At 34.9% G+C, this 133903-nt stretch overlaps 3 protein-coding genes across 4 annotated transcripts in view; 2 read left to right on the top strand and 1 right to left on the bottom strand.

Annotated features, from left to right (window-relative positions):
- Positions 1-14949: 14949 nt before the first annotated feature.
- On the bottom strand, positions 14950-15528 carry LOC117913257 (dehydration-responsive element-binding protein 2D-like). The gene has a single exon (XM_034828213.1). It carries the CDS (start codon positions 15526-15528, stop codon positions 14950-14952), a length of 579 nt encoding a protein of 192 aa, XP_034684104.1.
- A 24295-nt stretch (positions 15529-39823) lies between these two features.
- LOC117912323 (protein ILITYHIA) lies at positions 39824-127170 on the top strand. 2 transcript variants are annotated; one of them, XM_034826876.1, is made up of 60 exons: positions 39824-40102; positions 43843-44219; positions 44318-44449; positions 44542-44923; positions 45075-45221; positions 45373-45557; positions 45658-45784; positions 45900-45973; positions 46356-46432; positions 46531-46567; positions 46702-46868; positions 47015-47198; positions 53207-53284; positions 71913-72032; positions 72124-72183; positions 74211-74336; positions 74419-74542; positions 74677-74846; positions 82051-82353; positions 82429-82545; positions 82627-82728; positions 82811-82960; positions 94504-94668; positions 94740-94916; positions 99700-99822; positions 100003-100083; positions 100166-100282; positions 102024-102196; positions 104350-104427; positions 104510-104657; positions 106271-106393; positions 106497-106553; positions 106634-106744; positions 106837-107028; positions 107108-107281; positions 113746-113856; positions 113950-114019; positions 114137-114215; positions 114611-114713; positions 114802-114972; positions 115133-115255; positions 115341-115454; positions 118865-118971; positions 119077-119128; positions 119227-119333; positions 119429-119488; positions 119565-119679; positions 119845-119955; positions 120066-120203; positions 120277-120399; positions 120545-120616; positions 121903-122015; positions 123172-123330; positions 123616-123712; positions 123793-123975; positions 124280-124474; positions 124548-124727; positions 124835-124967; positions 125305-125383; positions 126760-127170. In XM_034826876.1, the coding sequence occupies exons 1-60, from the start codon at positions 39988-39990 to the stop codon at positions 126800-126802; spliced, it is 7911 nt and encodes a 2636-aa protein (XP_034682767.1). In that variant the 5' UTR covers positions 39824-39987; the 3' UTR covers positions 126803-127170. The 2 variants fall into 2 exon arrangements, with proteins under 2 accessions (XP_034682767.1, XP_034682766.1); XM_034826875.1 differs by having other exon boundaries at positions 82429-82728.
- A 5318-nt stretch (positions 127171-132488) lies between these two features.
- The window catches only part of LOC117913686, a 3351-nt gene continuing 1936 nt past the window's right edge, over positions 132489-133903 (top strand). The window contains exons 1-3 of the mRNA XM_034828737.1: positions 132489-133207; positions 133336-133422; positions 133678-133903. The exon at positions 133678-133903 is cut by the window's right edge and continues 74 nt beyond it. Of these exons, the coding sequence (XP_034684628.1) occupies positions 132992-133207; positions 133336-133422; positions 133678-133903 (529 nt within the window). The 5' untranslated portion in view covers positions 132489-132991. The remainder of the gene's footprint in view (positions 133208-133335; positions 133423-133677) is intronic.

The raw sequence follows: 133903 nt of genomic DNA, 5'->3' as shown, positions 1-133903 counted from the left end.
GGGCCAATTAATTAATTAGGATGTCCCAAAGCTAATTGGGCTTAAGTTACTTAAGCTCATATAAAACCCTATAAATTCCCTTATTAAGGGTTAAGATTTTAGTTTTGCTTATCATTTTCCAAAGACAGCCTCTAGATAAAACCCTAACCACCCTCCAAAGAAAAAAAAAACCCACACTTTTCTCTTCTAGTTACTTATGAGAAGAGATCGAGTGGAAGACTAATGTGTAAACAAGATCTTCAATGACTTTAGATTTGTTGTACACTACACAGATTTGATCTTGGAAAATCCAAATCTTGGTATGGTTTCTACTTCTTCAAATTATTATTCCATTTGATTTTTATTGCTATTATTTCCTCTAAATAGTTTCTAAAGAAGCCTAAGGTAGTTTGCATGCTCCTCATTCAATCCAAGGTCAGAGAACAAAGTAATTCAAGTTTCCTAGCAACTTATGGTCATATATTCCCTCTTACATTTGCAATAGTTGAAGAGAAATCAATAGATAGTTAGTCTTGGTTTCAATATACATTAGGGAGTTAAGCCATGCAAAAAGAAGGCATATGTCTCATTTCTTATCGTAATACAAGAATACAAGTCATCATTTGGGATCTAAGTGTTGAATTGAACTGGCCTTATGCACACCGTTGAGTCAAAGACTAGTGGACACATTGTCACAATATTTTACCATTCAAATGAGATATTTGAAGTGGCAATTGCTTCCCACGGATTTCATATGGACAAAGAAAACAATATAAAAATTATGAAGTTGAAAGGAGTACATGTACTTGTAATAAATGGTAGTCATTTGGTATCCCATGTTCACATGTGTTAGTTGTATATCCACGCGCAAGGATTGATAATAAGTAGTTTGTTAACAAACACTATAAGATGGATGTATATGGTTGTTGTTATGCACCATAATTCAATCATATTACCCAAAACCTAATTTTCAAATTGTTCATCCTAATCTGACTCTTTTACATGAGAGATGGAACTAAGATCTTCAAGGATCATGAATGAAATGGATTGGGGAGAACCAAATGTCAAAGTTCAATGTGGGCTTTATAAGCAAAAAGGTCACAATGGTTGAAAATGTCCCAATAGAGGACAAATCTTCTAACATAACCACTTAATGAAATTGTAAGTTATAAAGAAAAATTTTACTATTCATGTGGAAGTTTTTGTAAAATTGAACATGAACACGGATTTATTTTCACAAAATGTCATTGCAATCTCATGTACTAAACTAATGAAATTATTTAAATAATGCAAGGAATACATTGTCGTTGATCTAGGATCTTTAGATAGTTTTATTCTATATAACTAAGAAATATATTGATAATCACTTTTATGAGTAGGATCCAAGAATAGAAAGCTCCATCATCAATACCATGAGGCCCGTTTTCATCACAATAATGTTTTAGATGCACGCATAATACTATATTTGTAGTAGTATAGATTCTATGGCACTGTTCGATTAAGCTTCATTTCATTAGATTACCACCTTATTACAACTAGATAGAGATGGTGCCTTAAGACCCACACTTTCTGTATATCTCAGGGAAAGTATACCATCACACTTCAGGATGTTAGCATTATTGTGGGCTTATCAATCGATGGTGTTGCAGCTAATGGTAGCACATGCTTGGATTGGAGAAATATGTGTGCTACATTGTTAGGAGTAGTGATTGAAAATTGAGATATATTTGAATAGAAACTTTATCTGACTTGGTTGATAAAACGTTTTCCTTCATAGGCACCCAATGTTGATGTAGAGTTGATGCAACACCATGTTAGAGCATTCATCTTAAATTGATTGGAGGTTTTCTTAAGGCATTCATCCTATAGTTGATTAGAGGCATTTTTTTTCGCAGATAAATCACATAATAAGGTACACCTAATGTTTTTACCACTACTTAAGGATTTTAAAGTTACTAGTACTTATAGTTAGGGTAGTTCTTACCTAACTTGGCTATATTGAGAGATGTGTCGAGCATCCCATATTGATGCACATGATATATCAAGTCCTCTTATTTTGTTACAATTATGGTCATGGGATAGATTACCCTTTAAAGAACCTCTACACTTACATTCAACTCTACATGATGGAGTACTACCAAGACTACCTTTAGGCATGTGATATGTAGCCAACTTTAGTTATAATATATGTAGAAGCAAATATACATAAATAAAAATTTATACTGACTTCTAATAAATTTACCTTGTAGTTTGAAGGATGAATTTTATATCACTTTGGTCATGTCTATGCAGGTATTGTTTCAATATAGGCATCTACTTGATCAACTTATGCTAGAATAGGTAAGAAATTTATTTTTTTGAATAATTTTTTTTAATAATTTATAGTCAAAATATTACTAAATTATGTGTCATTTAAAATTCAATTGCAGATTATATGAGTCATATACTAATGATGTCATTTCTAGAGTCCTAGATTATTGTACTCCAACTTGCGGTGGACTATCTTACCCCTTATCTTTTTCCACATAGTGGTATAGCATAGACCTGATAATGTATTGAGGTAATTGAAGTTACTATAGGGTATTCTTAAGTAGTGTGAATAGACCTGAGATTACATAAATATGATTTGAGGGGTTGACATAATTTGGATTAGATGACTATTGATCATCACTATATTCAAAGGTGGGCAACTTGGCACAATTATCTTACTATGGTTGAGCCAACATCTACTTCTTTTAGGTGCAACCATCCATATATGGTGTGGTATCATTCCATCACTCACCTTTTTGTTACTCCACATAGATCATTATTTAAGATAATGATAATTGTAGTGTCCTTTTATTTATTATTCCACTTTCTTCTTATTAGAAAAACATCACTTTCCTAATTCATACAGAATTGCAACTTGCAATAGATATATCAATAGACTAGTCTAGATACTTTATTGATAGGTCATCATAACAAAATTCAACAATTATGTGCAACCACTTTAAAGGCTTTACATGAGGTTGAGAGTTTGCTTATCCCCCTGCCCCTTAATGTCATTAATACAAAAAATGGTATAAACTAGAGGTAGAGGGGTACAGACTAAATGTGGTGGGTATAAACTAGAGGTGGTGTACGAATAAGAGAATAATATATTTCTCATGATTAACACTTTCCTATCAATGATGCACTGCTAGTTTTTTCATCATCTCTAATGGCATCCCCTCTTCTACAGCATACTGCCTTCACTTTTTCTACACCACTAAAGCAACCACTACCCCCATCATCACTTTCATCCATTGATGAGGGGGTGATACAAGTAGATGTTGGGACATCATTCATCTAGGAGCTACTATATTCTCATCTTGATGGACCTTACTTTCACTTTCCTATGTCTTCTAATATCAAGGTGTCATCTACTTCACCTATAGCACCACTTGTTGTTTTCTCACTATAATTATTAAAGCATCCATTTATAGATGATTGTGTGAGACAAATGCAATACTTTCTCAAATCACTTGTGGAACAACACAAAGAGATTTAGGTTTCAGGTCAATGGCATGGACAAGAACGAGGATGTGGAGCAATAATAAATGGTCCCAAAGATCAACCAGAGTTGAAAAGGTGTCAACAACTCCCACAATGACGAAGGAAGCCGTTTTCATGCGACATACACTGGTGACTTTTATATATTCTATTGAATATAAATCGATGAGACACATTGATCTTTTGTTGTTTGTTGGTTTATTTATATTGATAATGTTAACTTTTGTTGGTTGTTAGTTTATTTATATTAGTGACATAGGTTGATCTACAATTTGTTGGTATTAAAGTTACCATCCAGTAATATTGAATTTAAATATTTTAAGCTTATTGGTATTCATCATTATTATTTTGTTGATTGTTAGAAAGTTGATTAGTTTGGTATTTTATTGATAAAGTATTAATTTTTTGTATTCATGATGGTAGTTGATCTTTGATCATTTAGCATTTGAAAACATTTGATTGTTTAAGATTGAACATATTAATACAAGTTATTAATATTATTTTTTGATTGTTAGGATGCTTGTTAGTTTGTTAATATTCATATAGACAAGATTACTAGGTTTTTTGTATTCATGATAGTAATTGATCATTGATCATTTAATATTGAAAATATTTCATTGTTTCTAATTAAATATATCAATATAAGTGATTTGGTTGATACTTTATTGATTTTGGGATGTTTGTTGGTTTGCTATTATTCATATGGACAATGTTATTTATTTTTTATATTCATGATACTAAATTATCTTAATCCTTTAGTATTAAAAACATTTGAACATATCAATACAAGTTATTGGTTTTTTATATTCATAATAAATCTATTTAATTCCAAGACAAAGTTAGTCCTAGAATTGCAAGATTGTTATTAGTTGGATTTATGCTTCTTAACAAATAATTTCTTGATTTTCTTTTTATTCTTTTTTTATTTGAAATAGATTAAAATTTTGAAATAATTAAAACAAATAAAATATTCTATTCCCCTCAAAATTTTTATTAATAAAAGGAGCTTTTTTCTTAATAAAAAATTGATTAACCAATAGTAGTTTTAAGCCTATTATATTACTATTAAAGAAATATTTATTTTTACTTTTTTCAAATTACACTATTTCTTTGTCATTTATAATTAATAAATAAATAAATTTATTACACAAATAATTACTATTTATTTTAAATTTATTAATAATAAAAAATTATATCTCTTAATCTATAATTTTTTATTCAAAATTAATTTATACCAATTAATTGTAAAATAAGGAATTAAGTTAATTTTTTTTATATTTTATTCCTTTTACAATTAAATTTTAAATTAAAGAGTAGTACTTTTAATTTTAAATTTTATCTAATAAAAATTGAAACAAAATAAAACTATTCATTTTTAAAAAAAATATTTAATAAACTAAAAAATATATCGGTGATAAATTTATTTTTTTATAAACTCAAATAAAATAAAATTTATAATAGATTTATTTTTTTAAAAATCTGAGAGTGAAATGAACTAGAAAGTAATTGATAAAGTTTTAAAATTACAATATTTATTATTTGTCATATAAATAACAAAATCGTGTTCTTTTTGAATATTTTCTGAGTGTTTTATTGTTAATTGATGTTCTTCTTCATTTCTTAAAGTTATGAGTTGTTTTCTTGTTTTCTAAGTTTGAAAAACCAATAGAAAAAAGGAATAGTCATTTTCTTTTGATTCATGTATTTTTCATATTGTTTTCCTAATGCATTTCTAGCTTGAGGAGGAAGTGTTTGAAAATGAGCTCTTTTGGTATTATTGTAAGTAGAAAAATAATCTGATTTTATCCATTCTACATTAGGAGTAAAAGGAGTCTTTTTATAATATATTTTTTTATCAATAATGGTAACTTGATTATGATACATATCAAAATGAGTAGGTGATATAGGAGGAGATTATTGTTGCTGATATACAGGAATATGAATTTTTTTAGTAAAATCAACACTATTTAAGTTTGTATTTGCAGTGGAAGATTTTGTAGAAATAAAATATTAATTAAATGAATATTTTGAAGTTGGACCAAATTCTATTTGAATAGTACCATCTGTATGTTGTATAATTTTTTAAGAGGTTATTATTGTATCAAACCCATAATATGAACAAAAACTTTCTAATTCTTTCTTACTATCTTGTTTTTCTTTTTTCATTTGACTCTTTAATTTGAGGTCTGTGCAAAGAGCTAAACCTTCATTATTGATGAAAGTAATTAATTCTCCATATGTTAATGACTCATAAGGAATTCTTCCATTATGGATATTTCTTATCTTTGTCTAACATTTTCAGCAAATAAAGTTGGTAAACCAAATATAAATTTTTCTTTCCAATAATGACTTCCATAATCAGGTCTTGACATAACTTTAACTAAAAACATATCTTTATACCACTTAAAATCTTAAAGTTTTGGACATCTAATATTATTAAGGATTTCAGAAGTTCTTTCTTGAAAATAGATTGGATCTCCTATAAAATGTTTTGTTATCGCAAATATTAAAGTATTGACAACGTCATCTTCATAAGTTTGGATTGATGTTCCTTCTTCTTTAATTATTGTCTTTTTTGTATTTAATATATATTCTCTATCATTTTGACTCAAATAATGATCCCACCATCCTTTAAGCAAACTAGTGAATCTTATGACTAAGGCACCAGGGGCATGAAAATCAGAATTACTAGTCTTGATTCTATAAGCATTAGCAGTCATCATCATTTCATGAAGTAGATTAACTATTTGATGTTCACTCATTCCATCTATATTCATAAAAAGTATTATCATCATAACTAGCAGCTAATTGATAATTTCTTTCTTGTAATTGAACGTCAGGAAAAAAGGGTTTTGAATAATAATTTTTTCTACTTACAAAATTATTAGAAATTGCATTGATTATTGAGGGGGTTTTAACTATTGAATCTAGAGACATTTTGAATTGTTCTTCTATTTTATTGATTTCTGATTTTCCTTTTGTTATAGTTTGAATTTGATTCTTATTTTGATTAATTCCATTAATACTAAGTTTATCTAATCTAAGTTGTATTTCTTTTAACATTGTTTATGTTGGTGTAGCTAGTTGTATATTTGATTTTGCAACATTTATAGGAATAATAAAAGGATGATCTAGAGGCTTAGCAGAATATGATGATGATGATGATGGTACAGTTGGAGAAAATTTTGAAGAAGATGTTTCTCCTATCTTCTCTCCCGGGGCAAAAGAAAATAAAATTTGAGAAATTTTTGTTATTTGTTGAGTTAAATGTTGAAGAGAATGATTTGTATAATTTAATTGTTGTTGAATTTGCCTAATATCTTTGTAAATTATGGGACTTTGTTCAATAACAATTAAAACCCCCTCAATTATCAATGCAACTTCTAATAATTTTGTAAGTATAAAAAATTATTATTCAAAACCCTCTTTTCCTAACGTTCAATTAGAAGAAAGAAATTATCAATTAGCTGCTAGTTATGATGGTAGTACCTTTTATGAATATAGATGGAATGAGTGAACATCAAATAATTAATCTATTTCATGAAATGATGATGGCTGCTAATGCTTATAAAATCAAGACTAGTAATTCTAATTTTCATGCTACTGGTGCCTTAGTCATAGAATTCACTGGTTTGCTTAAAGGATGGTGGGATCATTATTTGAGTCAAAATGATAGAGAATATATATTAAATGCAAAAAAGACAATAATCAAATAAGAAAGAACATTAGTCCAAACTTATGAAGAAAACGTTGTCAATACTTAAATATTTGCGATAACAAAACATTTTATAGGAGATCCAATCTATTTTTAAGAAAGAACTTCTAAAATCCTTAATAATCTTAAATGTCCAAAACTTCAAGATTTTAAGTGGTATAAGGATATGTTTTTAGTTAAAATTATGTCAAGACATGATTATGGAAGTCATTATTGGAAAGAAAAGTTTATATCTAATTTACCAACTTTATTTGCTGAAAAGATTAGACAAAGAATAAGAAATATCCATAATGAAAGAATTCCTTATGAGTCATTAACATATGGAGAATTAATTACTTTCATCAATAATGAAGGTTTAACTCTTTGCACATACCTCAAATTAAATAGTCAAATGAAAAAAGAAAAACAAGATAGTGAGAAAGAATTAGGAAAATTTTGTTCATATTATGGGCATGATACAATAATAGCCCATTCAAAAAGAAAAAATAAAGAAAGTAATATAAAAGGTAAAAACCCTTCAACATAGTCAAAATTCCAAAAGAAATTTGTAAAATTTAATCCTAATAAATCAACTCTAAAAAGGAAAACACCAACATGTTATAAATGTGGAAAAGTATGACATTACTCAAAAGATTGTCAATTAGAAAATAAGATCAAATCATTAGAAATAAGTGATAAAGTCCAAAATTTAATGATAGAACTAATAATTGATAAAGAAAATAATATTTCAAGTGAAGATTATGAATCAGAAGAAGATAATCAAATATTAATAACACAAGAAATATTAAGTGAAGAGTCAAGTCAGGATGAAGAAGAATCAAATGATCAAATAGATTGCGATGGTATTTGTGCATGTTCTTATAAATCGATAAATATGATTTCAAAAAATTCAAAAACTTTAAATATTCTTATTCAAAATTATTTGTCCCTCATAAATTCAATATATTTTCAATTTTGGTATATTAAAGATAAACTCATTAGAGATCTTATTCATGCTTCAAAATGTGTACTAAATTTTGAATTGTCTTTACAGATGGAGCAAGAAACGATTAAGTTTGGGAAATTCACTCTTCCAATGTTTCCTAAAATTAATCTGTCATTTCGGATTCATAAAGATATAGAAGGTTTAGACATATCACAACAATGTATTTTAGACAACCTCTGGAATGCAAAAAGTGATATCCAAAAGTTAGAAGCTTTAAATGCTTTGTCTTTTCATTTTAAATAGTTAAATGATAACTTAGACAGTTTTTCTAACCCTTCAAGTTTTGATATGCATTGCATCCCAATAGATACAGATCTTGAAAGTTTCAATTGTAGGAAAATTTCAGAAAAATCTAAAGTTACATTTTCAAAATGAATTTCCAACACTTTTTTATGAAAGCCTAGAATTTCAAAATTCAAGATTTTCATTTTTCAAGCAAAAGAATTTGAATCTTCCTCAAAACCTTAGACACGTAATAAGTCAAAAGGCTCAAGTTATAGGAGAAGTTAAGCAAGAACATATAATGCAATTTCTTGTTGACTGTAACACTTTTAGAGTTACTATTCAAGGAATGAGTTTCATTTGGCATACTCATTATGGCAACACCAATAATGAATGTCCAAAGATTGATCCCTTGTATAGAAAAATTCCACTAGAAAGGCATGACTACAAGTGTGCTCTTACTTACAGTATCTGCAAAGTCAACATTAACTTAGATAGATACAGACCAGTAGTCATCAAGTTCAATAATGAGTCAATAGAACTAACTCCTGCTCTCCTCATGGATTATGAATTACTTTATCAACTAATTTTCTCTCATCCTGATCAAACCAATGGATTTGGAAGAAAATTAGCAGTTTATGTAATTAAATGTCCTCATTCAAGATTTCAAATCAGTTGAACTCATTATCGAAAGTAAGTCTCCTGAATGGTCGAATGATGGAGGAGTTTATCTTGCTCAACATCTTATCCTTCTCAAATCCAATCATAGAAAACATCAATTGTTTGGTACATAGGACCCTTGGCCCTGTATTAAAGTCGGCCTCAAAAAACAAATCAAACATTGGAGGTTAAGAATGATTGCAAGAAACTTTGATTCTAAGATTTATAGTTCTTCTAACTATAATCTCATTGCTGAAGACAATATTCAAAATATCATCTCTGCAAATGTTTTTCCAGAAGTCTCTCTTCTGTTCCAAACACAATTTTCTTATCTTGTTGATAAGTACAAAAAGGATTACATCATTGAAAAGGAAGTTCAACAAGTTTTTGAGAAATATCTCTTGGAAATGCTCAGTTAAGAGATATCAAGAATCTTTTGTACATTTCTCTCCTTATATTAAAAATCAAAAATCAAATAGTAGTGAATAGTGTTAAATAGTAGTGGTACTATTTCAACAATAGATTTTGTCTAACAATGTGATTTTCAAAGAGCAACGAGGAGAAAGAGAATTTATTTTCTTCTAGCTTCTTTCAACACCCCTCTAACAAGAAAAGAAAATTTACCTCTTTTGACGGACTTCAAGAATACAACCAGCTGTCCAAGATTTGATTGTGAATTTAAAAAACTTTCAAGCACATGGGTTTCATCAAGACTCAAGTCCGACATTTCCTCTATAAATAGAGATGCAACCTTCATCACAAGGCAGAACTAGAGAGCTCAAGAGTGCAAGAGTGAGCAATAAGAGTTTTAAAATTTTCTCTTTCTAGCTTTTGTAATCTCTTCTTTCAAAATCTATTCATTTGTAGTCATCCCTATACTGCCAACAAGCCTATTTGTAATCAAGGTACATTTTCAATACAAAAGTTATTTTCAAATTCAAATCTTTGTGTTTTTATGTTCAATTCTCTGTAATAAATTAGATAGAATTAGACAGTAATTATTTTTGTTTTATGCTTGGAGTTCATAAACAAAATTAATTTGTTGAGTGCATGAACTATTGTATGTCCTGGGTGTGAATGATATCAAGCCACATTCTACTTATGAACCGAGTGGTATTACAAGTTGGAACAGTATTTAATCACTAATTTAGTCCTGACTTAGTTCAAATTGAATTTCCTGTGAATGGCTTGGTGAGCCTAGATAGCGGTGTTTAAGGGTAGAAAGAGCGTAAGTCCCGTGTTGATCCGTTTTGTGGTGGTCCCTGTTCATAAAATTATTTGAATTGATTAAGGACAAGATTATGATTATTTTCTGTGACAATGAATAATATTATAAGGAAATTGAGTAGATCTAGTTCTTCCAAATCTCTTAGGTCCCATGATAGTTCTGCATATAATTTAGCCAGTTCTTCATATGAGTTAAATAGATCTGCAAATTCATTAACTGCATCATCATATAGTCATCACATTAAATTTAATAATTCAAAATTAGATGAAGAAATGAGTCAAATAGAAAATCAACTAAAAAACTTGTCAAATGTGTCAAACTTTGTTTCAAAAATTTCTTTTTTGAAGAAGAAGAATCTAACTTAACTATTTTCTCTCATCCTGATAAACCTCCTTTAAACAAAAATATCATCAAAAGAAAATATATTAAAAGAAATCATTTTATTCCTGATGTAGAATGGATTAAATCAAATTATTTTTCTCCTTATAATAATGCAAAAAGAAATTATTTTCGACAACTTCCTCCTCAAGTTAGAAATGCTTTAAGAAAATAATATGAAAAATATATGCAACAAGTTAGGATCACAATTCCTTTTTTCCATTGTTTTTTCGAATTTAGGAAACCCCTTAAAAGAGTAGCAACATTAACCTCAAGAAAAACAATAGAAAATTCTCATCATAATAAAAAATTATTAGATCAACAAAACATAACTCAAAAAGAATCAAGAGAAGAGTCAAGAGAAACAAATTTTAATACAATTTTAATACAAAAGTAGATAAGTAAGTATTTTTTGATGTTATAGACAAAATAAAAGATGAGGAAACACAAAGAAATTATTTACAAAACCTAAAAAATTTAATTCTCACAGAAAATTCAAATAAAACCCAAGAAATTAGACATGCACAATACTCAATGGATGAAATTTTTAATAGATTCAAAAATATTTAAAAGCCTATAACTATTGAAGATTTGAAAGAAGAAATACAAGAATTAAAAAGCAAATAGATCAATTAAAACAAGAAAACAAACAAATAAAACAAGAAAATGAACAAATAAGAAATATAATAAAATACAAACAATAAAATTTTGTTGAAACATTTGATAATCAAGATCCAGGAATAATAATACCTGATAAACAAACTCTTATAGAATGATTTATAAATACAATATCAAAAATAGATTTTCAAAGATGGTATACAAATGTAAAAGTCATAATTTAAGATTTTGAAATAGAAATGATAACATTAATAGACTCAGGAGTTGATATGAATTGTATTCAAGAATGATTAATCCCTACTCAATATTATGAAAAAACAGGACAAGAACTTTTTGCTGCAAATAAAGGAAAATTAGATATAGAATACAAACTTCAAAATGTTCATATATGTCAAGATAATTATTGTTTATAACTCAATTAGGAAACACCATATTTTTCCCTTTTATATATCCATTAACCAAAAAGGACATACATCAAGTCCAAAGTGATTCAATAAATAAAAGGATAAATTTAATTCAAAGAAAACAAACTCATATAAATTTTCTATCAAAAGAAATTCAATATAAGAAAGTAGAAGAACAACTTCTAGAAGATAAAATTCAAAAGAGAATAAAAGAAATTCAAGATTTTTTTTCAAAAAGAAATTTGTTCTGATCTTCCAAATGCTTTTTGGGTCTAGAAAGAAACATGAAATAAGTTTACCTTACATTCAAAATATTGATGAATCTAAAATTCCCACTAAAGCTGGGCCTATTCAAATGAATGAAAAACTTTTAAAATACTATAAACAAGAAATTGATTCATTAATAGAGAAAAAATTAATAAAACCATCAAAATCTCCTTGGAGTTGTGCTGCTTTTTATGTTCAAAATGTTGCTGAACTAGAAAGAGATGCACCTAGATTAGTTATTAATTATAAACCTTTAAATAAAGTATTACAATGGATAAGATACCTTATTCCTAATAAACAAGATTTACTCAAAAGACTTCATAATGCAGTAGTTTATTTAAAATTTGATATGAAATCAAGATTTTGGCAAGTTCAAATCAAAGAAGAAGATAGATACAAAACTGTTTATACAATCCCTTTTGGTCATTATGAATGGAATGTCATGTCTTTTGGTCTCACAAATGTCTCTTCTAAATTTCAAAATATAATGAATGATATTTTTTTATTCATTTTACAATTAACTTTTAAATTAAATAGTAGTACTTTTAATTTTAACGTTTATCTAATAAAAGTTGAAACAAAATAAAACTATTCGTTTTAAAAAAAAATTATTATTTAATAAACTGAAAAATATATTGGTGATAAATTTTTTTTATATAAACTCAAATAAAATAAAAATTATAATAGATTTATTTTTTTTAATCTGAGAGTGAAATGAATTAGAAAGTAATTGATAAAGTTTAAAAATTAAAATATTTATTATTTGCCATATAAATAACAAAATCGTGTAAAACTAAAATTAGTTTTTATTTAGAATTATAATTAATTAAATTAATTTGAAGATAAAATTTGAGATAAAGACCAAAATATTTTTAATCAATGTTTAATTTAATATAAAATAGTTTTTTTAATATAAGATACTAAACATAATTTATACATTTATAGATATTATTATTTATAAATAATATATTTATCATAATTATAATTATTTTTATATATTGAAATTAGTAAATAAAATTAATTAATTTTATAATACATATATTTATAATAATTATATTATTTTATAAATACCACGTGTTTTTTTATTTTTAATTATATTTTTAACTAATAAGCACTGTTACATCCCTTAAAAATCATTTCTTTAAAAAATGATTTTCTTAAAATTAAAAATTCATTTATCCTCAATATTTTAAATTGATTGAAAATATGAAATGAACAAAGAAGTAATAAATAAAGTTTAACAATTAAAATATTTATTTTTTTGTAGTAAAAAAATATAAAATTAAATTAATCGTATATTTTAAATAATAATTAATCAAAATTAATTGAAAGATAAAATTTGAGATAAAGACCAAAATATTTTTTTAATCAATACATATTTTAATATAAAATAATATTTTTTAAGATGAGATTGTTAACATAATTTATACTTTCATAAATATTATAATTATAAATAATATATCAATAATAATTATAATTATTTTTATATATTGATTTTAATATATAAAATTAATTAATTTGAGAATACATATAGTTATGATAATGTTATTATTAAAATATACTATTAGTTACAATATAATTAAAAATAAGAAAGCATATAACATCAACTTTTTTTGGAGAAATATATATATATATTTAAGAAATTGTTTCTTTAAGCAATGATTTCATTTTCTAAAATTTTTCAAGATTTTTAGAAATCATTTCTTGGAAAGACAATTTTGCTTCAATTTTTTTTAAGAATTTTTTAAAATTGTCTCTTCAAGAGAAGATTTTAACTACATTTGGATGGTTAGAAATCATCTTTTCAAGAGATAATTTTGCTTGAAATTCAATTTTTTTAGGATTTGTAGAAATCGTCTCTTCAAGAGACGATTTTTTTCTCATATTAAAATATATATATATATATATATATATATATATATATATATATATATATATATATATATATATATATATATATATATATATATATATATATACATTTTTTCAAGATACTATTTTTTTTCTTTAATCGAATTATGTAGCAATTGATCTTATTTCCTAGTTGACAAAAACTACAATAGATTTAGAAATATTTTCTCTACTACCATAATTTATAAATTATTTTTTTAACTACAGTACAATTATCAAAAACCCCTTTTCACCTTGAGTTAATTACTTTCTTTTAACAAAAATAAGGTTGACTCAACTAATTAGCAATAAAATAAAATTAAATACTCAAAACATGCATGTCAAAGTATTTACCTAATAAAAAAAGAATTTTGTTACAACAACTATTAATTCCTTGAATTTTATTTCAAATTTTCATATTATAGTAACTATAGTTTTTCATTATATTTGGTTGTTGAAAGGGCTATTAGCTAGTATACTTTATGGATACTTATTTTATGAATATTTTCATGTTTATACTATGTATATATATATACATATATATATATAAAGAGAAACATAGATATAAAGACAGAGATATTTGATCATTCAATTTAACTATAGCTTAGTTCAAACTTTTCAGATAGACTATAAATAAGTTGAAACTTTTCTTGGATTCCTTACTTGAGGAAAATTACCTTATGCAAATGCAAACGAGTACTCACATAGTCAATAAGAAACCCCCATATTCATATATTATTATTATTATTATACATATCTCTTTTGATTTGCCCAAAAACAAAAATTTTGGGCATGTCCACTCATTAATGAAAACACCCTCTCCCACCTGAAGAAAAGAAGTTATACTTTTGCATAAAACCCCTAAAAAATGTAAAAATACCCCCCATGTGTAGATCAAAAAAAAAAAAAAAGTGGGGGGGACATGAGCCCACATGACAAAATCCACCCAAGCAAAATGACTCAAAGACATAACCTACTCTACAAGCACATCATAGCCCGTATGCCTTGGGAAAAAAAAAACCAAGCGCATATGCATATGCCACCTAAAGCAAGCTTACAAACTCCGTGTAACTTATACTCCATCCCAATCCATGACTTCTTCTCCATCCACCCCAGTTCCAAGATTGTCGATCCCAAAAGGGTCACCCTCTATTGGAAACTCAACCCAATTTTCAGTTTGGATCTCATCAAACATGCTTGAGCTCTCCCAAAAATTTTCCTCATGATCATACTTCACCTCTTGTACTCCACACACCCAATTGGAGGTAGTAGTCTTCACCGAATTACCCGTTTCAGTCCGCCCTCCAACACCATCAAAGTTAGAGGGCACTGCAGAGGTTGTGGCAGTGGGGGTGGTGGAAAGTGGTGACGAGTCATGTGGCAAGTTGAGCTTGGCTGAGGGACCATAGAGCTTTTGCGCGGCCATGTCGTAGGCCATGGCAGCCTCATAAGAAGTGTTGAAGGTGCCTAGCCAGAGCCTGGCTCCGCGGTTGGGCTCTCGGATCTCAGCCACCCATTTCCCCCATGTCCTTTGCCTCACACCTCTGTATGAGCATAGAGCATTCTCAGGCCCTCCCTTGCCCTTCATGCACCCTTTTCTTGATCTCCCCATGGCTGATCTTTTGACAACTTTCTTGCCTGCATCCTCCATAGCTGCACCGCCAACCAAGCTAAACCACACTCTATCCTCTTCACAAACCCCAAACCGTGAAGACCCACAAAGAAGATATACACTGTTGACCTCCTTTCTAGTGGGTTATGTCTCTCACAAATATGCAATACGATCAGCTTTAGAATTGGGGGCTGTAATTAAACACATGGCTATCCTGCTCTCCTAGTACTGCCAAAAGCTGCCAGTGTTTGCATATCCAAAAAAGAAGTCTCCGGAGTTTCCAACCTCCTTCAGACATAAGCATTTTGGATTTGACTCAATAATAATTCCTCCATATATGATGTTGGCATTCAGTTACACTGCAAAGGCAGATCACAGGTGCCTCAATGCTTAGGGTCTTGTATGTTGTGTCACTCTGGGGATGAGTCACATAGGGACACTTGTTGGGCCATGAGATTAGGGCTGAGTTAAGGTTTTGCATGGCGGATTTTTCTTGTTTTTAAAAGGTTTTGAAACCACCGTCACATTGTCTGGCTTCTTCTGCAGAGTTACGTGATTTTCTTGGATTCTTGGTGCCTTGGAATCAGGGGTTTCGAGCGTTATGCCCATAAAATATGGCACTCTAGTTCTGGTTTCAATTAGAGATCGAGAAGCGAACGCAATAGGAAAGATTAATACCATTTTATCTAGTTCAACTATTTCTTTATGAAAATCATATGATTTTTTTACCATCATTTCATCACTTTGATGCTAAATCTAGTAAATAGTATTTAGAAATAAATCATTAATAAAGGCCATGATTTGTGTGCAAATTGTATGGTTTATTAAGTTAAAATAATATTTTTCTTGATACAATTGCATGCAAATTAACTACTTAGTGTATATTTGTGTTAGTGTCTAGTTCTTATGGATTAATGTTGGAAGTTAATGAGTAATTTTATAGAAATAAGAAGCTTTCGAACTTTGGCATTAATCCAAAGAAAGCAAGCAAGCGAGCAAGATTAAGGGGAGAATTGCAAGCACTTGATGAAGGAATAAGTCATTTTAATACCATAATCAACACTATAATGCTAAATGGATACTTGGTGATACAGGGTATGTCACGATGACAGAATAATTTTCGACAATATCACTATGTATCAAAATATTAAAGTAATATGACAATTCGATATACCAATGGCATCAAATTGGTAATCCAATAAAGAGTCAAAGTCTTTGGTGAACGATTGAATCTGATAAAGAGTCAAAGTCTTTGATAAACTATTGAATGTGAATTTCGATACTTGGTGATATGGAAATTTTGGAATCATTTGGTATCAGTTATTATGTCAAATGGTAATTCAACAAGAGCTCAACTCACTAGATACGTGCAATTTCGATACGATAATTGTCATTTGGACATAGGAAATGGAGAATCAAAATGTATCGAATTGTATTGAAATACATTTTGATAGTCTCTCAACTCTATGGAAGATTTCATGCCTCTAATTGATAGGCAAAAGAAATTTGACAATATTGGACATCCCGACCATGTATTGAGCGCTATCAAATTGGTGAATTCCATATGGAGAGATAAAGCAAAGAAGGAAATGTTTGTCAAATTGAGTATCGAATTTGCACACTAGCGTTGAAAAATGATATATAAGAGGAAGAGTTGTAAAAATGATGTCAAAACTATTATTTCAATACTTAGATTTTTTTAGGATTAGTTTTAGCTATGTGGCAAGTTATCATTTTTTAGTTGATATTTCATAGATTAGTTGTGTATTTTTTTTTTTTTAGAGAGGATTCGCTAGGAGATTTTCTTAGATTCGAAACATGGTTCTCATCAATGGAGATCGTGCTATAGAGAGTTAATTTTATATATGTTGATATTTGGAAGATCAATCATATACATGCGGTTAAGGAAGGAAAAAAGAATGCATTCTCCATAAAGTTCTTCACCTTACTCCTCTAGATCTGAGATTCATTGCTTTGAGTTAGTATTCTTCTTATTTTCATTGTAGTATTCGCATATGTGATACATTTTGAATACATTCTATGCTCTTGAGTGAATTGATCAATTGTTTTTCTATACATCACATATGTCTAGTTCTAAGAATGAAATAGGAATGAATCAATGCATGAGAAATGTTAATCTAAGTTCTAAAAAGAGATTTTTAGTGCAAAATCAGGAAATCTTATTCGAATCTATATTTTCCAAAAATCAATCTCTATCATTTTCTAAAAACTCAAGTCAATGTTTAGTTCTTACACTACTTAAACTCTTCATTCATCTTTCCAAATTTTATGTTTTTCATTCTTTTAGAGAGTATTTTTCAACTAGAACTCAAGTGACTGATGAAAGAAACCTTACTTCTTTTGGTAATCCCTACGGAGACTATCCAACTATCATGCTAGCTGTGGAATCCTTTTAAATTTCTAAAAATATATTATTTTGGTTGTGGATTTGACAGTGTCAACAATACAACTTTGGTTGAATGAGTGAACTTGACATGTAATTGAATCTTTGAATATACAATAATATTTAATTAGAGGAACACCTATAGTGATTTTGACAAAGAAAAATGAATAGTTTAGTAAGGTGATGTTTGTTTTTTTTATTAAATAAAAATTAAAAATTAAAAAAATTAAAATTAAAATATTTTACTTTTTCCATTCAATTAAAAGTAATCTATCGATATCAACTGATATAAGTTTTAAACTGAACTTATCAATAACAAGTTCACTTTAATTATGTTGGTTGATATCAATAAGTTATTTTTAATTAAATATAAATTGACAAATATTTTGGCTTTTTCTATTCAATCAAAAAACAAATATCACATTAATGTCTTATAATTATAAAGTTTATATAACAAAAATAATAATTTTTAGAAGAAATAAGTATCTAATATTAGTCCAAAAAATTATTTCTAATAACTTTTATATTCTTACAAGTAACTTTTAAAACCTTGTTAAACACCTCAATTTGATAAAGAACATGCTTCCAAGTATGTTTCTACTCTCTAAATCACCCCCAACAGGGTCTAAAAATGATGATATAAATACAAATATAAATATCTATTTTGAATACTTTTTTCATGAACTATTAGTAGTTAATTATTTTGCTGATTTAAAGTCTGTTTAGTAATGATTCTAAAAAACACTTGTAATATTTCTAATACTTGAAAATTTTTATTTTAAGTGTTAAAAATACTAAAAATGCTTTCTAGAATCACTGTCAAACGTACTTTTAAAGCGTATTTGACAATAATTTTAGAAAATGTTTCTAACTTTTCTAATACTTAAAAAAAAAAAAATTTAAGTATCAAAAAAACTTAAAATACTTCTTATAATTATTGTAAAACGGGTTCTTACTCATTTTTGTATCCTTTTAGAAGCGGAGACCTTTTTCAATTGAAACAAAGGAGGGATACAATAGGATGGAAAGGACACTTTGTTCGTTGGGCCATAAAATTTGACAAATTTGACCATCTTCCCTTTTTTCAATATGTCGGGGTGGGGGGTTGGGTTAGGGACGAGAAGAGATACAAAAGGAGAGGACACTTTGTTTGGGCCATAAAATTTGACCATGGCCTGGCACCAAGCCCAAGTCAGGCCCAATATGATCCTTGAGAGCCGAGTGGGGCCTGGATTTGAAGTCCAACCCCTTCCATGGACCCCTCAGAAACTTGGCTGGGCTTCAATTCATTCAGACTCAAGCCCAATCCAAACTAACCAGCTACAACTAGGTCAGGCCCAGTTTACATTTTTAGGTGGAAACAAGTTTTAAGTTTTAATTTGGACAAATTTTCCAATGCATTAAATTTATCTAAATTCTGGATTAGATTGTGGTTTTGCTACTGGAATTATTAAGAAACATTTCCTGGTATTATTCAATATATATATATATATATATATTCTAGTAAATATATCATTTTTTTCATGAGCTTTAAAGTAGGTAGGCTGAAAAAGGAAAAAGTAAAAAACAAAACTATATAAATGTGTTATTTGATCACCTTGAAAGTTAAGGGCATGTTTAGTAATTGTTTTCAAAAATAATTCTAAAAAATAATTTTTCAGAACAGTTTTTTAAAATTGTTCTCTAATTTTTACATAACAAAAGTTTGTTTGGAAACTTAAAAAATATTTTGAACCTATTTTTATATCTAGTGTTTTATTTTTAATTATTATATATATTTGTGTAATTATTTCTTAAAATAACATTCAAAAAGCAAACGAAAATAACAAAAAATAATTAAAATATATTTTTTGAAAACACTTTATTTTTTGTTGTGAAAATAATTTTTTTTGTGAAAATATTTTTTTATTGTTAAATAAATTTTTTGTATTTTTTTGTTCTAATAAGAGAAAACTATTCTAAAAAACAGTTACCAAATAGGCAGTAAATCAATAGTAAAAATAACATGTTTTAACATGGAATGGGTGTTTGTAGTGGAGGTTGAATGGACTAACCACATTAAAGAAAAATATAAAGAATTTAAAAACTTATGTATTTTTAAATTATTTAATCTTTATATTGATGAGTTAAAATAAATAAAATGAGTTTGAAGTAACAAAAAAAATAATTTATCAACTTTTAATCTATTTTTTTTATTTTCCTTCACTTTTTCTTTTCCTCTGCTTTTCCTTTGTATTTTCTTTCCCTTGCATTTTCCTTCAAATTTTCTGGGAACCAAACATAGCCTAAGGGTTTTTTTTTTTTTTTTTTTTTTTCATTCCACTCACATTTTGCAAGATTTGATGGAAATACACTTAATTATCATTAGTTGTAAATATTAACAATTATCATTCTTATAGTTTTATTTTATTTTTTAAAGAGATTTTGAATAAAAAAAAAATAGATAACAATGTTTAAAAATTTGGAAAAGTGGATTATGACACATTAATTTGAAAAAGATATAGAAAAAAGAATCTCAAATTTTATAAATCAATTTTATATTCATCAATTTAAAAGAAAATTAAAATACATACACTTTTTTACAATTCAAAAAAATTATTTCCTCAAATGTTCCCTTTACTTGTTATCTTAATAACACTAATTAACAAGTAGTGCTTAATCGTAAAGAATTGATCTTCCTTTTATTTTTATTTTTTTTTTCTTTTAATCATGAGACCTAATTTGGGATTTTTTTTTTTCTCTCCAAAAAAAAAACATCCTTAGGAATATTGAACAACAATAAAATAAAAAATTTTTTAAAAAATAAAAATACAATAAAAACTAAAATACTTAAAAATTTAAAATAAAATAAAATATTGACTATTATTGTATTTCTTTTTCTCCATATTTATATTTTTAGCTAGCATACTTTATGGGCAAAGTAAAAGTCAATATTTTATTTTTATATTTTTAGCTTTTAAGTTTTTTAAAATTTCTTATTTTAATGTCGATGTTGACCAATTAAAATTTTATTCAATTTTATTTTAAAAAAAAAAAAAGATAAGAAAATGAAGGAATTCATATAAAATAAAATCATTATTAACTGAAGGATTAGAAATTGTTGAGGTTTTATCCAAGTTTCTCAATAAAATGAGATCGAACACCAATTTAAGAAGACAAAGAAAAACAATACCAGAAATCAGAAAAACAAAGCAAGACAAGCAGAATTTACGTGGTTCGGATCCAAGATTTAAATCCTACATCCACAAATCAAGATCACCTCCAAAAATCCACTAAGAATGAACCATTTTACACTCTCTGGAATCTCTGAGAATTTTCAAGCTCTCTCTACAGTACAATGAAGAAGATTCAAACTCTAAAATCCTCTCCCACCTGTTCTGTAATTTAGAAAACTCACACACACCTCTGTTCTTTTTTTTTCTTTCTTTCTTTCTTCACCCTTTTATACAAGTACATGGAAAAACTAAACGAAACATGTATGCTTTCAATTAGTTAATAAACTAACTTTGCTTACATGGCCAATCAGTTTTTGGACCACCAAAATTCCACATTCTCCACCTTGGTTTAAAAATTAAATTTGGATTCTTCAGATGAAGATCTGACTTAAACATTAGTTGCACATTACCTGGACCAAATCCAGGGAATACTTGAATTTGGTTACTAGTAGAACTTTAGTTGCCAATGTCGGCTGGATTATCAACTGTGGAAATCTTCTCCAGCTTCATTGCTCCTGAGCTTATAGTTTCTCTAATGAAGTGATATCTAACATCGATATGTTTGGTCCTTTCATGAAACACGGGATTGTTACACAATTGAATTGCACTTTGACTATCTAAAAATATTTCCACTACACTATTCAGAACTCCAAGCTCCTTAACAAGTCCTTGCAACCAGAGAGCTTCTTTCATGGCTTCAGTAGCTGCTATATATTCAGCTTTAGTTGTTGAAAGTGCCACTATCAATTGTAGTTGTGACTTCCAGCTAACAGGTCCTCCAAATAAGGTGAAAATATAACATGTAGTTGACATTCTCTTATCAAGATCCCCTACATAATCTGAATCCACATAACCTGTGATACCATTACCCTCTTCAGAAGATCCAAACTTCAGTCTTGCACTAAGAGATCCTCTTACATATCGTAGCAACCATGTAACTCCATTCCAATGTTCTCTACCCGGGCTAGCCATAAACCTACTCAAAACATTTATTGAATGAGCAATATCTGGTCGTGAGCACACCATTACATACATGAGTGCCCTTATAGCATTAGCATATGGAACAGAATTCATCTCCTTCCTTTCAACTTCAGATCGAGGACATTGTGTCATTGACAATCTGAAATGTCCTGCTAATGGTATACTTACAAGTTTTGAATTCTCCATGGAAAACCTCTTCAAAACCTTTTCTAAGTAGCCCTTTTGTGACAAGAATAAAGTACGATCCTCACTATTTCTTACAATTTCCATGCCGAGTATTCTTCTTGCATTCCCAAGACCCATCATATCAAATTCTGACTTTAGAATCCTCTTCGCCTCTTGAATTTGTGACTTATCTTTGCAAGCCAATAACATATCATCGACATATATTAGAAGAAACATCATTAGATTTCCTTGTAACTTCTTGTAATAGAAACAACCATCATAACTACTCCTTTTGAAACCAATCTTTAGTATAAAGGTGTCAAACCTTTTATACCACTGTCTTGGGGATTGTTTCAATCCATATAAGGATCTTTTAAGTAAACACACTAGATGTTCCTTTTCTAACTCTTCAAAGCCTTTACGCCGAGTCATTCGAATTTTTTCTTCTAAGTCTCCATGTAAAAAGGCAGTTTTAACATCTAGTTGCTCCAATTCCCAGTCAAACTAAGTTATAGTCGACATCAATACTCTAATTGAGGTATGTTTCACCACTGGAGAGAATACTTCGGTGTAGTCAATGCTCTTTCTATGAGTATATCCTCGATCCACTAATCTAGCTTTGAACCTTATGGGTTCATTCTCAGTGGCATCCTGTTTCCGCTTGAATATCCATTTACAACTTCCCACTTTTTGATTTGGCTTTCTTTTTACAAGCATCCAAGTTTGATTTTTTTGTAAGGATTCAAATTCCTCACTCATTGTTGTGAGCCATTTCATTGATTCATTGTTGTTTATAGTTTCCTGGTAAGAGATTGGCTCACTCTTTTCATACTCCATGGCAATCAATAGAGCATAGGCAATCAGATCTGCAAAACTAAACCTGTTTGGGGGTTTTATGTTCCTCTTAGCTCTATCTCTTAACAAAAGATAATCAAGACCAGCTTCTTGTGAGTTGGTTCCGGGACTACCTTCAACATTTGAAAATGTCACCTTAGTATCTTCTATTTTTAGGCCGCCATATGCTAAATCATTTTGTTGATCATGACCATCTTAAGATGATAACTCCACTTCAAACTCAAAATGGTCTTTGTAAAGGATCAAGCTCCTTTTTTCATAATCTTCCTCTGTACCTACAGTGTTAGTTCTCATAGAAAGCATTTCATTTTCATTAAACACAACATCATGACTTATTATTATTTTAACACCCATAGATTCCTTATTCCACAGCCTGTAACCTTTAACACCCTCTGGATAACCTAAGAAGATACATTTTATTGACTTTGGTTCTAATTTTCTTTCACTTTGGTGAACATAAGCTGTGCACCCAAAGATTCTAAGGTGTTCATAGTTAGAAGACTTTCCAAACCAAAGCTCTTCTGAAGTTTTAAAGTCTATTGCACTAGATGTAGTTCTATTTACTAAATAGCAAACTATCATTACAGTTTCACCCCAAAAATGTTTAGATAAGCCAGAACTATGCAACATACACCTTACTCTATCTAACAATGTCCTATTCATCTTCTCTGTTAGGCCATTTTGTTGAGGTGTATTCCTTATTGTTTTGTGTCTTAAAATACCTTGATTTTTATAAAATATTTCAAATTCCTCATTGCAAAACTCTAGCCCATTATCATCCTTAACACCTTTACTCTTTTATTAGTTTGATTTTCAACTAAAGCCTTCCACTCCTTAACCTTTGTTAAGACAATATGTTCATCTTTAGTTTTTAACAAGTATAGCCAAACTTTTTTGGAGTAATCATCAATCAAGGATAGAAAGTACCTGTTTCCATCGTGAATAGAGACTCTTGCAAGCCCCCATAAATCTGAATGCACATATTCCAATACATCCTTTGACTTATGTATTACAGCTTTGAATGCCCACCTGTGTTGCTTGCCAAGAATACAATACTGACAAAAATCAATCTTGTTGATGCTATCCCCACACAATAGGCCTTGTTTGTACAATTCTTTTATACCTCGATATCTTAAGTGACCAAGTTTTCTATGCTAAAGAATTGTTTTATCAATTTCAGTTCTTAACACTAATCCCACTAAACCTTTCAATGTGTGACCTTCTAGGATATGTAAGCCATTTCTCTTCTGACCCTTCATGACAACCATGGCACCTTTTGAAATTGTTAATTTCCCATTTTTTGCTTTGAAGTTATAACCTGATTTGTCCAATGTTCCAAGAGATATTAGATTTCTCTTCAGGTCTGGTACATGTCTGACTTCTTTGAGAGTTCTTGTCTTTCCATCATACATGTTAATAGCCATCGTGCCAATTCCAACCACATTGCAGCTCATGTTGTTTCCCAATAGCAGCTTTCCACCATTAACTTCTTGATAAGATGAAAACCAATCTCTTCTTGGACACATGTGATATCTGCAACCCGAGTCCAAGACCCATTCTTCATGATTTTGATTCAATGTAACAGTGAGTACCTCTGCACTGTCATAACCATCATCTATAATGGCAGCACTTCCTTGTGCTTGAGTCTTTTCTTCTTGTTGTCTATCTGGACAGATTCTTCTTATATGTCCAATCTTGTTGCAATGATAGCATTTGACATTCCTATAATCTTTCTTGCCTTTAAACTTTGATTTGGAACGTGATTTTCCTCATTTTCCATTGTTATTTTTATTATGAGGTCTTCCTCTAACAGTTAAACTTTCACCACTGTTAGTTTTGTTAGAGGACTTCATATCCAACACCTTAGCATTCAAGGCATTCTGAACATCATCAAATGTAATGGCATCTTTGCCATATTTCAAGGTTTCTTTAAAATGCTTCAAAGATTTAGGTAGAGAGTTTAAGAGAATGATAGTCTTATCTTCATCTTCCACCTTGATATCTAAACTCTCTAAATCCAACACCAATTTATTAAACTCATCTAAGGCATCATCAATTGGTTTGGATTCTTCAATCTGGAAACCATATAAATGTTCCTTTAGATAAATGCGATTTGGCAAAGCTCGGGTTCTGTACAGTTCTTCCAGCTTTTTCCAAACCCCAGCAATAGTTTTCTCATGAGATGTTTTTCTCAGAACCTGATAAAAAAGACTTAATATGATCGAGTTGTAAGCCTTTCATTGAAATTCTTGCATTTCCTTTTCAGTCACGCTTTCTGGAAGATCTTTATCAGGCAATAAAGCCTTTTCAACGCCTTGTTGAATCAAGATGGCCTCTATCTTCATCTTCCACAACCCGAAGTCATTTCTGCCATTGAAGTTCTCAATATCATACTTTGTAGTCGAGATTCTTCTTTCTCTGTTCTTGATTAAGCTCTAATACCAAATGTTGAGGTTTTATCCAAGTTCCTTAATAAAATGAGATCGAACACCAATTTAAGAAGACAAAGAAAAACAATACCACAAATCAGAAAAATAGAGCAAGACAATCAGAATTTACATGGTTTGAATCCAAGATTTGAATCCTACATCCACGGATCAAGATCACCTCCAAAAATACACTAACCATGAACCATTTTACATTATCTGGAATCTCTAAGAATTTTCAAGCTCTCTCTGCAGTACAATGAAGAAGATTCAAACTATGAAATCCTCTCACACCTGTTCTGTAATTTAGAAAACTCACACACACCTCTGTTTTTTTCTTTCTTTCTTTCTTCACCCTTTTATACAAGTACATGGAAAAACTAAATGAAACAGGTATGCTTTCAGTTAGTTAATCAACTAACTTTGCTTACATGGCCAATCAATTTTTGGACCACCAAAATTCCACAGAAATGATTTTATTTATCACTTGAGGATCCTATAGAATTTTTTTACCATGATTTGTACTTTTTATATGAAATATATTTATAAGGTACCAAGTGATAAAATTTGAAATTAATGATAGCATAATTTATTTACACTAAATCTCAAGGGATGTAAATAAAATTAACCCTTGAAATAAAATGGTGTTATTGTTCTATTTTTCTTTCATCAGTTTATCACAACCCTAATGTTCATCATCTCCTTTCAAATACTCATTTTAGTCTTACTATTCATTATCTTCTTCTTGTAAACGCTATTGATCTTCTTCCGTTGACAAAAGCCTCAATACAAGAAAGTCATTATTGACATTGAACGAATGCATTGATAATATATGCATTATTGAGGATATGATAAAATCTTCGCAAAAGAAAGATTTAAAGTGAACAAATTATAGATTGTGATTTTATAGAAATTTAAAATAAAATCCACAAATAATAATAATAATAATAATAATAATAATAATATAAGACAAAACAAAATCAAGATTATAGGAAAAAATATAAACCAATTTTTTTTATAAAAAAAAACATGATTATAGTCTTTAAACTTTCTCAAGAAAAAACGATTCTTTAATTCTCAAAATGCATATAAAATTAAAAAAAAAAAAAAAAAAAAAAACCCCACAATCATAGTCTTTAAACTCTTCTCCAATTAGAGAAACTCTTTATTTCTACAAAGACTAAAGAAAACCTTGTTAAAAAAGAGTAATTCTTTTTTCCCAACCTAGTAATAAAAAATCAATCAAAGAAAACACATCCAATGTAACAATCAACAAAAGTGTACTAAAAGTTTACTAAAATATTTTTTTGAAAGAAAGTAGAAGAAAAATAAATTTTACCTTTAATACATGTTTTAGGTACCTAAAAGAAGGAAACTAAGAAAAGTTCAAGTACTAAAAGGGAAGAAAATTTATTTTGATTTTTTTTTTCTTAGTTTAGGAAATCTCCTTCTATATAACTCAAAAGGGATCAACCAACAACTACCTAGGTGACCCAAGGTACTATGTATTAAGGACCTTTACAAGTCACTTACCTATTAGGCATAACCCTAGCTCAAGATAGAACAAGGTCGAATTTCCCTAGTATGATTTTTTTTTTTTTTTCAAAAGTGAGTTTAGGTTGTGTAATGAGTAAGATATCAATGACTCCTAACTAGTTGGTTTTAGGCATCAAGGCTTGAAAACACAAGGCCATTAGCCCCCTCATATAGTCGCTCAAGCTTAAATTAGTCTTTTTTTTTTTGTGTCACCCCCCTCTTATTGCTTAAAAACAACTCCTTTTAAGTTAAGGAAATTATCTTAATTTGGATACCACAATGATACATGTGTTTTGTGTGTGTCATAAGTCTTAAACAGAAAATAACCATCATAGAAAAATCAAAGGTATCCTAAGGATTCAACCTAACTATTTTTGCAATCAAATTAAGTATAAAAGGAAAAAACAAGTAAAATAATATTCTTACTCTAACTGTATCTCTTGTCAAATTCTAAAGAAACAATACTACTTAAAGAATTCTCGTGCAAAATAACTCATAAGTCACTAAGAAGGCAAATCAGGAATCTCATTAACTAAACAAATATAGTATGCACAAATTTGAAAAAAAAAAGGTTAATATACCTTCCTTCCCAGCCTAAATTACACATTGTCCCCAATGTATAGAACAATAACTAAAAAAAGTAAGGTGCAAGAATGTTACCTCATAGCTCGTGAACTCAAACTTGTGTATCAAATAATTATATCATAATATACTACCATATATGACGCTAGTATATGACAAAGGGTATAAATATGTAATATGCATTTTGATCTTCCCCTGAACCTGCTCACTAAACTCAATGATGTCTATGAATGTAGTATCATCAAGTATGCCATCCTTTGAAATATCAAGCATGAGGTTCCTCATCCTCCTAGCATCGTTAGCTTACTTTGAGGGCTAATGCATATTAATTCTATTGAGATAGCAACAAACAACTAGGAAACAACTTAAAAACTCATTAAATTGATAGATATAAAAAAAAAAAAATCAATACCTAAACAAACTCAAAATGGCTAAAAGTGCTAAAAAAAATCAAATCTAAAAAATAGAAAAAACATCCTAAAACCAAAAAAAAAAAAAAAGTACTAAAAAAATCAAATCTAAAAAATAGAAAAAAAAACATCCTAAAACAAAAAAAAAAAAAAAAAGTACTAAAAAAATCAAATCTAAAAAATAGAAAAAAAAAAACATCCTAAAACCAATTTTCCTACTCCTAAAACGAATAGAGGATGAACTAATTTTCCTATTCCAAAAAGGAAAGAGTAAGGTACCAACCTATCCTATACCTACTCTCTCAAACCATTACAAATGGAATGACTCATTAGTAGTCTTTTTTCATTATCATAGTGACAATGGTAAGAGTAACTAACCTAAGGAAAGTTAGTAACCTTACCTTGTTAAAACCTAAAACTACTAAACTATCTACATAATCATCAAAATGAGAAAAACCAAAAATAAAAATAGAACTTATATCTAAAAGCTTCTCAAGATTGATATCTTTTAAGCCATGATAGACTATCACTTCTTCAAGTTGAATGTGCATTGCATCCTTTGCCTAATTAGGTGTACCTTCAATAATCTTATACTCGCAAAAAGTATTTTCAATATGTTCAAGATGAATTTAATGATTGTCACACCTTTCATTATTAGTGAGTTCATTGTTAGTGCATACTTGCACAATTTCATCAAAAGTTTTAGATTCAAAATCTTGTGCAATAGTAAGAAGTTTTATCACATCAAACTCATCACTATTTTCTGTTAAAGGTAAGTTTGATTAGACTATTTCCTCAGTTTCATCAACTCTACCATTTAGCATAATAGTATTATGCTCAAATTCATTGAAAACTTGAGTTGTTTGGTAAATGGATTCCTTGAAGTGACCATTGCTCTTTTCCAACTCAACAATGATTGTTTTTGTTTCATTCATCATATCTATTTGACGTTCAATATATTCTTTAAGTACATCCTCTGAACATTTTTTATCTTGTCGAAACATGGAAAAATTAGAAAATAATGATGCAACTAAAGAAGAGTAGAGATATCCCTCCTAACTGTAGTATACATCAAAATTCTTAGTTTCGTTAATGTTTTCATAATTAGGCACATGAGTTTTTCTCCTTATATGATTATTAAGTATCATCATGGCCATAGTTGGTTCCATTTCAAGAAAGCTTTTCTCACTCAACATATTTAAAACTTGATAATATTTTTTAGTTAAAATATAATGAAAACTAGAAATAACTTGCCAAGGTTCAAATTTGCGTTGTGGGAAAGAGTTCAATAACTTTAAGTATCTTTCCCAACATTAGCCTATCTCTTTATTCTCAATTTGTTTAAAATTTGCAAGTGTTTTCCAAAAAAAGAGAAGCTTATGTGAAAAATTATATTTAGAGCTAGAAGGAAAATTTTGCCAACTAGATTTAATACCAAAATTAGAATGAGTTATGAAGTTACCAAAAGGCCAAGCATTAAAAGGTGGAGAAGGAATATCTGATATAAGCCCAGGACGAAGATAATCTTTTATCATCTTTGTTAAAAAAATTAGGTTAATCCAACCTATGGTAATCACCCTAGAGGCGGGGTGAATAAGGTGATGGTCTCTTTTTGTAAGTTTAAATTATGTGAATGCAATAAATAATTATATACAAATATATAATTAAATAATATAAAAACAACCGCATATAAATTAAGAGAATATCAAAGAGAGAATGCAAACACAAGATTTTTATTGTGGTTCAATGCAACTCGGCCTACGTCCACTCTCCTCTAACTTCAATCCCAAGCTTGAGGTTCTACTATTTCAAGGCTTCCAAACCAAGCCTTCAAGCTATACAATTGGATTATGGTTTCAATCCATCCTTTTAGACTTTTGGCTCTAAGCACCCTTTACAATCCTTAAAAGATACCCCACTCTTGAACAACCTCTCAAGTGATAACCTACACTTGAGAATCCTTGAACAACCTCTCAAGTGATAACCTACACTTGAGAATCCTTAAGTGATACCTCACACTTAGATTCTTCCTCTCATAGATATACAAATAATTTCATAAAATCCTAGTACAAAACTTTAGGCTCAAATGATACAAGAAAACTAAGATTGAATGATGCACTAATAATATGCAAGTTTTAGAACAATAGTGCACTCAAAACACTCTCCCAAGGCTCAAATATATTCAAGAAATATTTAGGAAGGCTAAGCTCATGAAACAATGAAGATTGAAGCCTTTATATAGAGGGAAAATGTCAAACTAGCCATTGGGGGTTTGACTAGTCGAGCTGGGGGTCGATTGGTTGACTAGCAGTTAGAATTTAATGCTTGGCAAGTGATTGTTGGACCTTGATCGCCCCTTGATCAAACCTCAACCGGTTGAGGTGGGAGTCGATCAGTTGAGGCTCAACCTTGACCGGTTGAACAATCGTTCTGGAAGAGAGAAAAATGTTTTTTTGCACCCTTTGACCAGTTGAGCTGGGTGTCGACCAGTTCCTCATTCGGTTCAACCGATTGAGCCTTTTTTGGCTCAACAACCAACTTTTTCAACTTAAAACCTTTAAAGCAAGTTTGGAAAACATTTGACACAAAGTTTTAGTTGAAAACATGAAATCATTTAATTTTAAAATATTTAAAACAAAATAACTCTTGGATGATTTTGGTGCATAAGTAAATAATGTAATGCATGAAAATCCTAGTACACCAACAACCTTACAAAGAGATCTTATGAAGCTTGAGTCTTGAAAAACACTTCTCTTTGAGGTCTTCTTCTTCTTAATGATTTCTCTTTGACTTGATTTATTCTTGTGATTGTCATTTTGGAAATCATCTTGCCTAATCACACTTGAAATATAATCATTAGTTCTAAACCTTGTTTTGTTATCGTCAAAACCAAGATTAACCAAACCTTGGTTTCACAATCTTATAAACTTGTGCAAGCTCAGATGGTGTTCCAACATTGTTATAATAACCATGATTCTAGTACTCCATTATAGCACTCAAATTTAAAACTTTAACAACCTGACTACACCTAAATCTCAACATAAAACAGGTGAAATCCAATAAAAGAAAAAAATAAATTGAATAAAATAAAAACCTAATCTAACCTATAGCAAACAACTATTTTTTTTAATTTTTTAAACAATTAATTTTATCCCTATTTATATTATATTTATTTCATTCTTTAGGAAATCTTTGTTCACATTTCTTTTGTTTGTTCATATCTTTGTTTAAGAGTCTAACGCTTTAGACAGTATGCAAATAGAAGTTGAAATGAGCAATTATGCACATTGGAAGCAAACTGGCAGTGGATGAGTTTGAAATACATAGAGAATTTCAACTCACATGTTGGATTTTGGATTGGCCATTTTTCCTCCAAAAGTTTGATTGATTTGGTACTTGCCCCAACTTTGAACTCAACCATTGGTGATTGAGTTTGAGCCCCAAAACATATCAAAATGAGTTCCAAATGCCCCCATCTAATTCGAAATACATTATAATAATTCAGAACTCTTAATATTTGGAGTTTTTTTATATTGTTTATGAATTTTCTTTGTAATAAGTGCCCAATGGAAGTGTGTCACATGTTAGGTTTTCGAATTTATTATATAAACTTTTTTTTTTACTTCTAGGATTTTTGCAAGGAAAATGAGAAATAACATAAAAAATGGAAATTATTCTCTCTTCTTGAAAATCTTTACTAATGTTTTAGGTTTTTATTTTATTTTTCTTTTCTTTATCTATATTTATATTATATTTTCTTGGAAACCAAACATAGTTTGTGAGGAGAAATCCTCCACCATGTTCAGTTAACTTGATTGATATGGAGATGCTGACATGAAGGTAAAAAATCCAAAGAAGAGTAGTTAGAAATAGTAATGTATATATATAATAAATAAATACCTTGAGAAGTTGTTGGGGACTTTGAATTACTCTATTATCATGCCCTAGATCTCGTAGGGTGCATTCATTTATCCTTAAGCATCTCTAAACATATCGCAAAGGAATAAAATGGCAATAAAAACATTTATTAACGATAGATCAAGAGATATGAACCCCATACCTAGATCTGGATGTTCCCAAATCAATTTCTTGCGATCAAGAACATGTCTTAATAGTTTAGAGGTCTCGTACACCTAAGATTTTCTGTCCAATGACTTGAACCACTATCTTGACACTCCAAAGTGTGGGCTTGGGGAGGGTGGACACCTTGGCTCTCTCTTTTTCTCTCTAAAGATGGAAGACGACTAATTGAAGTCATTCAGAAACCCTAACCCTTTAAGAAGATATTTATAGGGTTGCCCACTAGGCTTAAGTGACTTGAGCCCATCAAGGCTTGAGTCACTTAATCTAGCCAAATACGGTTCCAATTTATTAATTAACCTTATGCACAAAAATGAATTGGCTTAATATAGAGACCTTGTTCATTATCTTATATGCAACCTTAAGTAATTACTAAAATACCCTTATGCACAAAAATGAATTTAGAGTTAATCTAACCCTCATAAACCATGCTACAATGGTATATGAGCTCAAAGTAGGGACAAGTAAGACCCATAGGAGTACTGGCTCCCTTGGAATCTAATTATGAGGTTGATTCAATATTCCACTAAAGAGAATCAACTATACTCTAATTCCTTATATAAATAACAACGAGATGAAGCTCAGGTCCGTGACCTACCATCCACTACATGCAGACTTCCCATGAACTGATGTCTGTAATCTAACAAGATAGTGTTATCACCTATCAAGATTACCTTTTAAATTCTTGACTTATAGATCTCACTTATTATGTGATCAACTGACATACTTTATCTTCAAGGAGCATATGCCAAATTCCACTAAAGGAATTATTATGATCATAGATTTCATGATCACATGTCCTTTGGATCACCTAAGGGGACACACTATCTCAATTCCATGAGATATCATGGTGCCTTTATTGAGAATACTTATTGCCACCAACCTTCATCAACAGTTACCTAATCAATAGGAATATATGACCATTTTAAGGTCTCACACATAGGTTAAAACATCCTATTAATTGTGGCACATGCTCAATATTTTCTCAAGGTTGAAAGTCCATATAGCATAGTACCTTAGTGAATCATGACAATTAATACCCTTGTGTCATGATTCACCATAGATCTTGTCTAGTATGCCTTACATACACTAATTCACTCACCATAGGAAACTCATCTCGATGCCCAAGACAAGTCATCACTCCAATTATGAGGTGGTGCACTACAATTTCTACTAGATTGCCCAAATCCATGAACCGATTGTGGACAACTTATCTAGTTACAAGGAACTCATGACTTGTATCTTCTGTACAACTCCTAATGCAAATAAGTCATGTACAATGAAAGAGACATGTGTTAAATGCTCAAATCAATGTTAGTACACTAAAAGTATAACAAAGAGATAGTTAAGTCTAACTTTGTTACATCATGTCTTGTTTTTAGGGACTTAATCCCAACACTCCACTATCCTGAAGTTATAGGTCTTCCTATTATGTGATCAAATAAAGTACTCTAACTCACTAAGAACATATATCAAATTCCACTAAAAGAATTACTACAAGGTCAAATATTTCATGATCACACGTCCTTAGGATTAACCAAAATGACACATTGTCTCAAAGTCCATGAAATATCATGGTGCCTCTATTGAGAATACTTGTTGTTACTGACTTCCATCAATAATGACTCAATCCATAGGGAATATATGATTACTTTAGGATCTCACTCGTAGGTCAAAGTCACTACTAATTTTTGCACAAGCTCAACATTGTCTCAAAATTGAGAGACAATATAGTATAATAGTTTGGTGAAGTCATGACTACCTGATAACCTTATATCATGACTCATTGTAGGTCTTATCTAATGTGTAACTGTACATACTACTGCACTCACCATGGGAAACCCATCCCGATGGTCAAGACCAATCATCCTTCCAATTAGGAAGTGGTGCACTATAACCTAAAATGGATTGCCTAGGTCTACAAATTGGTGAACAAATCATATATTTGTAAGGAACCCATGACTTGAATTTTCTATACAATTCCTAATAGACCCAAGTCATTTATAATGCAAAAGATGCTATACGATAATGCTCATGAAGTATAATACATGGAATAAAGATAGATAAAACTAAAATATCATTAAATAAATAATGAATTCCAAATTTGTTATATCATATCATGCTTTTAAGAGCTCTATCGTAATAGGAAGAACTACCCAAGGTATCATGGATGTAATAAACAATCAAATGAAAACCTATTAATGAAACATCTTTCTTTCTTGTATTCAAAATGGATTTTCATTGTGATAGGTATGCCGACCGAATGATTATGGCTTGTGAAGTAACTCGAGCAATAAGCTAATATCCAATCATTTTTTGATATGGTCGACAAACTTAAAGAATAAGTTGTGATCAAAACGGTGACATACTATGAAATTGCACACCTTAGCTTATCTAAATGGATCACCTCCAGCTCACCAAAACTGTGCACCGCCTTCCTCTAACTAAAATAGCACACCTTCAATAAAGCCAACCCTACACACTTATGATTTGAAGGGAAAAACCTGGATCTCTCTGATTCCCAAGTCCAAATCAGGTTAGAAACATGCATAACTATCCTAGGCTTTCTCTAAATCCTATGCACAACGAAAAAAAATAGTATTTTTATACTTTAAAAGGATTTAAAAAGTGCTAACGAAAACCATACCTCATATTTGGATGTTCTCGAATCAAATCCACATGGTGAATATGAAGATCGAAATCACAGAAGTCTCGTTAAACCCGAAGTCTTCTGCCCAATGACTCGAACCTTGATCTTGACACACTTCCGATGGGAAGAAAAAAAGAATAGGGGCTATGACTCTCAATCTCTCTCGATGGTGGAAGACAAAATCTATGGAAACCCTAACCCCTATGGGGTATTTGTAAGGTTCTTAAGTGAGCTTAAGTGACCTGAGCCCACATGTGCTTAGGTCACTTAATATAGCCTAAAATGGGTTCTAATCGATTAATTAACCCAACAGGGCCTACTAATTAATCAAGTAGTCTAATCCAGGGACCTTGTTCACTTACCCCTATGCAACCTTGCATAATTATCAAAACACCCTTATGCATAAAAGTAAACTTAGAGCCAATCCGACCCTTATAACCCATGCCAACAAGGTATACGAGCTTAGAGTAGGGACCATTAGGACTCATAGGAATATTGGTTCCCTCATAATCCAATTTTAAAGTTGATTCAACATCTCGCTATAGAGAATCAACTAAACTCCAGTATCTTATGTAAATAACAACGAGACACCAAGTGCTTAGGGCTTTGACCTACTATCCATTGTGTTCAGTCTCCCCATGAACTAGTGTCTGTAGTATGACAAGGTGAAAACTATCAGTCTTTCAAGACTATCTCTATCATCCTTGAGTCATAGATCCTCTTATTATAATTGACATATCTTAGCTCTCAAAGAGCTTATGTCAAGTTCCACTTTAGGCACTACTATGGTCATATTTTCCATGAACACACCTCCTTAGGATCACCCAAGGGGACACACTATCTCAATCCCAAGAGATATTAGGATGTCTTTATTGAGAATACCTATTGCTACCAGCTTCTGTCAACAATGACCCAATCCACAAAGAATATATGATCAACATACGATTTCACCTGTAGGTTAAAATCATTGCTAACTTTAACACAAACTTAATATTCTCTCAAGGTTGAGAGACAACACAATGAAGCAGCTTGGTGAGGTCATGACTACTTGATAGCCTTAAGTCATGACTCACCGTAGGTCTTTTCTAATGTGTAACCATACACACTGATGCACTCTTCATGGGAAACTCATCTCCAATTAGGAGGTGGTGCACTACAACCTCTAATGAGTTGTCTAGGCCCATGAACCGAGTGTGAAAAAGTCATCTATTTGTAATGAATCCATGACTTAGATCTTTTGTACAACTCCTAATGCACCTAAGTCACATACAATGCAAAAGATGCAGACAAGAATGCTTATAAAGTATAATACACGGAATAAGGATAAATAAAAGTGAAACTGGAACATCATTAAATAAATAATGAATTCCAAGTGTATTACATTATGTCATGCTTAAAGGCTCTACCCTAACATGATCCTTTTCACTAATGGCGCACTTGAAAAATGATGATGACACATTTAAGGGATTTTCACTAAGTAACATTCAATTAGTAAGCAAAGGTGACATCTTACACATCTAGAGCACATTCTTCCACCACCATCATTTCTTTGTAAAAAAATAAAAATAAAATAGTACTATATAAGAGAAGTAGGTTACCCTTTCTTATGATTGGTAGAGAAGGTTAGCATAATGTAAGGCTCCAATCAACATCCATCACCTCTAAGTTTGGTTGCCAAACACTCCAATAGGAAGTATGGTCTAACACAAATTCAAAGGAGATGAAAGAATTCAAGGGGTGTGGACACTTTTGTTAATAAATAAAGAAAGAGAAAGGAGAAAGAGAGAGTGAAAGTAGTTGTGTCTTCTCAATTTGAAGAGGACATAGGAAGATTAACCGAGCTTAGTTTAGTTTTCATTTTTAGTTGCAATTTTTACTATTTCTTATAATCATTCATTTATTTTTAGCTTAATTAAGCTTCAAATTTTTAGTAAGTTTCTGTTTCATCTTCATTATTAACTTTGATTTTTTTTTTTTCAAATCTTCTTTAATTTTCATCATTTTTAGCTAACTTCAAGGGGTGGGTGAAGTTGAGATCTTTCCATATCTCAATTCAGCTCTCCATTGATTTTATTTATACACAACTCAAATGGATCTAACCTTTGTCAGTTGCTACAATGATTGAAATGAGTAATCATGGGAAGCAAGTGTATGTTGCAATGGTTATGAGGGATGTAAGTCAAGCAACCTTGCATGCTTAAAGATCATTGTATCGATTTCCATGAGTTAAGCACAATTCTATTAGGATGAAATGAAACCCATCTAAAGCATGTGGTTATGAGGACCTAAAAGAAAGTAATCAAAGTAAGTGAGGGCTTGTTGAAGTGGTTCTTATTCATTCTAAGCAAAGATCTTTTGGTACAAATCTTTGGTCTAAACCCAAAGCTGCAAGTATTGGTTCAACATCTTATAAGAGAATAATAGCTAGGAGTGGTAATCTCAATTCATCCCTACTCTTAAAGTCTACTTCTCTTTAATTTTTTTTATCTTTAAATTTCTCATTTTTGCTCATTGTCTTTAAAATTAATTCCTTCTAAGCTTCCAAACAACAATAACACCCTTTTTTCCTTACCTCTGCTTCTTCCAAGTAAGAATTCCATGTGGAGATGACCTAAGTGCTATACAATTGCTTGTTATTTTTATTTTGGTTTAAGGACTGAGAGTGTTAATTATTGATCTAGTTTAATTTATTCAAGTAAGAATTTCACTATTAAATACCTTTTTAAAATTTATGAACTAAAAAGCAACAAACCAAGTATAATATCTTTTATCGAAGTTGGCTAGGGTTGCACCTTAAAGATAATTTATTCTACATAAAATGTATGAGCAAAAGCAAGAAAAGTAGTTTAGTATGATAATTCATTGGCAAGTGGAAAGTGTTGTTTTATGATAAAATCTAATCAATTGCCAAAGTCAACTCATCTTGTATTATGTCTTTAATCATTACACCACGATCTTACATTCTAATAGAAATAGTGTGAGGGTAACAAAATCTTTCTCCTTCTATGCAATGTAGTTCAAGGAGCTTTTGCCTTTTAGTTATAATGTTATTTTTGACAAGTTGATCTTAGTACGTAGTATTACCAACCTCTTTCAAAAGCAAGTCTTCATTGTTTTACTAAAGTACCCATTTTTTTAACATTAATAGGATGAAGATTTTTTTTTTTTTGAAAAAAAAAAAAAAGAACTTTACCTCGTCTCTATCAAGCTACATTGATTGAGTTAAGGTTGACACACCCTCAAAAAAGATATCCATGTTAAGTGGGAAGGAGATGGTCATTTCATGGTATATGGAATGATGCTTAGACTTTTTATACTCAAAATGATACTTGCGTCCCAAGAGTTGTCATCTAATACATTAAGAATAAGCATATCATTAACTCCTTCATGGGTATGATCCCTACGATTACTAGCATTGTAGGGCATATTTGTTCATTTCTTTAAATGTATGGTAGAATTAGTTGATGGTCACCAACTAAGTGCGAAATGGAGATCCTGAGGCAATGTTGATGGAATAATTATGGAAGACTTTATTAGAATCTTCTTGAGCACTCCTTTTCACAAGGATATATGACTTAGAATTTATGCACTACTTGACCTTCTTAGCGACATGCATTTTTAATTGTTCACCCAAGGGTTGGGTAGTCTTATTTTCAATGATAACAAAGTAAAGGCTAAGAACACAAATGGTTTTATTATCATTCTAAAGCCTTAGAAAAAAGATAGAAAAATTGCATATTTGGAACACAAAGGAGGAAAAAAAATCATGAGACTATGAACAATTTGTTTGAAAAGAAAAAATTAAAATGTATTAGAAGGTTAAACAACAGGTAAATGAACAAAATGAAGAATTTCTCGTACTTAAGAGGATTAAGAAAGGCTCAAACATGTCAAAAACGTTATTACCATGCATATTATTGAAGTTGGAAGCTATAAGTTGGGCTTTGGAAAGCTTTAGAAAGGGTAAGGGGATTTGCAAATCTTCTTCCCATTGATAAAATAGATAATTGGATGTGACCTAAAAATTAATGGGAAGATACCATGTTAGAAACCTATTTTCAAATAGGGATAGGTAGGAAACACATTCATAGTGAGAAATAATGTAGTCTAATGGAAGATAGATACACAAAAGCCTAAAATGCTATGGAAAGGATTGGATATAAAGATACTTAATTCATAGGGGAAGTAGAAATGCTAAAACTAACACAGTTAAAAAAGACGGAACTTATGACATACACAAACTCAACAAAACACTAGTGCCCAAGGGAGTAATTTCTTTACTTTGAAGTGCAAAATAGCCATCGCAAGGATAACGATATGAATGATAAAATAGACCTCCTTACATAATCAATGGGAAATCATTAATAACATATATCTAATGAAGTAAAGCCTTGTCAAATTGAAACTCAAATGATAAAACCACGAATTAGGGATTAGTATTTGATCTTAACCAATAGTAAGTTATTAGCGTTTGTTTGATGCCACTATGCATTTGATCTTGTATTTTTGGTAAAGCTAACTCATCCCAGTAATTCATCATTTTACTAGTTGCTCATAATTTCAAGTTAGTTATAAACTAATCAAGACTGATTTTTTGACATCTTCCAAAAAGGCAAGCAAAAGGGTTATCCCTCACATTCTCATAATATTCACTTGAAAATGGTTAATATCGCATAACTCAAATGCCAACCACATTAAATTTACCAAATATATAGCAAAGGTTATGTTATGTTTTTCGAGCTTAAGTAGTCTAATAAAATGTAGGTCATAATACCATATTTCACAACCTTATGGATGAAGGTTATTAACAATGCTTTAATAATTGAAATCAATCTTAAAATGAACACATTGGCTATTTTATTTTTTAATATTGGAGTTCTAAAAAATTTACACTTTAAAAGCATAATGTTTCAAAAAGGGAAGAGAAAATTATTTATTTATGAATGCTAAAAATGGAGTGTCTACTTAATTGATACTTGAATATTAGGCGAAAATATGTGGGTTAAACCCTACTACCACTAGGACTCTTGATGATCCTCTCTTTTAGTCTTTACTGAAAGGCTTGCGTTGGCAGTCCTATATATCTCTGCTGCTCCTAAAACCCTAGGAAACACTCTGCTGAAAATCCAAAACGCCGTCGTTTCAATCAGCATCGTCGGCTGCGTTTGGATCTTCAATTCTGATCGATCCACCAATGGCTGCTTGGTCAGAATCTCTTGCCGCCATTGCCGGGTCTGTATCAACTGTCTCCACCAAGAAGCGCGTTCGGATCTTCCGAGATGAAATCCCGCCTATTCTGACCAATTCGGGTAAGTTTTCGAGCTGTTCGGTTGCTGAGACAATGGTGAGAAATTGGTATCTCGGTGTTGGTTATGTTCTTTGGATAAGTTCATTGTGGGATTTTTTTTCCATTTATGGGAAACTAAAACAACGCGAGATTCGTACTTTGAGTGACTGTAGTGTCTGTTTGGTCGTTGAGAAAATGATGAGAAATGGAAGGAAATTTGAATTGGAGTGTTGGAAATTCTTATGAGGTTGATTCTACTGTTGGGATTAGTTTGGGTGACAACTTTCCATTTTTTGGAAACCAAAACAATCGTAAGGTTCGTAATTTAGGTGAGTCTGGTATCTGTTTGGTTGCTGAGGAAATAGTGAGAACTTGCAAGAAATTGGTCTTGCGTATTGGAAATTTTCATGTGGGTGTAATTCATAATTTTGGTGTGTAGTGTCTCTTTGGTTGCTGAGAAAATGGTGAGAAATGAACTGAAACTGGTATTTGAGCGTTGGATATTTTTATCAGGTTGATTGTACTTTTTGGATTAGTTCAGGTGAGAATTTTATTTTATTTTATTTTCATTTTTGGGAGACCAAAACAATGAGACGTCTTTTGTTTGATATGTCTGCTTTTCATTGGTTTTGTTAGGGACCAAACTGGAAGTGAAAACTTCATTTATCTCAAGGCAGAAGAAGTTATGAAGCTTTTGGAAATATAGTGTGTCTTTGTGTTAGCTTTAATTAGATTTTGTGTGAGATTTATCATGAGGTTGATTTAGGTGGGCCATTTCATTTTTTGAAAACCATAAAGATGTGGGATTTGTAATTTGGGTGGGTGTAGTTTCTGTTTGGATGCTGAGAAAATGGTGAAAAGCGGAAGGAAATTTGTATTCTGGGTATTGGATTTTTCAAGAGGTTGATGTGTGTGTATTTTAAATTTTTGGAAGCCAAAATATTGCAATATTCATTGTTTTGAGTTTTCACTAATTTTTGTTAGTTGTTTCGGGAACCCAACCAAAATCAAGGGTAATTTTCTTAGGGCATATGAAGTTTATAAAGGTTTGGTAAAATCAGTTCCCTTTTATCTTAGCTTTTTTTTTTTTTTTTTTGATAAATATTCCCTTTTATCTTAGCTTTAATTAGTTTTTTTAGAGAGATTTATCATGAAGTTGATTCAACTGTTTGGATTAGTTTGGGTGAGTTTTTATTTTTATTTTAATTTTATTTTTTATTTTTTGGGAAACCAAAACAATCCCAAGGTTTCTAGTTTTCATTTCTCTGTTTTTTCACTTAATTTTTTCTGCAACTCCACTGAAATTGAAATTCCTCCCAGCAACAGTAGTTCTGAATTGGTCCATAATGAGCTCTCTAATAATGATCATTATAGGCCCATTGCCTTGAGGAAAGGAGTTGGATCCTATACAGATCACAGGATTTGTAATTTTGTCTCTTATGAAGGACTGCCGCCTAGCTTCCAAGCCTTTGTCACCAACTTACTGACATACAGATTCCCAACAACATACAAGAAGCTATCAAACCACCTGAATGGAGGGCTTCTATTTGGGAAGAAATTTGGGCTTTAGAGAAGAGTGGAACTTGGGAAATCTCAGAATTACTAAAAGGTAAAAACTAGTTGGATGCAAATGGATTTTCACTGTAAAATGTAAGGAAAATGGAATTGTGGACAGGTTCAAAGCTCGGCTGGTTGCTAAGGGGTTCACTCAGTCCTATGGAGTTGACCACCATGAGACTTTTGCCCCTAATGCCAAACTCAACACAATTCGAGTTCTGTTATCACTGGGAACCAACTTAGATTGACCTCTTCATTAGCTAGACATCAAGTATGCCTTTTTGAATGGTGACTTGGAAGAATAAGTCTACATGGAAATTCCTTCGAGCTTTAAGACACAAGCAAATGTTAATAAATTTTGCAAGCTTAGTAAGTTATTATTGTTCTCAAGTAATCTCCATGAGCTTGGTTTGACAAGTTTACAAAAGCAGTAAAGAGGTATGGGTATTCTCAGTGTTAGGTTGACCGTACTCTATTTGTCAAACATTCACCCAAGGGAAAGGCAACCATTCTCATTGTAAATGTGGATGACATTATCCTAACTAGGGACTCTGAGGAGGAAATGTGTAAACTTATGAGCTTTCTAGCCGAGGATTTTGAAATCAAAGAGTTGGGAAATCTTATATACTTTCTTGGCATGGAAGTTGCTCGGTCAAGGAAGGGTATTTTTGTGTCTTAGCACAAGTATGTCCTAGATTAAGGATGCTTGGGTGAAAGCCTGCTGAGGCTCCTATTGACCATACAAATAAGGAGTGCTCCTCTGGACGAAGTTAGATATTAAAGACTCGTGGGGAAACTCATTTACTTTTCATACACAAGACCTGACACTGGTTTTTCTATTAGTGTGGTGAGCCAGTTCATGAACAACCCAACCGAGGAGCACATGAATGTAGCGTATTAGATCTTATGATACCTAAAGATGACACTAGACAAGGGTCTATGTTTCAGAAAGGCCTCATACAGAGAAATTAAAATCATCTCTGATGTTGATTAGGCTTGTTCAACAATAGATTGAAGATCGACCTCAGGGTACTAAACCTATGTATGGAGAAATCTATTTACTTGGCAAAGCGAGAAACAATCAATTGTAGCATGGAGTAGCATAGAAGTTGAGTTTAGAGCCATGGCTCTCAACATATGTGAAGGAATATGGTTGACAAGGTTATAGTGGAACAAAGAATTCTTGTTGAAATGTTCATGAAGATGTTTTGTGAAAATCAGGTTGCCATAAGAATTGCTAAGAACTCTTTTCATCACAATAAGACGAAGCATGTGGAGATAGATTGCCATTTCATCAAAAACCTAGAGAGTTTGTTTGTTTTTACATGGTAGATTCTTGTTGTTTAGCTTTTCTTTGGTGGGAGGATTCCTCATCCTTCTCTTGTACTTCTTTTTTCTATCAATATATCTCTTTGTCGTTTCCTATCAAAAAAAGAAAAAGAAAAAAAGATTGCCATTTCATCAAAGAGACGATAAAGGAACAATAAAGTTAGTTTACATGACAATAGGTCTCCATTCTTGATATCATGTTCGCCATGTCCAATAGCCAATTGTTTTGGCAAAATTTTGCCGCTAGATTGCAATTTTTCAATCCATGGTTGCATATGATCCATATGCATGTGTCTTAGTGGTATCCATGTGAGCCAAATCTCTCATAAGGCTATGATTATATGTTGGGTGTATCATGCTACTTAACATGCTCTAGAAATCAGTAGTGTACACAAAATTCCTGAATTATTAAATCTTCATAGTATTTTCAGGGTTCTTCTATCATTATGGTATCTTCTTCATACATACCCTAACTAGAAGATGGGAGATTAAATTTTTTTTTTTTCAATAACTCTCTTGTACTTGCTTTTTTATGCATTTGATCCTATTGGGTTGTTGTGAAAAGCAAAACTGCAATTAACTTGAGCCCTTGAGGCCTGGCTCAAGTGGTTGGGATTGGGTGGTGGGGGGTTCCAGTTTTGAGTGGGGTTCCAGTTTTGAGTCTTAGAGGGGACGAGAAAAAAATTAAAGGGAAAAAAGTTTATCTATGCAAAAAAATCAAAATAAAAAAGAAAAAACATAGAACTGTAGATAACTTGAGATACATTAATTTTTCTGTTAGACAACGTGACATACCTCTCTTTATCTTTTACATCTTATATCATTCATGCCTACTGCTATTCTGTGTATTACATCCTTTATTTTTGACTGGTGCAGAAATGTCGGCTGAGCTTGCATCACTATTGGTAGATATTATTTTCAATACATTGTATATTTATGATGATCATGGATCGAGGAAAGCTGTAGATGATGTGATTTCAAAAGCTTTAGGCGAGGTTATATTTATGAAAAGTTTTGCAGCCACCCTTGTTCAGTTTATGGAAAAGCAATCAAAGTTCCAGTCTAATATAGGCTGCTACAGACTTCTGAAGTGGTCATGTCTCCTACTAAGTAAAAGTCGCTTCGCCTCAGTTTCAAAGAATGCATTTTGTAGAGTAGCTACTGTACAGGCATCTGTACTTCATATCGTTATGCAAGGATCTTTCCGTGTGCGAAGGGCATGCAAGCGAACGTTTTTCTGTTTATTCTCTCAGGTTTGGCTCAATAATCTTTTCTGGATTTTGAGGATATTATCTTTATTCTAATTTCAACTTTTAATTCTTTTGCATTCTATGTTCATAAATTTTTCTAGTCACTAGACATTTACAAAATCTACATAGAAGAACTAAAGGATGCTCGGATTTCTTACAAGGATAGCCCTGAATTAATATGGCTATTGCTGGAATTCTCAAGTAGAAAGCCCTTGTTGTTTGAGCAGTGCAAGGTGAGAAATGTTTGTCTTTAACCTCTTGTATGTATGGAGATAGTCCTCATGTTTTATGACCTTAGTTTAATATGGTGCTTTGCTTTTCGCAGCCAATATTTCTTGACATATATGTTAAAGCAGTTCTAAATGCAAGAGAAGAGCCAGCAAAGGGTCTTAGTGAAGCTTTTCATCCACTTTTTACACATATGGTGCATGAAGATTTTAAGAGTATTGTGGTTCCATCTGCTATTAAGATGTTGAAACGTAACCCTGAGATTGTGTTGGAATCAGTCAGCGTCCTTCTGAAATCAGTCAACCTTGATCTGAGCAAATATGCTATTGAAATTCTTTCAGTTGTATTAGCACAGGCTCGCCATGCAGATGAAGGAAGACGACATGGGGCCTTGTCTATAGTATGCTGTTTAAGCCAAAAATCTAGTAATCCTGATGCTATAGAAGCGATGTTTAATTCTATCAAAGCTGTAATTGGAGGTTTGGATTTGCCTTTTTGTCATTGTTTTTATATTTTCCTGTTAAGTTTTTCCTTTTTCTGTGTGCAGCTAGCTGATGCTTTTGCACCTTTAATTTATGAATCAACTTTGGATTAGTTACATTTTTTTAATTAGGGTTTCCATGCAAACAGGATCAGAGGGAAGACTTGCATTTCCCTACCAGAGGGTTGGAATGATCAATGCTCTGCAAGAATTGTCTAATGCTCCTGAAGGGAAATATCTCAACAGCCTGCCACCTACCATTTGTGGCTTTCTGTTATCTTGTTATAAGGATGATGGTAATGTGTTATCTGATTTCCTTACTTTGTATACTCATCAGACATAGGGCTCTCCTCTTCGGTTTGATTTTCATCTTTCTAATCTTTCTTGTCTGCTTCCTATCTGTACTTTGCATGCACAGATATTTATGTCCTTTGTTTTGATTTCCAGGAAATGAAGAGGTAAAGCTTGCAATTTTACCAGCTTTAGCTTCCTGGGTGGCACGATCTGCTGATGCACTTCAACGTGATGTGGTTTCTTTTCTAGTCTCTGGCCTTAAGGAGAAGGAAGGTTTAAGGAGGGGGCATCTTCGTTGCCTACGATTTATATTCAAAAATACTGATGCCATTATACTGGTGAGGAGGCTGATTATGATGGCCCTGCTCTTTCTGATTGAGTCTTGTCTGGGCTGTTCTCGTCTTCCCTTAACTGTAACTTTTGTAATACATGCTTCAGGTATCATCTTTGCTGGGCCCTCTTGTCCAACTAGTAAAAACAGGTTTTACTAAAGCAGCACAGCGTTTGGATGGCATATATGCATTACTTTTAGTTGCAAAGATTGCTGCTGTTGATATCAAAGCAGGTATTTTTTAAGTCATTGATTCCTATTTAGAATGTCCACCATCTCTTCCTGCATTAACGTTTTCTATTATTATCATTAATCATTTAGAGAAGTTTTTTTCCTTTTCTTTTTCCAGAGGAGACTGTGGCAAAGGAAAAACTTTGGTCATTGATAGCCCAAAATGAACCTTCGCTTGTGCCGATATCTATGGTAGCTATTCACTGACTCTTTATGTTATACACACACACATACATGCATATATATGTACATATGTGTGTGTGTGTGTTTGTATGTATATATTCACAAAATAAATATATAAATTGTTATGGTCAAAGATTAAATAGATATCATTTATCAGAAGAAATTCCCTGGGTACAATATGCAACAAGTTCTATTGTGTATCTGATTGTTATTTCCATTGTTAGTTCTATGTTTTTCAGTCCATTTACTTTTCTCTGGATTCTTGATAATAATTACTCTGGATATACTTCTAAATGAACATTTTGTAGCATCCATAAGTCTGATACAATATTTTATTTTTATTCTTTTAATGGCTTCATCACTTTTCAAATCTGTTTCTGTTGCTATGCAGGCCTCAAAACTATCTACTGAGGACTGTATGGCTTGTGTTGATCTTCTTGAGGTGCTAATAGTCGAACATTTGCACAGGTTTATACTCATTTGTTTCGCTTATCAATCAATATATCTCTACCAGTGCTAGAAATTTTTTTTAAACAATCATGAATTCTTTATCCTTGATTCTACAGAGTGTTGGAGACCTTCTCCGTCACACCCCTATCACAGGTAAGCAAACCAATGTGAAGTACCACTCAGATGTCTTTTTCAGATATTTTTCTCCCATATACTAGAAATGATAAAAATTTATCTCCTTTTTCAGATTTGAATTTCATTCTTAACAGAAAAATGTTGTGGTGCAGTTAATACTCTTTTTAGTATGCCATCCTAGTTGGGACATCCGAAGAGCAGCTTATGATAATACCAAAAAGATTATTAGTGCTGCTCCAAAATTAGCCGAGGCTCTCCTGTCAGAATTTACAAATTTCCTTTCAGTAGTCGGGGAGAAAATTCAGCTTCTGAAGACAAGGTACAATCCGTACTTGTTGTTAGTGCATTTTCTTTTGCTTATTTGTTGGTTTTCTTATTGCTGCATTTTCCTTCTTTCAATGGTCATACTTCTGTTTTTTTTTTCCTCTGATCTCGGGGAGGGGTTCTAAATTTGCGGGTTTGTAGTGACACAGAGAACTCATTGGATGCTCAAGTTCCATTTCTTCCATCTGTTGAAGTTTTGGTGAAGGCTTTAATTGTGATATCGTCGGAAGCACTGGCTGCTGTTCCTAGTGCCATCATGCAAATTATATTCTGTTCACATCACCCATGCATAGTTGGCACTGGAAAAAGAAATGCTGTTTGGAGGGTATATATTTTCTTCATTATCTTAGATTATCTGGTATTATATATTTTGTTGGTGTTTTTTCTATTGCATAATCTTCTTATGATGCTCATTGGATTGGGTGCATATTGGATAAATTATATTGGTGTATACTAGATAATCTAGATTTGCTTGGAAGGTCACAAAGCCAAGAGTAAGTGTATTGGCCATCTCCTTGTATTCTGGCAATAAATGCTAGTTTACCTTCTTTGTCTTTTTTTCTTTCTTAGACAAAAATTCAAGAGTTCAAATTTTATTTCAACCATAGAAATTTGAAAGCAATCTATAGAAGAAAGCACTCCTTGGAGTGAACAAAGTCATACAATATGGACAAGTAGGAACACAAAAAATTCCTCCCTAACAAAGTCATACAAGATTTCTCATTTCTCTACCTATCAGGGGAAAGAAACAGCTTCAACAGAATCAGTTTGTATTAGTTCTGCAAATTCTTGAAGAGCAAGTATGAGGAGACTCCTAGTCTAGTAACCCTTTTTTTGTCACCTTGACAATAAACTCATTTTTAAAATCTTCTATTCTTCCATCCGGACCATGATGTTGGTAAAGGAATAGCCTTTCTTATTTGGAAATATACATATACAGAGAAAGGAATCTACAAGGGAGGATGGGATGCTTCCATTTGATTCAATTTTGAGAAGGAATAAGAAAAGGGACTCTCAAGAGGAAAAGAAACGGATGCAAAATCCGTAGTTACGACGACGGGCTTAATTTGGATTCAAAAATTTATTCAACTATCTGTCAAAAAGAAGAATCTACTTTTGCCATATGGTCCCGATGGTGTGGATGATCCTCAACAAATCAGAAAGAGGATGAGTTTCCTATCTTGGCTAACCTATTTGCTTCATGGTTTGCAATCTACACTTTTTTGGAAAAGAACAATCCATATATCCAGAAATATCTGTTTCCCTTTGGAACCAATGATCTTTTCTTGATTGTCCTCTCCTGTCCCCAGCCGTGTATGAAAACTGTTGCTAAATCCCTTTCTATTATAGCATTAGAAATGCCTAATGATTTGGTGTGTGTGTGTGTTTTTTCGAGTCTTTCAGTAATGCTAGGATTTCTACCTCAAGATCCAGTGCAATACTAGCTAGCTTCAGGATATTCTTATAATCATCTCTATGTCTGTCTCAGAGAAGTTCCAATCCTCATTTGGTCTGGATTCCCTAGGAAACATCCATCACAATTATGCTTTAGGCTACTCTCTAAAGGAGGAGGTGCTCAGCCACACCCTTACTTGGGGAACAAGTTTATCATCAATCTAGCCAGATGATGCTAAAGTGTCCAGTGGTGAATTCTTTGGTGATAGAAATCCAAAGAGTTGTGAGGTAACGGACATTCTTGTAAGAAGATTTGAATTGTGTGCACTCTTGGATCCTTGGGACAATCTGAAATAAAGAATTGTTGTTTCTTTGCTTTCAAGAGGTTTTGAATTTCTTCTCATAACTTTTAGATAAGTTGGAAGCCAAGGCTGTCTTAAATCTAGATAGAACTTAATTTCCTGAAGTTTTAAATTGTTTGTTTTTAGTAATGTTTGAATGCTATTAAGTATTGGGCCGTTTGTTTCTATTAATATATTTTTTTTGATAAGTAATAGTAGCGTTTGTTTCTATTAATATCTTAATATTGTTATGTGTTTAATGAACAATTTTTATTCTTACAAAAATATTTTATTTTTTATTTTTTATAATTAATATAAATATATTTGAAAACTATTAATTTTAATAATATAGTTATTTGTTCCTTCTTATTTTGTATAATAAAGATTAAAATATTTTAAAATTAATAATTTTTTAAAAAATAGTAGCAATATATTTCCAAATATCCCAAAATATTAAAATTCATTGCATTGTTATTTTATATAATTTAGGTAAGATATTTGAGAACTTATAATTAAAAAAACAGCAATTTAACTTACTTTCTAATATCCCAAGATGGCTAAGGGTTTCTAGTTATGTTCTGTTGATAAGAAAATGTTAGAAATTTCTAGGTTAAATATCATTGGTTACTCATTTATTTGTATTTGGTGCACATTTAGATTTATAAATTTATGATTGAAATGTGTTTTCAATTGTTAAGATTAATTTATTAATTTTTGGATTTTTGTGGAATTAAGAACATCAATCGTAACTTTTATCTTTTAAAATAAGTTGAAATTGTTGATTCTAGCGGATATTTAGATGGGTATGAGTTAGGTTTTGGAGTTCTAATTGGAAAAAATTTAGTTGAACTAGTGATTGTTAACTTATTTTGGTTTTGTTGTATTGTAAGAGTGAATTTTGAAAAAAAATTAGTAAATTCATATTTGACCCCAAATTTTATGATTTTAGTGTTGTTTTCATTTCCAAATGAGGAATTTTATGATTTTAGTGTTGTTTTCATTTCAAAAACAAGGGTCCTATGGGAGTTACTCTTTACTTTGTTTGGGGTGTCTTGGGTGCTGCCCTCTTCAGTTAGAAAGACTCTCCTTAGCTGACATGGTTCTTTTGTGGGCGAAAAGCATAGGAAGGTGTGGAGAGTTGTTCCTCTTTACATATTTTGGACGGTTTGGAAGGCGAGAAATAGATTGGCCTTCAAGGATGATGTGTTGTCAATCCAGAGATTGAAATACTCTTTTGTTTATTCACTTTGGTCTGAGGCTAAGTTGTTTATAGTTGAATGCCCTCTAACTATGATTAATTTTATTGATTGGTTGGGATCCTATTAAGGTTGTTTTTTGGGCTAGCTGGATGTTGTTCTCCTTCTTCTTTTTCTTTGACCCTTTTGGTGGTGGGTGTATAGGTTTGTATACTTTGAGTCCCTTTTTTGGCATCTCTTTATATATGAAATTCTCTTTACTTATCAAAAAAAAAATAAAAAATTTCCGAGTGAGGAATTTACAAAAATTTACAGAATTTAATTTTTTTTTTTTTTTTTTGATAAGTAAATGATGAGGTATTATAAACATGTGCCAAAGAAAGAGTATATCAAGGTTGGACAACAATGAGAGGAGCTTTGTTCGGAATTGATGTATGGCCTTTAGTGGACTTATTTTTTTTTTTTGTATAGGTCTCCTCACATAGTGGAGGGGTTTTAGTCATACTTTGATAAGATTCTTATATTTTATGGGGAGGGCCCCTTTTCCTTCATTGTACGTTTAAAATATCTTTGTTTTTTATTAAAGAAAAGAGCGCATCTAGGTACATAGGAAGCGTACAAAGAGAGCCAAGAAAAAAAACAAAAAAACCAAGGTGGGAGTACCAAAAAATAGCTTCATCCCTTACCAAGAATCCAACCAATCAATACAATTAGAAACATTGTGCCATCACCTACATATAGGTTTATCCACAAAAGGAGATTACTAAGGAAAATACTTCTAAGAATTTGGATAAACTAATCTTCATTCTCAAACAATTTTTTATTTCTCTCTTTCTAGATAGTCCAAGATATGCATAAGGGAGCAATTGTCCAAACCTTGCTCTTCTTAGTGATGAAGGATCCATGCCACCCTAATAGAGTCTCTTTCATTGTGGCTGATAGAAACCAATGAACACCCACCAAATAAAACGATAACTACGAGAGGACCCTTCCCAAGGGACAATGAAGGAGAATGTGATCTTTTGACTCCTCTTCCGCTTTACATAAACATCTCTTAGTCAATGTCCATCCCCTTTTTTGAAGTTGAAGGAGAATGTGTAGGGGATGGTTGGACCCCTCTTTTCTCAAGGGCACTTAATGATTGGGAAATTGAGATGATGGAACAGTTTATGCTTAAAATCCAAGCTTTTAGGGTGCAAAGGGAGAACGAGGATAAGATGGTTTGGACAACATCTAGAAGTGGTGTTTTCTCAGTCAAGTCGCTCTACTTTACTCTGGAGCCTGGTGGTTCTGCTCTGTTCCCTTATGTTGGTATTTGGAGAGCGTGTGTGCCTCCAAAGGTAGCTTTTTTCGCTTGGGAAGCATCCTGGGGCAAAATCTTAACTTTAGACCAACTCCAGAGGAGGGGTTATTCTTTGGCAAATAGGTGTTTTCTTTGTCTTGCTGAAGTAGAAACGGTGGATCATCTTTTACTCCATTGTGTTATGACGAGGGCATTGTGGAATCTTCTTTTTTCTCTCTTTGGTGTGGAGTGGGTTCTCTCTGGTATAGTTAAGGAAACTCTCCTTGGGTGGCATGGAGCGTTTGTGGGGAAAATCCGTAAAAAGGCGTGGCAAATGACCCCCTTATGTATATTTTGGTCAGTTTGGAAGGAAATAAATTTGTTGGCTTTTGGGAATGAGGTGTTGTCAATCCAAAGGTTGAAACATTCTTTTGTATGTAATCTGTGGTCATGGGTGAGGGTGTTTATAATTTTGAGCCCGCGGTCTCTGGTTAGCTTTTTTGAGTGGCTAGGCTTTAGTTATAGGTAGGGGTTTCGGCTCACTACCTTGGTTTAGAGTCGAGGGGCTGCTTTTGTATACTCTTTGTATACCTAGAGGACACTAGTTTGGTGTCTCCTCTTTCATTTTAATATACTTCTCTTTACTTATCAAAAAAAAAAAAAAATATATATTAGACAAAGTGAATAAGAAAGATTTTACTGACAATAAGCCTGAAGAAGTACCCAAGCCTCTTTTGAAGAGGCTAAAGCTTACAAAGATGGAAATTGGACATACAAAGGCTTGTCTCCTCACCTTCTATCCTTCCAAAACTTCACCCTCTGCTCATTTCCTACAATAAAAGACAATATTTTGTTAAAGGTATCCCAATTCTTCCTAAAGGCTTTCCATAACCCAACGCCATACCCCTCTCTCACATCGTAAGACCACCAAACCCTTCTTCCTCCCCATGCTTCCTACTTATAATCTGTCCCCAAAAAGCTCCCCTTTCACTAGCGAAACTCCAACTCCACTTAACTCAACAACATTTTATTAAGAAAAGCAAGACTCCTAACACTGAAGACCACTTCATTGGATAAGTGGACATGCAAAGGCTCCATACAAAATTTAATTTTGTTGAGAATTGGATGAGTACAAAAATTGTGCCTGCATGTTGTTATCTATTTCAGTGTTAGAAAATTTTTGATTTATTTAAGTCTCATTTCTTCTCAGAATTAGTTGATTCTTATGTTATTGGTTTTGCTTTTAGTGAGAATTTAATGAAAGATCTTAAATCTAAATTTGCTTAAGAAAGAAGAAAGAAAATGGTTAAGAGTAGAGCCTATATCATTTATATTTTATTTTTCTTGATGACTTGGTCATTTATAGTAAATTCATTTCTCAATCAAATTGCATGAAATTTTGGCAGTTTGATTTATTTGTAAGTCAACAATTAATAAAAAATTCGAAAAGTGAATTTGGTTTTATTTTGATTGAGAAATTGGATTTAGTTGTTGTAAAAGTTAAAAGTTGAAAAATAAAAGAGAAAAAGTGAATTTTTCCATTAAAAGCAAAACTAAAAAAAATTAACTATTTTCATTAAAACAAAATGGTCTTTAGGATAAGTGATAAGTTAAAACTAAACAGCTTCAAAAAGTTGCAAGTCTTAAAACCACTTGCTTTAAGACTTAAGTCAAAAGAACAAGCAAGGCTTATAGTATCTTTTGGAAAATAATATAAGCATTATGTTATCAGGGTTATGCTTAGCCTTTTCCTTTATGTACGAGGCACACATTAAGGATTGTCTGCTGGTTTCTGTTAGCTATCTGATCAGTAATCTCCATGATATGTGCCAAAATTTCTCAACATGTTTTAACACCTCAAAATTGATTATGAAGTTTCTTAGGCCTTTTGAAGATTTCATGCTAACTTGTGATTTTTTTGCAAATTGTTGAATAATATCAATTTATGAGACATTATGGTGTGTGTGTCTGGAACGGTTGAATAATATCGTTTGATGAGTGTGCATGTTGGTATTCACTCCCACACCTGCTCTCACTCCCCTTCTTATGGTAGGAAAAATATTCACTTCCTTCTTGTGGTAGTTGTTTCAACTTTATTTTTTTATCTGTCCATTGCCAGAGGCTCCAGAAGGGTTTGCAAACACGTGGTTTTGATGTCATTGGCATCATTACAGCTAATGTGGAAAGCTTGTGCAAGGTAATTGATAAATATCTCATCCTAGTTTATATATCCTCTCTTCATTAATTAGATAAACATTTTTACACAAAATAATCTATCTCAGTTATAGGGTGAACTTGTAATAATCAATTATGAATCTTGCAAATTGTATTTCTCCTTAATTAGCTGTTAGTTCTTCAGTAATTAAAGGATGAAGCTTAGATACTGTAGTATCACTTATGTTATGAAAATTTATTATGATTTAGATCACATGTTAAAAATCTCTTCAAGTGATATATTGTGTCTACAGTAAGTCAATGGAATTAATAGGAAAATGTTCTATGGAACGATATTCTAGTTTAGCTTCAGATAAATTTGTGATTAGGATTGAATGCCTTCCACGGAACCTGTTTGTGGGTCCTTGATAATTTGTGTTCAGAGCTGATTTGTGAAACTTTATTTTGTTCATTCTGGGAGTACAAAGTATAATGTGTCTTAAGTTAATTTTTCTGATTGGGATATCAGAAAATTATATCAGTTCCTTAGCATGTTATTCTGTCTTCCTCAAATGTTAACTTAGAAGCATAAGCTTGGTGAGGCAGGAGGCACATAATTTGTTGACTGTGAAAACACTTATCTTTACGGGATTTTAAGCTTTGGACTATGAAGTATGATTGAAGCAACCAAGTTCTATGGACACACAATCAAACCATTTTTGGTTTGTGGTGACTGATGAACATTTGTTAGCTTTGATGAATGCACAATCAAAGAGACACTAATAAACATTAAATGCTGTACGCATTCTATTAGTTTTGGCTTCAAATTTTTATTTGCAGAAAACCATTCTGACAGAGTGCTTAACAAGTGTTTTTACCTCAAAATTGTGCTCTTACAGAAACTAGATAAATTGTATTAATTGGAAAAGTGTAAATTACTGAAACCTCCTTTAAGATATCTGACAATTACATGGACCTCCTTATTATATTTACTCTGCTGTTAAGACTTTGTCCCCTTAACACTGTCAATTGATGGGCAAGTCTAAAAATACACATCCTTAAGTGATAAATACAGTGCTGTTTTGGTCTTTTTCCACTTTTCCCAATATTCTTCTTTTTTTTTTTGATCAAAAACGAAGAGAAATATATTAATAGAAGGAAAGATACATGAGAAAGAAAGAAAAAAGAAACAAAAGAAACCACAAGAAGGATGAGAGGTCCTTCCTACACAATCTGAACAACATAAAAACCCCCAACATTAGCTAAAAACAAAGAGAAACCCCCCAAACTCAAACTTTTGAAGCGCAAACCTCACTCCAGTTGAGTTGTAACACATTTAAAGGAACTCCTCTAAAAGCTGCAGAACAAGAAGCCCAAAGAGAGGAATAGAACAAAATCAAATCCCATAATGTCTCTTCCGATCTCCCCTTATCCTCAAAAATCCTATTGTTTCGCTCTTGCCACACTATCCAAACCAAAGTGAGGCAAGCAACTTGCCAAAGAGTCTTGCCTCTTAAGGAGTTCCCCAAGCCTTTAAAAGCAATAACCGACATGTCCACAAACCTCCTTGGAGGGACCCAGACCAGCCCAACTAGCTTGAACAACTTGTTCCAGAGTCCAATGGTAACAGGACAATGAAGAAAAGGTGATCAATCGACTCCCCATTTCCTTTGCAAAGAATGCACCATTGAGGACAGAGGGACTTGTAAGGTCTTCTCAACTGCAACTTGTCATTGGTGTTCACCTTCCCATGAGCTACTAACCAAGCGAGGGCCTTAACCTTTGAAGGGGCTTTTGAACTCCACAAAAACTTGGCCGGAAGGAACAAAATAGGATTAGAGACTTTTGACAAGGCCAAGAAAAAAGATTTCACTGAAAACAAGCCTGATGAAGACAAAGACCACGCTCTATAATCAGCCAAAGAAGGAGAGAAACGCACTGAGCTGAGGGAGGACATTAATCTCTGAAGGAGATCAATTTCTGAGTCGGTAAGATTGCGGTGAAAATTTAAATTCCAAGCCAATGGAAAGGAATTGCCAAGGACATTTGAAACAGTGAGGTTTTTCACAGAAATAACTCTATAAAGATCAGCAAATTGCGAGCACAAAGATTGGTTACCCCACCAAAGATCTTCCCAAAAGAGAATTCTCTCCCCATTGCCCATCACTAGACGAACAAAAGGGGAAAATTCCTGGAAAACTTGAGCAATAGCCTTCCAAGGACATCTGTGTGACCATCTAACCACCATGTTGGCGTCCCATCCATTAGGATGTGTTCCATATATACTCACTATAACCTTATGCCAAAGACCACTCCTTTCTCTAGGGAACCTCCAAAGCCATTTCCCTAAGAGAGCAATATTTCTCAAAGAAATCTTCCCAAAACCCAAACCTCCCAACTCCTTTGGTCTTCTAACAACCTCCCATCTGACAAGATGATCTTTCTTCCCTTCCCCTGCCCCAGACCGCAGAAAATTCCTTTGCATCTTCTCAATCTTTGAAGCAATTGAAGCTGGGATTTTAAATAGGGAGAGGAAGTAACTAGGGATGTGAGACAAACACGACTGAATTAAAGTAATCCTCCCTCCCAAAGACAAATAGGCCTTTTTCCAACCATCCAACCTTCTCGAAATTCTCTCAACCACTGGGTCCCAAAAGCCTATTGTCTTTGGGTTCCCTCCCAAAGGAAGATTTAAATAAGATAAAGGCCACTCAGACACTTTGCAATAAAAAACCGAAACCAGACTAGACAATAGCTCCTGCCTAGTGTTAATACCAACCATGGTGCTTTTCTCTAAGTTGATTTTTAAACCAGAAACTTGCCCGAAAACCAAAAGGATAATCTTGAGGTTTTGAAGATGTTCCAAAGAGGCTTTAGAGAAAAAGATAGTGTCATCTGCAAACTGTAACAAAGACACTCTTGTCCTATCCCTCTCCACAGAAAAACCCTCAGTAATCCCAGTTTCCTCTGCTCTAAACAACAATCTACTTAGAACATCTGCCACTAAAGTAAAAAGGAAAGGAGAGAGAGGGTCTCCTTGTCTCAAACCTCTAGAAGCCTTAACCCAACCCTTTGCATTCCCATTAACTAGGATTGCAAAACTAGAAGAAGACAAACAACCCCTTATCCATGATCTCCATTTCTGGCTGAACCCCTTCCTTTGAAGCACATGATCTAAGAAGCCCCAATCCACATGATCATAGGCCTTCTCAAAATCGATTTTGAAAACAATTCCTTCCTCCCCTGACCTTCTCTTCTCATCCACCACTTCATTGGCTATCAACACAGCATCTAGAATGTGTCTCCCTTCAACAAAGGCTCCTTGAGAACCAGATATTGTTTCATGAAGAACTTTGCGTAAACGCCCTGATAAGACCTTAGTAATTATCTTATACAAACTTGTAACCAAACTAATCGGTCTATAATCTGAGATTTTAAAAGATTGACTTCTCTTAGGCACCAAAGCAATGAAGGTCGCATTTGTACTTTGGTTTATTACCCCATTGGTGTGGAACTCAATAAACACCCTCATAAGATCCTCTTTTATCACATCCCAACACTCTTGATAAACTGCAATAGTAAAACCATCAGGACCAGGGGCCTTTTCCTTATTTAATTGGAAAATTGCCATGCGAACCTCCTCTTCAGTAAAAGGCCTATCCAGCCAAACTCCACTCTCTAGAAATAGGGACCCAGTCTATTCCTTCAATCCTCCAAGACTCACCTACTGGTTTGGAATAAAGATTCCCAAAGAAATTAACAATCTCCTCAGAAATAACCTCAATGCTGTTCAAAGTCTCCCCCCTCTCAGAAATCAGAGACTTAATGAACTTCCTACTTCTCCTTCCTGTGGCCACTCTATGAAAGAATTTAGAGTTACAATCCCCTTCTTTAATCCACTTAACCCTAGATTTTTGTCTCCATTGAACCTCTTCCTTTAATAACACATCCTTTAACTCCCTTCTTCTTAAGGTCCTTTCTAACACCAGATCAAGATTCAAATTCCCTTCTTGTTCAATTAGATCAATTCTACCTAAGTCCGTCAGAATGAGCTTTTTTCTCTCTTTTAAATCACCAAAGGCCATTATATTCCACTCTTTCAACTTTGACTTAACAAACTTTAATTTCCTCATAAACTTATGACCTTCCCACCCTTCACCCGTACATTCTTGCCACCAAACTCTAAACTTCTCCTTAAACTCTGGATGGAGCAACCACATATTCTTAAACCTAAAAGGAGTCGGACCCCACTTTAAAGGATTTGTTTCCAAACAAATAGGGCTATGGTCAGAGGTCCATCTAGGAAGCGCCTCTTGAAAACTTTGAGAGAAAAAGGTATCCCACTCAGAAGAAAACAAGAACCTATCCAATCTCTTACAAATAGGATCAACTTGCATATTTGACCATGTAAAAGCCGCATTCCTTAGAGGGGGGTCAAGCAAGCCACTCTCCCTTATAAACTCATCAAAACACCTCATGTTGAAAGTTAATCTGGTCCCACCCAATTTCTCAGATATCCTCCTAATAACATTAAAATCCCCTCCTACACACCACCTTGGGGATGTTAGACCATATAGGTCTTGAAGCTCCAACCAAAAGTCCTTCCTCCACAACGGATTAATCGGGCCATACACTGAAGTTAACCAAAAAGATCCTTCCTCACCAGAGTTAAACTTCACAGTTACAGAAAAGGATCCTAACACCTTCTCTGTACACTCAAACTTACTAGAATCCCACAAAATCACAATTCCCCCTGAGGCCCCACAGGCTGGAAGAGCAGCCCACTCCAAACTCTTGCCTTTCCAAACACTGCTCATAAACCTCCTGTCCCAAGTTTCCCTCTTTGTTTCCTGAAGCATCACAATATCTGGATTGTGAGTACTTAAAAACCTTCTGACAGTCCTCCTTTTCTTCTTGGATCCTAATCCTCTCGTATTCCAGCTTAAAATCTTCATATAAACCAAAAATAACCCAGTACAACCAACATCCAAACCTAATCCTCTCCTCGGTTTCCAGAAGCATTTCTCCTTTTCCTTTTGGAATAAACCTTGTCCGCAAAAGAATTACTCTGGTTTTCTTCTTCCGCACCTTTTCCATTTTCTCTGACAATTCTGATCCTCAAACTCTCCAAAACCGACTGAACCTTGACCATATTTCCAGGCGTGAGTCCCTCAACCTGAAAACCTTCCAAAGGGAGGATGAGAGGTTCTGGGTTTGGGGACGGAGCCTTCCCTGAGACACAAAGCTTCTCTGGGCTACTTAGAGCATCCTTAGATAAAGGACAGTCATCAGAATTTCGGTTAGAGGTTTCTAGAGGAAACTCCACTCCTTCAGAACGGGACACGCCAACATGACGACTGGGTTCAACAATAGCAAATTTCGGAAAGGGACTACGCTGAGAGACAAGGCTTGATTCCAATGGAATCGGAGAAAAAGCCTGACATCGAGAAGGAAGAACCGAAGAAATAGAGGATTCAGAAAGAATATTTGGATTAAAAGCCCCAACCAAAGGAAGACCCTTCTCAGAGAAAGCTAAGGAAGGAGGACGTACCTTTTTTACCCAGTTGCAAGGCGAGATCCCTTCGTCTCCCTCTGTCCCCCCGGTGAAGTGTTGGGATTTTTCTGAAACAGGAGAAAGGGCGCCCTTCTTGAATATTGATCTACCCCAAATAAAGCCTCGATTTGCTTTCGGTGCGCCATCCCCATCTAGGTTGCTCTTTGGGGCAAAAGACGTCACCTTTAGGCTCGGCGGCCAACTCCTCGCCTTGCGTCTTGCGGTAATTGATTTGCCTTTTAGCTTTGCTGACTCTTGAAAATGTGTTTTCGGCAACACCTCCTTTGCAGAGGTTCCTGATCGCTGAAGCTTTGAAGACGAAGGCGTTGCTGGGCCATCGTTAGAAGACCCTGCTTCAGTTTCGTGGACTGGACCCGCACTCGCAAAAGGCCCAATGTTCTTCTCCTCAAAATGGGCCCTAGCAAAACGGCCTTTAAAAACGACTTCTGGTTTTGTTGGCCCGTCAACACTTCCTGCCGTTGGGCCCAATATTCTTCTTCCCCAATCTTTTTTCCCATAACCCTAATCCACAAAGTAAAAAAGGATTGATTTTGTAAACCCTAACATGCCTAATCCTTTTTCTTCTCCCTCTTCTAAAATAAGAAAGGATTGAATTTGCTGCCACTTGTAATAGCTATGGCTGCATGTTGTTGCAACAATTCACAACAGTTCTCTGGCCGCTGCTATGTGCCATGCCATGTTTTACTTGCACAATGGAAAACCCTAATGGTAATCATTAACAATAATCCAATGTAATTAAAATTTTCTCGTGTAAGTTTTTCAATATGATAGGCAAGTCCTTATCCACCTTTTTTCTTCTTCAGTTCTTCCTCAATCTTTTTCTTCTCTAAAACACTAATCCCCAAATCATTCTGACCCTAGAAAAAAGTCCAAATCATTCAGAGCCTAGAAAAGAGTTTAACAAAAATATGATTTAGAAAAACCATAAAAGGCTCATTGCTGTGCTATTCACAGCCATGATGGTGTCTTCTGCTTTTTTCCCTTCAAAGATTATTTGGATGTCCTGTGCTCAGCCCAAGATAAGCTTCTTTGCGTGGGAGGCTTTGTGAGGTAGAGTTTTAACCTTGGACCGTTTGTAAAAGAGGGGTTGGGCTTTGGCAAATAGGTGTTTTCTATGCCAAAAGTGTGGGGAGTCGATTGACCACCTCCTCCTTCACTGTGAAAGAACAAGGGAGGTGTGAACGTTGTTCCTTTCTTTTTTTGGAGTTTCTTGGGTTTTTTTGTAGTTGGTTAAGGAAACTCTAATAGGTTGGAGAGGCTCTTTTGTGGGCAAGAAGAGGAAGGTGTGTGGCTTATGGGACCGTTATGCTTATTTTGGGTTATTTGGAAGGCTAGGAATTCTATTGCTTTTCAGGACGGTGTGCTGTCCATTCAAAATCTGAAAATTTCTTTTGTGTATTTACTATGGTCGGAAACCAAATTGTGGATAAAAGATGGTCATTCGTCCTTAATAGATTTTATAGAATGGGTGTGTATGCGTTAAGGGAGAGGGTTTTTTGAGCTTTCCTAGTGTCTTGGGTCCTTTTGTAAGGGGGTGAGTTGTTCTTTGCTATAACTCTTTGAGTCGCTTCTTTAGCGCCTCTTTTGCAATACATATATTACTTATTGATCAAAAAAAAAAATTGCTTCGTGTTGATCATGGCTTTAGCAGCCAAAAAAATTGAGAAAAAAATAAGAGGTTGAGGAATATGAAGAAGATTGTTTGCATGATTTTTTTGAAACTAGAGCATAATTTATAGTTTGATTTATGGTTAATTATGATCAACTTAGAGTCTAATTTGAAGCTAATAAAAATTACTTTAGAGTTTTCTTTACATTTAATTAGGATTAATTTGTAGGTTAATTTAAAGCAAAATTTGGACAAAGGTTAATGCAAAAATTTTCATAAAAACATGTTAATTTAAAGATAGTTTGAATGAAGGATAATGTGGCTATTTTCATAAAATTTTAGGTGGAATAGTGGCTTAATCAGCAAACAAATGACATATCAAGGGCATGAGAGGATCATATTGTTTGGCTAATACCTTGGGGAAGGGGGAGTATAACATTCTGAAATAAAGGGGAGATCTACATCATTAGGCCCAGATTCATTCAAACTTTAAATTAGGGACAGGAAAGGTAGGTGATCTTTCAAGCTAAACACAACAAGGAGGTGAATGGAAGATGAAACAAAATTGTATTAAAGGTGACTAATACAACCCTTAAAGAACTCTTAACTGAAGCCATGTATGCCAGCAATCTCAACCCTTAAGGGTAAGGAAATCCATAAGAAAAACCACTGCTGTCGAGGCTCCTCATTTAGCCAAGTTACCTGTAGCCTCTTTGTTGATCAAGGTATGACATGGCCTGAAGTATAAAATGTGATCAAAAGTGAAAACACTAAGCAAGAAGATTATCCAATTGTAGTTAATATAACTTTAAATATGATAAGCATCCTATTATATGAATATTTGCCTGTTAAGTGTGCATATAATTCTTTAGATGCTTGTTATTTAATACTTGAATATTTACATATTCTTCTCCTATTTTTATGTATGTATCCTTGAGATGTATTATACTCTAGACAGAGACATGATGTATCTGTGGGATGTTAGAGAGCATGATATATACTGTTAAAGAGCAGAAAGCTCTCTCTAGGATCATCATCTTCCACTGCCATTAATCAGGTTTTCTAAAGGAAACATGAAGATTTTTAAGGTGGAAAAGGTCTTCTAGGTTAGGTTTGAAGGCTCCCATGTGAGGAGGTGGGTTTCTTTTACTGAGAGGAGTGGAGATGTTGCTTTTTTGTGGCTTTCAAAAGAAAAGAGATGGGCTGGCTATTGGAACATTTATGAAGGTGTCGGGGCTGGAGAGGCATTTGGGTTTCAACTGGAATTTCATAGGAAAAACAGGGACACATCTCATGGAGATTCATTTTAATAATAGAGGCAGGTTCATCAAGTTGCCGGAATTTAGGCTGATATTTGTAATTATGAGGATCATTAGTTTGGCATATAAGAATTCTTTGTTCTAGTAAGGAAAGAAGGTTTGTTAAGGAATACATTGGCCATGCAAGTCTGGATACTGTGATGTTTTAGGAAACAAAGTGAGAGTCTGGTGATAAGAGGTTTGTGGGGAGTGTGTGGAAAGTTAGAAACAAAGAATGGGTTGTTCTTCCAGCTCATGGGGCTTTGGGAGGGGTTGTGATAAGTTGGGACACATTGAAGTTTAGATGCTTAAAGTTGATTCTAGGGTATTTTTCAGTAACAATAAAGTTGAATTCAAATGAAGGGTGGATTTTTTTAGCTTACTTCGGTTTACGGTCCAACTAACTCCAATCTTAAAAAGGATGGAGCTACAAGACCTTTTAGGTATAACTTTTCTGAAATGGTTTGTTGGAGGGGATTTTAATGTTATAAGAAGGATCTTAGAAAAGTTGAGTGGTTCCAAGTTAACCTAAGCATGAGGGATTTTGATGGATTTATAAGAGAAAGTGAATTAATCGACCATCCTCGTAGAAACGCATCTTTCACGTGGTCAAACATGCAAGAACTCTCCGTTTTTTACATTCAAATGAGTGGGAGCATGGGTTCCCTCAAAGCATCCAATAAGTGCTCCTTAGATTGGCTTCTGGTCACTGTCTGATTGTTCTAGACTCCAATCTTTTTAAGTGGGGATTGACACCATTTAGGCATGAAAATATGTGGTTGCTGCACCTAGATTTCAAGGAAAGATTTGGTTTCTGGTGGAATGAGTGTCAGATTGTAGGATGGGAGTGCCATAAGTTGATGAAAAAGATACAATTTGTCAAATCAAAGCTGAAAGATTGGAATAAGATGTCTTTTTGAGATTTAAAGGAGAAAAAGAAAAACATTCTCACAGACATTGTTAGCATTAATGCCAGGGAGCAAGAAGGGAATTTGACTCCTAAACTTTCAGCATTGAGGGCCTTAAGGAAAGGGGAATTAGAAGAGCTATTATTAAAAGAAGAGATGTATTGGAGGCAAAAAGCTAGGGTCAAATGGATAAGAGAAGGGAAGTATTTCCATAAGGTGGTCAATGGTAGGCGAAATAGGAAATTTATAAAGTCATTGGTTTTAGGAGCATTTCTAGATAACATCAGAAACATTTTAGAGGAGATAATGCATTTTTTTGGAAAGTTATACTCCAAGCCTCCAAGTGGTTCTTGGGGGATAGAAAGATTAGATTGGTCTCTGATTTCAATAGAGAGTGCTACATGGCTAGATCGCCCTTATTCAAAAGAGGAAAAGGCTCTTAGGCTTAATGGATTCACAATTTCGGACTATGAGTGTTGGGATGTGATCAAAGACAATCTTCAAAGAGCGTTCTTAGAGTTTCACAATAATGAGGTAATCAACTAAAGCACAAATGCTACTTTCATTTCTCTTGTGTCAAAAGAGAGTCAAACCACCAAAATTTTAGATTTTAAACCTATTAGCTTGGTCACGAGTTTGTACAAGATCATAGCTAAGGTCTTGTTAGGGCCTATACAGAGAGTCCTCTATGATACCATCTTCATGTTCCAAGGAGCTTTTGTTGAGGGGAGGCGGATTTTGGATGCTTTTTTGATTGCCAATCAGTTGGCAAATGAGAAAAGGAGATTAGAAGAGGAAAGGGTAGTCTTCAGATTGTGTAGGAAGGACCTCTCATCCTTCTAGTGGTTTCTTTTGTTTCTTTTTTCTTTTCTTTCTCCTGCATCTTTCCTTCTATTAATATATTTCTCTTCGTTTCTGATAAAAAAAAAAAAAAAATGATTTTGAAAAGGCCAATGACCATGTAGATTGAGGTTTTTTTTGACCATGAACTTGAGAGAAAATGGTTTATTTCAAAATGAAAAAATCTTGGATGAGGAGGGCATGCTTGTCCTCGACAAGTTTTTAGTCTTAATAAATGATAATGCCAAAGGTTGGGTTGAGATGACTAGAGGCTTGAGATAAGGAGATCCTTTTTCTCCATTTCTTTTCACCATTACAATTGATGTTTTAAGTAGGCTGTTGTTGAGAGTGGATGAGATTCATTTATTATAGGACTTCCTAGTGAGCAGAAATAAGAGTAGTGTCTCATTTACAATTTGCAGATGATACTATCTTTTTCTTTAGAGTTTCTTTGGAAGATGTGCAAAATCTCAAGCTTATATTGCTGGTTTATGAGCGCTTAAGATCAATCTTAGCAAGAGCACTCCTAGTGTCAACACGAGTTAAAGATCAAATCTCTAGGTTGGCTTTGGTGCTAGAATGTGTAGTCTTTGATTAGCCTTTAATGTACCTAGGTCTTCCATTAGGGGGGGAATCCAATAGCAAATACGTTTTGGGATCTAGTGATTGATAAAATTTTGAGGAGATTGGATGGGTGGAAAAAGTCTCATCTAAGGTCAAGGCCTTGACACAATCAATATATCAGATTTAGTATCTTTCCTTCTAGCCAAAATTTTATGGAAATCGAAAGTCTCATCTAAGATCAAGGCCTTTGCTTGGTTAGTGGCACACAAGAAGTTAAATGTCGATGACATGCTGCAGTTGTGAAGATCTTTCAAAGCCCTTAGTTCTGATTGGTGCATTCTATGTAGGGGGAGTGGAGAGATGATTGCCCATATCTTTCTACATTGTCCGATTACTTTTGGATTATGACAGATTATTCACACATGCTAGGATGGATTTAGTTGAGCCTATGCATTTATTTGACATGTTGATCATCTCATATATGGGTTTAGGGAACTCCATTAGAGGCAAAATATTGTGCTACATTGCTTGTCTCACTATGATATGGATTGTGTGGTGAGAAAGAAATGCTAGGATCTTTGAGGATAAATGCTGGATGTCAAAGATATTGTGGGATTTACTTCACTTCTTTCCTTTTTTTTAGGCCTCTTGTACTGAAGTCTTTAAAGGCATCCCTTTAAATGTCATTAAGCTCAATTAGTATTCATTGTGTACACCAATAGGATTGGACCAACAATGAGAGGAGCTTAGTCAAGTTTGAGGAGATAAAATCTTTGTACATTTTTTGTGATCTATCTTTTTGTATATATATCCTTGTATAGTGGAGTTCTGTATTTTGATCAAGTTTGTGTATTTGAGGGGAGGATTCCTCATCCTTCTCATGAACTCTTTATTCATAATTAATACTTCTCTTGTTTTTGATTAAAAAAGAGAAAAGAAATCTATTATAATCTAGACCATGTAAGGATATCAGATTAGATCAGATCAGACCATTTACTAATATGTCTGGTTAATATTTGCACAGTTACACATGGAATACTTGATATGCCTTGGTTATTTGGGTGGCAAGAACTAACGAAGATGTTATTTAAGCTGAGCTGTAGGGCAGGTGAAACTAAGTGAAATGTAGATTTAAATCTTATGATTCAATCACATTGTTGTGAAATAACTAGATTCTATAATGTAGATGTTGCACACATGCACACATTTTGGTGATATCATTTTTAGAGTGGTCTAGAGCTCCTCTTGGGTTGGAGTCTTGCTCTTTGTTGAACTTTCTGAATGTATGTGGTTTGAAATGTTAAGTTGTTTTCCCTGGTCATTGTCTTCTTAGCTAGGTGCTCTCCATGTCCATCCTTTGTACATGGGCTGCACACCTCTTTATTTTTTTTTTGATAGGCAAAGACATGGTAAAGAGCATATTAAAAGAAACAGGGCGCCCACCGGCAAGCCCAAAGCATACAAGAAGTATACAACAGGTGGCTATAGGCTAAAAACAAAAGGAAGAGAGATACAAAAGCTTACCCACTCTCATCTATACCCTACCCACACAAAAAAGTTAAATAAAGAATTAGGCCTGTCAGCAATACAACACTTGGACCAAGATCACAAATTGCTAACAAAAGAAAATTTCATCCTTTGGATCGAAAGATCCTCATTTTCAAATGCAACCCTATTTCTTTCCCTCCAAACCATCCAAAAAAGGCATAGGGGGCTGCTCTCCAGACCTTCATCCGTTTCTTGCCCACAAACTGCCCATGCTACCCCAGAAGGATCTCCTTCACTGATGAAGGAAGAACCCATAGTACCCCAAAAAGGTTAAATAACAAGTCCCATAAGACCCTAGCCTTGGTGCAATGAATTAAAAGATGATTTATAGACTCTTCAGCAGCCCCACTAAGGTAACATCTGTTCAGAAGCGCCTAACCCCTTTTCTTTAGTTGGTCAAAAATTAGAGCTTTACCCCAAGTGGCTTCCCATGCAAAAAACCAACCTTAGTAGGAACAAATGGGCTCCAAATAATACTTTTCGGGAACGGGACTGTGTTGCTACCCTCCAAAGCACTATAAAAGGATTTAATGGAAAAATTACCATCCTTTGCCTCCTTCCACAATAACTTATCCTCTGAATTAATAACCACTCTCTTTTCTTGCAAAGAGAAAAGGAATCTCTCTACCATCTCCATTTCCTAATCATTAAACGGTCTCATAAAGCATGGATTCCAGTCCCCATCCTCCCCCAAAGTATCCCAAACCTGCACCACCCATGCCTCTTTGAAAGTCGCCAAAGTGTACAAAGAAGGAAACGACATGCTTAGAGCCTCGTCTCCACACCAACTATCCTTCCAAAATCTCACTCTTCGTCCATTCCCTACAGAAAATATGAATTTGTCTTTCATAAAAAGCCATTTCTTTCTAATTTCCTTCCAAAACCCCATACCATACCCCTCCCTTACTTCTCAGGTACACCACCCCCCTTCTTCTACCCCATACTTTCTATTAATAGCTTGATGCCAAAAAGCCCCCCTTTCTTCCACAGAGCGCCAACTCTATTTACCTAATAGGGCTCTATTAAGTTTAGAAAGACATCTAACACCCAAATCGCCCTTTCTTCCACCCCCCTTTTTTCTAATCTCAGCCTTACTAGTTGTGGCATAAGAAGCATAGACATGTAGTAAATGGGTATGGTTGACAACGTGCTATGAATAAGGATAATGCTCCCTCCTTTAGAAATAAATTGCCTCTTCCACATTGCAAGCCTTTTTTGGAACCTCTCCTCCTCCCCCCCCAAATCCTTACTTGCAACTAAATTATGAGCAGCCCCCAAAGGAATTCCCAGATAATAGGAGGGCAGTGACCCCACTTGCAGCCCAGTTCAGAAGCCAATTCCTCCACATTATCAACCCTTTCTACCAGAAGAATTTTGTTCTCATCCAAGTTTATTTTCAGACCTAAAATGACTTAAAACTACATCAAAATCCAGCTCAAATAGACCATATGCTCTTGGGAAGCTTCACAAAATAGGAGGGTATCATTGGTGAACAGTAGATGTTTTAATTGAACCCCATCTCTTGCCCTTCCCCTAACCCTCCAACCTGATAAAAAACCCGCACTCTTAGCTCTATTAATGAGGTTGGTAAGGGCCTCCATCCCAATCACAAAAAGGTAGGGGGAAAGGGGATCTCCTTGCCTTAATCCCCTATTGCTATTGAAGAAGCCCGATGGAGTTCCATTAACCAAAACCGAAAAACTCACTGTTGAAATGCATCAACTTATCCAGCCTGCCCACTTCTCCCCGAATCCCATATTTCGCATCATGGTGAGTAGAAAATTCCAACTAATGTGGTTGTAAGCCTTCTCCATATCCAACTTGCATAACACTCCATTCTCATTCCTTTTTAACATCGAATCTATGGCTTCATTAGCTATCAACACATCATCAAGGATTTGCCTTCCTTCCACAAAAGCGTTTTGGGCCCGAGACACTACCTTGCTTACCACCTTCTTTAGTCTGTTAGCTTGGACTTTAGCCAACAGCTTGTAAAGACCTCCTACCATGCTGATAGATCTGTAATCTCTAAAATGATTTGCATCTCCTTTTTTGGGTATTAAAACCAAGAACGTAGTGTTCAGGCTCCTAGCAAATCCCCCCCCCCCCCCTCTCATGGAATTCTCTGAAAAAACCCAATACTTCTTCCTTTACAAAATCCCAGCTATACTGCCAAAAAGTGATAGTGAACCCATTTGACCTTGGGGCTTTGTCTCCGTTCAACTTGCATAGTGCCAGGAACACCTCCTCTTCACTAAAAGCTACCTCCAGCTTGGTTGCATCCTCATCCCCTAAATGATCAAAGACCAATCCCGCCAAGCTAGGTGCCAATCACCCGACTTTGACAACAAACTTTGAAAAGCCTTAGCCACACCCTCCAGGATCTCGTTCTCCTCTGTACACCACACTCCGTTAATTTTAATCTTCCTTAGCCAATTACTCCTTTTGTGCGCGTTAGCCATCTTGTGGAAAAAGCCTGTGTTTTTGTCTCCTTCCCTCAATCAGATTTCTCTTGATTTTTGTCTACAAGAGAGTTCCTCCATAAGCACCCATTTCTTAAAATCCTCCCTTGCCTCCTTTCTAGCCTCCACTTCTTCCATAGATAACTTTCTTGATTTCTCTTGCTTGTCCCAAAAAGAAACTTTCTCTAAGGTCAAAGTTTTATTAACCCCAACTTTTCTGAACACCTCCTTGTTCCATGTTTTCAAGTTGAATTTGAGGGCCTTCAACTTCTTTGCCAGAACAAAGCTATGGGACCCTCTAAAATTAAAACCTTGCCACCAACTTTTCAACAACTCCTTAAACCCCTCTTCCTTTAACCACATATTCTCAAAATGAAAAGTGGTTAGACCTCTCCTCACCCCTCCTCCATCTAGCATGACGGGGAAATGGGCAAATACTGGTCTAGGGAGGGTGTATTGAACTACCCCTCTGATGTGGCTCTCCCAATCCTCAATGACCAAAAAAGGGCCCAATCTAGACATGGACTGACCATTCAAGTCCAACTCATCAACCACCTTTGAAAACCTCCTCATAGCTGAAGACATCCTCCCTCTCTTGTTGCAATTACAAGGGAATCTGGTCACATCGAAATCCCCTCCAATGCACCAAGGATCATTCCACAACCCCTAGATAGCCCCTAACTCCTAGAAATTTTCTCTATACTTTTTTACAATAGACCCATAAATGCCTGTGAAAAACCATAAGAAACCATCCTCACAGTTTTTAAAACGACAAGAAATAGAGAAATGGCCCACCTTCATCCCTACCAACTCCAAAACTCTGTTATCCCAAAAAAATATCGCCCCCCCTACTGTACCCTTAGCATTCATTGTGCCCCACTGCAAAAATCTTCCCACTCCTAGACTTTGCACCTCCCTAATAGACATATCTTGCATTTTCGTCTCCTGTAAACACACCACGTCCACCTTTTGAGACTTGATTAAAGCCTTGATTACTTTCCTTTTATTAACGTCATTCACCTCTCTAACGTTCCAGGACAAAATCTTCAACTTCATGTAAAACAGACCTCTTTGGTCCCTCCTCTTCTGTCCAACTCGTTCCATTTTTTTCCTCTGTTGTAATTAATCGAGCATTCTAGCCTTTTTAGCTCCTGGTCAAATAAGGTAGACATCGAGCAAACTTTTTTCTTGCCTTTTTCTCTTCTGCTTTTTATCCTTTGAAGTAGATTCAAAATTTCACCCTCAAACCTTCAATCGGGAACTCCAATATTCTACTAAACTTAACCAGAATGCTGTTCTCCCAGCCACCTTCAGTCCCCTTATTTTCCTACAACGGCCCCTCAAGCTTTGGACTTGCGCACCTATCGACTTCTTCCACCAAAGAAAGCAACTCCCCTCCCCTCATCGTCTTGTACTGTGTGTCACACCCGTTCGTTAAAAACCTCAGAGGCATATGAACCCTTAGTGACACCAAACTCCCTTCATTAATAGTGTCTTCCCCCCTTCCCAGGTCGTAAGCCCCACCTATCGCCAAGCTTTGGCCAAAAAAAGAAGAGATCTCCCGACCCCCCGCGAGAAGAGAGATTTTGCCATACCTGGTATCTTCAAACAAGAGACCTTCATCTGTAGCTGCTGCCTTAATCACCTTCTCCGGAGACATTAACACCAAGTTTCCTCTCAGATCCCCATCGGTGGTTGACTCCAACTCTCCCAGCTTCTCTCCTTCTTCCTCTCTCTCGTTTCTCACTTGTGCCCTAGCGAGGAGCTCCTCTTCTAAGGTCTTTGGGTCACTAAAAGAGCAACCTCCCCACAAAGCCCACCTCACTTGGCCCAAAAGCAACTCCCACCTTCCTCTTTCGGCCCACGCCACGAACAAGAGGCCTCACAGCCTTTGCCTCCCTGCCCTTTCTCTTCAGAGGGCCCGACCCATTCAAAGATTGGGGCCCCAAACACTCCAGCCCACCTAGCTCACCCAAACCGCTTTCCTCGCCACCTGCCCCATTACTTACAGCTTCCGCCCCGCTTCTCATAACATCCGAAAGGCTGCTACATGACACGTCCCACCCTACGGTCAAACTGTTCCTCCCTATACTCCCCTCCTCCCTAGCCTCCGTAGTCTCCTCAGCTTGCACCCCTATAGAGTGAACATTAGCGAAAGCTGCACCACCCTTCAGAGTTCCGCCCGAATATGACACATCCTGTACCTAACACTGTTCCTCCTTCTGAGCAAATCTGTCCTTTGGACTCTTGCTGCAGGTAGTGCATAGGCATCCATCTTCTTCTTCCCCATCCTCTATGAGATCATCTACAGAGTTCCTTTGCAACGGCACTTGCACAAACCACGGTGGAAATTCCCACCACAATAGAACGGAAAAACACTCTGACCCCCCTACAATCTGAGTTGAGCTAGGTAAACTTCTTCCATCCAACTTCACCAAAATTCTGGCCCATTGCAACTTGGACATGCTAGCTGTGTCTTTGTCCTCTTTAATAAAAACTCCGCAACTGTCGTCAATCTTTTTGAACACCTCGTGCCTCCACAGATGAAGAGGTAGGCCCATCACCCTAACCCAGACTTTTCTTGCATGACAATCCTTCTGAAACCAACCCACCTCCGGATTCCACTTCTCCAAACGCAAGAAATTCTCTTGTACCCTCCTTCTTCCTCTGGCAAGGACCCGCTCAGCCTCCCGCACCGTCTCAAATTCAAATAGCATCAACCCTCTCCCTCACACAACTATTTTTAAACTCCCCTTAGGGGCCACGAGAATTTCACCCACCTTCTAAGAAAGTCCAACTCCGGATTAGGAAGTGCAGAGTCGCCCCACTATCCTGCCAAGCATCGGTTCAACTTATCTATCCTTCTCTGCATTTCACTAACCCCCTCTTCAAGCCACACTGAGTCTCCTGACATTACAGGTTTAGACTTAACAACCTCCAAGGGATGACCCCTTTCTCCCTTAACAGCCTCTTGACCTACTCCATCCTTCGACCCTGAAACCACCCCTTTCTCCCTTGGCTGGGCTTCGGGGATGAATGAAGACTAAGCATCTCCATGTGGCTCCACTCCAAGCCCCTTAATTTCTCTGCTAGAGTGTACCACCCCCCAACAGTCCCTTACCTTTTGGAACTATAATAGTGAATCTTTTCAGCTCTAAGTCATTAATGGAGCAGAAAAGGAATCTTCCAGCCTCATTCGAACGGCGTTCCAGTCTATATTTCCTTCCCCTCTCCTCCTAGTCAAGAGTCCACTTCCTTTCTCCAATATCCCTACAACATGCCTTGACTCCACCCAGCAAACATCGCAAGCTTGCCTCTCCAAACTTGATCCTGGACGTAACCCCTCTGCATCTCTCCCAAATGCAGCCTCTCAACTTCCTCCCTCTTCCTCAACCTCAATTTCAAAAGATTTTGCCTCCACTGCAAACCAGCTCCTCCCTCCCCTCATTGACAGCAATTCTCCCTTGAGAAAATATTGTTTACTCAAGAAATCTCAATGGAGTTGGGCTGCACGCCTCTTTATGGGAATCACATTTTTATATACACATCTTTATTCACCTTTATGTATATATATGTGTGTGTATATATAAGTTGATGTAGATGATGAGCTTGGTTGATGAAAAGTTTTTATAATATATGGTTTTAGCAGTGAAATGGGATTCTAACTGCTTGTTTTATTAATTTAATTGAGAACTAGATGGAGCTTTTCCCCTGTTGATTTGTTGAGTGTGTTGTTTTCTTGCTTGAATACCAATTTCATTGGTTGGTGCATCCAAATTTTGTTTATTAGCAGTATCTTTTGTTAATGGAATATGCTTAAATTGTGTTTGCGATTAATCTTTGGGATGACTGTGTTTTAATTTGCAGGGTCTACTAGGGCCTACGGCATTGATGAGTCCTAATCATCTTGAACAAGAAGCGGCAATAAATTCTTTGTCAACTTTGATGTCTGTAATACCCAAAGATACCTATATAGAATTTGAAAAGGTTACTGCATAGATATCTCTTATACACATCCAAGTAGCCACTGACTCGTATTGTTTGTTGCTGACTGAAATTTCTTCATTCCTCTTGCCAGCACTTCAGCAATTTTCCAGATCGGCAGTCACATGATACAGTTTCAGAAAATGACATTCAGGTGAAATTAATTCAGTCATGATTGAATTCTTACTAATATTATTTTTGTATCAATAAATATCTACAAATCTGAAATAATAGATTTGTTTTCTGGTTTAATAGATTCATTATCATTTAGAAAGCAGCAATAAATTTGTTATCAATTCATGTGGATTGTAAATTTATGTTCTTGTATTTGGCTCCTTTTACTTCTTTTTTTTTTTTTTTTTTTTTTTTTGTTTTTAAATAGGTTTGGTTTGCTAAATATCTGATAATTCTTATAAGAAAAGTTCGACTGTTAAAACTAACATGAAATGTCCTTCCAGAAGCACAAAATTTTTTCACAGTATTCTTCCGTAAAATCTGAATTCTTTGACCTCTACCAGTGACTAATGTGTTTGGAGCTGGTTTTGGTACAATAACATTTTGTTATCTTTTAATCATATTTCAAGTTAAATATGATTTAGGGTTGGACTTTATTTTTTTGCTGAATTGATTGTTAAGCCATTTGATGGATCTTAATCTTAGTACAGCTAAAGGTGCATTTCTAATCCACTGAATTTGTTGAAAGATCTTTACTTATACACTGAATCCAATTCTGCCCCTTGAATCTAGTTGTCCTCTAAAATTCACTCTAGAAATTCCAATTCCTGGCTCTTTTGCCTTTTAAATGAATCTTGTGTGCTAGGGTTGCCAACTCCAAAAGGGTTAAATTGTTTTGGTCAGTCAAGAAAATGTCACATAGCAGTTTCTTTCATATGTGCCCCATGTTAATATGTACCTTGAGTCAGTTGATAATCTTTTTCATTATTTTTTATCATACTTATTTAGCTATTCATCCTATGGAAGTAGGATAAGATGGTTCAGGCCGACAAATGTTCTCCTTATTTTGCAACTCAAACAGCTTGGTCTTGGGGGCTGAAGATCAAGTTTGGACTGGCATGTGCCTGTGTGCTGCTTTACTGATTATTTAACTTTGGGAGAATAGAACTTAAGAAAATTTGGTGATTGCTATTAGGTTACTAGGTATTGGCTTTGTAATGGTGTCATTATATTTTTTTTTTGATCAGCATAATGGTGTCATTATATGTGTGCCAAGTTTTAGAATGACATTGTGTTTACATTCTTTGACTGAGTCTTGGCTAGAGCTATTTGGACACACTCGTTGCTTAGGATTAATGTGAATGGATGTCCTCTATAAAAGCCAGGAGTTGTGGCCTTTAGGGCTGACTCAAGTGGCAAGGCTCTGGTGTAGGGATGTGAGGGGTTCCAAGTTTGAGTCCTAACAGGAAAAGAGAAAAAAGGAACAAATAAATCTTGGAGTTGTGGGAGAGGGAGTGTATCCAAAAATTAAAGATGGAATCTCCATTTTGTTTTCAACAAATGAGTCAGTGAATTATATCTCCGTAAAGCTGGGTTAATAGATCTATTTGTGGCTTGATAAGGCATGGTTGGAGTTTTTCAGACCATTATCATTGTCAGTGACTTGGCCAATGGAGTATTTTGGCCCTAATTATTAGTTTTTTGGGCCTTGAAACATGTTTTTATTACTGGATGGTTTATTGATCTCTCTAGGTTGTCAATGCTGTTCTTGAATTTTTGGCATGGTCATTTTGTATATGATTTCTTGTGCATGAAATATTTTGTTGGTGACCTCTTGTAAAGAGGAGAGCTCATTGTCTACAGTCCTTCAGTGCTGTGTAATTCCTTGTGTATACTTTTGGTGTTATTTTCCGTGGTTGTTCTTTCCTTACATGTTCTTGATTTTTTTACTCTCTTTATTCCATTATGAGGGCAACCCTTTATACTCTTTTTTACCAATGAATTCATCTCTCAAAGGAAAAAGGAAAAGAATTGGTTATGTTACTTGGATATTCCTGCTGTAATTTGTGATGCTTTATATATATTTTATTCCTCACTCCTTAATTTGCTGTTCTTTTTATAAGTTTTCATTATCTCCTTTTTTTTAATGGCTCATATTTTCATTTACTTGTATTGTGATTTTGGAAGTTTCTTATTGTTGCTCTTTTTTCTCTTGTATCATCTCAGATTTTTCACACTCCTGAAGGAATGCTTTCCAGTGAACAAGGTGTTTATGTTGCTGAGTCAGTTGCCACTAAAAATATGAGACAAGCAAAGGGCCGTTTCCGAATGTATGATGACCAAGATGATGGGGTAATCCTGGATGCTTCTTCTTCACTTTCATGTATTCTATATTACATTTTTAATTTTATATGACATGTTTTTCTCTCTGTAGGATGATGTTAATTCCAACCTTTCTGTAAAGAGAGAGACCAATCATTCTGGAAGGAAAGAGACAGCTAGTAGAGAAGTCACTGGTGTGGGGAAAAAAGACATTGGGAAGTCAACAAAGAAAGCTGGCATGTCACTGTTGCATTTTGTTTTGTCTCATTATATTTGTTTTAATTGAGCCTATAAAAAAAAATATTTTTGTTTTATTCAAAATCAAATGGTTACACTCAGATGCGTTATTTTCATCTTTTTATCAATCTAGATAAAGGAAAGACTGCAAAAGAAGAGGCACGAGAATTGCTGCTTAGGGAGGAGGCATCCATACGCCAGAAGGTTGGTGTTATAAAGAAGAACCTTTCTCTGATGCTGAGAGCTCTTGGGGAGATGGCTATTGCAAACCCAGTATTTGCGCACAGTGAACTACCTTCACTGGTTGGTATTCCACAAACAGTTTTTCTTGGTTTTTTTCTTTATATTTTGTTTTATTGGTACAGTTTTTCCTGATATATAAATAACCCTTTTCCCCATTTTAGCAAGTGCATATATGTCAACAAAGAAAGGTTTTAAGCCATAAGATGTTCTTATCAGTGATTGGGTTGTCAGATACCCATTTGGACGCTTGAAGGACTGTCCACTTTTACTTGTTTAAACATGTTCATAATAGTAATATTGTGTGGTTTTATTGTGGAACCTACTGCATCCTTAACTCATTATTTTTCTCTCTATGGTACATAACAAGAACTTTGGCATAGATTAAACATGTGTTTGCTATATATACTATATCCACTGACAATTGCATATTTAGGTGTGCACCTGCATCTAGATTTTGGGTGATTGCTGTTCCTAAGGTCCTTTGTCTGCCATTGTTTTATGTTTTGTTCTCACAGAAAATTTCATCTAATCTGCAGATTAGAGAATGATTTTTCTAATCAAGATTTGGAAGTTTGAGGGGAAAGTTCAGTTGTATGATGCTCTTGATCAAAATTTTCCTCCTGAATATATGACTACGAAACCTTGTTTTATTTCCTGTTCTCTTCTGTGCTCCAACATCCAAAATAATGCATTATTTTGTTTTAGTTTATTTTTTTATAAACAAAAGCAGCGCACTGTTAAAAAGTGGCAAACAAAGGTGGTGCACCCTATGTATACAGGTTGCATACAAAAGCTTCAAAACAAGCAGACCAAAAAGCAAATGCATAAAGTAGCCTTAATAAAAACAAATCTAACCACGATTAAGGTTATCTTAGAATTCCAAATTTTAGTAATTCTCCATTTCTTATTAAACGTGGGATCACTCCAATAGGGATTTAATGAAGTTCTCCTTCAACTTTAATTTTTTTTTTTTTTTTTTTTTTGATTGGAAACGCCACAAAGATATATTAATATAAAAAAGAAGTACAAGAAGGATGAGAAATCCTCCCACCAAAGACAACTAAATTACAGGAAAATACACATAAAACAAACGAACTCCCACTAAGGACCAATCCCTATGGAGTACACACCGCTATCCAGTCCAACTGAATCACATTAAGGGGAGTCCCCTTAAATGCCTTGGAACAGAAAGCCCAAAGGGAAGCAAGGAAAACAATAGAGTCCCAAAGGAACTTTGAATTCCTTGCTTTATCCTCGAAAATCCTTGCGTTTCTTTCCCACCACACAACCCGAATTAGAGCTATGCTCGCAGCTTGCCACAAAACTATCCCTCTCTTAGAATTACCGAAGCCTTTAAAATTGATGGACATCATGTCATATATGCTCCTTGGGGGAACCCAATCCATCTTAGCTAACTGAAATAACCTGTGCCACAACCCAATCGTCAAGGAACAATGAAGAAAAAGGTGATCTGCTGATTCCCTGTGCTTCATGCACAGGATACAAATATCAGGACTAAGGGCTTTGTAGGGTCTTCTCACTTGTAACATGTCATTAGTATTCACCTTCTTGTGTGCCACTAACCAGACAAAGGACTTCACTTTGAAAGGAACTTGAGACTTCCACACGAACTTTGAAGGAAAGTTTTGAGGAGATCCAGAAGATTGAGATAATGCTAGAAAAAAGGATTTAACTGAAAAAAGCCTTGAAGAGGATAATGGCCATAATCTGGCATCTGGGACCGAAGGAGAGAGATACAAATCATCAAGAGACCGCATGAGGCCTTCTAAGTCCTCAATCTCAGAATCTGACAGGTTACGGCGGAAATTCAAATTCCACGAGAAAGGCCGAGATGGACCGAGAACTGAAGAAATAGAAATGTTTTTATCCACGACTACTCTAAATAGTCTTGGATATTGGGTTCCTTCAACTTTAATTTAAAAGCTCTTCTTCATTGAAAATCCTTCAATTGTGCTCTTTCCACATGCACCAGACAAAGTATAGGGGAGCCATGAGCCAAACTATCTTTCTCTTGTCTAATCCCTTAAGCCTCCACCCAAGGAGGAGATCCTCATTGAAGCTGGAAATACCCATTTCACACTACAGACCGCTAATAGAAGCATCCATGGCTTTTTTGTTGTATCACAATGTATTAAGATGTCATCAGATGATTCTTTACTATCTTAACAAAGACTATATTAATCATCATTTGCCCTCTCTTTATTGGAATAACTATAGATCTTTATTGATACTGCTTCTCAAGCAAAAAAAAAAAAACATTTTCTTAAGGGAGCTTGAGACCCTCAAATTTCTTTGGCTAAGAACACTACTTTAGTCTCAACACATGAGGAATTGTTTTACAACTTTGCACTGAATCTTCCCCTCTTATTATGTTTCCATGGTAAACTGTCTTCTCCATCTTCTTGCACTCTCATAGAATAAATTAGTTCCATAAATTGGGTTACCACCCCTATTTCCCAATCTTGAAGAGTCTTTTGAATTGTACTGATTAATGGTCTCCCCTTCCTCCTCCTTCCCATAAATCCAAAACTGTAGAAGCTAGTCTGAACAGGAAAAGCCTCTTTCAACCGATTCTTTCCTACCCATTTGTCCCACAAAAATTTAGTCCACCTACTATTTCTAAACTGAATAGCTGTCCTTGGTCTAAAGTATTCTTGAAAGAGTTTTTTGAATTGAACTAACCAATGGTCTACCCTTTGTGTACCCTAACCACTCCACAAGTCCAACATGCACAAAGAATGACACTTTAACCCATTCCAACCAAATATACATGAAAGATTATTTAATTGCTTGGTCAACTTTTTCAATATTAGTGAAAAATTTCCTATTTCACCTGAATAAGCTATTGAACGTTGAAAAGGACGTAAATCAATTGTCATAATATGACTGCTTTCAAGCAATGAAGAAGGATATGATTAATCATTTCTTCTTCTTTGCACATGTAGCATCTGTTATGGATCCTCTAGCCTTTTTCTTACTCTTTCTTTACTATGTATCTTATCAACTCCAGAGCAACTTCCTTCTTGACTGATAAATTGCCAAACATCTTTGTTCCACTGCTTATGGTCTTCTTTCAATGCTTGCAACTTTTAATGAGCACAAAACTTGGAGTGCCACTAAACTTGTACTTTTTCCACCACGTTTTGAGTAGCTCCTCAAAGCGTTCCACTTCCACTTTTAACCACAGATTTTCAAATCTAAATGGGGCTTGGCCTTTCCTCTATCCCCCACAATCTAGGAAAATAAGAGAGTGGTCCGATACTGACCTTGACAACAATTGCTAGGATACTCCTGAAAAATTCTCCTCCTAATCATTGGTGAAAAAAAAGGTGGTCCAATCAAGCTATGAAGGAACCTTCTTAGCCTCCACACTAAGTGATGTTGTCACCAACTAGAGGCAGGTCTACCAACTCAAGCCCTTCTGTACACCTAGAAAACTCCCATATAGCTAAGGACATCCATCTACAATTCCTTTTCAATTGGGAAGCACACCACATTAAAATCCTCACCTAAACACTAAGGCTCTTGCCATAGTCCTTCGATTGAGGCCAGCTCCTCTAACATCTCCTTTCTCTCCCTCACTTTTAACAGGCCATAATTCCTAGTGAACAACCAAAGGAAGGAAGCCATATTCACAATTTCTAAAACGATAAGAAATAAAATAAGAACCTAGTTTTGTGTCTTGCCACTCAAAAACTCTTAAATCCCACATTAACAATACTACATTAATGACAAGAAATTGTGCATAACTTTTGATGCCTCTGAGCTTGGAATGAAATGGATATTCTTGAGAACTAATTAACTACCATGGGTATGGCATCAAAACCCTTAAATGCATGTACTTGTAGTACAATGTCCATGCAAAGATCTTATCAAGGAAGGGGTGCTATAGGTAAAGGTGTATAAAGACTAATTTCTTCTTTCTTTCTTTTGCTCTAGTTGGCGAGTATGACAATGGAAGAGCATCCTCACAAACTTTCGCTTTTAAATTGATACTAGTACAAACAATTCTATGCCATTGCAATTGTTTTATTCCACTAAAATGAGCAACCACCTATCAAACCTGTAATTCCCATTATCACTTGTTTTCTAAGAGTACTATTAGGCAAAGACTTTTTTCTTTATAGGTAAATAAGAAAATGAATTAAAAGTGCTTGGAAATGGCACCAAAGTACACATAGAGTATATGGAGATTGGGATGGTGGGGGTGCTTCTTGTCAAGACAAGATGGTGGTGGAGGAAAGGGAGGATGTGTCGTTTTGGGCGGACACGGAGAGTGGATCCTTTTCTGTTAAGTCCCTTTATTTTATCCTTGAGGAAGTAAGGCTAGACCCTTTCCCTACTAGAGTGGTGTGGAATGCTTGAGTTCCTCCTAAGGTTAGTTTTTTTGCTTGGGAAGCAGCCTGGGGAAAGTTTTTGACTTTAGATCAATTGCAAAAGAGAGGGTGGTCATTAGCCAATAGATGCTCCCTTTGTTATGTTCACGAGGAGACAATTGATCATATTCTCTTGCTTTGTGGAAAGACAAGGTTGTTATGAGAGCTCTTATTCTCTTTGTTCAAGTTGAGTTGGGTGATTCATTCTTTAGTTAGAGCGACCTTGTTAGGGTGACATGGCTTGTTTATTGGAAGAAAAAGGAAGAAAGTGTGGAGTGCAGCACCTTTGTATCTCTTTTGGACAATTTGAAAGGAGAGAAATAGAAGATCTTTTGTGAATGTGGAGCTTTCTATTCAAAGGCTAAATTTTTTGTTTTTGTGCAACTTATTATCTTGGTCAAACTTGTTTATAGAACATTCATCTATGTCCTTAGTTGATTTTATTGATTGGTTAGGGTAGGATTGAGGGAGGGAGTATTTTTGTTTTCCCTATCTTTTTGGCGCTTTTAGGCAGCCATTGTATACACCGTGTATGTTGGTGCGCCTTTTTTTTTGGTGTTTTTATACAATTTGCACTTACCTATCAAAAAATGTACACACAGAGTATATAAATAGTGCCAATAGGTGAGTAAAAGAAAAAAGGCAACAAAAAACCACCCTCTGAAACAAAACCAATGCCTTAAAGACCTAGAAAAGCATAATGCCCTCAATCGATCTTCTTGCAAGCATGCTAAGTCTTCCTTTTGCGATCTAAACAAAGCCTAGATAATCTTCCTAGCCCCTCTTAACATTATAAGAGATGAAATTTAGGATCATTTACCAAATGCTACAATTTCCCAACTTCTTGATCGTTTACCTTCCACCGTTTTTAAGTAAACAAGACATTCCAACTTTTTTAATTCCCTCAGAACCTACTGTTGGCATGCCAAAATAGCTGTGGAAAGCTGCCAAGTTGCTTGAGGAGCAATCCTCCAAAAGTGCCTCCTCCCTCAGAACCAAACCTAGACCTAGCCGTCTCATTCATCATGGTGTCTTTAGACCTTACCCCAACCTCTTCAAACTCCACCTAGGAGTCATTTACCAAAACCAATCTCAAAGGGCTGCTACCCTTTCTTAAGGGAGCAACTTCAATGCACATCGTATAACCCTTCAAATCGAGACCATCCTCAGAAAGCGAAAAAGAAGTTGCCTGATTTATGAAAGAAGAAATAGAGAGCAATAGAGAACCGGGGTATCTTGCCGCTTCTGCCCTGAAGGCCTTGTCAGTGCTCATGAGGTGAACCACTGTTAGTGAGATCTTCAATGTGTCGTCCATGAAAGCTTCAAACCCCTTCCCAAAGCACGACATTCCACTATGGAGCAGGCCTTTAGGATTAAAAGGAGCCCTAAAGCACCTTAAGCCCAATTGGACTTGGTCCACCTGCATCCCCAGCCCACCATCAGGCTCACTAGGGCCTACAAACTGATGTCCCACTCCTGAATTTGCTTGCCCAATGGGATTACCCCTGGCCAGCCCATGCAAAGAGCCTGACATTGGGTTGGTCCTCACACACATTGATCACCTTGCCATGGGCCTCCTTCCATGGCCTGTGGCCCACTCCTTCAGCCCCCTTCTAAATCCATCCTGTTTTAAAATCCTGCCCCTATTTTCCATAGCTCTGAAGGGGCCTTCTTTAATAAATGGTCCATCCTTAAATCCCCAGCATAAGCATACACCCACCAGCAATGCCTGTTCCTGTCCTACCTAAAAGGGCCCTCTTAGAGCCATCTAAATGCGCCACCTTCTTGCCTTTAACAGGAGAACAAGATGGGCTGTCAGAAAAGGTTGTGCTCATCACTTTTGCAGCACACAACCCACACCCTTTGATAGGCACGTCTTCAGTCGCCCTAAACCTTACATGCAACTCCTCATTCTTCCCTACAGTGTTGGACAAACACAATTGAATTTCTTTAATAATTATCATCAATTGCAGATTTTGGATAATATGCTTGTAAAAACATTAATCTGAGTGATAGTGTCTGTTGGCAATCAACTAGAGTCCCTAATTTTGAGCCGTCCTAGTATTCAAATGGTATAGATAGATGGGCAGGCCCATATCACAAGGGGTTTACTTCACTGGCAGTTAGGATAAACCTATGCTCAGTTCATCTATTCCCTATTGCTCAGTTCCAGCCTTGTGCTTGTGGATGCGATAGTATTCTTGTAAAAGAGAAACCATTTGCCATGTTGACAATTCAACTTTTTTTGGGAGTTTTTATGTTCCAATGCTTCATGGTCTAAATATAAAACAAAGTCTTACAGATGAAATGGTAAATTAGTAACATAGAATTCTTCTGATAAGTTGAATATTGTGGCTTTGCATCATTAGTTTCTCATTAAGGAATGCAGCAGCATTTTCTCTTGGCTGAGAGCACCTACAATCCCCTCACTAGAAGCATTTGTTGCCACCTTAGAAACTTGATAGAAATTTGTTAGGAATAACTTTCTGATAACAGCTAGATATTTATTTTTTGTTGTTGGTGGTGTCCCTGTTATTGTTTTTTTTTTTTTTTTTTTTTTTTTCAGTTGCTAATTTGTTAATTTGCTGTCTTTTTTTTTTTTTTTTTCCTTCTTTCTTTTGTGTGTGTGTGTGTGTGTGGTGGTTATTCCCCAACCAACCCCCCCCCCCCTCTTTTTCCTCTCCCCCTTCTCCTCCTTTGGCCAGGCATTGTTGAGATGCATTTATAGATTTCTCCGTTCTCATAGGTGCAGTTTCTATATGACAATAGAATCAAATGCTTATTCAGTGTTTCTTTTCAGTTGTGGTGTGCTTGCATCTATTATAACAAATCCATTGATGTTAATTAAATTCTTCATCCAATATCAGGTTAAATTTGTTGAGCCTTTACTACGGTCACCTGTTGTAAGTGAAGTGGCCTATGAAACCATGGTGAAGTTGGCTAGGTGTACTGCTTCTCCTCTCTGTAATTGGGCCCTAGACATTGCTACTGCTTTACGGTTAATTGTGACAGAGGAAGTTCATGTTTTGTTGGAACTAATTCCATCAGTTGGTGAAGGGGAGACCAATGAAAGGCCATCGTTAGGTCTTTTTGAGCGAATAATAAGTGGTTTATCAGTCTCCTGTAAATCGGGTCCTCTTCCAGTGGATTCCTTTACTTTTGTGTTCCCGGTAACTTTTCCTCCACATCGTTTTTTTATATCAGTTTATGGTGCTTCTTGTTTATCCCTTTTTCTTTGCTGTCAGATAATGGAGCGGATACTTTTATCCTCCAAGAAGACAGGACTTCATGATGATGTGCTTCAGATTCTCTATCTACATATGGATCCCATACTGCCACTTCCTAGGCTTCGAATGTTATCAGTTACATCTCTTTCACAGACCCATTGTTTCTTTCTGACATTTCATCATTGGTTTCCATATTCATTCTCTTCCTTTATGCAGGTTCTTTATCATGCTCTTGGTGTTGTTCCAACTTATCAAGCATCTATTGGACCTGCATTGAATGAGTTGTGTCTGGGTTTGCAATCAGATGAAGTGGCACCTGTATCTGCTGAACTTTCTCCTTTTTGCCTTTGCAAGGTTCTTTTGTGGTATTTTTTGAATCTCATAATATGCATTTTTTCAGGCTCTCTATGGAGTGTATGCCAAGGATGTGCATGTAAGAATGGCTTGCTTGAATGCCGTAAAATGCATCCCAGCTGTATCTAGCTGCTCTCTTCCTCAGAATGTTGAGGTCGCAACAAGCATTTGGATTGCTTTACATGATCAGGAAAAGGTTAAGCATGCTTACTGATGTCCTGCAGTAAAATGTTTTTAAACTTATGTATCGTCTTAATATTTAGTTGGCATCTGAATTTCCTACTGATTGTGGAAGGGATATTAAGTTTCTTCTTCAAAATATATTAGCTTATCTGTTTGAGAATGCTTATTTATACCATATCCTTGGATTGGTTCTTTATCTTGTCCTACATGTAATTTAGTCATTTTCTGTCCATGCTTCCTGTTTTAAATATCCTTGTTTCTGGCATCTATCTGTCTTTTTCTCTTACCATTGCATTGAGTTTCCATGCCTGGGCTTTTGTTATCTAATCTTTTATTGTGGTGTCTTGTTGTTCCATAGGCATCTTCTTTGATATTGCTCCAAAGAAGCATGAGAAAAAGGATGACTATGTTTTTATCATCATTTCATAGCCATAACTGCTGTGTTATTCCCAGATTTGTGGGAAAAAATGATGGTGGACAGACTATACCCATAGTTGTTAAAAACTTACGATACAAAGATATAATACATTTTTTATGGAAATTGATAATCTGTATGTTATCTCAAAGCTTATTTTACGATACACATACGATACATGATATGATACGTGATATTAAGATACAAATAGTATATACATCTTCAACTATTTTCCATCATTTTTACAAAAAATCAAATTGGTTTTTTTTTTTTTTTTGTGAAAAAAAATGTATTATATTAATTGTTTAAAATGTATTAAAAGATTAAAAATTGAACATAAAAAGGAGAAATAGGTAAAATAGTCTTATATTAAAAATTACATTTTTGTTGTCAAATACTAAATTAGAAGTCAAGTAAATTTATTTTTATAATAAGTATTGAAGAATTTTCATTTGAATAGTTTGAATGTTGACATTGAAAATGATGGTGATTAGTGAATAAAAATTTCTACTTACTATATTAGCTCTTTTTTTTTTTTTTAATTTCTTTTTCGGGGGGGGAAGGAATGATGACGGAGATGACAAAGTTGGAACTTTGAAGTATATATATTTGTGTGTGTATGTATTAATCAACAACACAATAAGTGTGTGTGCCTAGTTAAAATTTGGAGCTAAAAATTGAAGAAGTTTATTTTTGTGGATTATGTGATGAATTTATATATTAAAGTCATATTTTGTTAAATCTTTAGATCTAATATCTTTTGTAAATTTGCTTATATATTACTTTATACTTCATACTTTCAATTGGTATGTACACATACATATATTTTTAATTTATTTTTCAATAAATAAAAGAAACTTACGATACACGATACAATGCAACACACAATACAGAAAAATGGAAAAACGATACAACTGTGACTATACCCCATTTCATAACAAATGGATAGACTTTAAAACATCTGACATAAAGGAAGCAGTGAATTTGTACATCTGAATCTGTGATGCCTGAAGTGTGGTGCTCTAAATGTTCCCAAGTATTCTCTAAATTTCAGTTTCTGACTTGGCAGCCATCCTCATGGATAAGCAACCTGCTTTCTAGTGGATCTGTGCAATGTATAGAATGTCCACTGACTGAATCGGACATGTGAATCAGCTTTCATATCTAAAGCAAAAATTCCTACCATGCTTTATGAAATTCTTTAATTTAGTCCTAAGCTGGCATATGACGTTCAGTTAATCTGAAGAGTTCTCTAATAAATTATATGGTGAACAATCATTGATTCGTAGTGATGGATGGCAATAAAAAAGCAATGCTTGGTTAGTTGAAGAGAACTTTTGGCATAAAGACAGATCCATAATTCAAATTTGACTTTGCAAAATTGTTGAAACAGTAGGAAATACAATGAAAATGTCATTTCCACATGATTTTCGAGCACCATATAAGTAAAGCATAGACAGAGAAGCTAGTTTACAATTCCAAACCCTTATAACAATGGTAATCTCTAAATACAGAATTGCATTTATTAATAATAAAGTATCCAATGAAACTAATGGAATACCCTAAAATTTCTGCATGACTGATAGCTACAATGAAATGAGAGTGTATAGAATCCCAAAGCACTCATAGAGATTTCTGCATGTCTTAAAAAGTTCTAGAGTTCTAGAGAGAATGGTAAGGACGTTGAAGGTCTCTATGGAGAGGAAGACCTTCTTGGTTAGGCTTGAAGGCGAGTCCGGTGGAAAATGGTGCTCACTTACAGAGCACAGTAGAGGCTCTGTTTTCGCCTTAGGTTTTGAGAAGGAAGAGGTTGGGTGGCTGATCGAACATTTGACGAAGGCCATCGAATTGAAGAGTTACATGGGTTTCAATAGAAAATACAAGGGAAAATCCCGTGTCCATTTAATGGAGGTATGCTGCAACAACCATGGAAGGTTTATAAGGCTTTCGGAGTTCGCCTCCAATAGAAAGTCAATTTTCCTGGTAATTCCTGAGGGTGAGAAGGGCAGGGGTTGGGAGCAACTAAAAAGCGCGTTGTGTTCAATGCTGGTGGTCCCCTCATTGAATATAGACGAAAAGGGAAGGCAATGCAGGGAGGAAAGTTTTATCCACAAACATGTGGGTCCTTTGTACCGGTCCTTCACAAATGTAGTTAGAGAAGAAGGACCGAGGAGAGGAGGCCTTGTTCCAATTGGGAGGTGGGCGAGAACTATGATTGCGAATGTCCAACAGATTTTGTTAACTGGGTTGAGGTTGGCCGTGCTCTGGCAAAAAGATTAGGGCAAAAAGGTGTGGTGACTATCGTCCCCTTCTCAGGTGGAAAAGGTTTATTTTTTGTAGAAACGATAGTGGAAGCTTTCTCTTTCCAAGAGTTAAGGTTTCTCAAGATCAAGGGGGGGTATATAGTCCAGTTGAGAAGGTGGTTGCCAAGGGAAAATTTGGAAGTCGTGGGGAAGTTCAGAGGAGGACGGATAGAATTATGGGGATTGCCCTTTCATTTATGGTCTGAGCAACATCTGAAGAAAATTGTGAAGCAGTGGGGGATGGTGACAGAGATCGATTGGCGAACATTGAAATTGTTTGATCTTTGCAAGGTGAGAGTGAGAATTTTAATGAAGGAACGGGTAGTTCTCCAGCTTTGATCGAGGTGTTAGATGGGGAATGGGTGTTCACAATTTTAGTTGCAGTGGTTGGAGATGAAGACGTTAGGCGAGGTAGAGAAATGGGTGAGTGAACTCAGGAGGATTTTGAGTCTCACCTGTGGACAGGTGGCGGAAGACGGGTTGAGAGAGCTGGATCAACGACTGAAGGAATTTCTTTTGTTGGGGCAGCTGGTAGAATGACGAAGGGAAGAGAAAGGCAAAAGGCTGAAGCAATTCCTACGGGGACACATGGCAAGAGGAGATTGAAAGTGGGGAACAATTGGTTCCAACCCTCCTCGTCGTTCATTTTGAATTCAAACAATTAGAGTTTAGGGCTTGTTGGGTCAAAGCAGGATGGTGAAGTTAGGGTCGGAGGGGACAAGGCCCACTTAGTTGATGAGAAAGGGCATCGAGCCTCTAATTCAAAGCAAGAGAGAAGGGCACAATCTCCTCTTAATCTCAGTCCACTGGTAGAAGCAGACTTGGGCTAGGAGAGGGGTGTTAAATTACATGGCCCGCTTTCGAAGTTGGGCCAAGAAACAGGAGGAAAGAAGCCCATTTTTGAGAAGGGCTCTTTACGAAGAGAAGTCTTCTCTACAAAGGGAAAGGGGTCTCAGAGGTCCCTGATGCTCAGCCGAGGGGCTCCGCGATGAAGTTTGGTTCAAAGAAGCTGTGGACTACTTTTTTTCCTCCAAGTTCTGGTTGCCGACAAGGGTTTTGAAGCCGAAGCGAGCCTCTAACGCAGGAGAAGCCATCGTCAGATTGTGAAGCTCATCCAAAGGTAGTTGCTTTCAGAGCGGGAGCACAGATGGAATGAGGATTCAGTGTGTGTCCACTCACTTGTTGTCGATCGTATGGGTTTCGAAAGAGGTGTTCAGGGGAAGGGGCTTCGTCGTCAAGAGGAGACGTGGTTTTGTGCAAATCTTCTAACGTTGAAGACAGAGCTGGCTATAGGGGCCGCGTGGGTTTTGATCATCGTGGTTCATCAGTCACGGTTTTTCCTTCTAATCCAGTAATCAGAGAAAAGGGCTCAACTTTGTGGGGACTTGTGAAATGTTGGTAGCGGAAAACTTGGAGGTATCTTCGTCTTCACATTCTCAGTCATCTTTGTCAACTTTTCCCCCTCCCTTTGGCTTGGCACTTCCACCTCTGAGTCCTTCTGTTCCCGTTCTTCCCACTTTAGTCTTTCAGTCTCATTTTCCTATGAAAATTCGAGTTAGTTCTGAATTTTTTCCAAAAAAGACGACGATGGTGCTTTTTGTCAAGTGTCTGTTGGCAATCCTAAACTAGATGTTGTGGAGTCCCAATTAGCTTATCTAAGCCAAATGCCTGAGGGTTTTAACCCCCTTAAGACTTTGCCCAACATGCTTAATGAGGCCTCTAACCCAGTTACAGTTAGCTAGGGTGAAGCTGAGTTCTTCCCGTTGGGCGAGTTCCAAATAGAAGGCCTTTCCCCCAGGAAAATGGCTAAAGTTTGTGAGGTCTTAAGTTCTCTGGATATTAAGGTGTATTCTAGGCGGAAGAACAGATTCTCCACAGGTATTTGAGACCTGTTGGAATTGGATGGAGGTTTAAGGTCAGCGAGGTTTATCCATGAAAATCATTAGTTGGAATATCAAGGGTTTGGGATCTAGGAAAAACCGAAGGGTGGTAAAAGAATTTTTGAGGCTAGGGAATCCGAATGTTTTATGATGATTCAAAAAACAAAAAGGGAGGTGTGTGACAGAAGGTTTGTTGGTAGTGTTTGGATGGTTAGAAATAAGGAGTGGGCTGCTCTTTCGGCGAGCGGGGCTTTAGGTGGGATTTTGATTATTTGGGACTCTAAAAAACTGTGCAGTGAGGAGGTGGTAATAGACTCATTTTCTGTCTCAGTCAAGTTTGTGTTGGATGGTTGCGGACCCTTGTGGTTGTTCGCAGTTTTTGGCCTAAATAGTCCCTTACTTAGGAAGGATTTCTGGGAGGAGCTTTTAGACATTTTTGATCTTTTTTTTTCCTTTATGGTGTGTGGGCGGTGATTTTAATGTTATAAGAAGTTCAGAAAAATTGGGAGGCTCTAGTTTAACTTCTAACATGAGGGACTTTGATGGTTTTTATAAGAGACTGTGAATTACTTGACCCCCCTTTACGAAACGCCCCATTCACTTGGTCAAACACGCAAGAGTCACCTGTGTGTAAGAGATTGGATCGGTTTCTTTACTCAAATGAGTGGGAGCATCTCTTACCTCAAAGCCATCAAGAAGTTCTTCCTAGATGGACATCGGATCATTGGCCGATAGTTTTGGATATCAATCCTTTCAAGTGGGGCCCAACACCTTTTAGGTTTGAGAATATGTGGTTGCAACATCCTAGTTTCAAAGAGTGCTTCAATACTTGGTGGAGAAGTTTTCAAGGAAATGGTTGGGAAGGTCACAAGTTCATGAGGAAGTTACAATTTGTTAAGGCCAAATTGAAAGGTTGGAATAAGGATTCTTTTGGAGAGCTAAACGAAAGGAAAAAAAGCATCCTGAATGAAATAGCTAACATTGATGCCGTTAAGCAAGAAGGGGTTCTCACTTTTGAACTTTCAGCTCAAAGAGCTTTAAGAAAAGGGGAGCTAAAAGAATTAATTTTGAGGGAAGAAATTCATTAGAGACAAAAAGCTAGGGTGAAATGGGTTAAAGAAGGGGATTGCAATTCAAAGTTTTTTCACAGTGGCTAATGGCAGACGAAATAGGAAATTCATCAAGTTTTTCAATAACGAAAGCGGTTTAGTGTTGAATAATTCTGAGAGCATCACATAGGAGATTTTACTTTATTTTGAAAAGCTCTACTTAAGGACTCCTGGAGAGTAGAAGGCTTAGATTGGTCCCCTCTCTCAGAAGAGAGTGCTTCTAGGTTGGATTCCCCTTTTACTGAAGAGAGATTTTTAAAGCCATTTCTTAGTTAGATAGGGATAAGGCGCCGAGGCTTGATGGTTTTACTATTGTAGTGTTTCAAGATCGTTGGGATGTGATCAAGGAGGATTTAGTGAGGGTGTTCGCAGAGTTTCACAGAAGTGGGATTATCAATCAAAGCACTAATGTCTCCTTCATTGTTCTTTTGCCCAAAAAAAGCCTGACAAAGAAAATTTCAGACTTTAGACCTATTAGCTTGATCACTTGTCTCTATAAGATAATAGTCAAAGTTCTATCTGGGCAATTAAGAGGGGTACTACATGAAACTATCCATTCTACTCAAGGTGCTTTTGTTCAAGGGAGACAAATTTTGGACGCAGTTCGTATAGCCAATGAGATAGTCGATGAGAAAGATGCTCAGGAGAGGAAGGAGTTGTCTTCAAAATAGATTTTGAAAAGGCTTACGACCATGTGAGTTGGGATTTTTTTGGATCATGTGTAGGAGAATAAGGGGTTTAGTCCTAGATGGAGGACCTGGATGAGAGGTTGTTTGTCTATGGTCTCTTATGCAGTTCAAGTGAATGGAAACACTAAAGGGTGGGTCAAGGCAACTAGAGGATTAAGACAAGGTGATCGATCCTCTATCCCCTTTTTTGTTTACTATCGTCGCAAATGTGTTGAGTAAGATGTTGTTGAGAGCAGAGGAAAGAAGTTTGTTGGAGGGTTTCAGGGTAGGCAGGAATAGAACAAGGGTGTCCCATTTTCAATTCGCATATGATACCATTTTCTTTTCTAACACTTGTGCGGAAGATCTGCAAACTCTCAAGACTCTATTGTTAGCGTTTGAGCATATTTCTGGGCTTAAGGTTAATCTTGACAAGAGTAATCTTTTTGGCATCAACCTTGATCAGAATCATCTTTCTAGGTTGGCTGAGTTGCTTAATTGTAAGGCTTCTGATTGGCGTATACTCTACCCGGGTCTTCCTCTGGGAGGGAATCCAAAGGCTTGTGGATTTTGGGATCCAGTGATTGAGAGAATCTCATGGAAATTAGATGGGTGACAAAAGACTTACTTATCTTTTGGAGGTAGGATAACTCTTATCCATTCATGCCTTTCCCACATTCCTAGCTACTTTCTATCCTTGTTTAAGATTCCCGCTTCAGTGGCTGCAAAAATTGAGAAATTGCAAAGGGATTTCCTATTGTCAAGGGTTGGGGAAGGTAAAAGAGATCATCTTGTTAGTTGGGATGTAGTTTGCAATCCGAAAGTAAAAGGGGGTTTGGGATTTGGGAAGATTTCTTTAAGGAATCTCGCTCTCTTAGGGAAATGGTTGTGGAGGTACCTTAGGGAGAGTTCAGCTCTGTGGCATCAGGTCATTTTAAGCATTTATGGGACACATTCCAATGGTTGGGATGCCAACACTATAGTCAGATGGTCACATATTGTCCTTGGAAGGCTATTGTACAAGTCTTTCAGGATTTTTCCAAGTATACTCGGTTTGTGGTAGGAGATGGGGAAAGAATTCGGTTGGGAAGACTTGTGGTGGGGGGACCAACCTTTGGGTTTCCAATATCCAAGACTATTTAGAGTAGTCACGGATAAAAATATACCTATATCTTCAATTCTCGGTTCTGCTCGTCCCTTCTCTTGGAACTTTAATTTCGTCGTAACCTTTCCGATTCTGAGATAGAAGATTTAAAAAGCCTCATGCGGTCACTTGATTGTTTGCATTTATCCCCATCGATTTCAGATGCGAGATCTTAGTCTTTATCTTCTTTAGGGCTTTTTATAGAAGTCTTTTTTTCTAACCTTGTTCCACCTTTCCGATTCTTCTCTAGTTTTTCCTACTAAGTTTATATGGAATTCTCAAGTTCCTTTTAAAGTCAAGTCCTTTGTCTAGTTAGTAACACACAAGAAGGTAAACACTAATGACTTGCTACAATTGAGAAGACCCTACAAAGCTCTTAGTCCTGACATTTGTAAGTTGTGTATGAAGTATGAAGAATCAGTAGATCATCTTTTCCTACATTGTTTTTTGTCGATGGGGTTGTGGCACAGACTATTTCAGTTAGCCAAGATGGATTAGGTTCCCCCGAGAAGCATCTTTGACATGATGACCATCAATTATAAAGGTTTTGGATTATCCAAGAGAGGGATAGTTCTGTGGCAATTTGCGTGCATTGCTTTAATTTAGGTTGTGTGACGGGAAAGAAATGCAAGGATATTTGAGGATAAAACAAGGAATTCTGAGAATCTTTGGGATTTCATTCACTTCCTTGCTTCTCTTTGGGTTTTTTGTTCCATGGTTTTTAAGGGCATTCCCCTTAATGTGTTACAAATAGATTGGCTAGCACTGTGTAGCTCCAACGGGATGGTCTAACCTAGAGAGTTTGTTTGTTTTTACTTTGTAGCTTCTTATTTTCGTATTCTTGCTGTTTAGTTTTTCTTTGGTGGGAGGATTCCTCATCCTTCTCTTGTACTTTTTATTTTTATCAATATATCTCTTTGTCGTTTCCTATCAAAAAAAAATTGTTGAAACAGTGCCTGCTGGGAATGAAATGAAATGGAGCCCATTGGGCACAATATCTGAAATTTGGCTAACAACCTCCCTATCTTTATGCACCTTGCTTCTAAACACCGTCTTGGATCTACAACTTGGTCTAAGAAGTCTAAACATGATAGAGCACTTGATGCTGATTTTCTTAGTTGGTTTGCTACAGCATTTCTGTCTCATCTGAAGGTGGGATCCTTGATGGTCTTGGTTTGGTGGCATGGGGATGCTTAAACTAGTTGCTTGTCTCATCTCATAATCAAAGTCAGCCTCTACCTTCTTCGATCTTTTGAGTGGAGTCTAGGAGCGGATCAGCTTGTGAAATGTGTCCCATGTTACTTTTATCTCATTTCTACTTGACAAGGGTTGAACATTTATTGAACCACCTAAGAATCTCTTGGGTTTATTCTTATAAGGGAAAACTGCCTTAGAGATTAGGCATTTATCTTCGTATAAGTAGATCATTATATTGAAGAGGAAAGAGACTTTTGACAACTTGTAAGGAAACTTTATGAAAATTATTGGACAGAAGTGAGCTTTAGAATTGTTATATGGCACCTCAAAAATTTTATAGAGAAAATCCCAAGGAAATCCAAAGTCAGATATTTCTTAAGAAGTTCCAACAAGAGGTGTTGGACCTTACTATGTCAAGTATATTCTTGTTGAAATCTTTCTTTTTGGTTAATCTTAGATTAAATATATCTCCTTATTTCCTCAAGCAAACTTGAGTTGGAGGTCCAAAATTCCATCAAAGGTCAGGATGTTTGCTCTGTTAGTGGTTAATAAAAGGGTTAGCAACAATAACTTACTGCATATTAGAGAACCTATAAGAACCATTAGCCTTGAGGGTGTCATAGTCATAGTGCTGTAACATGGCTTTTGTCAATTAGTTGATCATTCAATTTCTTCCTAAAATTCCAACCTCTTCGAGATGTCATAATGTTGTCCATAGGCTTTGATACAAAACTGATGTAGGATCTTTAGATTTCCAGCACTAAAGAAGGTTTTGTTTGTTGTAAATTTAGATGAGAAGTCAAAGAAATGAAATAATAAAATAAAAAAAAGGAAAGAAAGGACAAATCCTTGGCAATCATATCAAGGTTCTCAAGCAATCACACCTAGGGCTTCCTAAGCAATCACACTTGGGTGAAAAGAAAGGATACACTTAGATCCTTGGCAATCACACCTTTAAGAAACAAAATAGCCACTAAATTCTTGGTACATTCTATTAATCGAAATTGAAGACATGTCATAGAAGGGAAGTAAGGGAAAGAAGAAGGGGGTTCGTATTTTTGTGAAATGAGAGATAGGTATAGGGTTGGAGTATGGAAAGTTATTAGGAAGGGGTGAGACCTCTTCAATGGTAGGGCTTCTTTTGAAATGGGATGTATGAAAGGTGAAGTGTTGGAAGGTAGATGGTTTGGGCAGGAGCCTTTATGTGAGTTCTTTCCCTCCTTGTATGCTTTAACATCGTCCAAAGATGCTTAGGTAGTGGATTTATGGGATGAAATAGGTATCATTGGAATTCGTATTTCTCTAAACACTTAAATTCGAATCCGTGTTTTTCTAAACGCTTAAACGATTGGGGGCTAAGTATTGTTGAAACATTTTTCTCAAGATTGCAAGATAAGGCGATGAGGAGGGAAGAAAATGATAGGGTGATTTTGAAGGTGTCAAAGAATGGGATTTTTTTCTATTAAATCCCCGTACTTTGTCTTAGAGACGGTGAGGCCAATTCCTTTCCCATTGAGCATTATTTGGAATTCATGAGTTCCATCCAAAGCGAGTTTTTTTGTTTGGGAAGCTTGTTGAGGGAAAGTATTGATGTTTGATTAACTCCAAAGAAAAGGGTGGTCGTTGGAAAATAGATGTTTTCTTTGTAAAATTGAAGAGGAATCAATTGATTATATTCTTCTTCATTGTGTCAAGTCAAGAGTTCTATGGCAGTTGTTCTCTCTTTTTGACATAGTTTGGGTGCTCTTTAAAGTTGGCATGACTCTTTTGTTAGGACAAAATGGAATAAGGTTTGGAGAGCCACTCTTCTATGCATTTTTTGGATAAGTTGAAAGGAAAGAAACCAAAGGGCGTTTGAAAATGGGTTGTTTGATCATAAGCTAAAGTGTTTGTTCCTAATTACTCTTTTAGCATGAGTTGAGATGTACATTAAAAAAGGTTCAATGCTTTTTATTGATTTTTAAATTGGCTAGGATCTTGTTGAGAGTAATTTTATTTTCTTTTTATTTTATTTTAATCAAAGAGAGTTGTTTTTGTGTTCTCTCCTTTGTGGCCTTGCCATTTTGAATCTGTTGTATACATCCTGTGTTCTTTGGTATACCATTTTCTTTTTCAGTATATATACAAGATTTTTATTGCCGATCAAAAAAATTAATTGAGATTGAAACTATGTAGGTTTATATAGACTTACAAAGCCACTTTTCCTAATAAAGGCTAAAACTATATCCTAATAGGAATACAAAATTGACAACTGTATATGTTTATATAGACACACAAAGCTACTTTTCCTAGTAAGACTAAGAATATATCCTAATAGGAATGGCTCCTTTTCCTAATCAAATTAAAAACTACAAAAATAGGAATTTGATTAAAAAATAAACTATTAAAATCAATTCTTTAAAAAAAAAAAAAAAAAAAAAAGAATAAAAAGAAGGATTCCAACTAAAATTCCTAAACTATTTTTGGCGAATATTGTTTCCCATCACATAAGGACCAACTCTCGGTGTTGCTAGGTTCACACCCTATTGTTGGTATTAGTGAAACTAAGTTCTCAAATAGCTGCTTGTGGTTTTCCTTTGGGTTACTATGCTTAGATATGATCTATGCTACCTGACATGAACTGCTCATCCATCTCCTTGTATCTATCTTTTTTAGACTTCTATTTCATTTTTTTTGTTTCTTATAAAAAGAATATCCTCTTTAGATTCATTTTTATTTCATTATATGAAATGGTTTTGCTTTTTCTGTTTCTGTATGTAATTAATGTCATTTTATCGAACTCCAATGTTTATTTTAAGAAGTCAGTCACTTTGTTGTCATAATGTTCCTGCTATTTTCAGTCGGTTGCAGAATTGGCAGAGGATATATGGGACCGCTGTGGGTATGTCTTTGGGACTGATTATTCTGGACTTTTCAAAGCACTTTCCCATATCAACTATAATGTTCGCTTGGCTGCTGGGGAGGCATTAGCTGCCGCTTTAGATGAGTATCCAGATACTATACAGGTTAGTGTGCTTTTCAGTTTTCTCCTGTAGACTGTCTGGTGTGGTTTCTTATGGTTTGGTAATATTTTCAGGAAACCCTTTCAACTCTTTTTTCTTTATATATCCGTGATGTTGGTTTTGGTGAGGACAATGTTGATGCTAGTTGGATAGGCAGACAAGGAATAGCATTGGCCTTACATTCTGCAGCTGATGTACTAAGGACCAAAGACCTTCCTGTCGTAATGACATTCTTGATATCACGGGCACTGGTAAGATTTGCTTTATTTTTCTTATTAGAACTTTGTTAATGATGCTTTATCATTTTGTAGACTCTGCTATGTTGAACCAGATGAATATTTTAGTTTGGAGTAGAAATGATTTTACCACTGTTGGAAGGCTTGACCTTGGCAGTTTTTTTGGTTTAATTGTTTCCCAGAGGGATGGTGTTTCAGCCACAGTTATTTCTTAGGAATCTCATGAAAAGAGAGATACTTGGATGTTGCATTTGACATTTTGGAGGATATTTCATTTGTCAACAGAGTTGGGTCGGTCTTTTGTGGATTCAGCACTCCTCTAACCGGCTGTAGATTCTTTGGCTAAATGTGTGCTTCTAGTTTGGAGGTTTATGTTGGGAGTTCACAGGTCCTTAGTCATGTTGCTTTTATGATCTTTGTTTTGGTTTTTCTCATGTTTTGTGGCTGTATGCCCGTCTAGCGTTTTTTCTCTCTTTTTATCAGACCTTGGATATATATTTGTAGGAATAGGATGTCCCATTCTTCCTTGTACTTCTTATGAAATGAGTTTTTTTCTGATAAAAAAGATTTTGAGGAATGGATGTCATCATGTCAATGGGTTTTAGTTTCCTGTCAGTCTATGTTAATACTGAAAAGTAGATTGGAGAAATGGTTTTATAGTGAACCATAATCCTCAGAGATAAGGAGCAGATTGGAGTGGATTTTAAATTTCCTTTCGTGGGGGAGGGTCAGTTAGAAAGTTTCACTGAGATGGCACAGAGGCTTTTTAGGAAATATTTCTGGGTGTTTAGGTATCGGAAGCCTTAAGCTTCTCTAAATGGCTTAACTTTGAAATGGGCTGTTAGATTTGCAGTAGGGCAGGATCAATTTTAGAGGAAGTTGATTGTGAAAATATGGAGAATTGGAGTGGTTGGTGTTATGGAGAGGATAGGGAAGCTTATGGCTCAAGCTTGTGGAGAGCAATTAACAATGGTGGAGATGAATTTTTCTTGAGAACATGTTTTTCTATTGGAAACAGTCTCTCAACCAAGTCCTAGAATGATTGTTTGTGAGGTCAGACTTCAGAGTCCTCTCAAATTTTGGTTCCAGGTATTGTTCAATCTAGCAGCCCAGAAAGAGACTTTGAGTGTTCAATCATTAGAATGGTGTTTCTTGGATCCTTTCTTTAGAAGGAAAGACTTATATTAGTAATTGACTTTGGTGAAATCTCTTCTGCGATTGTTGAACCCTTTCTGTTTGTACTGATGCCAAAAACAGGTTGGTTTGGCAGCATTTTAGGGAGGGATCCTTTGTTCAGATCCTACTACAAGTCTTTAATTGTGGCGATCCTTCCACCTTTCCTGCTAAGTTGGTTTTTAATCCCTGGGTACCTAAAAAGTTATTTTTTCTTTTTTCTTTTATGATGCGGTAAGGAGCTTGGGGAGTAATTTTTTTTTTCTTTATCAGAAACAGCATATGTATTAAATATGGTAATAAGTATAAGAGAAGGATAAAGAGTCCTCCCCAAAATACTGGAACTGATAAAAAAAAGTATAAGACTAAACACCTCCACTATACCCAGGAGACATCTACAACACATGGGAATATTCAAAAAGCAACTCAAAACTCCATAGGGTTGATCACATGTCCAACCAAAATGTTTCTCTCCTACTAATCACACCCTTTTGCTATACATGCCAAGTTTCACTCAAGTTGAATAACATTGAGAGGAATACCTTTAAAAAGAATGGTGCAGGATGCCCAAAAAGAGGAATAGATATGACTTAGGTCCTATATAGTTTCTGAAGTTTTCCACCGGTCCAAAAAAATCCTACCATTTTGTTTCCACTGCAAGATCCAAATAAAAGTGAGAAGCTATTTGCCAAAGGGCATTGCCTCTCCTGACACTCCCTAAACCCCTATGAGAGATATTAAATATGCCACATATATGCCTTGGCAGAACCCAATCCAAATTGACTGGATTGAATAATCTATGTCACAGCCCTAAAGTCAGCGGACAGTGTAGAAAGAGATGATCAACCTTCTTTGCACTCTCCATGCACAAAATGCAACAGTCAGGCAAAGGCCTTGATCTTAGATGGAGTTTTAGATTTCCAAAGAAATTTAGTTGGATGCAAAGGAAATGGATTTGGTAAATCGGATAAGGCTAAGAGGAAAGACTTTATCAAGAGAAAGCCTAAAGATGATAAGACCAAACTCTTATATCTAGGGTAGATGGAGACAAGTATGCACAAGAGAGAGAGGAGATGAGTCTTTCGAGGTCCTCAATCTCTAAATCAGTGAGGTTATGAAGGAAATTTAGGTTCCAAGAAAAAAAGGGAGAGGTGCCAAGGATAGCTGAGATAGGAGCATTTTTAGCTGAGATGGGTTCCAAGTAGCTTGGGGAGTATTATTACAACCAATCTGTTTATGAGGACAGAGTGTAGGCATTGCTTGGTTGGTGGTGCTTCTGTAAACAAGATTTTGAATCAGCAGATCATATAATCATTCATCATAAGAGGGTTTCTGGCTTATGATCTTTGATATTTATTGTCTTTTTATGGCCTTGGGTCCTAACTAGTTTGGTTAGAGATGTTTTGCCTGGCTGCCAAGCGCAAGGTGATGTGGCGGATAACCCTTTTGTGTTTATTTTGGATCATCTTGAAAGAGTGTTAGTAGAACTGTGCCTACAGAAGTAAAACTTTCTATATGTACATGCTTTGCTGTGCAGACAGAAAGCTTTGGCGACTGAACTAGAGCAATTACACGCAGGTCTGACTAGTGAGCCAGGCAGGAAGCTATGATGCAGTGTTATAATCTGGTGGAGTTGGAAATAGCTAATCTTTCTCTGTGATATTTTGTGTATAGCTTGGGTGTGTGTTAACTTGGTCAAGGAATGTAGTTGTTTGTTTCTTTTATCATTTCCTTTGTGCTGTTTGTGTACATTATTTTGTATTTGGATTGCACCCTATAACACGGTTGCAATGTCTTCTCTAAGCACTGGAGTGTTGGAGAAATATTCCCATTGAGTTGGGTATCATCTCTACAGGGATTTAGGGGAAAAGAAAGTGATCAAAGTAGGGAAGGAAAGAAGAAGATGAAGGAAATTTGGGAAATTTAGAGATTGTAAGCTAAGAAGTCTAAGAGGAATTAAAATAAAAGAGTTCAATGAAGGGGAATACCCAAGGTTTCATGATTATTAGATATAGCTCACCTAAAGGATTGAGACATATTTGACTAAGGCTCAATTAATCCTCTACCAAATAATGAGTGGGTTTAATTGGAAGATATTTCAATATGATTCTGAATTTTCAACAAGAACGAATTCAACACTCTATGATTCTATCTTAACCTTTTAGCTCAATTTAGTACATCAAAATCAAAATCCAAGCATTCAAGACATCATCTAAGAGGTCCAATAAAAAAAAAAGACATCATCTAAGAGGAAAATATTACATCAATGAAGCAAAGGAAAGGAAAATATGCAAAATAAACTGAGTAGAATTCCTTAATAGAATTCTCACAATTCAGCTATATAATCTCTCATCCTTTGTATGACCCACAGCCTCACTGTAAGCCCTAGCTATGAAAATCTAGTTTTTTTTTATAGAGGAGCTGGAGAAAAATAACCTTGCACACAACCTAGAATTGACCTGAAAACAGAGTAGAAGGAGAAGATAATGATTGAGTGAAGAGCAACCACTCAAGAGAAGAAGCAGCTGAAGGTCTGCCTTTATTCTGCCTGTCTATACCCTTCCAAGCCTCAACCCTCTTTGGGACATGTGGATGGCCTGGATGGAGCTGTGACAATATCCATGACCAAGGAAAAAGGGTGTCTCCATGTGTAATTTTGTGCATGCAGAAGGAGCCTCAGCTCAATCCGATCATCCCTGTGTGGCGCTCAGTCTTGTGCTGCAAAACCTGCTGGCGTGCTTTGGATAGTTGCATGAGCAGGATGAAGGCCCCAAATCTCAGTCTATGTTGTGTGATTTCACTTGTGTGATCAAGAAATCTGCTCATGCAGATTATGGTGCATCAACCTCAGTCCTTATAGTGGTGATCTGCTAGAGCAGAGGAAGAATTTGCTTGAGAGATACACATCCCCACTCCATTCTTCCTGTTTTCTCTCCAACTTCTCCATACTTAAACCATTGCTCCTGACCTTGATAAAATGCCATCATTAAGTAGAACTTTAGGAAAGACCAATTTTATCATTGTAGTGGTTCTAGCTAGATTTTTTATGCTTATATGAGGTGCTCAATCACTAAACTTTGCAACCTAAGCATGTCTTAATCCCTCTTCACAGAGAATTTTAGTGATTACCACACCCTTTTTCTGTTAGGTGCCTTTACTAACATACCTGTCCCTATTTTGCCTATTAAAAAGGAAAAAAAGAAGGGGGAAAAAAACTTTGGAGTTTAAAACTCGTTGAACTGATGAACTTTTGACAGCAAGATCTCTCTCTGTGTGTCTTCCCACCTTAGCAACACTCAGGGCCTTTAAAAAATAAAAAGAAAGAAAGAAAGAAAGGCGTATATCTTTTTCTATAATTATCTTTTTTATTTTTTTAGGATGTTGTTCTGAAGAATTTGCTGGTTATAGCCTTTTCATCAACCTTATGCATCGCTGGATATAATGATAGCGTGCCATCATATTAACTCTAACTTTATTGTTTCCCTCATAATTCTATTTCCTTTGAGATAAAAAGAGCCTAGATCCTAGAAGCATGGTTGAATTTAATATGCACTGTTGAGTAATTCAAGAATTTGATGAGATTAGAAACATTGGTACTAATTTGTCAATGCATTTGATATTGCAGGCTGATCCAAATGCAGATGTTCGAGGAAGAATGATTAATGCTGGAATTCTGATTATTGATAAGCATGGAAGAGATAATGTGTCCTTGTTATTTCCAATCTTTGAGAACTACTTAAACAAAAAGGTCAGTATCCATTTTAAGCAAAAAGTTCTTTGACTCTAAATAATTACTGGAGGTCTTTCTTTCTCTTTGATTAAATATTCATTGATGTCTCAATCCTAAATGGAAGGAATGCACATTCCTAATATGGCAACATCGCAAAGCTTCCTGGATGTTTTCATTTATTTGTTTTCTTTTGCCCAGACATCTGATGAAGAAAAATATGATTTGGTGCGTGAAGGTGTAGTTATTTTCACTGGAGCTTTGGCTAAACACTTAGCAAAGGTATAAGTTTATTGTCCTGTTCGGAATAATTTGGCATCATTCTGGCATTCTAGTTTAACCTTAATATCTATATTTTGAACAGGATGATCCTAAAGTTCATGCTGTTGTAGAGAAGTTGTTGGATGTGTTGAACACTCCATCAGAAGCAGTTCAACGGGCAGTCTCAACATGCCTATCTCCATTGATGCAATCAAAGCAAGTATGTTACAAGAGAAAGGATTTTAGATGTTATCCATTTTTATTTTTTATTTTTTTGTTTCTGCAAAGGTCAATGTTATTTGAAAACATGATATTCTCTCAAATTTGTGACTTCCTAATGAAAAGAAAAAATCAACTTAAATTTCATTAGTCACTACTTGGTATGTGTAGTTACTTCTGCCCTTGCTTCATGGTTAGCCTCATCTCATGACTTCTGTTTTCTGGGTCAGTAATTTCTCGTTAACAAGGACATTGACATGGTTTCTGGTGTCTAATATGAATTAGAACTGCCAACAAATGGTCTGAAACTTTATTGGGCATTTGTTTGGAGTGGGTTTCTAACAAGGGAATAAATGCTATATAAAATAGTTGTGGTTATGATTTCAGTAGGTAGGTGGCTATGCTGCTATCTTGCTTTCTTCTTTGCCTCAAAGCAACCTAAAGTTAATTTTTGGGTCTTATTAGCATTGGGAGCTGCCCTGCCTCTACATTAAGCTTTAATATTATCATAGTTTCTTATCCTTGTCCATCTCAGGATAATTTTTCCTTAACCTCTAATTTTTTAAGTATTTTTTTCTTGACATAGCCACAATTGTATTCTATTTTGTGATTATCAAAATATCAGTGTTTTGTATTATTTTTATTTAATCTTGGAGAGAGCTGAGAGTTGATCTATTTCTCTGCTCTTTTTTCTTTTCTCCTTTTTGCTAATCTTGTCTTCTTTTCCTGTCATTTTTTTTTCTTTTCCTTTTTTTTTTTTTTTGGATCAGAAACCCAATAGATCTTTTCGATTAATTAAAAGATCGAGAAGGTGGAGACATCCTTCCACAATGTACAAATTTAGATCAAGACAATGGAATTGATCCCTCTACATGGACCCATATTATACTAAACAAATGAGAGAAATCACAAAAAGTGAAGCAACTTTTGAAACAAGCATTAGATAGACTCAAGGAGGCACATAATCTCCAACAAAAGATACTAATTGCTTTGCCCCTCACTTAGCTAGCCTATTTGCCACCTGATTAGATCCCAACTCTGTAAAAATGTGGAATATTTAGTGCAGCCACCCATTGAGTCTCCATGAACCTCTTTTCTTTTTAGCCACTAATGAGATCGCAATGGCAGAATCTCCCTCCACCATAAGATTGAACAAGCCCAAAACTTTTGCTTGTACAAGACCCTCTAGAAGCTCTACAACCTTCGCTTCAATAGCAAAAATCATCTCCTGTAGGTTTAGATAATGCCTTTTTTTATTTTTTTATTTTATTTATTTATTTTTATTAGAGGTTTAGAGTATGCCTTGATTACTGAACCTCAATGATCTCTAATGACACCACCAATCCCAAGTTGCCTAGGGTGCCTCAAGCACATCCATCAAAATTCAGTTTAACTACTCCTTTAATTGGCGTTAACCATACTTGTGAGGTCTTTTGGACCAACCTCCTTGACTTGCATACAAGCTGCTAATTTAGCAATACAAAGCTCAAGGAGGTGCCTCTAAAGGCCTTGTGAGATTTTCCTGTCATTTTTTTGGATTAAAAAAACTATCATTTGCTATTTTTTCTTCATTTACTATTCTCTAGTATTTGTCTATCATATTGTTCTCTAGATAGAAGTGGCAACAGTATCATGTTTAATTTTATCTCCCTTGATATTATTGTTTCTTGACTTTAGTCTTCATGAAGTTGAAAACTGATATTTTTCCTCCTGTTTTGTTTTCATATATTTTCTTAAACTAGGAAGATGCTCCAGCACTTGTCTCAAGACTGTTGGATCAACTAATGAAGAGTGATAAATATGGTGAGCGCCGTGGAGCGGCATTTGGACTTGCTGGGGTTGTTAAAGGATTTGGAATTTCTTCCCTGAAGAAGCTTGGTATTGCAACTGTACTACGAGAAGGTCTTGCAGATAGGTTTGTTTTCCATTGCTGTTTTAGCAACCTTTTTTCTGAGCATGCATATGGGAGACGTCAGTATATAAAATCTTGATGAGATGTGGGTCAGTTTTCACAAATAATTCTAGAATTAAAAATATAGTTAAAGAAAAGAATCTTAAGATGCCTGTGATGAACAAATGATATGAAATATTATCATAAGGTGTTCCTTTGAGTGCTACATTTGAATGCATTTGACCATTAAACAAAAATGGCAGCACTACTGATACCAAATGCAAGTGTGTAACATGTCACACATTAGACTGAGATATTTAAACAAAGCATTTTCAGCCATTTTTATTCTCCACAAAATATATAAGTTTTGTCAAGCCATTTGCCTCTCACCCAGCTTGGTTTTGATTTTCTTCCTTGAACGACATACTCTGTGGAAACTGATATCTTGTAGCACTTGGCCGAAAGCTCTTGGTGATCAAGGAACCAAATCATGGTCTTCTTCTTCTCCTTCTCTCTCTCTCTCTATATATATGTGTGTGTGTGTGTGTGTATGATTTTCCCTGATCAGAGAAAATCACCTGCTATAGTTCTGCAAGTCCTTCGATGTGGCCCCAGAAAGGATGGAATTTCAGAGTACCACTTTGGATAATATAAAGTTCAGCCTAACTTATTTGGCAAATGTAAAACTAGTACATATGTGTTGACTTTAGATAACCAGTAGCTGTTGGATTAGGTGAACCCCATGTGGAAAACTACAGAATGTTGCAGCCAAGAATTTGCAGTTGGATTGGATTTTTAGCTTACACATTCTCTTGTTGATGGGTTTGACTAGTCTAATACACATGTATGTTTTTATCCTTTTAACTTGGACCACCTCGCTTGCATATTCCCTTTTGTCCTTTCCCATATTGGTTTTTCCAAAGTTCTCTATGCACTTGGGATCTTAGAGCTCTGAATATTTCAAATGCAGACAAGAGAGTTATGGGTGGTTTATCATGGGGATGATATATAATGTGAATAGAGTAGTTGTTGTATCTTAGATGTGTGCTGTTGTGTTTGAAGCTTTATTGTGTTTTAGAGACAATTTGGACAATAGGGAGGTGATTTCAGAACAGTTTATTGAGAATGTGGAGGTAGTGGCAGCATTTCTTTATTGTAGAGTGACTCAGCACCACCTACCAACTTGGCATTATTTGTGAGTGCTTTGTTTTAATCTACATTTGATCTAGGTGAGGGAATGTTTTGAGTAGGGACTTTGTTTTCAGAAGAGGTAATTCTTATCTAAAGGGATAGGCTTACTTTTGTTCGAAGTACTTTATCCAGTTTACGATTCTACTTTATATCCTCACTTGTTATCCTGGTTTTTGTTTGCAACCATTTAGGAAAGCTTTAATTAGACTTTCTCTGGTGTGGGGTGATGATATTAAGAAGTAATGTCTTGTTAAGTGGTTGATAGTTGATACTTAAGAAGGGGGCTTGGTAATCGGAAACTCTCTAATTCTGAATAAGGCTTTGCTAGGTAAGTGGTTATGGACATTTCAGTTATAAGGGATAAATTGTGGAGACACCAGATTAAGGATAAATTTGGGGTAGTGGTGCACCAGGTAGGGTAGGGTACATAAGTATGGCCTCCGTCCAATTGGGGAAGGATGGGGTGATTTTGTTGAATTCACTACTATTTCAATGAACAATAGGCTGGAACCAAAATTTTGGCTTCATGTGTCTTGTGGGGAAGGTCTTTCTGGTTCTTTTGCTGGTCTGAGCTTGTATTACTACTTCTTACCTTCTTTTAGGTGTCTCCTTGCATGCACCATTACTAGATTTACACCCTTAAAAAGATACATTTAATTGTCTTTTCCTTCATATTGCTCTGTTAATTCTTTAGTTAAAAGTATGTGGAATTGTGAATATTTGAACCCTTAATCTTTAAGTATCTAATGTGGTGATGGAATTAAGTTTAATTTTAGTGTCACTTAGTGTAGTGGAATATCTGTATTGTCCACCTTTAGTAGTAGGAGTGAGTTTTCTTTGTTAATACGCAATTAAAACTCTCACTTTTATTTATTGGCATTGATCTGTAATATAGGAGGCTGCATCTGTTGTTCACCTTCATTGATCATGTTTTGCTCAAGGGGAAATAACTCCTATCTATTCTTGAATTTGGATCTATATTACAGGAATTCTGCAAAGTGTCGTGAAGGAGCTTTACTAGGATTTGAGTGCCTTTGTGAGAAGCTTGGGAGATTGTTTGAACCGTATGTAGATGTTTCTTGTACTCAAAATATTGATTTCTCTATATGGATTTTATCATGACTATTTCCCCTACATTTCATCCAGGTATGTAATTCAAATGTTACCGTTGCTTTTGGTTTCTTTTTCCGATCAAGTTGTTGCTGTTCGTGACGGTGCTGAATGTGCTGCTCGTGCAATGATGTCTCAACTTAGTGCTCAGGGTGTGAAGCTTGTTCTTCCATCACTTCTGAAGGTGCTTATTTTGTATGATTTATTTTTTGTAGTGCTCTTCATAATTTTTCACTTCTCACAATTGACAATCGTTGTTTATGTCAAAATATTCTAGTCACTATGCTCCACTGTATTCTATGTCTTAGTAATACAGATTTTTGTCCTATGCTTCCCTCCTATTTATATAATAGACATATAAAGTGGAGAAATTAGGACAGAAGTTATGCCTATAACAATTTAAGCTCTAATGTGATTAGAACACTGTCAAAGAAAGATAAACTGGTAATTGGAAAGTAATCATATGGAAATGAAAATATGCTAGGTCCATTTCAGATAGCAATCAGTATGAAGGGTATATGGATATTTTGTACCGATTGTTACTAGTAATAAACACATAATTTACATGCACAGGGATTGGCTACAATTAACCTAATAAAAACTAAAATATCAGGACTGATTTGGTGCTAGTAAATTGCAAATATATAGTTTTACATGGAAGTTGAGAAAAACATCCAATTGGTGTGCTGTTTGAGATATGCTTATACAAATTGCATGAATTATTAAAAAATAAAAATAAAAATCCATGTACCATTTAATATTTTTGAGTTATGCAAATACAACTTCATATAGGTAAAATTGTATGGTCAAGATTTGTTGGTAATTGAAAATAAAGATATCAAAAAGAATTGTTTATATGATCTAGTTATGTAACAAATATTTTTGGTTACCATAATATTATAGTGTTATTATGATTCTATTTTATGTTATATAATTTTTGTAATGTAATGCATAAAACTTGACAAGGATATCTATTTTATTGGTATCCTAGTTTGAGTTAAAGAAGCATCATTGGAAAAGATATCAAAAAATTTGAAAGTCACTGTTTAAGAGCATTTTAAGTTGCAAGTCCATCAAACATGTGCAAAGTTTCTATGGGCACCAGGAGAATAAAATGGTGAAGGAGCTAATAATTTTAAATTAGATTCCTTAACAAAATGGCATTATTCACTTGTTCTTGTGTGCATTAGAATTGATAAGGGTGAGTTCTCTTGTAAGTATCCTAAGAAGAATCTGGCACAGCCATAGATTGACACGAATATATTGTCAACAAGTTTCAGACATATCAATGGTTGATACGGGGAAACATCCTACATATTATTTCTGTATTTTATGTTGCTTATTTATATAAATTATTTATGTTGCTTTTGGTTAATTTGCTAGATATGGAGGAATGGTGATGTAGGTGTAACTTGGCCCAAATAATTTGGAAAATACTTTTTTCATGTGGAGCAGAATAATGTGTATATCTTAATCCTAGAAAATTGAAAGACAAAATAGGGAAATTTGTTCCACAAGTGTGAAGAACATCTTTATATGTTTTGTTTTGTTTTGGTGCATTTGCTTGTATTATATATTTAATTTACTAGTGAGATGATCACTTGTAGCTGCATATCTCAAGAGGATTATATTATCATTCTACCTTTTATTCCCTTTTCGTTTCTAATGATGTTTTACCTCTTATTGATCATTTTACCTCTTAAGTTCAGATCTAGAGCAGGAATTCATCATCTTATAAGCCCTGCACATGCACCTTCATGATATATATATATTTTTTTAAATACATGATTTTCTCAGGGCCTTGAAGATAAAGCTTGGAGAACAAAGCAAAGTAGTGTACAACTGCTTGGTGCTATGGCTTACTGTGCTCCTCAGCAACTTTCACAGTGCCTTCCTAAGATTGTGCCAAAACTGACTGAGGTTTATCCCAGCACAAACATGAGTCCATCTTTTAATTGATAGTTTTCCTCCTATCGAAATATAATACTATCTTAAATTTTTTTAATTATTACCACAATCACAGGTATTAACAGACACCCATCCCAAAGTTCAGTCAGCAGGCCAAATGGCTCTTCAGCAGGTGATAATTTTTGTTAGAAGTACTATGATTTTCTTTGCTCAGTATTCTTGTTTTTTATTGTTTTCCTTTTGCATTTTTAGGTTGGGAGTGTGATCAAGAATCCAGAAATTTCGGCTCTTGTCCCTACTCTTCTAATGGGTCTTACTGACCCTAATGACTATACCAAATACTCCCTTGATATTCTCCTGCAAGTAAGGTTCATGGATGTAATTTTGAACTTTTCAACCAGTTTTATATTTGTTCTTCTTCTTTACTGCTCTAAATACATTCTTATCTATTGCAGACAACTTTTGTTAATTCAATTGATGCTCCTTCACTTGCACTTTTGGTACCAATAGTCCATAGAGGGCTTAGGGAGAGGAGTGCTGAGACTAAAAAGAAGGCTGCTCAAATAGTTGGAAATATGTGTTCACTAGTGACGGAACCAAAGGACATGATTCCTTATATAGGCTTGCTCCTCCCTGAAGTGAAAAAAGTACCTTCCTGGAACGATATTCTTTAACCTTCTAAAACAATATAAACCTTTTCTCATTTTCTTTGTTTCTACAAAACAGGTTCTTGTGGATCCAATTCCTGAAGTACGGTCTGTTGCAGCGAGGGCCCTAGGATCGCTTATAAGAGGGATGGGAGAAGAGAATTTCCCAGATCTTGTTTCATGGTTGTTAGACACTCTTAAATCTGATGCAAGTAACGTTGAGCGCTCTGGAGCTGCTCAAGGGTTGAGTGAGGTCTGCTATATTCTATTGATTGTTTTTGCAGTTGCTTTAGTTTTTTCAAAAAATAAATAGGTAGATTATAGAAAAATCTGTTCTTCATGTCAAAATATTGTGTGAATGACCGAATACCTTGGCCTTGAGTTTTGTATATTATATATAGACTTTACAAGGATGCTTTACATGGAAAGCAAATAAAAAACAAATAAATTACAGCATGATTCTAGCTCTATACATGTAAACTATAATCTATCAAATAATATATGCTAACTGTACAGAATAATCAATGGAGAAATAAGGAAACATTGTGGGCTAAAATAAGGAAAGAAGGGTGGACTAAATTAAGGAAGGTGTGGACAGCAAGTGTGGGCTAAAATATGGAAGGTGTGGAGGGCTAAAATAAGGAAGGTGTGGAGGGCTAAAATAAGGAAGGTGTGAAGGGCTAAAATATGGAAGGTGTGGAGGGCTAAAATAAGGAAGGTGTGGAGGGCTAAAATAAGGAAGGTGTGAAGGGCTAAAATAAGGAAGGTGTGGACAGCAAAGCTGTCCTTTGACAGCCCCCCTCAAATTGATGCAGGTTGATCAACAAGCATCAATTTGCTACTTAGCAAGCAATGTCGATGACGAGGGAGAGCCTTGGTGAAGATATCAGCTATTTGTAAGTCGGTGGAAATATGTGGAAGAGTGATAACACGAGCTTCAAAGGCTTCACGGATAGAGTGACAGTCCACTTCAATATGCTTTGTGCGCTCATGATAGACAGGATTGGCCGTGATCTGAATAGCGCTTGTATTATCGACATGTAGAGGTGTAGGATCGGTCTCAGAAAAATCTAACTCCGCAAGCAAACCGCGAAGCCAAATGATTTCAGAACAAGCAAGAGACATCGCCCGATACTCAGATTCTGTAGATGACTTAGAGACTCTGTCTTGCTTCTTACTTTTCCAAGATATCAATGCATCACCTAAGAACACACACCAACCAGTGATGGAGCGACGGGTATCCGCACAACCAGCCCAATCAGCATCACTATAAGCAGCAAGGCGAGTAGAATTGCCTGCAGGGAAGAACAAGCCACGAGTAGAAGTGCCTTGAACATAGCGTATGATCCTACGAACGGCAGCCAAATGAAGATGACGAGGAGTCTGAAGGAACTGGCTGACTTGCTGTACAGCAAAAGAAATGTCCGGTCTAGTAATGGTGAGATAAACAAGGCTACCCACCAACTTCCTGTATAAACTGGGATCAGCAAGTAAGTCGCCCTCCTCTTTGCGAAGCTTGACATTTAATTCCATGGGAGTATCAACAGAAGTAGCCCCTTGTAGACCAGCTGTAGCCACCAAGTCACTCGCATACTTATGTTGATTGAGGGAAATACCAGAGGGACTATGATGCACCTCAAGACCAAGAAAATATGTGAGAGACCCAAGATCTTTCATATGAAAGGACTCGGAGAGATGAGTTTTGAGCTGACCAAGTAAAGCAGAATCGGAACCAGTGATCACAATATCATCAACATAAACCAAAAGAATAACAATACCCATGTCTGATTTCCGAAGAAACAAGGAAGTGTCATACTTGCTCTGCCTGAATGAAAATTGCAATAAAGTGGTGCGGAATTTATCAAACCAGGCTCTCGGAGCCTGTTTGAGACCATAAAGAGAGCGACGAAGCTTACACACATGTGAAGTCGGAGAGGGAAACAATCCCGGGGGTGGCTTCATATAAATACACTCTTTAAGATCCCCATGAAGAAAAGCATTTTTTACATCCATCTGATGTAGTGGCCAATCACTGGAAGCAGCAAGAGCTAGAATCGTACGAACAGTAGTCATTTTAGCCACAGGAGCAAAGGTCTCTTCATAATTGACACCATATTCCTGATTATTCCCAAGTGCAACAAGCCGAGCTTTGTAACGATCCAAACTTCCATCAGATCGGACCTTGACTGAGTAAACCCATTTGCAACCCAGAGGAACAATAGTGGGAGGACAGGGCTCAATGTCCCAAGTGTGATTGGCCTCTAGAGCGGCAATTTCTTCCTGCATAGCTTGTCGCCAACAATCATGCTTAGCAGCATGTGAGTAGCATGTGGGAATATCAAATTTGGACAATGCAGCAGTAAGGGCTGAAATAGAATTGCCAGAACTGGAAGAGGGAAATCCATACCTATTCGGAGGTACAGACACTCGAGAAGAGCGACGTACTGAAGGTGCTGCAACTGACTGCATCTGGAGCGTGGTAGGATCAGATATCGGGTGAGCCACTGAAAGAGACTGTGGGCGGGAGCGTCTCGTATACACAATACCTGGTTGAAAGCGAGAACTGACTGGATGAAGATCTGAGAACTGTTGCTCAAAGGAGGGAAGGACCACAGTAGAAGAGGATGACACAGTAGAAGAGGATATAGGAAAGAAATGTTGATTTTCAAAGAAAATAACATTCCTAGAAATACGTGTACGATGTAATGTAGGATCATAGCAAACAAATCCCTTTTGACACATATTATATCCCAAGAAAGCACATCGAACAGATTGAGCAGATAATTTATGTCGCTCATGAGGAGGTAAATGAACAAAGCATACACAACCAAAAATACGAAGGTGATCATAACTAGGTTGCTTAGCAAATAAGCGGAAATAGGGAGACTCCATATGTAGGACTTGAGAAGGTAAACGATTAATCAAGTGAGTAGCAGTTTTTAGAGCCTCTACCCAAAACATGGATGGAACAGAAGATTCTAACAAGAGAGTACGTACCACATCTAAAAGATGACGATTTTTGCGTTCGGCAACTCCATTTTGTTGAGGAGTAGAGGGACATGAACGTTGATGAATAATACCCTTAGAAGCCAAGAATGCTTGAAACTCAATAGACAAATACTCACCACCGGAATCTGTGCGTAATGTCTTAATAGAAGTAGAAAATTGATTGTCAACATACGCTAAAAACTCAGTGAAAGTACGAAAGACCTCAGATTTAGAGCGAAGAAAGTAGACCCAAGTAAATCTGCTATGATCATCAATGAAAGTCACATAATATTTAAATTTCTCATGTGAACTAATCGGGGAAGGTCCCCAAACATCACTATGGATAAGATCAAAGCAATGAGATGCTCTACTTGCATGCAAAGGGAAGGGAAGAGTTTTACTTTTACCAAGTTTGCAAGAATCACACTCAAGAGATAAAGAATAACGATCCTTATTACCAGGTAAATCAGAGTTCAATACATGAGATAAGATTTGAGTATTGGGATGGCCTAAACGACGATGCCACACCATACTAAGATCTGAAACATTATTACAAGCAAAAGACTTAATAGAAGAAAGTGGAGAAAAATCTGGAACAGGTAAAAATAGTGGAAACAAGCGCCCCACTTTAGGTCCCTTTGCGATCGGCTTCCCCGTTACCTGGTCCTGCACAACACAACCATTACCAGAAAAATTAACAGCACAATTGTTATCAACTAATTGGCCAACAGAAATAAGATTCGTGGAAAGCTGAGGAGCAAGAAACACGTCAGTGAACTTAGAGGAGGCATCGCCGATAGCAGCTATGGGCAAAGAGCTGCCATTGGCAGTCTGAATGGAAGATTGACCAGCGTAGGGCCGAACATGACACAAAGCGGTGGGATTATTAGTCATGTGATTAGAGGCCCCCGAGTCCACGTACCAGAGTTTAGTAGAATTGTTACCTTGAAACCCCATTGCTGATAATGCTGAAATTAATATCTGTTGCACCATTTCTGGGGTGCAATAATCTGGTGCAGGAGGTGCAGGAATAGAGCACGCAGCTGAAGGAGAGTCGTCTGTTGCAGAAGTTGCTACAGGAGGGATAATAACCGAAGTCTGAAATGCGTGGGCCTGACGATTCTGGGGGCGAATACGACATTCTTTGATAATGTGACCCTTCTTCTTGCAATAAGAACAAAACTTCTTAGGGCAAGTGGCAGCAATATGCCCATATTCCTTGCAGCAAAAACACTGCAAGTTTTTAGAATGCATAGGTGGTCCGCGGCCTTGGGCAGCATAAGCTACAGTTGTCGTCCCGGAACTACCATGAGATTGCTCCAAAATAGCTTGAGTACTAAGGCGTTGCTCTTCGCGAAGTAACTCACCAAAACAAATATCAAGAGAGGGAACAGGAGATCTATTCAGTAAAGAGGAGCGGACAGATTCATATTCCGGACGTAGTTTCATAAGAAACTGATCACGCCGGGTAGTCGCGTGAATAGTCTGAATAGTTGAAAGAGCAGCAATAGGAACATCCGCTGTAACCAAATCAGCATATTCATGCCAAAGAGTCAGAAATGCTGAGTAGTAGTCCTGGATGGAAAGACTACCATGTTGAAACGTGGCAATCGCATGTTCTAATTGAAAGCGACGAGCATCGTTATCCTGATGATAAACTTTCTTCAAATAAGCCCACATAGATTGAGCAGAGCGATGGGGCCGCAAGTGGGTGACAATATGAGGCTCCACTGAACCAAGAAGCCAAGACATGATGCGTGCATCAAGCACAGCCCATGAAGGAGAAGACCCAACATCCTGAGATTTGTCAAAAGTTGATGGTTTTTCAACATCCGTGCCATCAATATGACCCCAAAGGTCTTTTCCCTTGAGAAAAAGTTCAAATTGAAATGCCCAGGTAGAATAATTTATGCCTGTAAACTTAACACACAGAGGTGCGGAATCCATAGAAAATAAATAGACTTGACCGAAAAAAAATAGAACCCGAGACAAAAGGATGGACCAAAAAAAAATCCCAGAAGAAAACTGAACAACCACAGAAATACTGAGAAAAATGGTTGTGGTTGGGTGCAGCACGGATCAACACAGACTTGACCGAAAGATACGAGAGGCACCTCCGAAACCGAAAAGACAGAAAAGAATTTGAGGGAAGAAAAATTAGCAACCTTGCTCTGATACCATGTCAAAATATTGTGTGAATGACCGAATACCTTGGCCTTGAGTTTTGTATATTATATATAGACTTTACAAGGATGCTTTACATGGAAAGCAAATAAAAAACAAATAAATTACAGCATGATTCTAGCTCTATACATGTAAACTATAATCTATCAAATAATATATGCTAACTGTACAGAATAATCAATGGAGAAATAAGGAAACATTGTGGGCTAAAATAAGGAAAGAAGGGTGGACTAAATTAAGGAAGGTGTGGACAGCAAGTGTGGGCTAAAATATGGAAGGTGTGGAGGGCTAAAATAAGGAAGGTGTGGAGGGCTAAAATAAGGAAGGTGTGAAGGGCTAAAATATGGAAGGTGTGGAGGGCTAAAATAAGGAAGGTGTGGAGGGCTAAAATAAGGAAGGTGTGAAGGGCTAAAATAAGGAAGGTGTGGACAGCAAAGCTGTCCTTTGACACTTCATGGTGCAAGGATTTCAAAGTTTTTTATGTCCTGCATACTTGAAATGACTGCCATCATGTGATGTGGTGACTTGTTCATGTTGCTGGATCTATTCGAGACTGGGATTATTTTGAATTTGAGTGTGAATTGGCAAAATATCAGGAGTAAACAGAGAAATGAGATATGGAACTTGAGAGTGATAAAACTAATGCATGTTTATAAAGAAGGAAATTTTGTCAGAATTGAAGTATTTGGAACACTTTTAAGAACCTCACAGCAAATTTAGTAATCATTCATGACCATTGGATTCATTCAATCAATAAATAGTGCATTGCAATGTAACGACAAATGCATTGTTATTTATATTTTGTTTCCTTGTAATGTTTATGTTATACACAATGTTTATATTAAATATTGATGTTTATTTTATTTTTTTTAAAGGGCATAATTAAGTTTCTATAATGAATCAGTGATCATGCGGTGAATGGCTCCAGTTCTTTCTGTTTATGCAATTAGGGTTCATATTTGAAAGGATCCTGATCTCAATCAGTCCTAATTTGAAGTGTGGTTCTGAGAAGTGGGAAGAAAGGTTACAAATTTGGAAGAGTGAAATGAATGTAATAGAGCATGATTCTTGTAAATATGGTTAGTTCGCTAAAAGCATGACTTTAGGAACTCTTTTACAGCTCCTTTAGTTTGTTCTGTAGAGTGATTCTTCTAGAACAGATTCAGCACTCTTTCCAGGAGAGGGGGATGGTTCTGTAATTGGCTTTGCACATGGGAATTCTATCTTTATGAACAGATAAAACAAGAAGATGAAAACCATTGTCTTAAACTTAAGATGTTCTGAAGATATTGCCCGATTATCAATTTATGCCTATATATTGTGACTGATGAGCAGTGTCAAGAAAGGAATGGAATTTACTGCAGGGTCTGTAAAAACATTATTAATCAGTTGTACGGAACTCATATTTTGGGGCAACCATTACAAAAGTTGTTATTATGATTTCTGTGGTATACATCAAGTAGACAGGTGTCTGGACTTTAACTGGTACTTTGTGCTTTTTAAGTTTCTCATTGTTAACTTAAAGGTCTGTCTATTTCTCTCCAGGTTTTAGCAGCACTAGGCACAGAGTACTTTGAGCACCTACTTCCTGATATAATTAGGAACTGTTCTCATCAAAGAGCATCTGTTCGTGATGGATATTTAACACTTTTCAAGGTGACCGCTATACATTATATGGTTTACACATTTACTACTGAAGTGTTTGTTTTTAAATCTCCTTGTCCTTGCCTTATGAAAATTCTTTTGCAGTATTTGCCAAGGTCATTAGGTGTCCAATTCCAGAACTATTTGCAGCAGGTGCTGCCTGCTATATTAGATGGTAAGTAGATTTTTTCCCTGTTGATTTTTTGTTTCATGTTGTAATACTAAGGTGTGTGCTTTCTCCTTTGTCAATACTTGATATGTTTGAATATAATGTCTTCTTATACCCTTTCAGGTCTTGCCGATGAGAATGAGTCTGTACGTGATGCAGCACTCAGTGCTGGTCATGTTCTGGTGGAGCATTATGCTACAACGTACATGCTCTTATCTTGCAGTTCTGATGCAAATATGTTATTTCCTTTTTATTTAATATAGCAATGAATTGAGGATTGAAATTCCTGCCCCTATCTCTGGATTTAATTTGAAAATATTTTATATAAATCCCCAGGAAATCAACGGTAAGTTCTTCTGGGAGAATAAGGAGATGTTGGAATTTGGAAATTGTCTTGAAATTTATCAAATAATTCCTGTAATGTTCAACATCGAAGAGATTGTAATATTGAGATTGATGTTACAAAATTGTGGTTACATATTTCAGTAAAAAAGCCTTGCTATTAACTTGAAATGTCTTCTGCATTTTGGGAATAGTTGATCCTGGTATTAATGTTCAACTGACTGGTTCCATTTTTTTTTTCCCCATTCTTGTCAGGTCTTTACCCTTGCTCCTTCCAGCAGTAGAAGATGGGATTTTCAATGACAATTGGCGTATCCGGCAAAGCTCTGTGGAATTGCTTGGTGATCTCTTGTTTAAGGTATTAAGCTCTTCAACCTTTTGCAATTTGTCTTTGGGGGACATTCCTTGTCAGTTTTTTAAAAATTCATTAATTTTTTACCATCCAGGTTGCTGGAACCTCTGGAAAAGCATTACTTGAGGGCGGTAGTGATGATGAAGGTGCTAGTACTGAAGCACATGGGCGTGCCATCATTGAGGGGCTTGGAAGGGATAAACGTAATGAAGTTCTTGCTGCATTATACATGGTTCGGGCTGATGTCAGCATATCAGTTCGTCAGGTAATGAGGCTGACAAATTTAAACAGCTATTTGTTTAACATAAGTCTGGATATATGTATGTAAATATGCCTTTGTCGTTTCCAATCAAAAAAATATGCATGCATGCATCTACATGTCTTTTAATTTGGTAAGCTGATGTATTCTCCCTCCTCTTTGTTAGGCTGCATTACATGTGTGGAAGACTATAGTGGCAAATACTCCAAAGACTCTTCGGGAAATAATGCCAGTTTTAATGAATACACTGATTACTTCTCTTGCATCATCATCCTCTGAAAGGCGGCAGGTCTATTTCTATGTTCTTATTATAGCTCATCTTTGAGATAGTTTGCAAATTGTGCGGCATAAATTCAATGCTTCTGTGTTTTCAGGTTGCTGGACGATCACTGGGTGAGCTTGTTAGGAAGCTTGGTGAAAGAGTACTTCCTTTAATCATCCCAATTTTATCTCAAGGGCTAAAAGACCCTAAGACTAGCAGACGACAAGTGAGATTTCTTCACTTGTGATTCTTATTAATTAAATAATTAATTAGTTTTTTCTTTTCTGGTTTCATTTCTGGAAAGCATACAGCCACAAATTTTTATTATCAAATAAAATTTATGTCAATCATGAAGTCCCCTAGCTGAAAAAACACGTTTTCTCCACTTGAGAAAATTTATAGCTGTATTATTTTGGAATTTATATTTTTGTCATTCAACCACAACATTGATTTTATTTTTTCTTAACATGTTATTTGTTATTTAGCAGTTTAATGTGTTATATGTTACTTAGCGGAACTCTATTCATCTTTGTCTTGCTTTGACATTGATGTGAGTATGGTATGACATGGTGGCACATTCTTTAGATTTTAATATGTTTTACCTGAATCAATGCTGTTGTTCTTTACACAATACTACTTTACAGTCTACTATATCCTGGGTACTCTTTGTCCAACAGTCTCTATTATGTATTTTATAGTTATATTTCCTCAATTGCAATCCTATATTTACAAAAACTTGCATGACTTATATTGTCATAAGATTCTTGTCCTAAAACCTTCAAAGTGTAAATAGCCTTCCTGCTATTCTATCCTAAGCTAAAACTATGTTGTCAGCAAACAACACACATGAAAGAAAACCATCTTGACTATGTCATGTAAGTTTCTCCATAAACAAGAGCAAAAAGCCAATCATTTATTCAAGCCTACTCTTTGTTGGAACTTCACTAGTCTTCTTTTCAATAGCCCTATATGTATTCTGTATTTGTATGGCATACCTAGAGAAAATTTTTTATGTAGGACAAGCTTCATGGATTTAGTTGTACGCATTGTGAATGTTTCTTGCCAGAAAGTATTCATGGAAATTGTGTCTTACTGTCATTGTTAGTTCTGTGTATACTATTCTTGTAAGTGGCATATTTGCTAGATATACGACTGTTTTTGACTTGGTGATGTTATATTTTTCAAAGGTTTTCATTCTTAACTTTAGGAGAATCTTATGGGGAACATCAAGTCATTAACTTTTTTTTAGAAACTTCACAAAATTCAAAATTTTAACTGACAGATTGACAGAAAGTCACTCGTGATGTGGTACATTTTAGTCAAACATTTTAGGGACAAACTTTTTGATGGTAGAAGACTATGTATTGAAAAAAAGTTCTAGCTCTAGAATCTAAACGAGGAACAAATTAATCCTAGCAAAATTTTAGGATCTACATAATATTGTACAGATATACAGCATTTAACTATGGAAGCTATATTCCATGGTCAACAAGTCAATCCCAATTCTTGCAACAGTATTTCAGTTTGAAATGGCATTGATTCACTGTTCATTACAATTGGAGTTGAGAAAGATGTTAGTAAAACACAACAATTGGTCCACACTAAGGAGTTATAATATTATGAAGTATTGCACTTCACTTGGAATTGGCATCCGCTAGTGTCATGATTTTAGTGTTGCTCCAATAATAATTTCTATGGTCTGTGAAGAGCATAAATTATCATCTTCAGCCATTGGCTTGCATGGATATTCGCCTATCAACTTTTTGTTGCAGTTGTTTTTTTAGTAACAATTACCCCATAGGCCATGAAGCTGGTGATCAACACTGGTTTCCTTCTAACCATGACAGATCATTTCACCACATAACTCTCACCTGGGCTTATTTTGATGTACTTCATTGTACCAAAACTGGTTCACGATCATAAATGAACCACACACTGCATCCATCATGATCTAGAAGTGAGTAACAAGAAAGGTTTTGATGATTTGTAGATGATGATGAGTAGTAACTTAAACATTTATGACCCTGCCTTGTTTATGATGCTTGAAATTCCCCTTGAGATGCCAATGATACTCTTAATCAAGAGTTGCGTAGTGTAATATGCGTTTGGATTCCAAGTGTTGACTTGTGGCCTTTGTTATAATTAACAGCTACATTATTGGGAGTGGAAAAAGGGATGAGTTTAAATGTCATTCCATTAATTGACTGAAACTATACTTGCCAAGAAAGCATGAATTACTTATCATATGGTTGGGTTGGCACTTTTAGGGATTAATTTTGGAGCTTAGATAAAAACAAAAAAAAAAATTATATGAATGCCCATTTAAAAGTATAGGATGAGGTGGGAACAAGGTGGAAGGTGCCTGTGGGTTTTGTTTCTGGAAGGACAACTAATAATGGTGGAGATATTTTATTTAAGCCATATTTGTCTTTATCATTTGGGAATGGGAGGGCAGAGGCGTTTCCATTTGGCATGGTCTGAAATTTTTAGGTGCCATTGAGGGTTAGCTTCTTTGCTTGGGAAGCTACTTAGGGCAGGATTCTAACTCTAGATCAGCTCAAAAGGAAGGCTTGGAAGATCCTAAATAGATGCTACATGTGCGAAGAAGAAGAAGAAATGGTTGACCAAATTCTCCTTCATTGTGCAAAAGCAAGCTTTTTGTTGTTGTCAATTTATACTCTTTTGTGTGTGCAGTGGGTGATACATTTTTTGGATAGGGATGCTCTTTTGATCTGGCATAGGACCTTAGTAGGAAAGAAGAGAAAAAGGCTCGAAGGGCTGCTCCATTGTATTTGCTTTGGACCATTTGGAGGGAGAGAAATGGGATAGCTTTTGAAAATTCTAAAAAAATGGACCAATCAATTAAACATTCTTTCTTGTACATCTTTTTGGAATGAGCTACAGTGTCAATCGGAGATTGTTCCTTGTCCATGTTGGACTTTGTGGATTGATTAGAACTTAGGCTCTAGGGGGGGCACTGTGGCTGTTTTTCGTGTTTTCGTGCTTTTTTTTTTGGCCTTTTGGCTTCTTTTTTATACATCGTGTATATACACACATTTTCTACCACTAATGCAATCATTATTTTCCTATTTAAAATAAAATGGTGGAGAGAGTTTTGGAATGGCTCTAGCAGAAGGGTGAGTTGGTACTAGGAGTGGTTTGGGGTTGCATGATGTGATTTTATCTCATCCTTTTCCCTCTCTTGCCTTTTTTACCCCTTTCTAATGAGGGTTTGGGGAATTCAATTGTTTTTGGAGTAGGGATGGTATTTAATTATTATGTGGGGATGCCTACTATTTTTTTGGCAACATGGGTATTGGAATATTTGTGGATTTTCTCATCTAACTTTCGACTTATTCTTCTAGAGGAACTCATATGTTCAGTTTGATTACTCTCTCTCTCTCTCTCTCTCCATATGAGATTTTACTATTTGTCAAAGAACCTACTTTCTTTTAGAAATGAAATGTTGGAAAATTCATAATCAATTTTTACTTGTGAAGGAGAAGATTATTTTGTTGATGGACCAGATAAGATTCTTCTCTAGGATCTCATGAAATTACTAGGATGCTCATTTCTGTGTTCTTTTTTTCTTTTCTTTTCTTTTCTTTTTTTTTTTTTTTAAATTTTAATTTCCAGGGTGTGTGCATTGGTTTGAGTGAAGTGATGGCCAGTGCTGGTAAGAGTCAGCTATTAAGTTTTATGGACGAGCTCATACCTACTATTCGAACTGCCCTTTGTGATAGGTTTGTCATGGTTTTATGCTTGATTCTTGACATGCTCGTAATCTCATCAAAACTGGTTACTTTTCATTACTTGACGAACCATCATGATTTTATTTTTGTTAACAGCACGCCTGAGGTTCGCGAGTCTGCAGGCTTAGCCTTCAGCACTCTTTACAAGGTACTCATTGTGCTCATTCCTGTTTTCTGGTTTTCATCTCAGTTTTATGTTTGACATGACAATATAATGAAAATTAACACTTACATATGATTATGTAGAGTGCTGGAATGCAAGCAATTGATGAGATAGTCCCTACGCTTTTGCACTCTTTGGAGGATGATCAAACCTCTGATACTGCACTGGATGGCCTGAAACAAATCCTTAGGTAAAAATATCTACTCTCCCCTTGGATGAGTTCTGGCTTGTATATTCTTTTTCAGCTTTTTCCTCATGCTAAAATTGCTCTATTTGTTAATTTAGTGTCAGGACTACGGCTGTTTTGCCTCATATCTTGCCCAAGCTGGTTCATCTTCCTCTCACGTATGTATACCTACCTCCCATTTCATAATATACAATTTTGAGGGACTCTCTCTAACTGAAAGCAATTTACATTCAGTGCCTTTAATGCACATGCTCTGGGAGCATTAGCAGAGGTTGCTGGACCTGGTCTTAACTTTCACCTGGGCATTGTTCTTCCTGCTTTACTTTCTGCCATGAGTGATGATGATACGGTATGCTACTATTAGAAGCATTTCCTGTGTTGCTTCTTCTGATTTGAATATAAACTTACATTTTTTATTTTTTGAGCATGGGTTTTGGTTTTAAGATCTTTAGTTTTAAATACATCTTCCTGTCTGTTTATCCTGATGGATTATTTACTGCTTGTGAAATTCTAGGATGTTCAAAAACTGGCAAAGAAGGCAGCAGAAACTGTGGTCTTAGTCATTGATGAGGAAGGTGTTGAAGGTTTGATTTCAGAGCTTCTTAAAGGTGTTGGTGATAATCAGGTATGTTAGCAATAGATTATCCATTATCTTCAAGGTTCTCATTTCATGTTTGGTTTTCTCTTTCTCTCTCTCTCTCTCTCAGCTTTGTTTGTTACCTTCTATGTTTCCAGGCTTCAATACGAAGAAGTTCTTCATATTTAATAGGATACTTCTTCAAAAACAGCAAATTATATTTGGTTGATGAAGCTCCAAACATGATAACTACCCTGATTGTTTTGCTTAGTGATTCTGATTCAGCCACTGTTGCGGTAATATCCTATTCATAATTAATGATTATCTGTTTCATCTCTGTGTTATTGTATCTTACATTCCATTCAACAGGTTGCTTGGGAAGCTTTGTCAAGGGTCACAAATTCAGTTCCCAAGGAAGTGCTTCCTTCATATATAAAAATAGTACGGGATGCTGTATCTACATCTAGAGATAAAGAGCGAAGAAAAAAGAAGGTATATTCTTCTTGATTCTACAGTTTAGATGGTTAGATATGAATTATGTTATTATCTTTTATAAATAATTAAGTTTCTAATTTCTGTGATTACTGAAAAAATTCCGGATTCTAGAATGCCATAAATTTATTTAATTAATTTTCAGGGAGGACCAGTTCTCATACCCGGATTCTGTCTCCCTAAAGCTCTTCAGCCATTGCTTCCAGTCTTTCTCCAGGTACTCTCATTGAAAGTTCTTTAGGTATTCTCTTTGAAAGTTTTTTAGACATAGTTTCTTTGAGATGTTGTTTCCCAGGAAATCCGAAGCTCCCTTAAAAGGCCCCCATTCTATTTTGCGATTTATGCTTTGAAATATTACTAAATTGATCATTATGAAATTGAATATGTGGTACAGTTGGTTATCCTTGTTTGTGAACTGTATTTGCTCAAACTCCTGTCTGATTGTCATATGTTTGCTTTTCTTCAATTTCCTTTTTGCAAAATTTTGTCATTTAGGTAATCATCTGCCTTTTTTAACTCACTACAATCATAATGTGGCCCAAATCTATTGCCCTTGCTTTTGAATTATCTTTTTGTACAGTGAGATTGCAATTAGATCATCCTAAACCTTTAGCTGATGATCTACCACCTAAAGTCTCTATCTTTTTAGCCATCTAAAAAAAAAAATTAGGACTTCATCATAACATTATCTAGTGTTTCAAAGAATTTTGTTAAAATTTTGAGTTGTAAATTTCTTCTGTGGCATATTACTTCTTGTCTTTCAAGTTTCTGTCTGTAAGAAATATTTATCCAGTTAGGATTCAAATAGGTTTGAATTCTTACATTCTAGTTTTTCCATTTGCTTTGACTCTAGAGAGGTTTCTAAGCAAAAATAACTTGGAAACTTCTTAATGTATGGCCACAAATCTTCTTTATTTAATTACGTTTTCTTGTATGTTAACTAAAGTATTAAGTTTTACTTGAGTTGATATTTGAGCTTCAGATCAAATAAGCTGTTTACATGTCTGGTCCTGAGTTGTAGTCTCTTATCCCACAATTTCTTGACTAGTGAAACAAGCATTGTGTTTATTTCTGCTTAATTTTAGTTGTGGGACTCAGACAAAATTAAGCGGTGTAATTTCCTTTTCTTCTAGCCCACCAAGATAGATATAGCTTTCCTGAGCAGGCTAAGCAAACTTTTCGAAGTTGCGTGGCTCATTGGAAAGTCATGCAAGTGCTGGGATAAATATGCCCATATGTTCCATCAGCTGATTTTGGAAATCCTCTACACCATTCACTTGAATAACAGTGCATCTTACATAACTTGTGTACACGTCCTTGTTTTATACTCCTGTGAAGAATATGGAACCTTCCTTCAAGTTAAATTGTTTATCCTTAATTAGTGTTCTGGCAGAAAACATATTTATTTATCAGAAGCACAGTTGTGGAAATGATTTAATTCTATGCAATACCTTCTACAATTATGCAAGTAGTTTAGTCTTTCATTTCATATTGCATCTACAGGGTCTAATAAGTGGATCAGCAGAACTAAGAGAGCAAGCAGCACAGGGTCTTGGAGAGCTGATTGAAGTGACTAGCGAACAAGCATTGAAGGAGTTTGTTATTCCAATAACAGGGTATGTAATGTGGTTGTTTTGTAAATATGCATTGTCTTTAATGTCCAAAGAATTGAAAAATATAAGGGTGAGGTTGGATTTCCCTGACAAAATACATAGTTGTTGTGTCTGTTTTTCCCCCTTTTTTTCACTACATAGAGGCAAGACCCTCTGTGAAACAGCTTGCTGTCTTTAGCAAATCATTGGATGCCTTTATTAAGCAGATGGAGTTTTGGGTTTCATGCCACCAGCGAGTGGCGTGATCTCAGTTAATGTTTCCATTAGATTTTTTCATTTTTTTTTTATTATAAAAAAGCTCCAAATAATGTTTTTGTAACTTTTTGGCACTTCTGAGCGTGTGACCTTTTTCATGTAAATGTATTGTTGGTTCAAAAATCAGGATTAGCACAATGTTTCAGTTGATCCCAAGTCCAAAAGATTCCTGAAATGTTTAGCAGATGTTCCTTGGTTGTATTTTCATTATCCTTACTCCTATTTTGATGAGGATAATCAATATTTTTCCAAAGAGCAGATGCACTAAATATTGTTTTATGAGGTCACTGCAGTCCAACAAATATCAGATTTTAGTCTGTAGAAGCCCAAATCTAGTGTATGGAAAAGGTTGCTTTCTAGGATCATAGCCCAAACTTGAGCATTGAATTTTCCATATTATGTGATATTTGAAATTTGTGAATCATGGTATGATCATTAGGATTGATGTCCAAATATCAACTTTATATTCCTGTGCTGTTCTTTTTTTACCTCTTGTTTATACATGCTTTTATGAGTTAATTTGAGGAATTCTATTTCCTAATAGTAAGTAAAATGAGTCTATATCATATTTTTTTATTATTATTATTGGTCTGCTATTCTAAAAAAGTGATTGTGTCTTCCTCTTGGAATGCTGTGCACCAGCTCTCCCTTTGGACTGATGAGATGTACTGCACCCATGCCTAATACAATACATTATTATTATTATTATTATTATTATTATTATTATTATTATTATTATTATTATTATTATTGGTCTGATATTCTAAAAAAGTGATTGTGTCTTCCTCTTGGAATGCTGTGCACTAGCTCTCCCTTTGGACTGATGAGATGTACTGCACCCATGCCTAATACAATACATTGTTATTTGGAATCTGACTTGTTCATCACTTGTTTGTAACTACAGGCCTCTTATTCGAATCATTGGTGATCGGTTCCCTTGGCAAGTGAAGAGTGCCATCTTATCCACCTTAAGTATCATAATAAGAAAGGGTGGGATTGCCCTGAAACCTTTTCTTCCTCAACTTCAGACAACATTTATTAAGTGCCTTCAGGATAACACAAGGTTAGTTTTGAATTTCAACTTTTAGCATCTTAATAATGACAATCAATGGGTTTTTGAGAATTCATACACTTCTGTCTGGAGTGTAAATATTTTGTTTCCTTTATTTTTGAGTGATTGATGGTTTTACTTTTAATATAACGAGTCTTTTTATTTGTAGAGATTTAAGTTACTTGTTTCTGGTACTCACACCTAAGTTATTGTACACACAGAGTGTCCACACACATATTATATTATATAGCTTTCATGTGCTATTTCAGTTGTTTACAATATGGTGTGACAATGCAGAACTGTTCGTTCAAGTGCCGCCCTAGCACTTGGTAAGCTTAGCGCACTCAGCACTAGGGTTGACCCTTTAGTTGGAGACCTCCTATCTAGCTTGCAGGTGATGCTTGTTCTTTTTCAACTTTGTTGCCCATGGGTTTCAGAACTGAACCATGTAACACTGCTGAATCATTTGTTCAGGTTTCGGATGGTGGAGTACGGGAGGCCATTCTTACTGCATTAAAAGGTGTCCTGCAGCATGCTGGCAAGAGTGTGAGTGTTGCTGTTCGAACCCGTGTTTATGTCCTTTTGAAAGATTTTGTTCATCATGATGATGACCAAGTTCGAAATTCTGCTGCAAGCATATTGGGCATCCTATCACAGGTCTGTTGTCATTGTTTTAAGGAATTCTTCCTTCGTTCTTTATTACATTCAGATGTTGTTGAAAAAGTGTTGAACTATTTTCGAATGGCTAAATGCAAACTTTGGGGATTTTTATTTATGCAATATATTTTTTGTGTGACAGCATGGCCAATTGTATAGGTCTTTTGACCCATTTCTATTGCTCCATTACCACTTCCAATTTTGTTGAAAGAGATTTATTTATTCCTGCCTGCACTTTACTTCAGCACTTGGTGTAAGATGGTTTTTCTGTTATTGATGCGACTTGTCAAAAATGATGTTGCAGTATATGGAAGATGGTCAGTTGTCTGACCTGCTTCAGGAACTCTCAAGTTTGGACTCATCCCTTAGCTGGTCAGCTAGGCATGGCTCAATACTCACAATCTCGTCCATGCTTAGGCACAGTCCCTCCTCAATTTGTACGTCTCCAGTGTTTCCATCAGTTGTATACTGCCTTAAAGATAACTTGAAAGATGAAAAGGTATGGTCATTCTGACAGAATTACTTTTCATGGTTCTACCTTTAGCTGATTCCTGACACCTACTCTCATACAGTTCCCTGTTCGCGAAACTTCAACAAAGGCATTAGGAAGGCTTTTACTTCATCGAGTTCAAAGTGATCCTTCAAACACCGCTGCACATTTGGATGTTCTTTCACCTATGGTATCAGCTTTGCAAGATGACTCCAGTGAAGTCAGGAGAAGGGCGTTGTCTGCCCTAAAAGCAGTTGCAAAAGTACATACTTTACTGTTCATGCCTTCCATACTAAATCATGTACCTTTTGAATTTCTTCAGTTTCATTAGTCTCTAGGTAGTTTAAATAAAGCAAAATTATGTTGCAGGCAAACCCTTCAGCCCTTATGACCCATATTACAATTTTTGGTCCTGCACTTGCTGAATGTTTGAAGGATGGAAATACTCCAGTGAGACTTGCTGCCGAAAGATGTGCCTTGCACGCCTTCCAATTGACTAAGGGTATTTATTTCTGCTGCATGTATATTTTTTTCAATTTCACTTTTCTGTTAGTTTCTTTGACTTGTGGTTATTTCAATATTCAGATTTTTGCTTGCCATTTGGGTTAGGGGCAGTGTAGACATGCTGGACATGAAACAAATATCATTGAACTTTTGATTTGTCATTAGGCCTGGCCTATTAGAATTTTGACTCTCTGGAACCCAAGCCATGCAATGCATACACTTTTCTCATGTGGCATAGTTATTATTGAAATTTAAGCCTGTTCACTACTGTTTTGACCACTTGAAAGGGTTATTTTATCGCATCATTTAATGAGTTTTGTTTCAATGTTTTTCAGGTACAGAAAATGTTCAAGCTGCGCAAAAGTTTATCACAGGCTTGGATGCTAGGCGACTGTCTAAGTTTCCTGAACACAGGTATATCATTATACATGTTATGCAGACTTACATTTGTCATCAGTATTGCAACTGCACAGGGATAGAGTGAAGTATTAGGTTTTTTTTTTATATGCTTTTAGGGGATTGTGTTTTCATGTGTGTGCATCTGTGATGACAAATGTCAAATTAAATCAATACTGTATAAATTCCATACCTTAATCTGTAAATCTGGATTTTTTTTTAAAAAAAAACATATATTCTTTTATGGTAATATTTGGAAATCCTTGGGGGGTTTGAGGTCCCATTTTCATAACCACTTGAAGGTTTAATGGAGTGTATTTCCAACTTCCTGGGGCTAGTTTGGATTTTCTAGTTTTCTTTGTAAGGAGCAGCATGAAAATGGATAAATGCTTTAGATTTAAGTCAAAATATATTCTTAGATTAGTAAATATTTTTATAATTGGCAGAATGCTCCCTTTTACCATTTTCTTCCACATGAAATGACAAACACACAACCCCCCACCCCACCCCACCCCCACCACACCCACACCTTTGACCCAGTCATTGCTCTTTCTTTATTATTATGTCTCGTCTGTAGGCATTTAGATGCATCTCCCATTGTCATATCATATTGATATAGGTATTTTACTTACTTTGAAGTGTCCATGTAAAATTGGATCTCAAATATTGCTGCATGTAGTTTTGTATCTAAGAAATTAAATTTTGACTTGGATTACCAAGGCTTCCAATCGGTATTATTTGGTTACTGTTGCAAGTCAACTTTGATTTCTTGTTTATGAAGATAAATTTCAAGGTGCTACCCATGACCAGCTGACTTATGTTTGCAAGGCAGTGATGATCAAACTTCCAACTTCACTAGTTATGCCATAAGTTTGAAAAAACAAGGATGGAAGAAATGATCTTTCCTCTCTTTCCCCAAAGTAACCTAGAGAAAAGTCTTTTGAAGTTTCTGGTTTTATATTGGATCGAAGTCTCATCATGAGTAGGTTATGCACTAGGATATTTGGAATAGCAGAACCATACAATTTACTTCTGTTCTCAATTTGATTACTAACTTCATTCCCTAGCATGTGATAAATTTCCTCAAAAACAAGCATTATTTAGGAAATGCTGGAGACTATGCTAAATAACCAGTCCGTTATCATCTGAAACTCTCTCTTTTTCTGTAATTGTATGATTGCTTCTTTACACATTCTTATGTTTTCTCCAGTTACTACTGAATAAAATGTTAAGCATGCTGGTGGACATTGTTGTGTTTGCTTTTAGGAAGAAAAAAAAAAATGGTCAAAAAAGTAGTTTGTACTTGTACACATGTTTTAATAGTTCTTTTGTTTTTAATTTGTTATGGTTGAACTGTTATAAGTTGATTTTGATTTGTGGATATGGATATGCAGTGATGACAGTGAAGACAATGAAGATGACCCAACAAGTGGCTGAATTTTGGTGGCTTTTTTATTTTGGATTTCCCTTCCCATATTGAAATTTCAGAAAGTTGCAGATGCTTTAGAAGTTTGGGGCCTGAATGTAGTTTTTATATGCCATTTTGTGTGTTTATTTAGAGGAAAATGTCTATAAGGAAAATAGGGATATACAGAGAGAGAGAGAGAGAAAGAGATATGCAGATGGCATACCCCAGTTTTTCACACCTGGATTTCTTTTCTGATGTCAAATGTAATTGTTAATCAGACTGGGGGCTAAATTTTTGACACACATGGCCTGTGATTTTTTGTATGGATGTAATCTCTTCTTTTTGTTCAGGGTCAATGAAAGATGAGGGTACTAAATAAAGGTAGTTTGTTTCCCCATTTCCCATCTCTTTTTTCAGATTGCCATATGGATAAATAGGGCTCTCTGTACAAACATGTTTAGCTGAGGGTAGTTGTTTGGCTTTTCTCATCATTTGCATTTATATAACACTTGTATTTGCAAAATAAATAAAGTTTGATTAGATTTAAGTTGGATTAATGTGAACTCAATCAGAATTTGTTTTATCCCGCCCCAAAACCTATCAAGTTTTGGACTCTACACACCCAAATGTGTAGATTACTTCACATCCTCTTAAAGACCTTCTATCCATCAGCATCTAAACTTTGTGGATTACTTCAACCTAGTATTGGGACTAGCATATTGATACACCTTTCCCAACCGTGTAAATGTTATCCACTTTCTTAGACTTTCATAATTTTAAAACACATCTACAAAGTTAAGAGGAGTTCATCATATCGGGAGCGTTTTCTTATATCTAATGTGGGATATCATAATTACTTTTTCATGCAAACATAATATTTTCATTGTGTCCCATCCCATCGATCAAATAAACCCCTAACATAGGATTGCAACTCAACTTTGATAACACTCGTAACAATTTGTTTTTGATCATATAGATATTATCCACTTTAAATTCAAGAGGTCCTCACAACTTTAAAATGTGTTAACGATGTTAAAAAATTCCATACATATATAAACTTTTCATCCTACCTAATATAGGATATTGGACCTTGTCTTTGTCAAAAGTGCTTTCGATATTGCTCTTAAAAGCTCCAAGAGATGAAGTAATAAAACAGAATAATGGCTATTCACATGCATAGGTTTTCATAGAAAAAGCCTAGGAGTATAGTGACAATAGGTTTTCCAAAATTAAATTTACCAAAAAGTCTTCAAAAGTATGAAAAATAGGTTTTAGAAACATGAATTGACCAGCATTTAAACACCATGTTGGAAACATTTGAACACTGGTGAATGTTTTTTAACATCCGTCAGGATGACATTCGAACATTCCATGGGCGTTTGATCGCTTCTTCCTATGGAAACATTTGAATGTTTGTCAATAATTTTCCAATTTTGTTTGAATTTCCAACTTTACATAGCATAGTTATTTATCATACACTAATACATCAAAAATCAATTATAACTGGTAAGACCCTTACACCTATAATGTATAGGATTCATTATAATAATAGAACAAAATTATCGACTTAATCTAATATATCAACATTTATGGTCACTTTCCTTTTATCTGTAATCACATTATTTATATTGATCATATTCTTATTTTACACATATTAGTAATATATATCAAATAATTTAATATCATACCAACTTCTACAAAGCTAAAAACTCTTTTTTGTGTTCAATAATAGTTTCTGTTTGGTTCATTTTGTTTTAAAAACTTACGACTTAAAAAAGAGCTTAATATGAAAGCTAAGAAAACATTGTTGTTTTTAGAAATTTTATTTTGGTTTATATAAAAAATTCTTTTATACTTGATAAAACTTTTATAATAATATTATCTTTTTAAAAATTATAATTTTAACTTTGATTTCAACTTTTAGTTAAAATTAAAACATGAAATATTCAATCCAAGCCTAATAAAATATTTTAAAGACTGGGTACTAATTTTTCGAATTAATGTATTTCAGTTAAAAAAACCTCCCTCGAACCAAAAAAAACCAAAAAAGAAAGGTTTAAAAAGTAATGCAACTATAACACATGGAATCCACCTCAATCAAAATCAAATAATTAATTTGATATGAGTAGCAATCTCTTAGGTTTTATTAGGAATATTAGATTTGGTTGCTTCCTCTTGCTTGGTTAAAGAGCTTGGCCTTAACTTCCCTTGGCAGTCAAGTACACATTGGTGATTGAGAAAACTAAATCCAGGGGTATTATCGTAAATTTATTTGTCGATTCATTGTTAGGTGAGGCTATAATAACTCTCCTCGCCAAGTCACCGTTCGCTGCAACTCCTTGCCTTAGAAGCCGGTACAGCTCTGCAATGACCAAAATGCCCCTGATGACTTCCCTTATACTTTTTCTTTTTCCTTTATTTATTTATTTATTTATTTTTGTCATAAATGTAAACCGAGTTGGACCAACCCAATATTTAATTTTTGTGGTCCAATATTTTAAATTAATTAGAAATTCTTTTTTTTTTTTTAAATATTCATTTTCAATTTATTGAAGATTTAAAATATAAATGTATATAAATGGGATATATATAAATTTAATTTTATGAAATAAAAAAAGGAAAATAAAAAAGTTATTCTATCTTCAAGACTTCAATGAAATGGGTAAATGAAGCCCACTTTATTGGTATTTTAAGGAGGTCACTTCATTAATGGATTTTAATTTTACAACTTTTATTTTTGCAATCTCCATACCCATAAATTGGCAAGAATTCATTTCTTCATTGAAGTGGTTTATAAAATGGAACCCCATCTTACATATGACTAGACTTTTTATTTTTTATTTTTTATTTTTATTTTTATTTTAAAAATAAATAAATAAATATATAAATAGATGATTCATAATAAGCCACACCAAACTCATTGTAGATACTAAGAAAATAATTCCACTAGAGGTAATGTGAGTACTTGGGGAGTAAATATATACCCAATCATTGAAATCAATTAAGGTGTGTTAAGTGTAAAAAATGAAGGCACTTCCACTGCCTCTGAAAATTCCATTCATAATAGTGAATTAAATTTAAATAATAATAATAATTGAGAAGATTACAAAATAATCAATAAGTTAAAAGGTCTCTCTATTTTATTTGTTTTGTGGGTTCAATAAGAATCCCTCAAACTATTGAATGATGGCCTTGACTTACTCAAGTTCTAATTAATTATTAATTTTGCCTTCAAATATGAATATAAAACTTTAAACCTAAAGAGTAGACATAATCATAAGGCAACTTAAAATCATTCATGATTAAGACAATTATATATAATATTAACGTATGATTGTATGAAATCCATCAAATAATTTTCAATTACTACTTGTTTGACATATATCATCACCGGCCTATGTAAATTTGTATTCTAAGCAAATGCTATCCAAGATATGAAGCAAATTCTTTGTTTTGACCTTTCCATTTCCATGCCCAAACACACTTGCCCATCTAAAGTCTAAACACCACCTTTTTTGTTTTCTTTTTTAAAAAACATCACTTCATCGAATACCCCTAATCACATATTAGTAATAATTTAATAATCAACATTACGATAATTTACTTAATTCTAAATAGAACTTAAAATTAATTAAATAGTATTTAATGGTGTTAATTATTAAATTATTTGTTTTTATGATATTTTATTTCTATTAAGTATTAAAAATAAATAAAAATCAACATGTTACTTTTTTAATTTAAAAAAGATTAAATATTGAGTTTTTTCTATTTATTTAAAAATTTATAATAAGTTATAAAAAAAATAGAAAAACCAACAATTTTAAATCTGAAAATTAAAAATAAAAAACTAAATAAAACAAACTATCTATAATCTTAAAATAGAGAAATAACTTAATTTTCTTTTTTTTTTTTAAATTATTTCTTACCATTAGGACCCAAAAAAAAAAAAAAAAAAAAAATGAATCCATGAAGGGTTCCAATATATATATATATATATATATATATCAAATACAATTTTTTTTTAAATTCATAATAAAAAAAATTGATAAACAATAATATGAGGGGAGGTAACCCAAAAACAAAACCCCAAATTCAAACCCTTGACTAACTAGCTATTACAATTCATATTCTATGTCTAATATATATATTTTTAATTGGTTGAAAGATGCACCCACATGAAAAAGAGAGCATTGTAGTAGAAATCAAGGCCTTGCTTGCAACCCAATACAAAAAATTAAAAATAATAATTTAACATCAGAATAGAAGCATCCCCAATACATTGAAATTTCAACTAGAGCTCATCTCTACTCAATTCCCAAACACTATATTGAGTATGTCTTTTCGAGTTTCATCCTACTCAATTAAAAGATTTTTGATAAAGCTTAAAAAAATAATTGAAAAATTAAGAATGTGCAAATTAAATTAATGTTTTTTTTTAAATAATTTAAGATGTATTTATAATAAATATGATTTTGAAATTGAATATTGATAAAAATAAATAAATAAATAAAGGTGTTTTCTAGGTTTGGCAACAACTTTTCAGTGAAAATAACAGTACCATTTTATAGAAATATCCCTAAAAATATTATTTATATGGACGCAAATTTTCATAAAATTGCAAGAATGATTGAAATTTACAAACAATATTGCCATTAGTCGATATGCAATAGTAAATTGAGAGATTGACTTTGATTCGATACAAAATTTGGAAATTCTCATTTTGGAAATTTTATTTAAAAATAAAAATATTTTTAAAAATTAATTTTAATGGAAAATATTATTTTTCTTAGAAAATTTGTTGAAAAATCTCAGATATTTTTTGGCTAAATATGTCTTCCATGCCTCTTGTCTTGATTATGTTAATTTCGTCAAAAAAAAAAAATTTATTTTTGCATTCTTTTGTTTTAGGAATAGTTTATGTTAAATAAACATCACATTTTTATATTAAAGAAAATAAAATAGACTTTAGTAACAAGGATTCTCCCACCAATATGAAGGGTAGGTAGTCAATTTGGACCTTCCAAATTTATCATTTTCTCAAATTGTTCACCGCCATGAGGTTAGTTTTAAAATTATGGCCACGTAATTAGGGGATTAGGTGAAAACATCCACATTTAGGCTAAGCTTGGGGATATTTATGGTGAGAAGTAGCGACTTCTCATAGTATTTCAATTATGATATCATCGATGACAATAATAAGTGAAAGACCCGATCTTATTGTCGGCATAATGATTGAGCCAAATTTTAGAAATAGGTAATTAAGAAATTAATTTAATTAATTAAAAGTATGATACCATGTTAAACTAATGATTAACCTAAAATCTCAAGTCATTAAATAGTGAACTGAAAATTATATATATATACATCTAGGATATTATAATTTTAGAAAATTATATTATAAAGTCATGGTATATGATTTGATTCCTGGCTTGTAATTTCAAATATTAGATTTGGTAGGTTATTTAATTAAACAAAAATCGTACATAGATTTAGGAAAACTATAGGTTAGGAAAACAAATGTATTCAGAAAATGTCTTATTCATGAAAGGTAAAAGAAGAATAAATGAGAGAGAGAGAGAGAGAGAGAGAGAGAGAGAGAGATTAATTTAGCAATAGAATAGGGCAGGAAGCATAGAAAATTGGTGGAACTATAGATATAAAAAGGCAAAGCAAAGCAAAGGAATAGAGAAACTGAGAAGGGAAGAAAGGTGGAAAAGAGGAAGGTGGGGAGAGTTGAAGGAATATTAATGGCGAAGTGTGTGGTGGCAGATATGCATATTGAAAGCAAAGTGGTGCAATAAAAAGGTGGGAGTTGATGAGGATTTATTGGTGGGACTATGGGTTTTTATAATGCTTTGAAGCCACTGTGGTGAGCTGCTGCTGTACCTGCAGGTGCCCCTAAGAAAACAACAACAAATGCTGTGGTGATTGATTGAATATGTCTATGAATCCAATGCAGAGAGAGAGGCAATGATGATGATGATGGTGAAGGTGAAGGTGAAGGTGAAGGTGAAGGCATTTGCAGCTCCTTAATGACAGTCCTTTTCTTTGCAGCTGGTTTTTCCATTTATTGTGTGTACCTTGTTGGGTTTTGGAAGAGAAGCTGATCAACTAGGCTCTGACTTGCTTGTTGCCTCCCCTCCCCCACCCCCCTCTTTGTTTTAGCCACTAATGGTGTTCTAGTTCCCTCAGTTTCTCTCATTGGCATTGAATGAGATATGGGTGGTCTTCTGAAAAGGAAGACGACATCTTCTTCTTCCCTTTTTCTTCTTCCTCTATTTTTGGCTTTCTTCTTTCTCATTTTCTTGGAAAGATCTGTGGTTGTTGTTTCGGGTTTGGACTACTCCAAGCACAGGCAAGTCAATAGCTTGAGGCTTAAGAGGATTCAAAAGCACCTGGACAAGATCAACAAGCCTGCTGTCAGGACCATTGAGGTATATATGTATTTGGTTTTCCATTTTTCTGCACGAGTTAGATTTCATCTGGGGTTTCTTCAATTATTTTCTGGAGATGATGTTTTCTTTTCTTGCTTTGGTTTTTGTGTTTTTCATTGGTTTCTCAGAGCCCAGATGGAGATATCATAGACTGCGTTCATAAAAGAAAACAACCTGCTTTGGATCATCCTCTTCTCAAGAATCACAAGATTCAGGTACAAAAAGTTATGCAAAACACCAAGCACCACCACTACCACAAGATCCCAATCTCTCTCTCTCTCTCTCTCTCTCTCTCTGAAAACTTCTCCTCATAATTATGTATAAATACTCTATGACATAACAGCTTCTGCATGAAAAGTAAATCCGAGAATCTGTTCAAAACTTGTTATTTTATCATTGTGACATTTATGTATCAGTATCACTAATTCTTATTTCCACAAACTGTTGGATTATGTGGTGGGTGTAAGCAGAGGGTTCCACCAGAGATGCCAAGAGCGAAGACAAAAACGAAAGGAGAAGAGGTGAAGAGAGACTACAATACTACAAGTAGCAACAGTGAAGAAAGGACAGTGCTGAGTAGCAGAGGTGCATGGCAAATGTGGCATCAAAATAGGACAAGGTGCCCCAAGGGCACAGTCCCCATCAGGAGGAGCACAGTCCATGATGTGTTGAGGGCCAAATCCCTCTATGATTTTG

The sequence above is a fragment of the Vitis riparia genome, chromosome 4 (genome assembly GCF_004353265.1).
Source record: "Vitis riparia cultivar Riparia Gloire de Montpellier isolate 1030 chromosome 4, EGFV_Vit.rip_1.0, whole genome shotgun sequence".
NCBI classification, from domain to species: domain Eukaryota; kingdom Viridiplantae; phylum Streptophyta; class Magnoliopsida; order Vitales; family Vitaceae; genus Vitis; species Vitis riparia.
Note: the sequence above shows the minus strand (reverse complement) of the source record. Positions and strands in the feature narration are given on the sequence as shown.

Bases quoted from the DNA above. Each gene is read 5' to 3' on its own strand.
- LOC117913257 (XM_034828213.1), bottom strand. From the start codon at position 15,528: ATGGAGGATGCAGGCAAGAAAGTTGTCAAAAGATCAGCCATGGGGAGA.
- LOC117912323 (XM_034826875.1), top strand. From the start codon at position 39,988: ATGGCTGCTTGGTCAGAATCTCTTGCCGCCATTGCCGGGTCTGTATCA. The intron at 44,220-44,317 runs GTTTGGCTCAAT...AAATTTTTCTAG, and splicing joins TTTTCTGTTTATTCTCTCAG to TCACTAGACATTTACAAAAT. The intron at 45,785-45,899 runs GTATTTTTTAAG...TTCTTTTTCCAG, and splicing joins TGCTGTTGATATCAAAGCAG to AGGAGACTGTGGCAAAGGAA.